The 139,193-nt window shown below is 43.2% G+C and overlaps 16 protein-coding genes, 1 non-coding gene and 4 pseudogenes across 24 annotated transcripts in view; 13 read left to right on the plus strand and 8 right to left on the minus strand.

Annotated features, from left to right (window-relative positions):
- Positions 1–2,029: 2,029 nt before the first annotated feature.
- LOC133897988 (uncharacterized) lies at positions 2,030–28,819 on the plus strand. 4 transcript variants are annotated; one of them, XM_062338823.1, is made up of 27 exons: positions 2,030–2,224; positions 3,174–3,370; positions 3,479–5,437; positions 6,220–6,295; positions 9,331–9,453; positions 10,297–10,367; positions 10,434–10,540; positions 10,619–11,104; positions 11,177–11,362; positions 11,512–11,805; positions 12,165–12,797; positions 13,535–13,931; positions 14,043–14,185; positions 16,727–16,897; positions 17,434–17,631; positions 18,320–18,880; positions 18,988–19,047; positions 19,152–19,471; positions 19,581–20,007; positions 20,084–20,542; positions 23,083–23,199; positions 23,310–23,431; positions 23,518–24,277; positions 24,936–25,190; positions 25,292–25,474; positions 26,697–27,035; positions 27,684–28,819. In XM_062338823.1, exons 2-27 carry the CDS (start codon positions 3,223–3,225, stop codon positions 28,434–28,436), a joined length of 9,348 nt encoding a protein of 3,115 aa, XP_062194807.1. In that variant the 5' UTR covers positions 2,030–2,224; positions 3,174–3,222; the 3' UTR covers positions 28,437–28,819. The 4 variants fall into 4 exon arrangements, with proteins under 4 accessions (XP_062194807.1, XP_062194809.1, XP_062194810.1 ...); XM_062338825.1 differs by having other exon boundaries at positions 3,199–3,370; XM_062338826.1 differs by having other exon boundaries at positions 3,241–3,370.
- Positions 28,820–29,154: 335 nt separating this feature from the next.
- Positions 29,155–33,825, plus strand: LOC133898051 (probable choline kinase 2). Its single transcript, XM_062338828.1, has 8 exons — positions 29,155–29,607; positions 31,764–32,200; positions 32,295–32,416; positions 32,508–32,703; positions 32,980–33,097; positions 33,202–33,249; positions 33,370–33,470; positions 33,563–33,825. The coding sequence occupies exons 1-8, from the start codon at positions 29,502–29,504 to the stop codon at positions 33,674–33,676; spliced, it is 1,242 nt and encodes a 413-aa protein (XP_062194812.1). The 5' UTR covers positions 29,155–29,501; the 3' UTR covers positions 33,677–33,825.
- A 219-nt stretch (positions 33,826–34,044) lies between these two features.
- TRNAG-GCC (transfer RNA glycine (anticodon GCC)) lies at positions 34,045–34,115 on the plus strand. The gene has a single exon. It is a non-coding gene; the product is annotated as a tRNA-Gly (tRNA).
- Positions 34,116–34,191: 76 nt separating this feature from the next.
- LOC133898035 (type IV inositol polyphosphate 5-phosphatase 3-like) lies at positions 34,192–38,537 on the minus strand. Its single transcript, XM_062338827.1, has 10 exons — positions 37,990–38,537; positions 37,708–37,813; positions 37,528–37,599; positions 36,906–36,993; positions 36,705–36,818; positions 35,845–36,622; positions 35,560–35,744; positions 35,107–35,215; positions 34,813–34,955; positions 34,192–34,725 (listed from the first exon to the last, which is right to left on the minus strand). Exons 1-10 carry the CDS (start codon positions 38,020–38,022, stop codon positions 34,521–34,523), a joined length of 1,833 nt encoding a protein of 610 aa, XP_062194811.1. The 5' UTR covers positions 38,023–38,537; the 3' UTR covers positions 34,192–34,520.
- Positions 38,538–42,375: 3,838 nt separating this feature from the next.
- On the plus strand, positions 42,376–42,822 carry LOC133902362 (NCT transcriptional regulatory complex subunit A-like). The gene has a single exon (XM_062343953.1). It carries the CDS (start codon positions 42,376–42,378, stop codon positions 42,820–42,822), a length of 447 nt encoding a protein of 148 aa, XP_062199937.1.
- A 1,715-nt stretch (positions 42,823–44,537) lies between these two features.
- LOC133902372 (noroxomaritidine synthase 2-like) lies at positions 44,538–46,163 on the plus strand (annotated as a pseudogene).
- An 816-nt stretch (positions 46,164–46,979) lies between these two features.
- Positions 46,980–49,187, plus strand: LOC133898067 (alkane hydroxylase MAH1-like). The gene has a single exon (XM_062338830.1). It carries the CDS (start codon positions 47,361–47,363, stop codon positions 48,888–48,890), a length of 1,530 nt encoding a protein of 509 aa, XP_062194814.1. The 5' UTR covers positions 46,980–47,360; the 3' UTR covers positions 48,891–49,187.
- A 683-nt stretch (positions 49,188–49,870) lies between these two features.
- On the minus strand, positions 49,871–52,765 carry LOC133898083 (large ribosomal subunit protein eL20z-like). 2 transcript variants are annotated; one of them, XM_062338831.1, is made up of 5 exons: positions 52,530–52,765; positions 51,382–51,561; positions 50,905–51,037; positions 50,708–50,825; positions 49,871–50,212 (listed from the first exon to the last, which is right to left on the minus strand). In XM_062338831.1, the coding sequence occupies exons 2-5, from the start codon at positions 51,389–51,391 to the stop codon at positions 50,144–50,146; spliced, it is 330 nt and encodes a 109-aa protein (XP_062194815.1). In that variant the 5' UTR covers positions 51,392–51,561; positions 52,530–52,765; the 3' UTR covers positions 49,871–50,143. The 2 variants fall into 2 exon arrangements, with proteins under 2 accessions (XP_062194815.1, XP_062194816.1); XM_062338832.1 differs by lacking the exon at positions 52,530–52,765 and adding an exon at positions 52,235–52,501.
- Positions 52,766–58,993: 6,228 nt separating this feature from the next.
- On the minus strand, positions 58,994–61,265 carry LOC133909824 (uncharacterized). The gene is made up of 2 exons (XM_062352373.1): positions 59,486–61,265; positions 58,994–59,371 (listed from the first exon to the last, which is right to left on the minus strand). The coding sequence occupies exons 1-2, from the start codon at positions 60,998–61,000 to the stop codon at positions 59,324–59,326; spliced, it is 1,563 nt and encodes a 520-aa protein (XP_062208357.1). The 5' UTR covers positions 61,001–61,265; the 3' UTR covers positions 58,994–59,323.
- Positions 61,266–61,956: 691 nt separating this feature from the next.
- Positions 61,957–63,476, minus strand: LOC133902383 (uncharacterized). Its single transcript, XM_062343968.1, has 5 exons — positions 63,432–63,476; positions 63,161–63,308; positions 62,993–63,073; positions 62,604–62,730; positions 61,957–62,522 (listed from the first exon to the last, which is right to left on the minus strand). Exons 1-5 carry the CDS (start codon positions 63,474–63,476, stop codon positions 62,246–62,248), a joined length of 678 nt encoding a protein of 225 aa, XP_062199952.1. The 3' UTR covers positions 61,957–62,245.
- A 1,947-nt stretch (positions 63,477–65,423) lies between these two features.
- LOC133898109 (F-box protein At2g05970-like) lies at positions 65,424–73,666 on the plus strand. Of its 4 annotated transcripts, none has more exons than XM_062338835.1 (3): positions 65,475–65,618; positions 70,618–70,736; positions 72,447–73,666. In XM_062338835.1, exons 2-3 carry the CDS (start codon positions 70,717–70,719, stop codon positions 73,462–73,464), a joined length of 1,038 nt encoding a protein of 345 aa, XP_062194819.1. In that variant the 5' UTR covers positions 65,475–65,618; positions 70,618–70,716; the 3' UTR covers positions 73,465–73,666. The 4 variants fall into 4 exon arrangements, with proteins under 4 accessions (XP_062194817.1, XP_062194819.1, XP_062194820.1 ...); XM_062338836.1 differs by having other exon boundaries at positions 65,478–65,618; positions 70,612–70,736; XM_062338834.1 differs by having other exon boundaries at positions 65,484–65,618; positions 70,596–70,736.
- Positions 73,667–73,789: 123 nt separating this feature from the next.
- Positions 73,790–74,814, plus strand: LOC133898155 (uncharacterized; annotated as a pseudogene).
- A 9,226-nt stretch (positions 74,815–84,040) lies between these two features.
- On the plus strand, positions 84,041–85,660 carry LOC133902391 (polynucleotide 5'-hydroxyl-kinase NOL9-like; annotated as a pseudogene).
- Positions 85,661–86,556: 896 nt separating this feature from the next.
- On the minus strand, positions 86,557–87,420 carry LOC133898188 (17.5 kDa class II heat shock protein-like). The gene has a single exon (XM_062338838.1). It carries the CDS (start codon positions 87,292–87,294, stop codon positions 86,812–86,814), a length of 483 nt encoding a protein of 160 aa, XP_062194822.1. The 5' UTR covers positions 87,295–87,420; the 3' UTR covers positions 86,557–86,811.
- A 494-nt stretch (positions 87,421–87,914) lies between these two features.
- On the minus strand, positions 87,915–101,817 carry LOC133898172 (DEAD-box ATP-dependent RNA helicase 39-like). Its single transcript, XM_062338837.1, has 9 exons — positions 101,266–101,817; positions 100,572–100,667; positions 100,300–100,488; positions 100,070–100,210; positions 99,637–99,777; positions 98,977–99,119; positions 98,773–98,902; positions 98,624–98,672; positions 87,915–88,637 (listed from the first exon to the last, which is right to left on the minus strand). The coding sequence occupies exons 1-9, from the start codon at positions 101,719–101,721 to the stop codon at positions 88,156–88,158; spliced, it is 1,827 nt and encodes a 608-aa protein (XP_062194821.1). The 5' UTR covers positions 101,722–101,817; the 3' UTR covers positions 87,915–88,155.
- Positions 101,818–115,011: 13,194 nt separating this feature from the next.
- Positions 115,012–115,892, plus strand: LOC133909825 (uncharacterized). Its single transcript, XM_062352375.1, has 2 exons — positions 115,012–115,408; positions 115,490–115,892. Exons 1-2 carry the CDS (start codon positions 115,070–115,072, stop codon positions 115,682–115,684), a joined length of 534 nt encoding a protein of 177 aa, XP_062208359.1. The 5' UTR covers positions 115,012–115,069; the 3' UTR covers positions 115,685–115,892.
- An 829-nt stretch (positions 115,893–116,721) lies between these two features.
- LOC133902401 (probable protein phosphatase 2C 11) lies at positions 116,722–120,232 on the plus strand (annotated as a pseudogene).
- A 235-nt stretch (positions 120,233–120,467) lies between these two features.
- LOC133898204 (uncharacterized) lies at positions 120,468–123,016 on the minus strand. Its single transcript, XM_062338839.1, has 4 exons — positions 122,690–123,016; positions 122,230–122,373; positions 121,266–121,474; positions 120,468–120,754 (listed from the first exon to the last, which is right to left on the minus strand). The coding sequence occupies exons 1-4, from the start codon at positions 122,929–122,931 to the stop codon at positions 120,597–120,599; spliced, it is 753 nt and encodes a 250-aa protein (XP_062194823.1). The 5' UTR covers positions 122,932–123,016; the 3' UTR covers positions 120,468–120,596.
- Positions 123,017–123,347: 331 nt separating this feature from the next.
- On the plus strand, positions 123,348–131,215 carry LOC133898220 (FACT complex subunit SSRP1). Its single transcript, XM_062338841.1, has 16 exons — positions 123,348–123,554; positions 124,761–124,946; positions 125,851–125,956; positions 126,043–126,179; positions 126,317–126,400; positions 126,487–126,578; positions 126,686–126,794; positions 126,897–126,983; positions 127,090–127,182; positions 129,085–129,282; positions 129,404–129,555; positions 129,644–129,794; positions 129,890–129,988; positions 130,068–130,235; positions 130,554–130,632; positions 130,781–131,215. Exons 1-16 carry the CDS (start codon positions 123,501–123,503, stop codon positions 130,900–130,902), a joined length of 1,917 nt encoding a protein of 638 aa, XP_062194825.1. The 5' UTR covers positions 123,348–123,500; the 3' UTR covers positions 130,903–131,215.
- Positions 131,216–133,305: 2,090 nt separating this feature from the next.
- Positions 133,306–137,933, plus strand: LOC133902410 (uncharacterized). Its single transcript, XM_062343995.1, has 12 exons — positions 133,306–133,363; positions 133,489–133,550; positions 133,672–133,737; positions 133,894–133,972; positions 134,484–134,551; positions 134,978–135,079; positions 135,669–135,758; positions 136,035–136,109; positions 136,189–136,221; positions 136,763–136,837; positions 137,678–137,731; positions 137,829–137,933. Exons 1-12 carry the CDS (start codon positions 133,306–133,308, stop codon positions 137,931–137,933), a joined length of 867 nt encoding a protein of 288 aa, XP_062199979.1.
- A 409-nt stretch (positions 137,934–138,342) lies between these two features.
- The window catches only part of LOC133898235 (glutamine--tRNA ligase-like), a 6,131-nt gene continuing 5,280 nt past the window's right edge, over positions 138,343–139,193 (minus strand). Inside the window, exons 20-22 of the mRNA XM_062338848.1 lie at positions 139,007–139,096; positions 138,771–138,900; positions 138,343–138,682 (exon numbers count right to left, since the gene is read on the minus strand). Coding sequence (XP_062194832.1) covers positions 138,585–138,682; positions 138,771–138,900; positions 139,007–139,096 — 318 coding nt within the window. The 3' untranslated portion in view covers positions 138,343–138,584. The remainder of the gene's footprint in view (positions 138,683–138,770; positions 138,901–139,006; positions 139,097–139,193) is intronic.

The raw sequence follows: 139,193 nt of genomic DNA on the forward strand, positions 1-139,193 counted from the left end.
AAGGTTAGCCATGTGGGCCACTTTGAAAGGAAGAGGCAAAAATTTCAAAAGCAAATAAAGAATTGCCCCATTTTCTATAGGATTTATGGAATTTTGTTAGAGTCACGTGACCTGATAGTAAAGACTAGCTTGGTCACAAGATTTGATCTCAGCTTGATTGGTGATCGATTGACTCGACGGTGACATGACACGACAGAAGCTACCATGAGCCAGCATCAGCATGGTGTGTTCTCACCCTTTCTTTTCTTTTTTAGAGATGGTGTGTTTGGATTTGATCAGGGTTTGTTTTTGGGGAATTTTTTTAACGAATTAGTAAATAAGTATAAACGTGTAAATAGTGAATGCTATTTATCTGATCCTCACATGAAAACTAAGATTCATCCCATCATTCTGTCAGTGGAGTGGTTATTTTGTGATATTTCGTGGCCGCGTAAGGGATTTTATACAAATCAATCTCTCCACTGGTGGGATGATAAGATTAATCGTATCATTCAGATAAGATCACATGGATAACATTTGTTATTTACACATTTACATCTATCTTTTTATTTCTTTTTTGTTGGGCCAAGCTTACTGCCATCGATGCAACTATACGTGTTTTGGAAGGTTAGCCATGTGGGCCACTTTAAAATTTTCAATAACATAGAAGGAAGAGGCAAAATTTTCAAAAGCAAATAAAGAATTGCCCTATTTTCTATAGGATTTATGGAAAGTTGTCAAAGTCACGTGACCTGGTAATAAAGTCTAGCTTCATCACAGGATTTGATCTCAGCTTGATCGGTGATCGATTGACTCGACGGTGACACGGCACGACGGAAGCTACCATGAGCCGGCATCGGCATAGTGTGTTCTCACCTTTTCTTTTTTAAGGGATGGTGTGTGGTGTGTTCGGACTTGATCGGGGTTTGTTTCTTGGGAAATTTTTTGGTATAAACTAGTAAATAAGTATAAACATATAAATAGTAAATGTTATTTATCTTATCCTCACATGAAGACTACGGTTCATTCTATTATTCCGTTAGTGGAAGGGGTATTTTATGATATTTCATGGCCACACAAGGGGTTTTATGCAAATCAATCTCTCCACTGGTGAGATGATAAGATTAATTGTATCATTCGGATAAGATCACACAGATGACATTTGTTGTTTATACATTTGCAACTATTTTTTTGTTTCTTTTTAGTTGGGCCATGCTTACTGCCAATGATAGTACTATACGCGCTTTGGAAGGTTAGCCGTGTGGGCCACTTTGAAATTTTCAATGGTAAAGAAGGAATAGGCAAAAAATTTTAAAGCAAATAAAGAATTGCCCCATTTTCTAAAGGATTTACGGATTTTTGTTAGAGTCACCTGACCTGATGGTAAAGACTAGCTTCGCCACAAGATTTGATCTCAGCTTGATCGGTGATCGATGGACTTGTCGGCGACACGACACGATGGAAGGTACCATGAGCCGGCATGGTGTGTTCTCACCTTTTCTTTTCTTTTTTGAGGGACGATGTGTTCTCACTTTTTTTAAAAAGAAAGCAGTGTGTTCTTACTTGATCGGTGTTAGTTTTATGGGAAATTTTTGGATACAAACTAGTAAATAGTATAAATATGCGAAAAGTAAATGTTATTTGTCTAATCCTCATATGAAGGCTACGGTTGATGTTACCATCCCACCAGTAGAAGGATTATCTTACGACATTTCATTGCCGCATGAGTGGTTTTCTACAAATTAGCCCCTCCGCTGGTGAGATGATAGGTCAACTACATCATTATAGAGATCGGAATGATAACATTCGCTGTTTGCACGGTTATACCCATTAATTGTTTCTTTTCTGTTGGGCCAACAATGCAACTATACGGGCTTTGGAATGTTAGCCGTGTGGGCCGCAGCCCATGTTAGAGGCCCAAATCGTATCGAACCCCTTCATCCGCTTTGACACCGGCCCGATAGGCCCAGAGACAGTTCCATCCAAAGCCCAGATCTCCAGCCCAAAGCAACAGCCGCGCCTCACGTGACGACACGTGCCCGCCCTGGCATCCGATGTCGCACGACGAAGCCACCAGCGAAGCGGAGGGGACAACCGCCGCACGGAGACACGAACAGACCCCGCAGCTAGCGAGAGATTCGGGGGGCCTCCGCCGTTTCGCTCGCGGCGATCACCTCGCAACCGCCGCCTCAGCCGCCGCGGCCGTCTCCGTTGCCGGGGAGCGCTCTCCGGCTCGGCCTCCGAGGTGAGTGCGATCCCGCGCGCCAGTGCGTCGCGGTGGGGGCTTAATTCGTGGGAGGGTGGTGGGTTTTGATCGGTGCTGGATCCGTGATCTGCCCCGTTGCGATTTGCTGTTTGGATTGGGCTCGATTGACGTTCGTGGTGCGAGTTCGCGCGCGCGCGCGTTTTGGGATAGTTCCTGTGCAGAAGACTGGTTTCGCCTTTTGCGGTGCGGTTTTGACTCGGGATTCAAAGTTTTGTCGATTAGGCTCGTCTCGAGTAGTGTGCTTGTGTTAACAGCACGATTGCTCCTTTTTGGCAAAAATTTGTGCCAAATTGGGTTTGAACCGAGGAGTTGGTCCGCCTCATGTGTACGTCTTAATTAGGAAACTGTTGCTGCTAGTAGCAGACCCTTTCATCTGCTCATTTCGTACTTTTTAGTTAGATTAAGAAATCTCTAGGCGCTATAAGTTGTTTTCGCTGGGCATCATAGACTTTTTTAGTGTAATTATGCTACCTTGTGCCCCAGTATTTGGTATGCTTCTGGCCACCAGCTCAGTTGCTCATGGGCTAAATACTGTCCATATCAGTTGGGAATTTCACTTGAATATGGGTGTGAATCGTACAGTGTTCTGAGTACTGATGTTGGTGTTCTGTATAGTTCTATATTTATGTTATGTCTGTTTGTTCTCCTAAAGCTAATGTGTACTTCATTGTCATATGTTATATGTTATATGACTTATTATTAGCCCTCACCATGTATTTTTTTTTATTGAGACCCATTTAGTTCTTAATTATTGATTTTATTCCTCAGAATTAAAAAAAAAAAGTCAAGCAAGTTTGCCTTTCTGACCTTTTTAGTGGTTCAATCATTTGGAAGGTCATTTGTTCGGTTGGTACATTCAATAGTGAAGTTCATCCTTTACATATTCTGTCCATTTCTTGGCTAAGTCATTTTATTTCCTTTTTTCAAGCAATGTTCCTTGTTACCATCATTAGCAGGTGAAGAGAAGCATACAAACAATGTCCATATCTTGTCAGGTGGATGATGGGCCTGCTGTAGTACAGTTATGCAGGTGGAAAATGTCACAACACCATCTTAAACTATCGAGATTTCGAGAAGCTTTTATATCTCCAACAAGGTGTCTATTTGGACTGCTTTCAGAGCATGGTGAGGCTTTGTCATGTTCCATTATTCTCAATTATTCTCGTTGGGTATTTTGTTGTTCTGCTCCTTGTATTCTTATTCTGCTGTACTGATTATGGTTTTACAATCCAGGAGATCTTGTCTTGGCAACTGCTGAGGTCAAACCATCACAAGTTGAATCACCTAGTGCTCTCTCAGATACCAGTAGTCAGACAGTCTTTGAGTTATTTTCTTCTATTCCTAGAGTGACGTCTTTAGCATGGGGATGCTGTTCTGATGCTTCTAGTAAGCTTGAGGATCCAATTTTTAATGAACTTCTTGTTGTATCTAGTGATGGTTCTATCACAGTTCATGCCTTCTGTCGTCCTTACAAGAGCACACTAACAATGAATTCCACTTCTGATACCGAAGAGTTACATGGGGAGTGGAAAGAGTGGAGCTCAACTGAGTGTTCAATGTTGGAGGATTGCGATTCAGGTCCAAAAAACTGGTTTCGCTCTTTCCTGACTACAATTACTGCATCTGTTTCTAGTGGTAAATACCAGGCCAGATTTCCCATGAAATCCTTATTACCTCATTCAGCAGAAGTGGTATCGTTTAGCATTTATGACATTACTCTGTCCTTCTTGAAGTTCTGGTACAGCGAATGTCATCCGAAGACTAGGATGGAAACTGATAGTGAATGGCCACAAGGTTTTCTTAGTCCTTTACCTGTAGCTGAAGCATCATGTAGTTGTCCGTGGGAGTGTCTAAAAGTTTTGTCTAGCTCTTCAGGTTATTTGATTGGCTTGGTGCTAACTCTTAATGAATCAGTAACTTGTGGGGCCCATCAATGCAACGTGAAGTGTATTTTGGTTGCTGTTCTTGAGCTACACCAGTGGGGTATACAGTGGAACTTTGTGGCAGATCTTCAGAATGTACATGATAGTGTAGGGCCTAGTCCAAAATGGGTTGATTTCCAGCTTTCAGATATGTTTCTTGCCTGCCTTAATACAGCAGGCTTCGTTGCCATTTGGAATGTGAAAACTGGTGGTCTTACCACATCATTTAGTGTTCTTCAACGGTGCAGAACAGACCTGGAGATGCCTTTGAGGAGCACTATGCCCATTGTAACAAATTTGGATGATGCAAACAGCTCTGTTGGGAATCTTGTTGGAAGAGTGTTTAAGCGGTTAGTTTTGTCATCGTATCCTCTTCTTCTTGCTGTCGAAGATGAGGTTGGATTAGTCTATATGTTCTATGCCGATGACATCTTAAACTTCAAAGCTAATATGCATGAAAACCTTGATCTGCCTGCTATGAATCATTATGGTGATATTTTTTCTGCCTGGGAAGCTGCTGGTCATGAAATCGGGAGTCTATCATTTTGTACTCATCACTTCATCAAAGAAGGGTCACTTAGTCCAGCCAAATTGGTTCCCGAGTTATCAGGGAAAAACAATGTTGGTGTTGTCAGGCCTAGGAAAAAAAGAAAGTGTAGCTGCAATGGAAATCAAGTGGACAACCGGCCAAGTGGTTTTGTCACTACAGCCCAGATGAAAGTTGGGGTATCATATCCTGACGCAGTGACTGCATCTAGTTCCTTACGGAGGGTACTTCTTCCTCCATGCAGATTACAAGATGATATAATTAGCCTGTCTCAGCTTGGACTAACGAGGCTCTTTAAAGGTTCTAATGCAGATGGAAACAAGCATATCAAAATTGTTCATACAGAGTTGCTTATGTATTCATCTTTTCTTGACGAAAGAGATATTAATGGTGGTTTTATGGACAAAATACTTCCATTTGAGAAAGATTTTGCTTTTGTCGGAGATTCTGTTGTTTGCTCCTTCCAGGGATATCTGTATTTGATTACCCAGGATGGCCTTTCTGTGGTCCTTCCGTTAGTTTCTATTTCATCCTTTTCATCTTGCAGTGATGCTATCAAATTTTGGCAACCGGGTTTTGCTAGTGGTAGTACGTGCAATGCTCTGAACTTATTATCAGTGAACAGATCTGAAACAAGGTGGAAAACCTGGCAAATAGAAGTTTTGGATAGAGCTTTGTTGTATGAAGGGCCCACACTAGCAGACAGGCTCTGCTGGGAGAATGGTGTGTTTTCATTCAGTTGGCTATATCTTTTGATTTTTATGTTGTGTAGCACCCTGTTACCTTGTCTGATGGTCCTATTTTAGTATATTAGTTGCCTTCCTATCCTGTGGTCCTGTCTTCACTTTAGTGAACATTTTCACTCATGGATTTATTTTTCATTATCTCTTTCAAATTTGCTACTAATTTCTGATTAACAGAAATTGGTGCATTGGAAAAATATCTCCCAAGAATTCCACATTTTGAAGGTGTGGTTTGATGAGTTAGTTATCTGTGGAGAGAAAAGTGTCAAACTTGCTTTTCTTATTTTTAGCGTATAATCAAATGTTTGTGAGAGAACTTTGTAACAAAGAGGCAAAGATTGTGTTTTAGTTTGGACCCAGTAAATTTCCATGAAGGTATTGTTACCACATGCATACATTATAAGATTTCACATCTGGTTGATACTAGTCACACTGTTATCGGTGGCTGGCATTCAGCATTTGCTTGAATCACGCACTGTTCCAGGTGTTAGTTACACTTGTAAAAACTCCAATAACATGGCTAGTCCCTGAACAATAATGCATATCTTTGAAAAAATCCTTCTAGAGAACTATCCAACAAGCAAGAATATTCTTCCCCTGTCTTTGAGTAATATTTCTCCAGTGATATGGGTATATGTTTGAGGGTCTAGTTTCAGTGCATGGTACAGTGTCCTGATAACTACGTCTTTAATGTTGTGTGCTACAAACACTGTTCTTTAGAAAAGTTATCATGTGCCCTAATGCTGTTTATTGCATTTGCAGGATGGGACGTGAAAGTCTCTAGGTTACGTTGGTTGCAATTGGCCCTACATTACTCAATGATTGGTGATTTAGAGCAGTAAGATCTTGTATTTTGTTGTCCTGAAACTAATCCCTATCATTTATTCATGCTTTTGCTTAAATTTCATATTTCTTACTGAAAGGACAATGATGTCGTCTAGAGAGGAGTGAATAGGTGTTTTTACAAAAAAATCGTCCCCTTTTACCGTTGGCCTAAACTTGCAGCAGAAAATAAACTAATGAATTTTTCACAAATAAATATTTTAGGCTCAACTAGTGCACAATCATCATAAATAAGTGAAAGTTACAATCCTAGGATAACAAGAATTATTCAATTTTAGCAAAAGATATGTAAGAAAAACTCTAACTGAAAATCATGAAAACACTGTTCATCCTGAGTATTTGGATTAATCTGGATACTCTAGGTTGTACAGTATTCGGAACCTCTGGATTGATCCGGAATATCCGGGTTCTATACAGAATGAGCTCGAAACTGATATTAAAGAACGGCTAAAGAGTTCTAGCTCAATCCAAATGACATCGTGTGTTCCAAGTGATGATTCCAAGTAAATCTACGGAGAACCTCAAATACACACGAATAAGTAGATTGAGCAAAATGCACAAATATTAAGCAAAAACACAAGAACAAGGAAACAAGAGAGAAGACACAATGTTTGTTTCCTGAAGTTCGAACACCTCCTCTAGAGGTTCCTACATCTTCGTTGAGGGGCTCGGTCACGCTTGAGCCGGGTCTCTCTCAACCTTTTTCCTCTCCAAGCTCGATCATACTTCAGCTTAGCTTCCACTCTTGATTTCTTCCCTTGCGGAGGCGAAATCGAAGCCTTCATAAACTTCTCGCGGCACACCATAACCTTGGGTGTTCGTTAGCGATGCGGTTAGGAGCTCAAAGCTCCAATAGTAACAAACACGGCGATAAACTTCTTGTCGATGAACTCAAATGCTCAAGAATGGATTTTAGCTCACTTGCACTCAATCTTCTAATCTCTCAACCTAACTCACTTTTCTTCTCAAATATCACACTAAAATGGAGTGGGAGGGAGTTCTTTTGGCTTTGGCTTTGAGTATTTCTTAGGAAGCACCAGCAGCAACCAAAGGAGGGGGTGAGGGGGTATAAATACCCAACCCCCAAAAACTAGTCGTTACACAGCTTTTTGTACTGATCCGGAGTATCCGGACTAACCCGGTCCGGGTTAGCACTAGAATGCATAACCGAGAGCGCTGGCCGGAGCTCATCCCGGAGACTCCGACTAACCCGGAGTATCCGAATCAACTCGGAGTATCCGGGTGAAACATTTAGACCCTAACAGACCACCTGACTCGGAGCTAAATCCGGAGTCTTTGGCCGATTCGGAGTATCCGGATAAACCAAAAAGGCCATAACAGACCACTCGGCTCGGAACCTCACCTAGAGACTTCGGACAACCCAAAGTATCATGGTCAACAGAACTGACACTTAAAAAACGGCGATAACTTTTGATCCCGAAGTCGGATTTCGACGATTTTAGACTATATGGAAAGCTTATTCAGAGGGCTACACATCACAATTGAATTCATGATCCGAAACACATTTGATCAAACTAGGAACACTCTAAAATCCAATTCGGACACTTCCACACTTTTCGACCCGGATTTCTAAAAAGAACTCTCACTTGGATTTGGTTAGAAACTCTTGGGCATTAAGACACGGCAATTAACTCTACGTTGCATTCCTCTTAATAGTGCGGTATACCTATACTCAAATTTAAAGATAAAACTCGTTTGAAACACTTTGAGCCTTTGAATACCTTCAAGTACCGCTTCTTTCATTCAATCTTTGAGGGTTGCCAACTTCCATATAATTTTCACTCAATCTCTTCTCTATTCTTCATATCATTAATGCGAATCATTCATAGCTTCCTATGGCCTCACACGGTCAATTGGTTCAAAGCCTTCACTCGCTTTTCACCACCGTCTTGGTCCTTCGGCGTCAAGCCATTTACTTGCCCTTCACCACGGATGGTCCATCGCAGCTGAGTCTTACTTACCCTTCACCGTCTTGCCGTAGAAAACCACTTTGTATTCGACATATTCAAGGAATTCACTTTATCAAATATGGGGTTCACTTTTGTTCTTCACTTTTGGCATATAGAATATCTCAATTCAACTTATGCCTTCTTATGGAACCTAATCTCAACTCACTCTCAAGTACAAAGCACATGAGTTAGTTCATAAAACTTAATTGACAATATCATACCTTTAATTACTTGATCTCCACAAGTAACTTAGCATTTATACTTATTGTCAATCTTTTTACGCTTCTCCTTCTCCTCATGAGCATCACTATGTATCCCCGAGCATCACTTAGAGCTCATTTATCTTGATGCACATTCAATTTCCCCATTCACCTAGAGTTCATGCATATCTCTTTTACATGTATCACATATGGAACAACCTACTAACAATTCTCAATAAGGTTGTTAGTCTATAGGTATTATCATTAATTACCAAAACCACACATAAGGGTTAGATGCACTTTCAATTACCCCCGAGTACTATTTTTCACACGTTTTGGACTATGTGTACTGTTACTCATTTGATGTGTCTTGATGATTGTGATGTATTATTACTGTAGGTTGGAGTCCGAATACTGGATTTTAAAGTATATTTTAAATATATCATGTAAACTATGTCCATAACCAGATGGATTTGTACATGAATAATGAACTGATTATTCATATTACTTGGACTATTTCGAGATTGATAAGTGATATGGTATTATACAAATGGGATTGAATTTGTATCTTCGTTTTTAGTTTCTGATCATTAGAGGTTTGCCCTCTATACTGCTATCTATTTGGAGATTGATGAATTATGTTGTCTTTTAGGGATGAGTTGAAAGGGTATATGTGTATACTTTCTTCTGGCTTCAAGCAATATGCATTCTTTCTGTTATAAGTAATCAAGTATGCTTTATTGTGTTTTAGTCTATTTAGCTTTCAGTTAGTTCATCGCCTCCTTTTCTTTATTTGAAGAATTATTTGAGTTGATATTATCTTTTGTATGCATGGATATCTAACGCTAGTGAATTGCTAGATCATTGAATATGCTTGCTGAGGTCAATCTTGCAGAAGAAGGTGTTTTGCAACTGCTACTGGCATCTATCCATCGGCTATTATGTAGAACTGGAAGTGATAATGAAGTTGCAGTCTCATCCAAGTATATTTTCTTCCCTGACAACATCTCTATCATGGATAATAAGTTAGGATTCTCTTTTGATAAACAGTTTGTTCGTCGAAACTTGTCGCTCTTTGTCTATGTGTGTGTCTGTTAAGTTGTAATGTGCAAAAAACTTAGTTTGAGGTATATACCTCAGTGAGTAGGTTAGCCCAGAGCAGGAGTATCATTACACGGACTATTGTTCCAGGGATCACCTAAAGATGTTCTTTCACATATAGACAACATCAAACCAAGCTTCACTTCACAAGTTTTTGTTGGATTGTGTTCACTTTAAAAAATATATAAAATCATTCAATTCAATTTTTCATAATCATTACCAGCTGTTTCAGCAAGGAAAAGGAATTTCATGAATTCTAATCCGGGTAAAATTATGGGTAGTGTATTGTTATACAGAAGATTGCAGAAACGTCTAGTGTAGATTCAGTGGACTGAACATGCTCGCATGCATTTTTATTTTTCATCACTGAGTGAACTATATGAGATAAAATTCAGCTTCTCTTTTAACCAGTGTAACATGAGAAGTTTTGACACTTACGGTTCTGCAATGCTTACTTAGTATATAATTTGTTGATCTAGCCTGCTATTCAACATAAAACATGTGCTATAGGGTGCAACAGACTAACAACTATATGCTGTGAACTTGTGATATCCTCAAAACTGCAGTATGATATATTTAGGATAAGCTATAAAAGGCATGGCTTGTATTCTTTGACCTAGTTTTCTGCTTATATTTTTGTGTCCTAGTTTTCTTGGGCTAATGAAGCCTGCAATATGTCATACTTTTAGCTTCATGTAATTTGTAAGCTTACAGTGTAAAAACAGGTTAATGGTTTTAGCCGTCCGCTTTGCAACGAGAATGATCAAATTTTATGGGCTACGGAAGCAAAACATAGGTAAATTTCCTTTTCTTTGTATGATTTTCTTTGTTATATGTGAGATTTATTCTCTTTATGTCTCAGACATGCCAGAGGATTCTGTAAAGCTTCACGAAATGGCTTCCCTTTTGAGGGTAATTAGAAGTATCCAGAGCCGAGTCTCTGCAAAGAACCAGAATTCTGTTCGGATGGTAAAATGATAACCTGCTGCTTATCAAATATTTGTCTTCAAATTATCATTCTTTAATGTCATGCTTACTCTATGGCAGGGAGATGATAAGAACTCACTGAAAATAGGTACAGAAGTATTGCAAAACGATTCGCTTCCAGTTGTTGTAGTGGATGGTGTTTCATCAGGGCCGTTAGGTGGTTTAGATGCTCATGACAGGCAAGAGTCAGCATCTTCTGTGTTTGAGTTGCTTCCTGATAGCAACAGGCTGCTAGCTTTAACGCCAGTTGAACCCTCTTTTAGTGCTTCGAAGTTCCATGATATTGATACTAACCAAGGGACTGCTCAAGTTGGGAGACAAATTATTCAAGGAAATATCAAGGATATGATTAACAGATGGGAAATGAATAACTTTGACCTGAAAACTGTAGTCAGAGAAGCATTGCAGTCCGGTCGCCTTCCTTTGGCAGTTCTTCAGCTGCAGCTTTTGCGGCAGAGGGAATTAGTTTGCAATGAGGATTCAGAAGATGTTTTCTCTGAAGTTCATGAAATAGGAAGATCCATTGTATATGATCTGTTAATGAAGGTAATTTGGTGCCCTTAACTCAGTAATGTATTTGTCTACCAGTTCCTGTTTTCTGACACAAGTACTTTACAGGGTGAAACTGGGTTGGCAGTAGCAACACTAGAAAGACTAGGAGATGATGTAGAGTCAGACCTAAGACAACTTATGCAAGGTACTGTCAGGAGGTCACTTAGACTACAAATTGCTGACGAGATGAAGAAGCGTGGGTACATGAGATCAAATGAGTGGAAGATGCTAGAGACCATATCACTGATTGAGGTTTGATATATACATGCTTTAGCTAATTTGCAAATCCTAATACTGCAATATATCTTATTTTGTATACACTTTCAGCTTAGAGAAAATAAAAATGTTGACATGTTGTTTGTTTTCATACTGATCAACATTTTTTTTCCTCTCTGGAAAAGCGGTTCTATCCAAGCAGCAGCTTCTGGGACACATATCTTGGCAGGGAGAATGTCATTCGTGATTCTGCAAAGATTGTTACACTGCCAGGAGAAGATAAACCAGTATTAGCTCTCCATATTCACCACCACACCCGTATTGAATGTGGTGATGTTGATGGAGCAGTGCTTGGTTCTTGGGTGAACATTAATGATTACACTGATTTTAAGGAGTTATCTGGGAGCAACATTTCTGATGGTTATTGGGCCTGTGCTGCTGTATGGTCTGATGCTTGGGATCAGAGAACTGTGGACCGTGTAAGTCATGACTTGTCTTTTTAACTTATTGATTGGGTAATTGCACCTCATTTGTGATAAAGAACCACGTATTGTAGTTCAGCTAGGAAAGTTGCGAAGGAATTCCATTTGCATTAGCCATACAAATCACTATCAAATCAAGTGAGAAAATTAGAGTTCTTTTTACCTAACTGATTGCTTCATATTTTGACTCATTGCATGCACATTCGATACCACATACAACTATGTACTGTTACAAATACCAAATGCATTTCTCTTCGTTTTGGTCCCCCCCCCCCCCCGCTTGATTTTTTTCAATTATAATATGACTAGATTACTTGTGTTCTTAGGATTTATGATTCTTATGATATGTTCTGTAGATATTACTGGACCAGCCTTATCATACGCACGCTCATGTTCCATGGGAATCTCAGCTCGAATATTTTGTTGCTCATAACGATGTGGGGGAAGTCTGCAAATTATTGGGCATGATTCCCGACAGCGTACTTTTAGAAGGGATTCTTAGAGTGAATGTGGACAGTTCACAAGCCGCTGACAGCACTGTTTCTGATGTAACAGTCCCTGATTACAACATGTACATATGTGACTCAGAAGAGCTCGAACCTGTTTGTATGGAGACACCACATGTGAATGTATTTAGATCCTTGTTGAATCATGAATCAACATCATATATTAGAATGGTAATGCAGCAGGAATTGGCAGAGAAACACATTTTTATGAAAGAGTACTGGCAAAGTACTACTGAAGTTATACCTGTGCTTGCTCGTGCTGGCATGCTTATTAAGGTTGGCCCAAAGAAAGATTGTTCTACGACATTTTGTGCTTCAGAGATGCCAGATGATGCCCATCACCGGGTTCGTGAAGGAGCATTGCATAAATTAGTCATACGTTTCTGTGTGCAATATAACTTGCCGTACCTACTGGACCTCTATCTGGACAATTGTAATCTGGCTTTTGAAAAGGATTGTATCCCTTCACTCATAGATGCCGCGGTAAGTTCTGGTGCAATTCTACTTTATAATACCTGGTATTCAACATTATTCTTTGTATTCTGCCCTGAGACCTCTAGCAGTGGGGAGCTGGCAGTAACCAGCTAGTTGCCAAACAAACTAGAATTTTTTTCTTGGTCAGAACATGGACTTGGTAAATTTGCTATTACATGGTTAGAATTTTTGTGCGTTGAGGATTTTGTGCCAAGTTATGGCTGGTTTGATCCCTTCATTGTTTACATGTAAACACTTTGCTTAAAGTATCCTTTGGAGAAGTATCAGAAGGTTCAAACTTGTCAAATCTCCCAGTTTCACCAGGAACCAGTTGAACCCGGTCTTTTTGGGTTCCTTGCCAACTGGTTGGGTGTCCACTTTCGTTGCAGACTTATCCTATCCGGTGCACCAGAAATTTACAAACCATTGAATGGGAACAATATAGCATTTGCAAACACCATCTCTTTAGCACTTCCTGCCCAGAATTTAATCTGCCAGCAACTAGAGTGGTATACAAAATATTATTGGGCTAGAGAGTTGCCTTGTCTGCTAATACTAGGATCTAGGAACATGCTGATGTTGTTATTGCAGTATTATGTCCAGTAGTGCTACAAGAAATTGGCATGCTGCCTTATATTGTAGCTGTCAGAGATTAAGTTGCTTAACATGTTCCTGTTTATTACTTCCCCAGTTTATTATCAATAGAAGTTAGTCTGACTTGGTTGTTATGTTGGGGAAATTTTCAGGGTGATTGCAGGTGGGCACAATGGTTACTCTTCTCCAGGGTCAAAGGTTACGAGTATGAGGCATCATTCTTTAATGCCCGTTGGAATTTGTCACAGAAAATGATTAATAACAGTAATCTTAGTGCTATTGAGGTAGATGAAATGTTATATACGGTTGATGATATGGCTGAACGAATTGGTGAAATGTCCGCACTAGCTACCTTAATGTATGCTTCAGCACCAATGCAGAAATCCTTATGTACTGGAAGCGTGAACAGAAATCAAGGTTTGTCTTCTCAGTGCACATTAGAGAACCTGGGTCCTTGTCTCCAGCAGTTTCCAACGCTATGGAAGACCCTTCTTTCTGCTTGTTTTGGGCAAGATGGGTATGACTGTTTCAACTATTCTCCAGCTAACGGTGATCAACATAAAACTTCATTCCCTTTTCTTTAGATTTTTTAAGCTCTACTTTTGAGATGTTACCTGTGGATTATTTCTTTTCATAAAAAAATGTGAATTAATTTTCCAGTGTTCGGAAAGTCATCAATTTCAGAGTACTTGCGCTGGCGCTATAACATTTTTTCCTCTTCTGGAGGAGACACTTCATTGTTGCAAATGCTTCCATGTTGGTTTCCAAAGTCCGTTAGAAGATTGATTCAACTATATGAACAGGTTTGTCTTTCTTTTGGAAAGCACGTTTCAGTTAACATTCTGGAATTGGATTCTGATTTGTGTTTTGTTCTGTATAAGGCCCCGTTTGGCACAGGTCCAGATCCGAGATCCATGCTGGATCTGGAGTTTGTATAATAAAATAAAGTTTTTTGTCCGAAATAAAAACCAGATGAATCCATCCACAGTTTCAGATCATAGGTTTCTTGGTGCTGGATATGACCAGCTCCAAAAAATCCAAGATCTGGATCTGTGCCACACAGCCCCTAAGTCAAGTCTTGATTGTGGTTCTACCCCATATGACATAAATTGAGTTTAGGTTTTCACTACGTAAAACTAGACTTTGGAATGCTTAATTATTATCTGAGTAAGTCGAAACTTAACTACCTTTTTGAGACATGTCAGTATTGAAGTTTGAATAGAATAATGATCTATAAGTAATTACTAAGGTTTTTTCTTGGGAAATGTTTCTATTTTATTTAGGAAACATGTCTATTAGCATACCCTAGTACTTTGGTGGATCAGAAAACTGTGTATGTCTTTGATCTTGATTTTGCTCTATGGGGGGCTGAAGCATTTAAGATCCTTATCAAGCTCCTCCAAGAATATAACTATTTTGTTTTTGGATTACAATTATTGACCTGATTTCCCGAGGGTATTGGAACAAAATCCACCATATTGAAACATGTCCTAAGCTAATTAGTAAAAAAGTTTTGGTAAATGCCTCAATGGTAAAATGACTAACCAATTTTTTTATATATCAAATATAAATAAGTTCATATGCTTACATCATGCATGTTTCCTCTAAAATCATATTTAACATTTTAACTGATGTTTATGTTGATATTGGCCATGCAAATTGCTTACAACAACAACAACAACAAAGCCTTTCAGTCCCAAACAAGTTGGGGTAGGCTAGAGATGAAACCCATAAGATTTTGCAAGTCTAGTCATAACTCTGGCACGTGGATAGTTAACTTTCACGCACCCCTGTCCATGGCTAGTTCTTTGGTGATATTCCAGTCTTTCAGATCCCTCTTTACAGACTCCTCCCATGTCAAGTTTAGTCTACCTTGACCTCTCTTGACATTATCCGCACGCTTTATTCTTCCACTATGTACAGGCGCTTCTGAGGGCCTGCGTTGTATATGCCCAAACCATCTCAAACGATGTTGGACAAGCTTCTCTTCAATTGGTGCTACACCAACTCTATCACGTATGTCATCATTCCGAACCTGATCCTTTCTTGTGTGGCCACACATCCATCTCAGCATGCGCATCTCCGCTACACTCAACCGTTGGACATGTTGCCTTTTAGTTGGCCAACATTCTGCGCCATACAACATCACAGGTCTAATTGCCGTCCTATAGAACCTGCCTTTTAGCTTCTGTAGTACTCTCTTATCGCAGAGGACGCCAGAAGCTTGGCGCCACTTCATCCATCCGGCTTTGATTCGATGGCTCACATCTTCATTGATTTCACCATCCTTCTGCAGCATCGACCCCAAATATCGAAAGGTATCCTTCTGAGGTATCACCTGCCCGTCTAGGCAAACCTCATCCTCCTCGTGCTTAGTAGTACTAAAATCGCACCTCATGTACTCAGTTTTAGTTCTACTAAGCATAAAACCCTTCGACTCCAAGGTCTGTCTCCACAGCTCCAACTTTCCATTTACCCCCGTCCAACTATCGTCGACTAGCACCACATCATCTGCAAAGAGCATACACCATGGGATATCACCTTGTATATCCCTTGTGACCTCATCCATCACCAAAGCAAAAAAGATAAGGGCTCAAAGCTGACCCTTGGTGCAATCCTATTCTAATTGGAAAATCATTGGTGTCACAATCGCTTGTCCGAACACTTGTCACAACATTATCGTACATATCCTTGATAAGGGTAATATACTCTGTTAGGACTTTGTGCTTCTCCAAGGCCCACCACATAACAGATTGCTTAAGTGAGTAAATAACTCTAGCTAACACTTTCAAACAATGAGAGTTCTTAAGCCATTAGAAAATTTGATAGTTGCTTTAAGGAATACATTTAGAGCCCAGTGCAAATTCATGTAAAGCTTTCCGCTACAGATGTTGAAAACATATGGATTTTGATTGTGAAGGTTGCCTAAGCAAAGAGGAGACTCCAGCTAACACTTTTATGTATTGTCTAACTTTGCACCAATTTTGACGTGTAGGCGTTCACTAGGTTACATGATTTGTTGTAAATGTTGTCAAAGTGGTTATCCGGCCATGTTCTGAAGGAGAATTGGGACAAGCCTGACAACACAATTTCTCCCCCTTCCATATCTGCAATCCAGTGTATTCTAGTGAGCTTTTAGAAGTGCTATTGTGGTTCAATTGTCAAATTATTGGCTAACCATGAAGGAGACCATAGAAGTATTTGATTTGCCAGACTAATATGACACTTCTAACTTTGTTTTATTTGTGTATATGCACACGTTGATTGTCCATTTGCATTCATAGCACGAATAATCCTTTTCTCTTTCTTTTCCCCTTTTTTGGTTCACCACAATCTATTATCAGGGCCCTTTTGGAATGCAACTGCTATCAAATGTGCCATCCTCTGAAGAGTTATTTACTCACAATGTCACTGATTATATATACAATTCCACTGGATATAGTGAAGCTAATGCACTGTCCTTAGAAGCATCCATCCAAAAAAGTGTCGAGGAAGAACTGTACTCTTCCCTTGAGGTACATTCTCTTGCACATTGCTGGAATTTTTTTCCTTTGTTTTTGTATCTCACATCACCTTCTTTTATCATGTCACTGTTCTCTGTTAAAAATTGAACTCTTTACTCTAGATCATCTTGGATATATGCTAGTATGTGTACTCTAGATCATCTTTACTCCTAAGAGTAAGGCCATGAGGGGGCTTGAACTTCAGCCTAAGCCTACACAAGCTTAAGTCTTAAGCTTCTAGGTGGCTTATCCATGTAGCATAAGCCTGCCTACAATGGACAAACATAATCTTAAAGACTTAAACTCCTCTTTCCCAACCCTTTGGTGAAGCTAATAAATCCTATGAACTTTGGGCTCTTGATTTCTTGTCTCTTAATAGTTTTGTGAAGCTAATAAATCCCATGAACTTTGGGCTCTTGATTTCTTGTCTCTTAATAGTTTTGTGAAGCTAATAAATCCCATGAACTTTGGGCTCTTGATTTCTTGTGTTCTGCTATAGTATTATTATTTCCCCCCCCCTAAACTAGCAATTTCATCATTCCCTTCAGGAGAAAGATGTGAGGGTAGAACATCACTTGCACCGTGGTCGAGCACTAGCTGCTTTCCGGCATCTCCTTGTTAAAAGAGCTTTGCAGTTAAAATCAGCCAATGCACGCCAAGTTATCTCTGCACAGTTTAATGTTCAAGCAGATGTACAATTGATACTTGCTCCTTTAAGTCAAGCTGAACGATCAATTCTTCTATCGGTATGCCCATGTTCCTGACTTGATTTAATATCTAGCAACTACTCATACTGCCAGTATCCACCAAGTTTCTGCATTGCATTTGAATATTTTACTGAATTAAGTTTGAATTAATTGAGTCATCATGAATACATCACTTAAATTTTGTCCATTGAAATATTGAGTTGTCTTTTACATGAGCTAGGGACCACTTAAATTTTGTTCATTGAAATACTGAGTTGCCTTTTACATGAGCTAGGGACTTCCATAATTAAAATAGGGATTGTCATATGGATTTGTCCATAATATATTATCCATTTACAACTTCCATCGGCAGCGCTATTATACACCTAGGGTGTAGAGTAATATTCTACACCCAGTAGTTACTACTGAAAAATGAACTGCGAATTACTGAATCGAAATCACGCTACTACTGAACGTGGTTCACTAGTAGACCTTCAGTAGTCACCGGTCAGAGGTACTACTGAAATTTTGTTCAGTAATCCATTGTGGTGTAGCTACACCTTAGGTGCAGATTAGCACTTGTACTACTTCCATAGTATGTTTTGATAGTTTTACCAGCATATTGCCTCTTGGGGATGCCATGTCCAAAATGTCATAAATCGAAATAGGGGAAGTACTAATTCTTATGCTTTAATTCATTGTATGTGCTTCAGTATCTTATTACTTTTCCGTGCTTTCTCAATACCAGGTAGCTCCACTAGCTATTACAAACTTTGAGGACTCAACTCTAGTTGCTTCCTGCATGTTCCTGTTGGAACTCTGTGGTCTGTGTGCCAACATGCTTCGTTTAGATATTGCTGCACTACGGCGCATCTCTTCCTACTATAAGTCAGTTCAGCAAGATAAACAGTTTGAGCTATCTTCACCAAGGGGCCTGGAGCTCCATGTGCACTCCTATGGATCTGAAGTTGCTCCTGCTCTTGCTAGAGCATTAGCGGAGGATTATGTCCAGTCTGATCATCTGCATGTTTTGGAGCAGACTCAAATCTCTAGGTCTCCCGAGAGGGAACAACCATCACAGCCTCTTATTGCTATTCTGCAGCACCTGGAAAAAGCAAGTTTGCCATCATTAGATGAAGGTAGAACCTGTGGATTTTGGCTTTTGACTGGCGTTGGTGACGCATCTCTTTACCGATCGCAACAGAATGAAGCAAGTCAACATTGGAAATTGGTTACAGAATTCTGTCACACACACCATCTCCCTCTAAGTACAAAATATCTTGCTTTACTGGCCAATGATAATGATTGGGTATTGATGAACTTGTTTCTTGTCTTGGTTACTATGTTATTTATTTATTTTCCCTAGGTTGTTATTTAGTTAAGCCCCCAAATTGATAGTAATTATGCTTTTGGCAGGTTGGTTTTCTAACAGAAGCTCATATAGCTGGATTTCCAATTGAAGTTGTTATTGAAGTGGTAGTTATTCATATTTTATACCGTGTACAATTTTTTACAATAACTTTAGTTGCGAAAAACACTGTACCCATTTATTCTCGCTGTGTCTTGTGTTCACTATTCAGGCAGCCAAAGAGATAAGATATTCAAGATTGAGGACGCATATACTAACAGTTCTAAAAAATATGATGTTCTTTAGAAGGAAATCGTCCAGTAATATACCTTCAGGAAGAAATGATTCATATTTCTTGGCTGTTGATGGCGAGAATCCTATGGAACTTTTCTGCATTCTTGGAGTCTGTGAAAAGCAAAAGAACCCTGGGGAGGCACTCCTGAATAAAGCAAAACAAATGCAGTGGTCTTTGCTAGCCATGATTGCTTCATGCTTTCCGGATGTGACTCCTCTCTCATGCTTAAGTGTTTGGCTTGAGATTACAGCCGCAAGGTAACAACTTGAGTATTGCAGGAATTTGTGATGTTAACAACATTTTTCAAACTTCATTATTGTATTTGTTGTGTAATTTTGTTGCCTTGGCATGTGTTGCCGATTCAAGGGAGATGTCCTTGATCAAGGTGGACGGTATTTCCTTAAAAGTAGCAAGAAATGTTGGATCTGCTGTTGAGGCCACAAATAAATTGCCAAGCACGAGTAGGAATGTTGAATTTCGTTACAACAGGAAGAATCCAAAACGAAGACGATTCCTGGAAGCCTCATCGGAAAGGTTCACATTAGGGCTGGATACCACATGTGGGCCAAATTCTGCCGCAACTTCCAATCCTACAGATATTGATGCTCATCAGGAAAGAGGAAAGCCAATCCATGAAGAAACCATAATTCCAGTTGATATTGATGAAAGGCTTGCATCTTTATCAAGCATGGTAGCTGTGCTTTGTGAACAACAGCTGTTTCTACCATTGCTTAGAGCTTTCGAAATGTTTATGCCTTCCTGCTCCCTTCTTCCCTTCATTCGTTCTCTCCAGGTTTGTAGAAACAGTTCATTTAGTTTACTAATGGTGTGTTCAACTAACTTGAGCATTTTTATATTATTCTTGAAAGGCATTTTCTCAAATGCGTCTACCCGAGGCTTCTGCACATTTGGCATCATTTTCAGCAAGAATAAAAGATGAAGCCTCTCATACTCAACTAAACTCTTCCAAAGAAGCATCAGTTATAGCAGGATGGGTGGCTATTACAGCTGTAAAAGCTGCGGACGCTGTACTCTCAACCTGTCCATCAATTTATGAGAAGAGGTGTTTGCTGCAGTTTCTTGCAGAAGTTGATTTTGCTGATGGTGGCGCTTCATCATCTTACTTTCGTCGAAGATTTTGGAAGATAAATCTGTCTGAACCTTCTGTGTGCAAAGATGGTGATATCTACAAGTGGAATGATTCGATGGATGATGCTTCTCTTTTAACAACATTAGAAAAGGATGGTCAATGGGAGCAAGCTCGCACTTGGGCAAGGCAACTGGAGTTGAGTGGGGAGTCTACTCTTGATCATGTCACAGAATCACAGGTAATTGGTTTCTACCCTGACTTTCTGTATAGTTCATCTATATCTATGCTGCTTATGAAATTACTAGTTTCAACTTTCACACTTGTTCACACCTTCATTTGACACATTCAATCTTAGCCATCTGTTTGATCGTGTAGGTATGATTCATCTATCATTTAATTGTTGTCATTAGCGTTTAAATTTACACAACCATTGTCTTCATACCATTCCAAACCTATTGCATGTGTTGGTTGGCTGAGATGAAATGTCTTCATGCAGTGTCATAATTGCTCTTCATGCCTCAAATTAATGTGAGGTGTGCACACTTATTCTCTTAATACGATTCCTGGGAAGCTCATTACAAGGACAACCACTCCTTTGCCATCCCCTGCTGCATGCCTTGTCCATTGTTCCCATCATACACATTGTCTCCACCAGCAGCATTGTTGCCACCCTCCCTAGGCCTCCCACAGTAGCAGATTGTGAAACAGAAGCTTATTGGATACATATAAGTTATCAGGTAGCAATTATTATTTTACTTCTTAGCAAATTGAAAGGACAATGATGTCACTACATCAGAACTTCCGATTAGCTCTCACTCAGCCAACCGAGAACACCAAGTTCTCAGTAAACCGGACTGTCCGACCCATATTGGAACATCTGACTTACATACCGGAACTTCCAATACTTATAGACACTTGTGCCAACCAAGGCACTAGGGAACTTTCGGAAACACCCATATGATTCTTCCACACATTTAGACAAGTTTAATTACCAGAGATTAAACTAGATGCCACAAGGCACACCACATGTCACAAAGGCCAACAACAACAGAAGTGTTAAATCTAAAACACATTTTAGATACCTCGGACTTGAAAAACGAACTCTCAACACAAATCCATCCCGCACTAAGCACATGGTTTGAGCACTTGACACAACAATCGAGCAACGCTTTCGACAACCTCTCTTGATAGTACATCTATTGATTCTATAACTCGGTCTCCCATCAAACTCCTTAAGACCGGCAAAACTAGAAAACCTATTCTAGTTGTACCTTTGTCTTGAGTAATTCCATCAGACTTGACGAACACATCATCCAAACCCTGACGCTTCTCATAACTCTTCAAGGCTCGTCATCAACTTCTTTTCTCTTGATGACGATGATCATCCTTGTTTCTATCTTGATCTTCACTTGATCTCTGAAAACTTAATGAAGTTCACTTGATTGCTTCCCATGAACCAAGCATGGAAGATTTCACTCTTCACATTATCTTCATTTGGTTCACCACCAAAGCATGAACCGTAAGCATCAAGCACACAAGTTGTCCACTAAGCTTGTCTTAATCTTGCTCTTCCAACTTGGTATATTGAATATATTAATTCAACTCATGTCTTCTTATAGAACCTAACCACAACTCACTTTGAAGCACAAAACACATGGGTTAATCCATAAAACTCGATTGATAATACCATACCTTCAATTACTTAATCTTCATAAGTAACTTAGCTTTCATACTTATTGTCAATTTTTTTGAGCTTCTCATTCTCCTCATGAGCATCACTAAGAGCTCAATGACAATGATGCATTTCTTTTGATTTCATGGCATTCCTTAATGAATCCATGCTTCATCACTTATGCATCTCCTATGGAGCAGTGTTACCTGGACACCTGTGTCCCCTTTTTTTTTTTTGCCGAATCGGACACCCTGAATCCGAGTCAGATTCCGACACCCGTGTCGGATTCCGAGTTGTATTTCGCGTGTCCAAATTTTCTTTACCGAATCAGACACCCGAATCCGAGTCGGATTCTGACACCCGTGTCCGTGTCCAGGTAACACTGCTATGGAATAATCTACTAATAATTCTCAACACAATTGTTAGTCTATAGGTATTGTCATTAACTTACTCGAGCATCACCTAGAGCTCATTTATCTCGATGCATATATCTTTTCCATGCATTGCAAACGACCTACTAACAATTCTTAACAACATTGTTAGTTCATATGTATTGTTATTAATTACCAAAACCACACTTAAGGGCTAGATGAATCTTCACAGACTATAACTATTCTATTTTTGTCCCGACATATGTTTTACGTGCACTATAAATTGTTTTTAGAATTTAGAAAAGATAAACAATTAATGAATATAATCAAAGAACAAGAAACGCCAAATTTACGTGGAAAACACTTGCGGTCTTATACAACAGATGCACAACAAGAGATGATCACTATACTACATTGCCACGGGCGCAGAACGAGGATTTTATGATGAGTCGTCAGCTCAATCCTGTGCAGCTGCATAGTGATATACAAGGGATATGAAATGACTTGAAGTTGTAGAAAGAAACACAATCCGACAAGATACCTTTATCCATACTGTTGGGGGCTTTGCCCCCATACATCTCGGACCTGCCAGTGGGTCAGCCAGTGGGATAGTTCTATCGGGCCTGTGCTCCCACAAACTGTCCTTCCATCACCATTGACCGAGTTTCAATTACATAACATTTTCAGTATAGCCTTCTTATGTTATGCTGACATCCAGCTGCCCAATGTGTGTAGGCAGAAGCCATGGTTGCTGAATGGAAGGAGTTCCTTTGGGATATCCCACAAGAACGTGCAGCCTTGTGGGGTCACTGCCAATCTCTCTTCATGAGATATTCTTTCCCTCCTTTACAGGTATTCTATTCGATAAGTAGAATGCACGAAAAAATTGTATACATCTTCCCTTATCCTTGTAAATTACTAAAATTTGTATGATGCTAATGTCCATTCAACCATATGTGCAGGCTGGATTATTTTTCCTTAAGCATGCTGAGGCTGTAGGAAAAGAGATACCAGCACGAGAGCTTCATGAAATACTACTGCTATCTTTGCAATGGCTAAGTGGAACTATGACGAAATCCTCTCCGTAAGCTTCCTCTTTTTTTATATATTTATGTTCATGTTGTGCTCAGTCATATCTTCCCCTTACAGATTAGCACTTCCTTTTTGCAGGGTCTATCCTCTGCATCTTCTGCGGGAAATTGAGACCAGGGTTTGGCTCCTGGCTGTTGAGTCAGAGAGTCAGTCCAAGGCTGATGGTGAATTTGCAGCTTCTGCTGTTGCTCAGAACATACTTGCTGGCAACAGTACCAGTATTATAGAACAGACTGCCAATGTCATCACAAAAATAGACAGTAATATGTGTTCGCCACGCATCAAAGCTACAGAAAGAAATGGCATAAAGGACAATTTATCATGCCAACAGCATGTGCAACTCTTTGAGTCTAACAGTGAAGCATCAGCAACAACAACAAATAGCACAAGAGCAAAGCGAAGGGTGAAAGCCAATCTACCACTTAGACGAGGTGTCAATGATAGTGTTGAAAGTAGTACAAATAATCCGGATAACAATTCTAACAATTTTCATAGTTCAAAGATTGGCGAACAAGCTAGAAATTTACTCCCTGAAGAGGAGTTTGCAAAGATGGAAGTGTCTTTATCTGGTTGGGAGCAAAATGTTAGGCCTGTAGATATGGAGAAGGCTGTGCTCTCCTTACTGGAATTCGGGAAAATAACTGCTGCTAAGCAACTCCAACAAAAGCTGTCTCCATCATATGTTCCTGAAGAACTTGTCCTCGCTGATGTTGCTTTAATGGTTGCAAATAACAGCAGTAATGGAGAGATCAGTTTGTCGTGCTTTGACACGGAAGCTTTTTCAATATTTCAATCACTCGGAGTAACAAGTAGCAGGGATATGATTGATCCATCACAGGTCTGGTTATTTTGTTGTGTTCTTTTTTTTTTTTTGAGAAGTTTCTATTGGAAAATAGTATGCGCCAAGTGGCAGTATGGATTCATGAGTAATTAAACCTAGATAATGGAAATACGATAATGATATGTCTGCTTGCGATTTTCTTCTCAACAAGGCACAACAAAATGGTTAGCACATGGATAGATATGCTATGTTAGCATTTGCTGAACCTGTGCTGACTGAATGTTGGTCCTACTTTGATCTCACAACTGTATCTTCTGTAGTTCTGTTAAAACGAAGCTGCTTGGTACATCAAAGTAACTCTGATTGCGTTATGAAAAAATACTCGACTGTTAAGTGTAAGGTAGCTACTGCTGTTTTCTGTTTTTTATCAATCTGATATCAGACAAAGAACTTCATTTTTTTTTGTCCGCTTGGGTTAAACAATTCTTGTGAAGTCTGTGAAGTCTCTTATCTGGCCTGGGATTCATAATCGTGGTGCAGTAATTACTAGGCTTAGGGTCTGGTTATTGAATATTGATAACATGTTTCTTATTATTTGTAGTATGAGGTAGTGCTTCAATTTCGAATTAACGATGCATATGAATACTGCTTTTGTCCGTGGCCATCACCGTCCATGTATGTTAAAATTTTGTTAGTAAATGTTGCTTTATCTCAGGCTATGGAGAGACTAGCTATGAAATGTGGTGAGGGCCATGGGCGAGCTCTTATTAGGAGAATAATGGCAGTTATTCGAACTGCTAAAGTATTGGGACTCCCATTTTCCGAAGCATTCGAGAAACAGCCAATTGAACTTCTACAATTGCTTTCCCTGAAAGCTCAGGATTCTTTTGATGAAGCTAAGTTTCTGGTGGAGACACACATCATGCCTGCATCTAGCATTGCAAGAATTCTTGCTGATAATTTTCTAAAGGTATGTTCATTGCTCAGGCTTTATTAGTGTACTTTTTTGGGGAGTGAATATTGCAGTGTTATGTTACATGTCTTGAGTGATATGCTTTCAATCCTTGATAGGGGCTTCTAGCCGCACATCGTGGAGGTTATCTGGATTCCCAAAAGGAAGAAGGTCCTGCACCTCTATTGTGGAGATCAAGTGACTTCTTAAAGTGGGCAAAACTATGCCCCTCAGAACCAGAAATTGGTCATGCTTTGATGCGTTTGGTAATGACTGGCCATGAAGTACCACATGCTTGTGAGGTTGTTTATCTTCCGGTCCTTCGTTCAAATTTTCTTTACCGTTTGCAAGTATTCGCCGTTCCCCTCATTGCACTGGATTTATATTGATGAAGCTGGCTAAAAGGCACCAAATTGTATTGTTATTGCCGTGTTGGTTCATTTGATTTGATGTCCATAAACTGATATCAATTTTATGATAAATATTCATAGGTGCTACCTTTTGACTGGAAGATTACAATGGTAGCAAAGGAATCTTGGGTCACAATTAGAAAGGTTATAGGAATGGAATTAAAGCATATGCTTTTCTGCAGGAAGGATGCTTTCTGTTTTTTGCTGCTTCTGTTAAAGATGTTTCATTAGTGCCAAGAGCACGAATCTAGGCTAAGACAGGGTGTTTGTTGGAGGGGGGGGGGGGGGGGAGCTGTTTCTAGGTGGTACAAGCCAGTTTGCGGTAACCGTTTTTTTCCCAATTGTTTTAAGAAATTCTATTGTGTGGATCGTATCTAAAAAGCACAATATATACACGTGTTCCACCTGGATCAACGGAGGTCAGCTAGGGCCTAAAGCCCAAAATTGACTGAATTTTCAGTTCCCACATGGATGTCTCTTTCCCTAAAACCAGCAGCAACTTCCTGGTCACTGCCGGTTTTTGGACTCTGAGTTACTGCTTGCTGTAGGTGTTTTACCACTAAATATGGCCAAGTATCCATTATTCTTGCTTCTGTCATATTTATTTTGCTATACTCTGAATAAAACCGGTAGGAAAGTTGAATCTTCTCACTAATACAGAAAAATTACTGCACAATGCTAATACTGGGTAGTTTTCGGCTTTTCCATGCTGGTTACGAATCAAGTTGCTAGTCCCAACATTCATTGCAACTTGTGTATCGCTGCCCACACTCTTTCTTTGTTTGAGCCAGTGTGATAGTGAGGCGAAGAATCAAGTTAATTGTCGAAACATTGTATTTTCAATGTGTACAAAAGATAACCCCCCTTGTCAACCTCGCATTATATTTACTCTAGTATTCTATAAGTTGCCTACTTTCATTGTGGATAGCTCAAAGGTATTCTTTTGCAGTGTAGTGATTTGCATGCTCTTCAAACGTGCAGTGATATTATTTGTGTAATCTCGTAGAAACTTCAACAGAAAATATCAAACTTTATCAAGTTCAAGTTGGTTTGAGATTTGAGGATTTTCTGTTTTTTGCCGCCTCTAAATTGTTCATTTGAAATGTCATTGCAGGTTGAACTCCTAATACTGTCGCACCACTTCTACATGTCTTCTTCTTGTCTTGACGGAGTGGATGTTCTCGTCACGTTTGCAGCTAATAGAGTGGACTCATATGTTTTAGAAGGGGATTTTTCTTGTTTAGCTCGCTTGATCACTGGAGTGAGCAATTTCCATTCCTTGAGCTTCATTCTTTCCATCCTTGTAGAGAATGGCCAGTTGGAGTTGCTACTTCAAAAGTACTCTGCCACTGACACAGCCACAGGGACACCTGCATCAGTTCGAGGATTTAGGATGGCTGTTATTGCATCACTGAAACAGTTTAATCCAAATGACGATGATGCTCTCTCTATGGTCTCTCCCTCTCCCCCACCCCCACCTCTGTTACTTCCAAATCTATTTACTAACTACTCAAAGTAGGTCCAAAAACATTTTTAGCACATCGCCACCCAGAATTATTAACCACACATGACCATCAGCATAGACATGTAAAAGGGAGTAAAGAGGAACACTTTTTGTGTCTCTTGTCTACTATATGGTCCTTTGTATCAATATTGGCTGTTGAAGATGAAAGATCATATATATAGGAATGCTAAAGGAAACATTATTTCAGTACCTATTGCTTTGCTGAAGCTTAGTATCTGCTGATTGAGCACATGACATGCCAGTTTGCATTCTTACTGACAAAAAATCCACTAAGCATTGGTAGCTTGTTTTGGCCCCAAAAGCATCTTAGCAAGTACATGAATTAATAAGATAACAGGACCAGAAATTTTGGTCGTGATTCCCATTATCAAGAATAGGGTGAATTCTAAATGTAGGTGCAGATAAGAACTAGAAAGCACCATTGCATAGGGAGTTGTTTCCAACGTTTACCTATGACCTTTTGTTTCCTTCATAGCTTTTTTTTATCTCTCGGCAATTTTACAACTTGTTATTATCATTATGAATGTGAAGGTTCTGTTTCCTTATACTCCTCTACGCCTTCTGTGTCCGATGCAGGTATACAGACACTTTGACATGAAGCACGAGGCTGCTTCTCTCCTTGAGTTGCGCGCAGAGCAATGCATGAACAGCTGGTCATCTCGATATGACAAGGAACGGCAAAATGATGAGCTCCTTGAGGCTATGCATCACTTTGTAGAGACAGCTGAGGTTCTTTCAACAATTGACGCTGGTCAAAGGACACATCGTGCTTGTGCTCGTGCTTCCCTTCTGTCGCTCCAGATCCGGATACCTGATCTTCAGTGGATTGGTCTTTCAGAAACCAATGCCCGCCGGATTTTCGTGGAACAATGGAGGTTCCAGGAGGCCCTTATTGTTGCTGAAGCATACAACATAAATCAGCCTATGGAATGGGCTCCAGTCTTTTGGAATCAAATGCTGAAACCAGATCTAATCGAGCAATTCGTGGCTGAGTTTGTATCCGTGCTGCCCCTACAGCCACCAATGCTCCTCGAGCTTGCAAGATTTTACAGGGCGGAGGTTGCAGCCAGGGGGGAGCAGTCACACTTCTCTGTCTGGCTTTCGCCAGGAGGCTTGCCTGCAGAGTGGGTGAAACATCTTGGTAGATCATTCAGGAGCCTGCTGCGCAGAACGAGGGACATGAGGCTGAGGCTGCAGTTGGCAACTCTTGCCACAGGATTTGGTGACGTCCTTGACATATGCAATAGAGTTTTGGACAAAGTCCCAGAGAATGCTGGTCCGCTGATTCTAAGGAAGGGCCATGGGGGTGCATACCTTCCTCTCATGTAAATCTTTTTCTTTTGATGCATTTGGTTCAAAACTTTTTGACAGTTAGGTGGTCTCGAAAGGCGGATGAATCTCGCGGAGTGAATATGTACTGCATAGGATGGCAAAAAGATTATGTGAGCTTTCTTTGGTCCAGCGTTTGGTGGATACACATCGAGGAATGCATGGGAGACTTTTCGGTCTGTATATACAGCATGTTGAGTGGAAAAGTTGGATACAGCCGACAGAAGTGGGTTTTTACAGCTTCGTTGGTCAGAGGTTTTCCCATGGAGTACAGGTATCCATGATGTTTGATGTTTGTAATTTTCTGGCATACCCAAACATCTAAATTCTGTGAATTTGGTTTGGTTGAAGTCATTTTCTGGTATCTTCGCTGCCAGATGCTATTCCGTATTTTCTTGCTTGTGTTTTTTTGTTAAGTGAGGCACGAGCTGCTTGTCATCGATCACTACCTCGCCTTATATTTGTGGTTCGAATTGGTTTGATTTCCCTTACAACCAGGCGGTATTGCATCAGGCTGAAGGATTCCAGTTGCCGGTCCAGCGAAAGCTTTTCAAATGCATCCAGAATCTGCAAGTTGCGCCGATACACTGGGAAGTAGCTCAGGATAGATCATTGTACAAGTTCTCGGTGAACATCCAAGAACGTATCTTGTTACACAGCAATGACGGATCGCCTCTCCTTATCAACCAGTCACGCCCCATAGATTAGGCCAAACTGCCGATCTTCATCAAGAGTTCAAGGCCAGTGCATGGTTCGATGATCTAGTCAGCCATGTGCAGCAGTCTAAGCTTTCGATGATTATGTCTAAAGAAAAGATTCCAGTCCATGCTTTAACAGCTTAAGGCTCACTGCTAGTGTGACTGGTCGTGCCTGCCCTGCCACCAACCAAACCGTCCGTCCGTTAACGAGGCGAGCAGCGTTAGCAGACTCGGCGAAGCTAGACTAGAGAGTGGAGAGGGAGTAGAAATTGCGGCATCTTTTCCCTCCCGTACACCTGCTAGCTCGGAGCTCCAGCGGTTGCGCGGTCGTCGGCAGCCCGGAGCTCAGCGCGGTCACCGGCCGGCAATGGCTCCGACCACCCCGGCGTGCTGGTCAGCGCTTCCTCCTCGCCTCCGGCCGCTGCCACCGGCCAGCTGTGGCGGAGTCGCCAACGTCTTCTTCAGCTACCGATGTACGTGACTGAACTCTTGGTTTTCTTTCCCTGCTCTAGTGCTTGTTACTGGGTCCTACAGTTGCTATGTTTTTGAGACGCGATCTGTGCTTCCTCTGCTAAGCTATTTGGACAATGGATACAAAGCCAGTGAGGGATGGAGTGGAGGAAGCCTACGAGTGGATAAGTATTTAGATATGATTGCTCCGTGGATTTTCTGAGTTCTCCAGCAATGGCTTTAGAGGAAATAGTTGTCCGTTAGTAGATATACTCCAGATGATCACAAATTTATGAGTACGAAACTGACGCGATGTTTCTTTGTTCATTTCTACGTCTATATATTTGTCTTAATCAACTTACAAGTATAAACTGTGCTGGGTTCATATTCTATGGCTGCTTCAATAAAGGCAGAAAAGCACACTGAATTCAGCACTTCAACTGTATCTATGTCCGGCTTTTTACTGTGGGAACCGCTGTTAGCATCGTTTACTATGACAAAGCACCTAGGGATGAAAACGGACGAAAACGGTCGGAAAAACTCTCTAACCGTTTTTACTTTCATATTTTCTCTGCCGGACGAAAAAGAAAACAGGATAGGCGGGAACGGGAAAAAACAAAAACGGTCGGACATAATCGGAGGGTCGAAAACGAACCAATCCGATCGGGAAAATACCGGTATCGGTCGGGATTCGAAAACACAAAATGGAAACACCGACCTACAGAACCATCAAGACATGTCAATATGTATAAGTTTAACATTATCTTCAGATAACACTGAATTAATAAGTTTAATGAACCAATCCAATCAGCAAGTCGCATTAAAGTAAAAAAATGTCATATGCTTTTTTGATTCACATGACATATCATTTTTTATCAATATTTCACTCAAACAATACAAGATACGAAGATACAACAATATAAGCTTTAGGACCGAGTAGTAGCTCGGTTGATTCGCTCTCAGTGGCAAACTGACAGGAACGGTCAGTCGTGGGTTCGATCTCTAGGATCGACCCACGAGCCACGAGCCTCATCGAAGGGTTTTCCTTAGTAGTTAGGGGTATGCACAAACGTGCCCGTTTAGCGAGAATATATCTGTAACGTGTATGCTTAGGACATGCACGTGTGTGCGCACGTTAGGCGTGAGTGTGATGTAAGTGGGTTATGTACGTCATGTTTTGTACCTCTCTAAAAAAGAACCACATAAATCTTAACTCGATACTCAAGCATATAATAAACATAAGTGATAAGTCTCAACTAAAGACATAAATGAGCGTAGAGGTGAAAACGGACAGAAACGGTCAGAAAAACCCCTACCATTTTCACTTTCACATTTTCTCAGTCGAACGAAAACAAAAATGGGATAGACAGGAACAGGAAAAAACGAAAATGAACTGAAAAAAACGGGATACGGCACCGGGACGGAACGGGATTTTCCCGTTCCGTTTTCATCCCTAAAAGCACCGAAGAAATTTCAAAAAGTACACTGTGGCAATCGGCTTGAACCCAACACCCATCTATCCGTTTGCCATTACGCGTAGATCAAATAGCTCTGTACTACACCACTAAACCCGTCAAACGACATCTCATTCAACATACATCACAAATCTATTTATGCTCCTACTCACTTCTGTCCAGTAGTTTTTTAGGCTATTTTTTTTGTAATACATTGGGCCTCAAATTTTATAATTTAGTACCGCTACATCCATTTACAAATAGCTAACAATTTTGACTTTACTATTTAATATTTGACCGTTTTGTTTTTTCCATAAATATTTTTGCAAATAGCCAGAAATACAAGGCATGCTTAAAGTACTTTTGATAACAAATCTAGTGATATTTTCCTACTTTACTTAAATAAATATTTAAACAAATATTGTTAGTCAAAAGTGACAATTAGCTGTTAACAAGCATAAGATCACATTTTAATTTTGTGAAAGTCGCATCTCATCTCCCCTCCACCCCCACGTGTCCACCTTGCACGCACAGCTGGCCCCTGACGTGGCCCTGGAAGCTTCCTGTCTGCCTCTGCTTTTAGCACCAATCCCGATTCGGATCCGATTCTGCGGTCATTCCAGTCCCGAATCCCATTTCCCTCCCCCATCGAACTCAAACCAACACGACTCCCCCCCCCCCCCCTCCCCTTCTCTCTCTCTCTGTGACACCTCCCCCCTCCGCAGATCGCCGACTCCTCCTCCACCGCCGCGCGCCGCCGCTGATGGTCGCCGTTGACCCACCTCCGCGCGAGGAAGCCGAGGCGCCCGCTCTCGAGCTCGCGCTAAAGCGGAGCGGCAGCATCGACCGCATCCCGGAGGACGCACGCCGCATCCTGCACCGCCTCGCCGGCGAGCTCTGGGGCGGCGGCGTGGACCCGAGCGCGCTCGCGGTGTCGCAGCTCAAGGGCGCCATGACCAACGAGGTGTTCCGGATCACCTGGCTCGGCGGCGAGGGCGACCAGCTCAAGGTGCTCGTGCGCATCTACGGCCAGGGCGTCGAGGTCTTCTTCGACCGCGCCGACGAGGTCCGCACCTTCGAGTTCATATCACGCCACGGCCAGGGGCCCCGCCTCCTCGGCCGCTTTGCCAACGGCCGCGTCGAGGAGTTCATCAACGCTCGGGTACGCACGCATCGCCATCACGCCATCTGCTAGAATGGTAAAATTGGTAACGATGATGGTTCATTTTCGCGTTGCTCGCTTTTGCTTTTCTCAGACGCTCTCGGCGGCGGATCTGCGGGACCCGGAGATATCCGCACTGATTGCCAAGAAGCTTCGGGAGTTTCACGATCTCGACATGCCTGGACCAAAGAACGTGTCATTGTGGCAGAGGCTCGGGTACACTTCTGGTTGTTTCTTTCTCTGATTACGGCGAGAAATGTGCGTGATTGCCGATCAGAAGCTAATTGTGTGGTGTTGTTTGGATCAGGCGGTGGCTTGAGGAGGCTCGTGGCAGGTGTTCTTCTGAGGAGGCCAGGGAATTTCGGCTGGGTGAGCTAGGTGATGAGATTGCGGCACTGGAGAATGCGTTGTCAGGGGTTGATCAGACAATAGGATTTTGCCACAATGATCTGCAGTATGGGAATATTATGATATATGAAGAAACCAGACAAGTAACCTTGATTGTAAGTTTATACAAATGAATAGACAAGTGGCTCTCATTCCTGATTTAAACTTTGGCTATCGACTATTTGCATAGTAACGATTAACGAAATATGAAACAAAGATCTGCAGAACTATGATTTTTTAGTGTGTATGTAAATAATTCTAGGAACGGGGACAAATTGATATGTAAATACTTTTAGGGAAGGGAGCAATTTGGTATGCTAAGTAATGCTAGGAACGGGGACAGTATGGTAGACCATTTTTCAGCTATGTTGTTGATCCCTTATATCCTGCAGGACTACGAATATGCCAGTTTTAACCCTGTTGCATTTGACATTGCTAATCACTTCTGTGAGATGGCTGCTGATTACCATACAGCAACACCTCATGTATTGGATTTTACGAAATATCCTGGTTAGTTTTTCCTATAACCAAATGTGTCTAATAATATCAACATCCATGTGGACTGTTCCTTTAGTATTGTTTACTGCTTGTTTAATTCCTCTGCACAATTTCAGACATTGACGAGCAGCGCGCATTTGTTCAGACATACCTTAGTGCTTCAGGTAAGTACAAAGCAATTTGAGAACGCCGCTCATGCTACAGCAAGAAATATTGAGATTGTGGAATGCACAATTAACTTCCCATGCTTTTCCCGTTCTTAAGATTTCTTTTCTATTCATCAGGTGAAAAAGCGTCGGACAAGGAAGTTGAAAAACTACTCGGATTGATTGCAAAGTATACTCTTGCAAGCCATCTCTTTTGGGGCCTTTGGGGAATAATCTCGGTAAGCCCTCTAATAGTGTGGTCAAATGCAAATTTATCTATTGGACAATCTATTAAAGCTGATGGGTTTTTGTTTCTCGGCTATGTCTCCAGGCGCATGTGAACAAAAATATCGACTTTGAGTACAAGGAGTATGCAAGGCAACGCTTCGATCAGTACTGGCAAACAAAGCCTAGAATACTGGGACCTTTATGTTTTGGGGGTTAATGGCAACCTGTGGTTAGTCTTGTGAATTTTGTTTGTCAGTAGTGGCTGGTAGCTAGCAATTTGACTGTAGTTCTTTCAGCTCGTTGTGAGCATATTCTTGACTGTGGATATGTGATGTGTGATTATGCCTATCAAACAGTCATTTTACACGCTTGACTGATTCACATCTTCATATTGAGCTGCTGCACAAAACAAACGGCGTGCTGCTAAGATAATTGCCAAACTATCTCTAGTTAGACGGCATGGTATCAATCTTCCACGGCTCGACGGCCGTCCTTATTTATCCGGCAGCCACGGCACGGCAGACTCTGTGGCCCTGCCGAACAGACAGAAGATAACATAACTTTGACCACAAGTTGGGCATCAAGGCACCAGTGGTCTGGTGGTAGAATAGTACCCTGCCACGGTACAGACCCGGGTTCGATTCCCGGCTGGTGCAAAGTCACGTTTTTTTTTCTGTCAGGCTCAGAGCATGCAGCAACATGTGTAGAGTTAGGTTCTTAACTCGGTGCTCGAAGAAAAGCGCACACATGGAGACACGCTTATGCATTTGAACAGGATTCTATCAAAGATGACTGATAGGCACACGCTTCCGTTACGATCAAATGGGGATACCAAAGGATTCAGAAGCCCATAGCTACTCATACCATATTTACACAAACCCATTTCGCTCCAGAAAACGAAATAAAAAAAAACACGCAATGCTCTCCTGGTTATCTTGCACGACAGCACGAAGATTATGCGGCGCCGTGGATTAGCCTTCAGCTCTGAACTCTCTGCAGCAAACTGACGGCAGCAATCCGGCGTGTTCAGTTGCCATGGCGTGGCCAGTGCCGAGCCCCCGCTAAAAATCGAGGTCCGGCACGACCTGGCCGCCCTCCACCTCGGCATCCGTCAGCGTCAGCGCTTTCTGCAGCTTCCGGCTGCAGAACACCTCCACCTCCGCCGCGTAGGTGGCCGTCACCGGCCGGTGGTCCGACAGCGTCAGCTCCGACCTCCGGTAGCTCAGCAGCCTCACGCCTTTCCCGAACGACAGGATCCGGTCGCACCTGGGATGATTACATGTCCCACTTGGAATTCAGAAGGTCTTGAACGGTCGCACAAAAGCTTGAGGAGCTGTTAGGGATGCAACGTACCACGCCGGAGTTCGTCGGCCGCCTTTCTGGTCGTCGCCAACGTACTTCTTCGAGTTTACCTCGTACTTGTAGGTAGGCGCGAACTCGAGGATGCCTTCGGTCCACCCGTCGAACGCCCGGCCTTTCTTCAGCTCGCGCTTCAGCTGCAGAATTACGACAACCAAATCAGCATCGCCAGAGATCAGAGAGCATTCCTGGATGGAGATTATTCAGATACATAACGGTTGTTGCAGATAAGTTTTGCCCAATCGTAACCCAGTTTCATGTCTGAAATGGACTATGATTCTTCCTTACCTGATCCGTCTCGGCTAACTGAGACCAATCACATGTGGAGATCAGCTCGTGCGCTCTCTCGTACGACACGTTGAGGCGGTAGTTCAGATCACCGAGCCAGAAAATCCTCCTGCAGAAGTCACCAAGTAGCACCGGGACAAATGTCAGGTTCACAATGGATCTGATTTCGATGCAATGTACTTCCTCCATCCAATTAGATCTTTAAAATTATATTTTGACCATTGCTTTCTCATAAAATATACGGTTCATAGCTACAAAATCAATATAATGTGAAAACATTTTGAAATGAATCTAGTTGTATAATTTTTATACACTAAAATGTTTATAATTTGACTAATTGTTTATCAAAATATATGAAATTTGATTTATTTATTTTTTAATAAAATATGCTTTATATTCTTGGATGGAGGGAGTAGTACAATTTTTGTCCTCTTTTATGGAATGTGCACTCACTCATGGTCGTAGATGTCTCTGGGCAGCTGCAGGTCACCCGGGGCGGCGAAACGCGTCCTCCGGTGGATCTCCTGCACGTCGGCGTTCCGTTTTTGGACGTCGCCGGGCCTCTCGCCGGCGGTGAGGTGGGTACAAACGAAGCAGAACATGGTCTGGTATATCGACATGCTCACTGACACCGATCCCTGCACCACATTCAGACATTGCAAAGCTAACTTAAGTTACTCTTTCCTGATACGGCAATCTTGGCAAGATTGCAGAGACGAAATCGATCCCACGGCGGACCTTGTTGCCGATGTATCCCATGGCGCCGACGCCGACGGTGGAGACCTTGAGGTTCTGGATGCACTTCCTCAGGCCCCTCCTCACCCAGATCGTAAGGAAGATCCCCACCATCTGCTTGCTCACGATTCTCACGAACGGTGACCGGCTCTTCTTGCGCAACGCGCCGTCGAGGTCGAGATCAAGGTCGGGGATCATGGCCAGGTCGTCCGCCGGCACATCGGCGACCCGGGACGACCCCCTGAGCGACTTGTAGGCCCTGAACGATTTCGACGCCTTGAACGACGCCGACGATAGCGACGGCGCGGTGGTCAGGGCGCACGCGGCCAGCAGGTCCAGCGGCTGCTCTGGCCAGACCAACCCGACCCTTTCCGCCCTGCTCAGCGTCCTCAGAAGCGTCCGTTGCTGAGCACTCGGTTGCTGCTGATCAAGCTCGGCAAGCTCGTCGTGGTTGTGCTCCGAGTCGTCCATGAGGCTGAAATGGTTGAGTCTGCTCATCTTCCTCGGCGTGGAGACGACGTACTGCTCGGGCAGCACCGGGAAGCTAAAGGGCACGTCGTCATCAGTGTCAGTCTCCGTGTCTGCGCCGGGAAGGCGTTCGGCAGCGGCCGACGGGTCGAACCGTGACGGCGAGGCAGGGTGGCTGTAGCATCTGACCTTGGGCTTCGACGGCTGTGCCCGCCTGAGCGCGCCGCGGATCAGAGACTCCCACGCCAGCGCCGGCCGTCCGTCCTCCGCGCCGAACACGTTGCCGGCGTTCAGCGGCACTACTTCTTGGAACCTGTATTGCAGCCGACCCACGCGTCAATGAAAGAATAGCAGCTTACGAATAGCATGGCAAGTTTGCCGGTCAAGTAACTTACCCGAGCACGTAGATGTCGGCGGGCTCGCCCTCGCCGCCAGTGCCGAGCCACTCAGCGATGTAGAGGTCGTCCGGCGGGGCCTTGCCGCCGGCGTTCCAGGTGCCGACGCAGACCCTGCAAACGCCGGTCAGGATCAATCGAGCCAGTGAAGAACGTACACAACGCTGAAACCGAACTTGTACTGACGAACACTGGACACACCTCAGCTCTTTGGTGTTGATGTACTGCGCGCGCAGCGTCTCCGAGTTCCGCCTCCGCAGCTTGTACGGCGCACTCTCCAGGTTCTCATCTGACCGCCGTGAAAACCCGCCAATTCGGCAGTGCAAACAAATGTTAGTAAATCAAAAGAATCAATGCTGATCGTTGGAATTCCATTCTCGGAACAAAATAAATCACAAAAATGAGTATGAATCCTACACTTTTGCTTGAGATCTTGAGTGCTACTTATACATGAGCAGTATCATCTTTGTTGTCCTTCTTGAAAAATAACTATACCTATAGTTTTTTTTTTGGGGGGGGGGGGGATATTAATTTCGTTTATTTAACATACAACTGTATTTGTCATGAATTTTGACCCTTTGAGCTGGATCATAAAAGCTGCCACATGTAGGCAATTGTAGAGCTGCCATTTGTGTGATTAGACAAGATTCAAGATTGGCGGATGGAGCCATGATGTGACGCACCAAAAGCAGTAATAGCGGTTTCAGGACCAGGACCGAATAGTTCAACGACGGAAACTGGGAACGCACCCAACTAGGGGCCGCGCATTCAGCCTAAAAGCTGCAATTCAACACGTAAACGGATTAACGGAGATGTTCCTCACCGGTGATCTCGCCGCCGGCATCGGCGCCCGCTCGCCGCGGCGCCTCGCCACCGTCGTCGCAGCCGCAGTTTCCTGAGAAGATCGAAACAAGAAGTGAGAGACTGAAAGATGCCATCTTTGAACACCAAAAGTACTCCGGAACAACAGAAAACCGGTCGCAGAAAGAGGATTCTGGCCAACCTTCGTCGTCAATGTCGCTGCCGTCGTCGTCCTCGTCGGCGCCGAACTCCAAGTCCTTGCTCCGGAGGTTGAGCCACTTCTTCAGCACGACCTTCGGCCAGAACACCTGCGTCCCACGCATCAAAGACGCCTATCAGTATCATCCTAGCCAAGCTCTCAGTTGCATGTTATTGTCTCAAAAGAAAAGGCAAAAAGGAATTCTCAGAAGCTCTCAGCATCTCTCAATTGCAAGCCGCGACGCCAAGAACGAGTGAATTGAGCAGGGAAGAAGGCGTCTCCTACCTCTCCTGGCCTCCTCTGCTTCTGCACCACCATCTCTGCCCTCCCGCTTCCCTTCCTTTCGTCCAAACGCAGAAAGTCTCAGAAGAAATTGGTAGAGGAACACAACACAAGTAATCTTCCTCCTCCCCTAAACTTCTTGCCTTCCCTTCTCCTAATCCGTTCCTCTCTAACCTGCTCCGCTTCCTTTCCTAGCTTCTCCTCTCCTTGCCAGTCTCAACCTCTTGAGCGCTCCTTCCTTTCTTGGCTCCTCTTCCTTTCCTGCACTCTCCAATGGCTTGAGCCTCGAGCCGCCTGTGAATAAATCGAAGCCCGAGAGCTGTGAATCTGTTAGGATTAGACAGGACAAGAGCACATGGTGGATTGGTGGCCGTCCGATGGCGCCAAGGGAGGTGTATATCAAAAGGAAAATGTGGCACGAGCAGACTAAGGCCTCAGGGCCTCAGGGCAGGGTCTTCGTTCCCCTCTCCCTTCCTGGAAACCTTCGGGGCGACTGGGCCACGCTCACGCGTGTGTTTCGGTCGTCGGAGCGGGACACTAGTTTTTCACCGCCGCCGTGTCACGCACGTCGACGTCCACCAATCCGTCGCTGGTTGCCGCTGTTGCCTTCTTGGGGAAGAAACTGCACAGGGTTCCACTTGGCCGTATGCCAACGATGTGCTGCTGTTTGTTGGTTTGTGGAATCGATTAGGTCGAATAGATTTGAATTTTTGGCCAGTGGCCCGATTGGTCAGTTGCCGAAATGCCGGGTTGCTTGTGTGGATACTGAAGACTGGCTACCCGAGAGATGCTCCGACGTGAGTAAGGGCATGTTGGGTTGGTAACTAAGCATGTCACTATGATATGTCTAATTTACTGGAGAATTTAGGTTATTTGGTTGGTTACTAAGAATTATCTAGCTTGTGACAAATTGAATAAGATCAATGTTTGGATTATTACCGTAAGACTTACCATAGGTTTAGTAAAAGTTTATAGCTATTGTTTGGTTTATGACCAAAATTTGATACAATCGCTATGTTTGAAGTGGTGAGGTTACCAAACTGTCTTATAATCTTCACATGTGGACTTTAGGCCAGTGTTAATGCGCTGAGATCAACCGTCATTGCTCACATCTAGCAATATTATGGTTCAGTAATCCAAACAAGGTTGTTTACTCATTCTTTTTCTTCCTTGTGTCTAAATAGTCATACCATTTAATTGTGTCACAATATTTAAATGGGTATAACTCAAACCATGATATTTTCAACAACTATTTTTAAACATATAAATATCAATGATATTTACCATTCAAATCATACTAACAATAGTTATAACTCGGACATAGGTAACATAACTCTATTTACGACAGTTAACATTCAAGTCACGGTACCAATAGTTACAACTCGAGAATGGACATCATAATTCTAGTTACGATACTGACAGGTACACTGTGATCACAGTTAACATCCAAGTCATGGTAACAAGAGTTACAACTCGGGCATAAACATCGTAACTAGAGTAAACGGAATCACAACACTCGCACACTATGGTAAAATTATTTACAACATGTAGCAATCTATAGGATTTGCACCATGATATCATTCTAATACCAGTCAAATTTTATATATTAGAACTTTAGAAAATAGTGATAATAATATTTGTACCATATCTATTACACAATCTAATAATACTAGCAATATTATGAATGAGCCACAACTTGGCATTTTTCATTTATAATGGACCACGAATTAGGGTATGTTTGGTTGGACTGATATTTTTGGTTTTTGAGGTAAAAAACTGGCTTCTAACTTCTAGCTGATGGTTTTTTACTATTGGTTTTTATAATAAAATTTTAGGTTCTTAACACAGTAAAAGCTAGAAAAGCTCATCTTAATTTGCTTCTCAATTTTTAAATTATTTTTTTAAAAGCCAGCTTTTCAGCTTTTAAAAAACAGCTCAACAGCTAGCCATTTAATTGGGCTTCTGACTTCTTAACAGCAAAAGCTCAATTAAACACAACATTAATCTCCTAATTAGTTTACTGTTAGTGTTAGCTCATCAACATGGTCTTATAGGACCGACACTATTCTTCCGTCAGTGTCATGACTCAGCCATGAAACTAGCGAGAGGTAACCGGCCCAATTGAATGTTATTGAAAAAAGCCCCTAAAAATCACTTGGATTTTGATTTTTCTTCTAAAAGTTGTTTTTGTTGTAACCCAAAAGTTTGCTATACATTTACTCAATCCTGCACGTTACGATAATTATTTCAAAATTTTATGTAGTTTTAGAAGATAGAGGATCATGTAAGAAGACTAAAAAAAATTGTTTCATGATTTTTGGATTAGTAAATAATTAACTATTTATTTAACTCGAATTAATAAATGAGCTGCACGTTTTTCTTTTTTTTAAATTTACTCTCCATGAAATATAATGCAAAGTATATTATTTTTGAAAACAAATTTCACAAAAGATCTTAAAATTGTCTCTAGTTTTTTTTTTTAATAATTTTTGTGATTTTGTTTTTCTTAATTTTTGGAGGTGTTTTTTAACAAAACCAAACCTTTAGAGTTTTTTTTAAACAAAACAACTTTGAAAAAGTCAAAATTTAAATGACTTTTAGAGGATTTTTTGCATTTTCCCCTATTGATTTCTAGCGACGATCCCACGTGGCTAGTGTAATTCAGTTCACTCCACGTATACTTGTCGTTTTAACAAAGTTTTGATCGAACTTTTAAACATTAACTAAAGATAGCTTTCAAAATATTTAACTTAAAATTTTAAAAATTATATATATAGATTTATCTTAAAAATACTTCTATATTATCACAAGTTCAATTTTTATAAATATATTATATTAAAAAGTAGTGTCAAAATTATATAATAAAATCGTATCTTATCAAAACGACGTTATTTATGATTAGAAAGAGTATACATCAAAACGATATTTGTCAAATTTGATCACAATGCTTATGAGTTATAAGCCTATTTGCGGGACAAAAATGTCAATCACCTGCCTCGGCACCATTCGCCGAATTCGCTATCGGACCGCGACACCCAATAGTTTAACCACGAGAAAAACAACGCGATGCTTTGCTACTTGAACCACGAGCAAAGCAACGCGATGCTTTGCTACTTGATTGAGCCATTACCATTAGCCGGCATAAAATAAAATAATTCCTGATCTTGCTGTGGCAGTGTTGGCGTCTGATGTCGTGACATGTCAGCATCACGTCTGCCACCATGTGATGCTGCCACGTGTCTATCCTAAAATTTGTTTTTTCATTGCCCAAGTCATATTTTTATCCGAATTTTTTCAATGATAGTCAATACCACTGGCGTATCAACCTGTGCGACTGCACAGACTAGAAATTTAGCTTACGGTTGAATTGTAGATATTTGTGTTAATAATGGTTGTATGCTAAGATACATCAGCTATTTATATTTAAATATTGGAATATAAAATATAAATGTAATTTTTGTGGATAATATTGGAATCATGTTTATTATTTGTGAATAGATCTAATTTATAATTTTCATTTTATGTGTTATGCAAATTGATTTTTATTTGTTTCTTCATTTTTTGAAATTACTGTTATTTTTAATGTTGTCACCGTATCTCATATTATAAATTCTTTGATATTATTTTTATGTGATAATCCGTAATATGTTTGCGTTGTGTTGTTTTAATTTTGTAATATTTGATTACACGTATATTTAATTGGTATATTTTAATTGATTTGGAAAAATATGTTGATTGCTAACGTAACTAAGTTGAAATTTACTAAAGTAACTTTGTTTGACAAAGGGTATCTACAACAACAACAAAAAGGAAGGAAAGGTCAGGCAAGAAGTAGTCTTGAGGTTTGACTCTATGATTTATTTTTTAATTTTTTATATTATTTTGTCTGGTCGTTGATCCATGGTTATAGTTAGTCAATTAATCAACAGTTAGATCTTTTGCTTTTTTTGAGATTTTTAGGATTTTTCTAGAATTAACATGGAGATTCATAGTTATTGTCAGTTAATCAATCAATTCGATGGTTAGATCTTTTACTTTTTTTTAGATTTCTAGGATTTTCTAGATTAACGTGGAGACACCAAAAGAAGCCTCCAATCATGCCGTCTTTTCAAGTAGTGACATGAGTCTAGATTTGCAATTTTTCAATATATATATATATATATATTAATTTAAAATTTTCTCTATGCGTCGTACTGGGCTAAGCGTTTAAGAACGCTACGTGGGCTTTGATGAGCATCGTTAGCCCAATAGGCTTTTAACGTGGGCTTTTACTTAGCCCAACAGCCCACTACGCATCATCAAGAACCGAGTCCATGGCGCCCGCCTGGAGTCTGCTTCGGAGCCGGAATCGCGCTACCACCCAGGAATGTCCAAACCCAAAACCTTGACATGGATACCGTCGCCGCCGAAGAGCCCACCGAGGCAATGGAGCAGGTCGAAGAAGAGCGGGAGGAGACGGAGGCGTCGCTGCGGCCGGTGCTGCCGGTGGGGAGGGTGAAGCGGATCATCCGTGTGGACCGGGACATAAGGAAGGTGACGAACGAGGCGGCGCTGCTCATCGCCGCCGCCGCCGAGCTCTTCATCGGCAGCCTCGCCGCCGACGCCCACACGGCGGCGGCGCAGCGCGGCCGGCTCGCGGTGCGGGCCGCGCACGTCCGGTCCGCCGCCCGCACGCACCGGCGGACGGCAGACTTCCTCCTGGACTGCCTCCCCGCTGACAAGGAGGCGCCCCCGCGGGCCCGCGCTGCCGCCGTCTCCGGCGGCGGCGGTGGAGAAGCGAAGACGCTGCCGCGTGGAACCCGCCGCATCAACGCCTTCGTCCAGAAGGTTACTTAGTGTTGTCTCCCTGTGTGTGTTTACTTCAAAACGTGGTGCGTGATGCGATGAAGCTATGAACTTTTGCAATTAAATTACGCGTTCTTCTTACCTGCCTCGTTGATCATTTCTTGCAATGATCTTTTGTGAGCTTATACCTTAATTTAACCTCTGCTGCGATGCAAATTGATGGGAATTTGGCTCTTTTCTTCTCTTGTCAGATTGCACAGTTGAGTTTGCCATGAATTTATGGGGGATGTGTGAAACACATAATTTCTACAGGAATTTAGGAGGGTAGGATATGTTGCTACTAGCAAGGTCTTATCGTGGATTTTTTTTGAAATTCTTATACATCATAATTCTTTAGTGGTTCACTAGGTATCCAGTAAAGTAGCCCATAAGTACAAGTATCCCATAGTAGATAGTACAATCTGATTGAGAGAAAACAAGAACTTGTTCTTGAACGTTGTATTATTGCGCCATTACCAAATGGATCACAACAGAGCAATGCAACAAAATCGCCTAATGGAACCCCCGTTAATGATATCACCTAGAGTCAGATCATTTAAATTCATTGGTATAGCAGCACACGCCCCTATAATAACCATCACAGCCCACCCATGAGTGGCCACTGGACACGAGAAGAATAGGTCAGGTGATCAACAGCTTTATCGGCTTCACAAAAACTACACCTTTTATCCCCCTTCCATCCTCTTTTTAACAATTGATCTCTAGTTAATGTTTTCCTGTTGTACGCAATCCCCGTGGACTTCTCGCTTTTGGTTCTGTTCTGCGCCCTCTGTTCCGTGCGCCGGCCCAAGTTGTCGCTCTGCGCACCTCGGGCAGGTCTCCCGCACACCAGACGCGCGTCAGGGCGAAAACCCTGATCTGAGCCCGCGTGTGACTTCTCAACTCGTGCGCCCCTGTCGTTTAACTGTCAAAGAGTAGTCCGGCGCCGCGGCAGTTGGATTAGGTTCGGGTCTAGATCCGGATCGGGTAGAGATAGTTAAATGGGTCACTTGGACGGGTCTAATATAGGCTCAACACAATTCGTCTACTATAACAGGTCGTATCGTGCTGGCTCGCGTGCCTCCCCTCGATCCACAATATGATCTGTCGGTCACCGTGTCGTGCCGGGTTGGTTCAGACACGATTACGGTTCAGCAGTATGGTCGGCCCGACAAGCACAACGGGCACGGTAGACACGAACGATCCGTCGGTACAACCAACCTGATAAAATAAAAAAATAGCTACAAAATTAAAAAAATATAGAAAATAGATAAAAAAAAATATGATAAAAAATGTAGACAATAAATAAAAAAATAGCTATAAAATTAAAAATATCAAAAATAGAAAGTATCTAAGTCCATACGTATCAGATCAGATTGTGCTCACCTGAGCCATACTCAACTCAACCAGACCGTACCGTGCCAGCACGCCGTACCACATGCTCGATCTAGGCATAGCCCGTGATCTTGTGCCGTACCGATTCAGCTCGTCTCGACTCGAACCCTACCGTAGACAGTCATCTTTAGAGTCGGGGTCGGGCTGCATTGGCCACGCGCGTCAGGGCCTCCCAGCTGTTGCCCGTCCTCCCGTTGGTCACGCGCACAGGGACGTGACTGGAGTCAAAGTCAACTCCTGACCTGCTGGCCGTGCGCATCGGTTCAGCCGCCTGATACCTCCACCGGCGGAGGCCAGCGCACCCGCCTGACACCAGCCGAACCAATCTCTGCATGCAGCCGCACTTCAGCGCCCTGACCGAGACCGGGGTCAGCTATGCAGCCGCAACTGCATCCATGTGGCAACATGCAAATCCATCCGATGCAAAGGTGGTGGTCGATCAGTTCATCTACGAGGAGATTGCCAAACGGAAGGAGCAGGGGTGCAACGGAAGACAGGCAGATGTGCTGTCCATGTACCTGAGATTGCCCTTGGATCCCGGCATGAGTGAACAGCAGAAGACACAGTTCTTGCGTGGCACGGCGGTGGGGTTCATCCTCGCCGGGAAGGACCTCATCGCCGTCACTCTCACGTGGTTCTTCTACATGATGTGCAAGCACCCCCAACGTCCAGGCAAGAATACTCGACGAGCTCAAAGGCCTGCAGAGCACCACCTGGCCTGGGAACTTCTCTGTCTTTGAGTGCGACACGCTCCGGTCAGCCATCTACCTCCAGGCTGCGCTCCTCGAGATACTCAGGTGAGACATCTTTCACCTTCTCCACTGGTCTCCCCCTGCTGTCTTGGAAACAAACCGGTCTCACTTTAATCATCCTGATGACCGAGGCACTGGTGATGTTTCAGGCTTTTCCCGGCGGCACCATTTGAGGGGGGAGAAGGAGGCCCTCGTCGTCGATGACGTCCTACCAAACGGCACCAAGGTGACCAAGGGCACAAGGGTCGTCGTCTCTCTCTGTACCATGGGGAGGATAGAAGGAATATGGGGCAAGGACTGCATGGAGTTCAGGCCGGATCGGTGGGTGTCCAAGAGCGGCCGCCTCCGGCACCAGCCGAGCTACAAGTTCCTGTCCTTCAACACCGGGCCCAGGAGCTGCATCGGGAAGGACCTCAGCCTCAGCAACATGAAGATCACGGCTGCTTCCATCATACACAACTTCAAGGTCGAGCTGGTCGAAGGCCATGCCGTGATGCCGCAGAGCTCGGTCGTCCTCCACATGCAGAACTGGATGATGGTTAGACTCATGTTTCTTATCAATTACTTAGTTCTTGCTTTATTGGTTATTAGCTATTACCTGTTCATGGTACAAGAAGCATTAGGTGTAATAATTAGCACTATAAACGTATGTTTGGAGTTGTGTTAAAATGTGACCATGCCCATGTCATTGATTGGAACAAAATACTATCGTGATTGGTGTCAATACGATCATATGTAAATTCTGGTGCTGTTAAGAACAACGTATCGTATGCCTACCTAACTGTCAGTGTAGGTACTGCGATTTTTTTTTTTCGAGCAACTGGTACTGCGATTCTTTTCAGCGGCGAGTTATTATTCATTAAGCATGAAGAGCCATTCTGTGCTGATTTCCAGACTTGTAGCTTCCGGGCACCATTCGTTAATGGTGTGTTTGGTTTAAGGAATAAGGTGGTGATCATCATCTGGTCTAACTCCGAATCTAATTATCTTAAATTTGGTTTGAGGAATGAGATCGATGGATTGGTCTATCACCACCTTATGCCTCACAAGCACATGGTAAGTCTAGTTATGAAGGATAATGTCATCCTACAAAATTCATGACATGATCTCAGGATGGATCATCGCGTCTAGGATGATTGGTCCCACGTATTGTTATTGTTGCAGGAGGATATGCACGGCATATACATGATGTACGTGACATGCTGACACCTTCACATCATAAATTTTTCGTTTTTTCTTCGTTCGACATTTCCTTTTCAAGACCTGGTCTGGAGTATCAGATTAAGGGGCTACCTGTCATCGAATGGTAAGTTTTCTTCACTTCAAAAGAAAAATTGCCTCCGGCTACGTGCATCTTATCATGCATTATTCTATTATCTTAAAAAAAATTGTCTTGTCTTCCGCCCCACTCATATTTGCGTGTGTTCTCACCTTCATCTGGCAAGCAACCCAAAGTTGCCGACTTTGTTGTCAGTCACACAGAGTGGTTGGTGATTCGAGTAAATCATGAACTTTCCTGACGAGAAGACCCCTTCGACGACCTGACTGAGGTGTTTTTGTCTGTATTTACATACATTATGCTTCCATTTTGAATAGCTCATCCAAGAAATGTTCGGAAGTAGCACGTCACTGCATAGTTTTGCAACTTTTCTAAAAGCACTTTTATCTTTACCCAGTGACATATACAACTGAAGTCCTAATAACATATCTTTGGGGCAATTAGGTAGCCTTTCTTTATCAAGCTGACGTATACAACTGAAGTACTAATAACATATCTTTGGGGCAATTTGGTATACCAACAAGGTCTATTCTAGTTTTTCTTTTTGGGAAAGAGAGTTTTATTAACCCTCGTCATTACATCAAGCTAATACAAACATACAAGAGTTTACCTCCGACCTTTGCATATATATTTGGACATTTTTAACCTTGTACTCTAGAAGGGACTTGTGGATCGGAGGAATTAGTGATAAACATAAGCTGCAGCGTTTTTCACCTGAAACACATTACTGTTTAAATCAATCAAGTTTGATTGTACAATTCGTATCAAAATTCAAGGAGAAAACTTGAACAAATAAGTTCCTACGTGTACATCTTTGGCAATAACTCAGATATCTGCAGATATATGATGATGGTGAATTCAATATGGTCTTTGGGTTAGAAGAAAAGATTACTCCTCTCCTCTCTTTCCATGTCAGCTCAGGTGCCGTGCAGTGCATCAGATGACTAATTATTCTCCCTTGCTCTCTTCCTCTTGCACACCTAAACACAAACCCCTCACAAGTCACACCTATATAAACCTCACAAGCATCTACCTAGCTTGCTACTACAAAATCTATTAAACTTTTACAGAAGAATTCAAGATCATTAGGTCACTAGACACTTCAGCTTGAAGAAAGCGAAGAAATGGAGGCCGTGTCATGGCTTCTGGGCTTCCTCGGCAGGTACCCGGAGTTCATGGTGTCCCTTGCTTGCTTGCTCGTGCTCTCCTACCGGCTGAAGAGGCGGCACGGGCTGCCGACGAACTGGCCTGTGATCGGCGCGCTCCCGGCGATCAGTGTCAACGCCGGGCGCGTGCACGAGTGGATCACGGAGTTCCTAAGCGCGGCCGGGCTGTCGTACGTCATCAAGGGGCCGTGGGGATCGCCAGTGGACGCCATCGTCACGGCCGACCCAGCGAACGTGGCGCACGTGTTCACGACCAACTTCGGCAACTACCCCAAGGGCGAGGAGTTCGCCGCGCTGTTCGACGTGCTCGGCGAAGGCATCTTCAACGCCGACGGCGAGTCGTGGGCGTTCCAGCGGAGAAAGACGCATGCGCTGCTGTCGGACGCGAGGTTTCGCGCCTCTGTCGCCGCGAGCACCGCGTGCAAGCTCCGTGAGGGGCTCGTGCCGCTCCTCGACAGCCTCGCCGCGTCGGGCGCGGTCGTCGACCTGCAGGACGTGTTCGTGCGCCTCACCTTTGACCTGACGGCGATGTTCGTGTTCGGCCTCGACCCAGGCTGCCTCGCCGCGGACTTCCCGTCCATCCCGTTCGCTACGGCCATGGACGCCGTCGAGGAGGTCCTATTCTACCGCCACATATCGCCCGTGCCATGGCTGAGGCTCCAGTCGTTCCTAAAGATAGGGCACAGCAAGAAGATGTCCAAGGCTCGGCAGGTGCTCGACGCGTCCATCGCCGAGTTCATATCGCTCCGACGGGAGCGCTCGGCCGACACCACCGGCGACGCCGACGCCGACCTTCTCACGTCGTACCTGGCGTGCCAGGACGAGGTAGGCAAGGAGGGCGCCGAGTTCGACCGGTTCTTGCGCGACACAACGCTTAACATCATGGTCGCCGGCCGCGACACGACGAGCTCAGCCTTGACATGGTTCTTCTGGCTGCTCACCAAGCAACCCGACGTCGAGGCCAGGATCCTCGCCGAGCTTCGCGACCACCCGCCGTCGTCCGGCGCTGGCCACCACACCGCCGCCGAGCTGAAGCGCCTGGTCTACTTGCACGCGGCGCTGTCGGAGTCACTCCGGCTGTACCCGCCGGTGCCGTTCGAGCACAAGGCCGCGGCGCGGCCGGACACGCTGCCGAGCGGCGCGCGCGTGGGCCCGTCGCGGCGGGTGATTGTGTCTTTCTACTCCATGGGCCGCATGGAGGCGGTGTGGGGCAAGGACTGCCTGGAGTTCCGGCCGGAGCGGTGGCTGACGCCTGCGGGGCGGCTCCGGCACGAGCCATCGTACAAGTTCGTGGCGTTCAACGTGGGGCCCCGGACGTGCCTTGGAAAGCACCTGGCGTTCGCGCAGATGAAGGCTGTCGTCGCAGCCGTCCTGCCGCGGTTCCGGGTGGAGGTGGACGCCGGCGCCGTGGTGCGGCCCAAGCTGTCCATCATACTCCACATGAAGGACGGGCTCAAGGTGAGGGTGCACAAGAGAGGAGAGGCTTAGCTAAAGTTAGCTACTCACGGCTGGCTAGGGCTACGTCTTACTTTTTTCTAATGCATAGCATACATGCACGTCACTAATTTCTCGTTCCTCGTATGGAGTAGGAGTACTACAGTACAATCTCCTGTGTTAAGTCAGATCGGTGCAGTGTAACTATGAAGGGGAAAAAAGAAAGAAAACCCAATGTATATATAAGTGTAGTAGTAAATAAATGGTGTGTGTGTTTGTGTGCAGATGTAGTTACTTGCTGGAACAATTGCGTATTTACTCTATTTATTATTGTTGGTGATTTCAGTAACATCTCATGGATGTGTGTACACTGCAAAATAACATCCAATGCGGTGGCAACAGTGGCACACACGATGTTATTTTCCAACTTACGTAACGTGATAGTGCTAAGCGATTTGCCACCTGTATTTTTGTCTTTTCTATCCAATTGTGCGCATCATAAACGCATTGCAAGTTTATGAGAGGGACAAAAATTTAGCGAAAACGATTTCGTGAGGAAATGAAGAAAGCCATAGCTTGGTTATTTGATTGATCGGTAGGTCTCAGTCGGCGATACATGTAACACACTCGAACCTGCGGTGAACGAATCGGTGAGCTCATCTGGGACAGACTCAACGTCGTGTTGCCTTGCGTGTGACGGAGCAGAGACACACCAAAAGAAGCAGGGCACCAACTGCCTTTTTTTGTTTTTGCTACCTTTTCCTTCTGCACGCTCTTTGCCAAGATCGGGAGTCCAGTAGGATTGTAGCCAAAAGGATTCGGATCACGCGAAAAAAAAAGGATTCATGTTACAGATACATATAGCGTCCGCGATTCGTCTCCCGGGACGTAGGCATCCTGTTAAACCTCGCAAACAAGTATTTGAGTTCTTATTATTTTTCGTCGTGAACGTCTTCCTCGTATGATCTGATTGGCGCCTCCACTCCGATAAAATTACCAGATTGCACCATGTAAAATTGCGATCTTACATGACAGGTAAAGAATGTTGGTTTGAAGAATTTTTATCCTGACCGCTCGTGGAAAATATGCCAGAGCTCAGTTAGTGAAGAGTAATGAACATCCTCGTTGATGAAATACTACAGGGTACCAACAACAGATGAGGCTATGAACATTACGATCAAGAACTTGCTGAAGTGATACACGATGGATGATTAATGCGATCTGCTACCACTGACATTACAAGTTCCTTCTGAATGCCTCATCTACCAACCAAGGATCCTCCAGCCCTGTTCTCATAGCTCCAGAAATTACTTGTATGCACATATTATCAGTATCGCAGAAAGAGTAATAATTGTCACAACTGTGAAGATGAAAGCCTGCATGCAATAAACGTTTTGAAATGTTAGGGAGAAGTGAACTGTATCAAGTTCAAGTGAGCAAATTTATTGGAACAAACTGTAGAAGAACTCCGCAGACTAGGTGGCATGTCCAGCGTTCAATGATCTAGCTTTAAGGTTTCCTTGCATCATTCTACACAACGATATGCAAATAGCCAAGCAAAAACTACAGGGGGTTCCTCACTGATATATGGGCCTTCTGGTAAAATAGGAGAGAACCTCACCATGACAACGTGTTTATTTTTCTTTAGGGCCCAAAACCCAGTCTGAACCAAACAATTTACAGTTCAATAAATTAAAATAGCGTCTGACACCATCGAAAAAAACCTACAAAATTGAAAAACGAATTGGCTATCATGATTGCAGTTTTATAGACATGAACAGCTGCACTTCTATAGGGAAACATGCAGATATCTCTTTGCTTTCATACTGGAAAGTAACATGTTCAGGGTTTGTAAAGGAAACAGTACTAACCGCAATAGCCGAGGCAGCAAGACCAGGGCGCTCTCGAGGATCCCTATTATAGTACTTGCAGAAGTAAAGAATGGCTGCAGAGTACCAGATCAATGGACACAAGAAACCTAGAAGAAAACTGCAACAGAAACATATGTTTGATACTGCCAATGGAGAATTTTTAATCAAAGTTGATGTGGGCAGTAAAGCATACTTACGAAGACCATCCTATTCCACAGCCACAGCAAGGAAGCTGCCTCTCAAAGATTGCCAACCGTGGGTTTTCTTCATCTCTAAGTAATGTATACTTGCCAAGACACCCCTGGCAATGACAAAATTGATCCGAGTTTGCTGTCCAATGTAAAATACAAGTTGGATAAGCTAACATAAGTGATCATTTCAAATCTGACATGCTAAGATAACGCATAGCATGAGTATACCAACATCCTGTCCTTAAGCGTTAATGAAAAGCGTATTTTCACAAGTATGAAGTGAAGTAGTGAACTATATGTATTTGAATGAAGTTAGCTTATATCATACTGATGTCTATACATCACAAGTATACCAACGTCCTGTTCTGAAGTTTACAGAAAAAGCACAATTCACAGCGATGAACTCAAACGTTCTGTTTGTGGCTAAGGCGCTGCAGTTGTAAAGTTTCCAATTGACTCGCAAGAAACAATATAAATAGTTACCTTCTCCCATTTATTCCACAGCTGTTCTGCAAAAAAGCTGCCAGCGACCTTAATACCAATTACTGACAAGCAAATTCCTCCCGGCAGTTACTACTTCAACAAGTTTGATCGCAAGAATTTGTCATGACAGAAAGCTGTTGGGTACATCAAGCATGAAAGTTTGCCAGAGTCTTCATGTTGCTGCATAAGAGAGCAAAGTTATGTATAAGATTTCCATATTCAGATGAGAGTAAAATTGATATGAACAAACGTGTGAGAAATTGCATAAACTCCTTTATAACAGATAGGATCATAAGATTAGTCCTGCACCAGCAGGTGCCATGTCTAAATTTCCAAACACTAGTACACAAAAGCTTAATAGTAGGATGTAATAACCAGATCTACAAGGCTGTCACGAATTTGAAGTGCCTCCTACTGCCATTACAAAAATACAAAGCATGGGATTTTAACTCCTCATACACATGTTTTCCCTGTCTTGACAAGATAGTATTTCAGAAAACATTCAGGCTAAATGTCTATACATTAGAGCTAGTTTCGATGAAGACACAAATACATGTATGACAAAATTCAAGTGCTGAATTCTTCACACAAAAGAAAATTCAAGTGCTAAATACAATAGAAGGAAATACATGTCTCCTATGGCAGTTTTCACCGGGACTGTGAGTTGAACTCCTTATCTCTACCCAAATTTCATAGATAAAAAGCATGACACACATGTCACACCCTCAGATTGCAGAAACACCAGACTATGCCGTCTAATCTGTAAACTTTAAGCAGCGATTCTGATGCACGCTACACAACCTCTTCCTCAGATAACTTGAGTCAGTAATTCCATCAAACACATGGAGCTCACCATCCTTACTCCAGAGTCTAGCGCGCCATCCCAATGGGGATAAGAACTAGAATTCTAGAACTGACCATCCGACCTAGCAGCCACTACCTGCAAAAGGAGGCCCTCCAGATTCGATTACTCAACCCACCAGATCAGGATTACTAGCAACATAACCCACGGCTCGAATCTAATCAGGCTCACACCAACCAACCAAGAACCAGAACGATACGAGGACCACCTACCACCCCACGAACCAAATTCAAGAAACTCACACAGCAAGCAACCAAGCTGCCGCGGGGAAGAGGAGCAGACTTACCAGGAGAACAAGAAGCATGCGCCGCGGTCGGGTCGACGGGAAATACAAGGAGGAAGGGGATTTGTGGCGGCGTTTCTTGGATGCCAAAGGCCGCCAGACTTGGTTCCTCCTCGCCTTGGGGTTTGAGTGGAAGGAACTGGAAAAAGGCGAGGGCTTCTCGTCCGCTTGCTTCGCTTGGAGATCAGAGAGCCTTTCAGACGGACGCGGATCGTCTGCACTTGGCTGGTGAAGGGCCGGTTCGTCAGAGCTCCCATCTAAATTAAGTGGAGAGAGTGATTTTCGAGAAAAATAATTCTGTGATTAAAAATAATTATTTATTGATTTTATAGGCAAATCTATAGAGAAAGTAATTCTGGAAAAAAATTAGTAGAAATTTTTTCTTCATTTAAAAAATCACCCTCATATACTCTACTTAAAAAATAAAACTACTGTTTAATAGAATTTTCTCTAATTTAGAGCTCAGACAAATAGATCCAAAGTCAGATACGCACGGTTATTTTTCAAACGCTCCTTTGCAATCAAGAACGGTAGCGATTTTACTATGCGGTCACTGCTCATTAAGATTATTTTATTTATTTTACTTTGCACCTAAATTGTAGCACAGAATCCACGTCATTCAAATCAAATCAGACAACTCAAAATGGGCCATTCAAATAAGATCAGACGGCTCAAAATAGGGTGAAATAATTATAATGTGCTCCTCAGAATTTACCCCAACAGTCAGAGGCTCCCAATCCATTTTCGGACCATGGATGCCTCCGAAAGCTCCGTGGAGTGGATAGGCATGGACGCTGCTGCGCTCGCTTCTCCACCGTAATTCTTCACCGCTTTCTTAACGGGAGTTTTTGTGGTGTTTTTTTATATTATAGTATTTTTCATAAAAAAATAAAATTGTAGAAACCCATCTGCAAGTTGGGGTTCCGTAATCATGTACAACTAATTTTTTTAATGGTCTCACACACAGTAAACATCCACAATTTTATTAACCTCATTAAGGATATATACAATAATATTATGACAAATGTTTAGACAAGTGAAGATGTCACCGATGACTTCCCGCTTAAAAATTTCTACATCAAAAGTTAGCTTTGAGCATTTATTTATTTACTTTGGTGATGAATGACATCACAAGAGACATTTAGGGAGATATCACTTGGTGTATACTCTTTGCTGATGATGTGGTGCTAGTTGATAAGAGTAGGATATAGATTAATAGTAAATTAGAGTTGTGGAGATATACTTTAGAATAAAAAAGATTTTATATTTAATAGGACTAATATTAAGTATATGAAGTGCGATTTTGGTGATACTACGCATGAGGGAGAATGCGTTAGTCTCGGTGGAGATGTAGTTTCTAAGAATGATACTTTTCGATATTTGGGATTGACGCTATATAGAGATAGTGATATCAATGAATATGTTAATTATAGAATCAACGCCGGATGAACGAAATGGTACTAAGCTTATGTCATCCTTTGTGATAAGAGGGTGTCATAAAAGCTGAAAAGTAAGTTCTACAAGATGACAATTTGACATGTGACATTATATAGCGCTAAATGTTGGGTAACTAAACAGTGACATCCAATAATTAAGCCCCTGTTTCCTGCTTCTGGTTCTGGTTCTACTACTGTTAGAAATCAGAAGCCAGAACAAATAGGGTTCTAGAGAAGTGACATCTGGAGAAGTCAGAAGTCCACTTCTAAGTACAATGAACTAAAACTAAGAAGCTCGCTGAGAGATACTTTTTCGAAAAACTATGCGTTGAGAAGTCAAAAAATTATTGTAGAAACCAATGACCTGTTTCCAAAAGCAGCTTTTTAAACAAGTCAAAAGCATAGCTTTTTAAAAAAGCTCAAAATTAGAAGACTAAACAAACAGGTCATAAGTATAACAGATATGCATATGTTGCGATGGATTTGTAGCCATATAAGAAATAATCGGATCCGAAATGATGATATACTTGATAGAGTAGGGATAGCACCAATTAAAGAAAATCTAATCCATCATCAGTTTAGATGGTTCTGACACATCCAATAGAGGCCTCCAAAGGGACATGTGCATAGCGAGATACCGATGCACGTTTGTCGGTGTATCAAGAACCGGGGGTCCCTGAGTCCCGAGGCCAGGCCAGCCGTCCGCCACGTGTCACCATCCCACGAGGTCCCTCCTGCGAGGTGAGAAAAGTCTAAGTTCCGGGAGAATGTGCTCGGGGCCACAGACCCTGGTCCCCGAGCACCCAGTTCCCCGATGACCTGCAGAGTCTAAGTACCGGGAAGAAAGTGCTCGGGGAGGTGCCCGGTCACCCCCGAGTACCCTAGTCCCCCGACGATCAGAAGAGCTAAGTTCCGGGAGAGAGTGCTCGGGGACTGCGTGCAGCAGTCCCCGAGCGCACGGTTCCCCGAGGGTCAGTGTGAAAGTGCTCAGGAGAGAGTACTCGGGGCTGTATGTGGCAGCCCCCGGGCACTCGGTTCCCCGAAGGTTCGTGCAAGAGTGCTCGGGAGAGGGCGCTCGGGGAGGTAAACAGTACCCCCGAGCACCCGGTACCCCGAGGACAAGGATAAGCATTCTCGGGAGAGAGTGCTCGGGGAGGTGAATAGTACCCCCGAGCGCTCGGTGCCCCGACGACCCGGAAAGGCCCCCGAGGGGCCCGCCGATGAGGTGTTAATCAGTCAGAGGCCTGAGGCCGCATTTAATGAGCGTGCGCGGCCTGACGTTCCCAACTGCTCCCGCCGCGGTGTCAGTTCCTGCCATATTTTAGCAGAGAGCCGTGGGGCTATTAATTGCACGGGTCCCGTCCCGTGTCATCCGGTGTGTCTCGGGATAACATCGCCAGGATCAAGGCATTCCGCCTGCCGCCCTGCCGTGGCAGAAGAACAAGACAGGGCGGGCACGCCGGGTAGCTCTGTGGCTGCCCGGTGGGCCCTCTCAACGGCGCCCGTTGTCAGGGCGTTTATAGTGACAAGTGACCGGGCATGCGCCGCGTTTTCCACCTCCCCGGTCACTTCGCCCAGAGAAAATGATGACGCCTTTCTCAGCCATGGCGTCTTGGAACTTGTACCCCCTCCTTCCCGTTCGAGGCATGTCGCAGCCGGCGAGTGTATAAAAGAGTCGGCGCACAGAAGAGAACGGAGAATGAACGAACCACCCCCCAATCAACCAAGAATAGACCGAAGAGAATCCGACCAAAGATACATCCGTGACGTCCAAGAGACCGCAAGCATCGAGCACATAAGCACCAAGAACCAAACCGTAGTCCCTGCCCAAGAGCAAGGGGCCTCAAGTTCTTAGTTAGACACAATATTCTTGTAACCAGCAACATCCTTGAGGGACTTCCTCAGGACAGTTATTACATCCACACAGGAGTAGGGTATTACGCCCCTGCGCGGCCCGAACCTGTCTAAACTCCGGTGCATTTACTTCCCTTTGCACTAGGTCGATTATCCCTCACCATCGGCCGTTGCATTTACTTCCACTTCCATTTATTTCTCCGACAAACTTATTCAGGATCATCCCCCGGCCGAATCTCTAAAAAGATGTCTCTCGGGATCCCTGCGACAGGAGTTAATCCTCCGACAACGTTGATAATGTGAAGAGAGGCAAGAGTCGACCAAACCTAATATGGAGAGAGTCTGTAAAAAGAAATTTGAAAGAATGAAATATCACTAAAGAAGTATTCATAGATAGAAACATGTGAGAGTTAACGGTCTATGTATCAGAAACATCACTTATACTTTCTTTGTACTGTTATTACTTTATTTTTACTATTATTTGGACCGTTATTACTTGCATATTATTATTATTATTATTATTATTATTATTATTATTATTATATTTTAGTTAGATCTTATGGGTTTTATCTACTTGCTTAGGATAGAGATTTTGTTGTTACGATGGTGGCAACGGTAGTGGTGCGTTAAGCCCGATAACAGGACCGATGGTTCTCCATCTTCAAATGTTAAGATACCAAGGGTTTGGAATAGCAGGCGACTATGGGGTCATGCAAAGGTGCGACAATGGGTCACACTGTACAGAGGAAAGGCACACAAGAGCTTATGCACCACGTAGAAGATTCATTCAAGAGCCACCAACACAATCACAGGGGAATTTGATAACACAATAAACTTGTAAGTGTGAGATCGTAATAAAATCAATTGCACTTCTAAGTTACAAATTTCCTTTCATTAAAAGCCAGCCAACCTTATGAATTACGAACTGATGTCTTAAAGTTAGAAAGACGGATCATTTGAACCTTCGAGATTGTTTTTTTAATTGATGATGTAACCAGATTTCATCACGTGCGCTATCACATAGACACTAGATGATTTTGCAATTGTCATCTTCTCTCCCCCTGTGATATTCATGCTATTCCACCCTCTCATCATGCTTTCCAAGAGCCTATTTGTAAGGCTAATAATGAGACAGGTCAGGTTAAGTCCCTGCAGATTTTGCATCTAGTGGGAGTGGGGCAAAATTTGCCCCACAGAGGTCACAAGTTAGGACAGGGCCAGAAATTCACCCACGGGTCCATGGGCGCCCGAGAGACCTAACCGACCAGCCCACCTAACATCTTAACCCTAGCTAGCCTCCTGCAGTCCCGTCGTCGCTCCCGCCGAGCCGCCACCCACCTCAGTTCCCTGCTCCCACCCGCGGGGTCCTCATCGGGTTCAGGGTTGAGGGTGATTTTTCACCCATTAATGCTAGGGCTCGAATCGGGTTTTCTTTTTTGGGTTTCGAGTCAGGTGCGATGCGTTCTCTTTACATCCGGCCTCGATCTGCCCCATTGCCAGGCTACCTGATTGGAAGAGAAGGATCAGTGTGGGATTTTTTAGAATTTAATTTAAGTTTATACTAAATTTTTGGGATTTGAAAGGAAATTCTATGAGACCCTTCACCAAAAGACCTCTACGAGATTCTGATCCAGGTCGTCCTTTCCTGATTCAACGGCTGAGACGTGTAACTGAAAGGAAGAATGAGACACATGGTATGCAGAAGAGAGAGTCCTTCTGTAAGACGAATCTCATATATTTTGCTTCCTTGAGAATTAGATCCCAAAACTACCTTTCCAAAAATCCCCGTAGGGGCCTATGTGGTACCATTGTCTTCCTTGAGAATTACATCGGTAAATTAATCTTGGACTAAAATCTTAGTGTATCACTGATATTTGATATATTCTTTTGTAGGCAATTCAAATTGTTATGATAATTATTGGATTGATTGGAGAACACAATAGAAAATTGATAGAAGTAATGAAGTTGCAATTCAGCCTCTCTAAGGTGTGCCACAAATCTCACGTTCTCACTTGAAAAATGTGTAGCACATAGCTATTTTGTTACATATTTTTGCTGCTACAATATATAATATTTAAAAAGGTTACATCATCTAGACAATCATTTAGACTGTTTAGACGCTAGACTACGGGTGACCGCATAAAGAGGGTTTAGCATCTAGAAAACATTGCTGCTAAACAACACAACCTTGCAAGTTTGAAATCAATTCAAGTGCAATGCTTCTTCCATACAATACAACCGGCATAAAGGGACAGATATACATCGGTATAAGATTAAGAGGTGCATGAAAAACGGAATTACAATTTGATTTGCAAATGGGACACAATATTTGTCAGTATTAGACTAGTATTAGCCCTGCCCAAATCTAACATGACACAAAGAACCTTTGCTGATAAAGTTAGCTAGTTATATATTTTTGGAACACATGGAGGGCAGAACCGGCACGTTGTTTGGTCGCCCAAGTTGGCCATTGGCAAGGGACAATGATCGGATTGCTATTTAGCTAATCATAGAGGAAGAAAACAGGACAAGTTTATGCTTGACGGCAACTATTTAATCTACCTCACATGCATGTATCCCAGTGCCATGGCTAAGGTATGCCATTAGTTTATGTAGGACACTTGTTCAGATATATCTCCTATTATCTGTTACGTTAAAGTTTCATCTCATGAATGCTAAGCTTGAGCCGTGCAATTGGCTAGATGGGCTCTGATGTCTGTATCACAGTCCATGTTCCGATCATTATCAGAGAAAGCCCATAACCATTGTGCTGAGGAATTTTCATTTTTATAAAAATTGCAAATATATCCGGCTATTTTGAATAATTACATATCTAAATTCCTAACACTTTTCAACAGACGCTATGTTTAACAATAAAATGCATTATAATGTTCTCAAAATTCAAAACACTATTAAAATAGTCATTAAAAATCCTATGATGTAAAGGATGCTATCGTCTAGTGTTTGCAATTGTGAGAGCATTGGAATATAATATTTTTATTTTTAAATTATTGAAATGACATGTGACAAGAGTCTATATTTGTAAATTTTTAAAATAGACACATATATTTGCAACTTTTTATTTTTTTAAAGCTCTCGTGCACAGATTTGGGAACCAATGAAGTCATCGAGTAATCTGGTTACATCATGGAAATGGCAACAACTTGAAACCCAATTTGATGAATTAATTTACGCAGCCCTGGAAGTACAATATCCTTTTAATCTGGATCTGAGACTCAGTTCTGCATTAACATACTGGTAGCGGTCTTCCAGATCTTGATCTGGAGGACAATGTGGAAGTTACAATAAACAAGAAACTGAACCTGCAAAGCTTGAAATTGCCTAAGATCCTAAAACAGCTTATTCAACTCTTCTTAATACAGATAATGACTCTTCTATAATTTAATCGAAGCAGAATAAATACTGAACCGTTCATTGTAAATCCTAACAAGCAAATCCCCACCTTTCCAAGGCAATTAGGCGCCTAATTCTTCTTCCTCTTCCACATCACTCCTGGCCTCTTGCCACAATCTTGTACTTGCCTGTCAGTTGTTGCTGTAACAACAAAAAATACAAATCCCAACAGAAAATTATGGACTGCACTGCTAAATTTCTACAAACATATTAACATTTACTGTTACAGGTAGTAGCGGTTGTGCAAGATTTTACCTTCTCCCATAACTCGGTGTGCTCCCTGCAGAAGCCGGCAACGATGGCGCCGCCCTTCCCCTCCCGGTACTCGATGCACAGGCCACCGTCAAGGCCGCAGGAGACGTGAAAGCCAAGGCCGCACTTGGGCTGGGAGCACTCGAGCGCGCACCCGTTGCTGTTCTCGCAGATGTAGCACTCCTTGCTGAACCGGTGGGCGGGCACGCGGGAGCAGTCGATGCCGTCGCGGCCGTCGGGGTCCCGGAAGAACACCTCCGGCACGAGTAACGCGCACGCGATGTGCGCCCACAGCCCGTCCGTGGTGCGCTTCATCGCGCCGCCCATCGCCGGGCAGAGGCAGCATCTCGCCGGCTTGCTCTTCTTGGAGTAGGAGCACAGGGAGCAGAACCAGTCGCCGTCGGGGATGGCCTGCGACAGCGGGTTGCCGTAGCAGGAGGCGTGTACCATGAGGTCGCACCCGTCGCAGAAAACGATGGGGTCCGACGGGTCGCCGTCGGTGCTCGCGCACACGGCGCAGAGCACGCCGTCATCCTCCTCCACGGCATCTTGTTCTCGCTCTCGCGCCGCTTCAGCATCTCCACTCCTAGACTCTTTACGTGCTGCTTGCTTGGCATTAGCTGCTTTGTTGGCTTTCTTGCGCACTTCAACTCCAACTTCAGATTGCTTGCTATTGACGACCTCGCAGGCTTTCTTTTCTAGGTTTTTAGCTTTGCTTGGAGATCTTGGCTTGCTTGGTTTCATGGACACTAGCTCTTTGACTTCTTTAGGATTGATAGGTTTCTCAGGTTTCTTGAACTCTTTGCCTCTCGCGCAATCTTCAGCGCCATTTGCCACTCTAGGATTGATGGCGCCACCGCCGTGTTTATTGGATCCTCGAGGCCTGGCATCTTTGACGGCGGCGACGCGAGCCCCGTCTGACACCATGGATGGAGACAGCGAAGGCGGAACAAACGGCGGCATCACGCGCTTGTTCGCCGGTAGGCACACCGGGATCGAACCGGCGGCGTCCTCCGAGGGCAGCGGCGCTTGGACGCGCTTCTTGGCTGGTACACAGGGCGAAGCGACCATGTCCGCTGGCAGCGCCGCGCACAAGCGCTTCTTAGCCGGGACCCAAGGCGAAGAGATCATACCCGCCGGCGGCGCAGCGCACACGCGCTTCTTGGCCGGGAGGCACGCCGCCGGCATAATCGCATCCGCCGGTTGCGCATAGGCGCGCTTCTTTGCGGGAAGGCACACCGGGACGGCATCCTCCGGCGGCGGCGCCACAATGGCTCTCTTCTTTGCCGGGAGGCACACCGGCGGCATAATCGCATCCGCCGGTTGCGCATAGGCGCGCTTCTTTGCGGGAAGGCACACCGGGACGGCATCCTCCGGCGGCGGCGGGAGCACACGCTTCTTGGCCGGCAACGGCAGGCACGGAGTCGATCCAGGGATGGAATTGACGTACTTGAATCGCTTCGAGGGCGGCAAGTCACGAATGCTGCCGCTCGCAATGCCACTCTTGGCGATCTCCATGGGCCGCGAACGGCAAGATGGATGAGCTCAAGATTGGGGGTTTGGCGAAAGAAGGAGACGACTTTTGGGGCGCGGGAATCGGGAGCGGAGGGGAGACGTGTTTAAAGATCTCGCGAACGCGAAAATTTTTCGGGATTGGGAGTTGGAGTTGGAGGGGGAGAGCGCGGAGGCATTCCAGCAAAATTTTGGTTCGGTGGGAAGTCGAAATGGGAGGCGAGTAGGCGACCGAGGGCGTCTCCTTCTGGGTTCGAAATTTCGAATTGGCGGAATGTTTCGGCCGCGACGCGCCTGCTGTTTGCCGGAAAATTTGTGGTTCGTTGGGTAAGAAGTATGTGGCGGCGTGGCGCCAACTAGTGGCCCGTGCGCGCGTCAGGTCGGAGAGTTCGGGTCTTTCTGAATTATTTGAGCCCGATTATGTTTGGGCCCAATTAAGTTGGATAATTTATGGGCCGGTAACCTATCGTCTCGAGAAAAATGAGCAAATATCCTCTTTAAAACATCTAAGTATTTCATTAATTATCTTTACTTCTGTTTATGCCAATATATCATATTTGTGTTTTTTATAAGACTAGTTGAGTGCCCATGCTTTACAACATGAGCTGAAAATTTTCATTGGAATAATATAGTTGATTGAGGGAAATATATTCAAAATAACATAACACATGAAAAAAGTATTAGACCGACTCATTCGAAAGCGTGTAATGACTCAAATCAAGATAATGAATAGAACATGGAATTTTTGCGTCACCACGACATGAATAGAAACAGCATAGAAAAGTAATTGTGTGTGTTAATGCTCATGACTGATGACTCCTCCATCTACATCTGTTGTTCAGTTCAAGACTCCATCCCTGACATAATTGAAGACGTGTCTGATTGTGTGCTGGTTGTTATCTTTTGGTGCACATTGTTGGGAGACACCCCTTTGGCATGATATCATCGACATATATGCTAAATAAGATAACTGAAATATGTTGTAGGCAGAGAATAAATTGAAAATAAAAAATGTGCTGCGGACACAGAAAAAGATTGAAAAATCAAATAAACCTGAGATTGAGAAAAAGGAGTCTCTCTTGGAATCTTGGACCTCCAATATTGCAAACGAGCAGAAACATTGTGAAGACGAAATATTGAAATCCATATGGATGTGCAAAGTGACCTATCCTCCAATCTACAAAATAATCGTGAAAATGGTAAAGGCAACCGGAAATGTTTAGTCAATATGCTAAAAGGAAATGGGGCAGCTCAATTAAGTGGCAATGATCCATTAGCTGTCAGTGGAGGCATGGCTTGTATCCTAGCTCTTGCGCGTACAAAATCCCATTTACTTATTCCTGGATAAACGCCAGAAGTTTTTGGTGGCAACTCTTCCATTGCAGTAAGAGCTTCTTCATCGGATACCATTGAAGCATAGTTCTCGGACTTACATTGCCACGTAGACCCAATAGAAATAATACGGGGACCTTGGAATGCCAGCCACGCATCAGATAAGATTGAAGGGCTCTGGCTGCCATATTCTTCTCTGTAGGAAGTAAATGCATTAATCAGATAGTTCCAGCTAATGTTGTAATGACTAATGACTTTCAGCATAGAACCTTCTTACACTGTATTTGATGGCAACTGGAATTCAGCAATAACTCCTCTACAGGTTCTAAGAGGCAGCTTATTTGCGAGTTCGGGAAGTGAGCAAGCTTTGGCCCCAAGGCAGATGATAACTGAATCATAATCTCCTGCACATGTTTGGTAGTGCCTTAGGCATATCTAAATTTTTTGTGAACTGGTAGGTTGTAAACTGAAAACAGTAGAACTTCATGTTAGCTTCAGGTAGTCAAAAACCTTAAATGTAAATTACATAATACTGTTGTGCGTACTTTTTTCAGTTTAGCATAAATTAAAATCAAAATGTAAAGAATAATTGCCACAATACGAGAAAGCCTGAGTTTTTGTGAAGTGATATCCCTTGCTTTCTTTGTAGATTGTAGGAGAACTTACCAGTCAACTGTAGTAGATTATCAATATGTTCATTGTACAACTTGAACTCCTCCTGTTCACTTGGTGGTACGGCTGCTTCATCTGCTAGATTTTGTCATGCAAGGAGCAGTGTCTGTAGAAACCCAATAAAGGATTAGATCAACTTATAATGGACAGCAGATGACAAACAATTGACAGTGAGACAAAGCATGAAGGAGTGCCGCACCTGTAAATATTTCTTAGGGTTGATGTTCAGTGCCAGTGGCATATAGACTGCAAAGTCAAATGGGACACACAATCCAGGGACCAGACATTGCGCGACATCAGAATCAAACACCTGAAGGATGCAACTCTGGAGGCAAATCTGAGCATTCTAGCTTGGATAGATCAAAGCAATCGAAATGATGCACCAGAAGCATAAAAGAAGCACCCCGAGCGTATAATCTTAATTCAGCAGTACCTTCAGCAATATGTCAGCAGCCTTCTCAGTTGTCGGTGGTCGCATAATTCCCCTGCTCAGTCAAAACCTCCCTTGTCACTCACACACAAATCACAAGTGTACAACAGATAGCTACAATTCGTAAAGACAATGGTAGCTAGATAGATGGATTGCCTTCTCCATATAAGGGTCTCATATTGACTGGTTGTGTCCATTCCTGTGGCTCCATTTGCTTGCTCTGCACTACGCAGGAGATCCATGCACTATTTCTAGAACTCAGCACTCCTCCAGAGAAGCTTCACTGTAGTTAACGAAAAATCCATACACAGAACAACATTGAATTAAGCTGGATCCTGGATGCCAAACCATTCACTAAGTAGCATAAGTGGGGTATGAAACCACTGATGATTGGAACCATATTTTGCAATGTTTGAGACAATGGAGAGGGAGACATTTAGGTGAGTAGGGATGGAGAAGCCCTCCTGAGAAGCCCGACGCGCCTCCCTCGACCCCGTTCTCGTCGTAGATGCGTACGGAGGAGTGGGAATCCCTGGAGCTATTCGGACATCGCAGTTCTCGTCGAAGAATAGCCCCTCGTCCGTAAAGGTGCGTGATGATATGCCAGGAGGGCTCAAGGTGAGGAGCACGGGGCTGGGCAGGCACATGAGCGGAAGGGAGAGCTGCCGTGTGCACGAAATGAAGGGTGGCGAGGAAGCGCCGATTAGGCTGTCGTGTGTGAGGATCAAAGAGAGCTGAAGATCCTGGGAGGTCCACAGCTGCTGCAGGGGCGGTAGGAGCGTGTGCGGCGACGAGGTGTGGGTACGGGCCGTCAGAAGGGGCGGGCGGTGTGGCTCCCCCATGGTGCAGTGGTGGTGACACGCTGGCGGTGGCGGTGCGGCGACAAGACAGGCAGACAGCTCCCCGACCTCGCGGCTACCGGATCCGAGCGTGGCCTGGGCCTGAGCGAGGAGGCGGCGGGCAGCGGGAAGGCCACACCTAGGTGTCGGGCGCGGGAGGGTGACGGCGCCGATGGCTCTCGACGACGACGTATAGGGGTGGCGACAACTGGCACGGGAGGCGCATGGTGGGGGCTGCGGTGAGGTGCTTGGGTACAATTTTAATTTTGATGATTTTCCTAGATAACTTTAGAAAAAAATATATTTAATGAAAGTGATAATTATTTTTAAACATATTAATATTTTTGCATGTTTTCTATGGTTTCTTTTATTTCCGAGTTTTTAAGAAAATATATTAAAAAGTCACATAAGTTGACTAATGACGATCGCGAAACTTGTATTTTTGAGAAGCCCACTGACAAAACAATGGCCGAAAAACAAGAATAACGCTTGGCAAAAAGTTAGTTGCATACTGAACGATCTACGTGGTCGGATCAAATTCTTGATTTTTATTCTCACTGTGTCTGCCACTACCGCGCACCAAGGCTAATGGAATCCTAGTGTTCCATCTCAAAAAGAAAAATGTTGTGACATAATTAAAATAAAACCTATCGTGAGAATGATGAATAAAGCTTGGGGCACTAAATTATCTGCGATATACCTAATCTATTCAAGAATGTAAGATATATTTTATTTTAAAAAATCATCAAAATTAAAATTTGATTATTATTCTTTTATAATATATTATCAATTGCTATAAATTAATATTATATTAAAAATATTTTGAAAGATAAATCTGTCGAAACAATTTTTATATACTAAATATGTATATACTTTAACTAATTGATGATCAAAACTTATGAAGTTTAACTTTTCAAAACAAATATGCCTTACTTTTTTAACAGATGGAGTAGAGTAATACATGAAAATTGAGTTTGGACTACTGTAGCTTTATTTACTTTTCCTTCAGTTGTAAATTCTGTGGCATATTTTTATGAACAAGGATTCACTCCATGGGAAAAGCAAAGGTCATGTCAAAGTGAGAAAAATATGGACCCCACGAGTCCACGAGACCACGACTACGGCAGCGACCAATTCTAATGTACATAGTACTTGCCAAAGTCACTCGGCGGGTCGTTGGCAGTCGGCCCCTTCGCTAGAAACCAATGTCCAATCCCAGGCCTTCTTCGTGGCGCCACACAGAAACCGCCCGGAAATCCCCACCTCCTCTGCTGTTCCCCGAGAATCCCCACATCCTCCCCCGCTCTTCCCCGCAACTCCCCCAATCCCTATTGATCACGGCGGCGGAGAGGTGAGATCCCATGGCCCCTCTGATTTCTTGGACTCTTGGTTACGTGTGCTATGCTCACGGTTTGATCGGTCGATTCCGAGCTTTTTTTGTGGGAGTTCTTGGTTCCGTATGGGGCTAAGGGTTTCTTGGTTATCCATGGCTCGATCCGAGCCCGTGGGGTGCCGATCGGCGTTTTGGGCGGCAGGGGCGTGGTGTTGAGGTGGTCGATTGGGGGGTTTTGGTAGGGTTTGGGGCTGGGGATTTTGGCGTTCTTCGTCTTGCAGTGATGTGATTATGCGGCCGTTGCAGATGTTACGATGCATGATTTTGTGATCATTATGTTGCCACGCGCGCTCTTAAAAAATTATTTTTTTTGTTAGTTTTAAGAGAAGAACGGGATTTAACAAAGATGGCGATCTGCAGTGTTGTGTCTAGTTAGTTATCCTGTGATCGTTTCGATGGATTGGAGTCATCACATGTGTTCGTTATTCGTGTCAGCGTCTTCATAAAAATTCATTCTTTCCGTAGTTATGCAAGAATATAGTGAAAAGTGCAGTCTAAACTTAGCAGCAGCAGCAGCAGCTTATCACCATCTTTGTGGCCACTGTTTCTAAAATCGAACAGATAGGCGCTAGGCACCACCCCTAATTGCCGCCTTGACCGTTTAGAGTGTCTTCAATAATACATGTCAGCTATCTATAAGGTTGTTCATATCAGATTTTTGTCTACGTGGAGGAGAGAGGTGAAAAAGAGAGAAAAGCTAGCTCTTAATGTGTAGGTAGACTATAACACATGAGGCATTAAATACAAGACAAAAGGTACATGGTGATTGGTTGAGAGAGAACATAGATGGATGGACTAATTAAAACTTTAATTAAGCTATAAACCAACAATTGGAGAGGTAAGCTTTTGCACTATCTATATAATGTGGAAGAAATAATAGATAGCAACTAGCTACACTGTTGGAGATGCTCTTAGGTGGGTCTTCTAGCTTGCGTAATGGGCAATCAGGCACTACCCTGCTGCCGGCCTAATGCCTAATGGAGACTTTTTACAACTGTTTACAGGAAATTATCATGTTAACTAACCTGTTCATTTTTCCTGTGGTGCACTCTTTGTTCGGTTAATTCAAGTGCTATTACTTTGATCTTGTACAGTTTTAGAACACAAACAATAAAAGACTATATTGTTTTGTGATTTAGAAAGTTTATGTTATGGGCTAGGCATTGGGTCTGAGATATAGCTTGTTTGGGCAGGAATCACTGTTCATGACGCGCACTGTAGCTGTGCGGTACTATAGCCCGGATTAGAGATAAGATTAGATTAGTTAGAGATAAGATTTGTTAGTTAGGACCACTCTTATATATATCCATTGCAATCAAGCAGAAAATAGATAGAAAAGAAGGTTCAGAGCCTCGAGAGAGAGGGCGGACTCATCTATCTATCTGCTACCCCTTTTCATAATCAACGTCCATATCATTTGGTATCAGAATCATCTCCTTCCTACGACCACCACTACCCTTCCCTACCATCACAGTTCCATTAGCCAACTCCCACCACACCCATCCATCATGGGAGAGCCGATCACCAAAGAGCCCATGAAGTTCTTCCAGACCTACGCGGAGTTCCTCGACCATTTCCACTTCGGCGCAACGCAAAAGGTGGAACAAATGGTGCAGACGGTGAGGTGGGCCTTGGCGATTCCTTCTTCTGCGCGAAGCAGCAGATGGAGGACAACGCCCGCAACGTTGAGCCAAACGACGAGGGCCCGTTGGTTCCTGCTGAGTTGGCTACTCCAGGCATCCTCCGCTTCGCTCTGCCAGTCTATGCAGCATCGGCCACCCCTGCCAGCCACTCGTTGGGCAGTCTCTCACTCCGCTTCGCAGGATCTCCACTGACTCCGGCCACCGCCTGACATCTTCCGACGTTGCCCACCTCGACCTTGGCCGATCCGCTCCTCTTGGTGCGGGATCCATCGCCGCCTCGCCACTCGACCCACACGGGGCCGCTGCTCCTCCATCCGTGCCGCCCGCCCCGTCGCCCTGCTTGGATCCGCTGTCGCCGACTCGATCCACGTGGGGCTGTCTCTCCTCCGTCGTGCACCGCCCTGCACCGCATGGCCGTGCAGATCCGCTCGGTCGCTCCTCGGCGCCCCGCCCTCTGCTCGACGCCGACTGCTCCGCCTAGCCACCCGATAGCCGACCGGCGCCACCCACTCTGCTCGTGTCGCCACCCGAATCTAGCCTCCTGCTCGATGCCGCCCCTCCGACCAGCGCCGCCTCCCGCTCCACTCGTAGATCTAGCAGGCGCTCCTTTGCCCCCAACATCTCTGGGCTCGTCTCGGCGCCGGATTTGTCGCCTTCGACCACCTGCTCGGCCGCTACGTCCATGCGCACATGCCTCGGTTGCCTACGGCCTCTGCAGCCCCGGCCGCCCGCACGACCCCCTTTCGCCGGACCTCCCAACCCCCACTTTCCTCCGCCCGGCGCCACCTACGAGATTTTCGGCGTCGTCCACCCTGGCGCGCCTCTTCTTCGCCGACGCCAGCCAGAACCACGAGGGGTTGCAGCTCCTTTGTCGTGCACCGCCTGCGCTATCGGGCCGCATCTGCCTCCAACAGACGTCTTGGTCGAGTCGGCGAGATGCTCATCGATTTCATGCTGGACGTAGCTGGCCTCTCGTTGGCTTAGTCTGGCGGCTTTGTCAAGGCCCTCGGCAGTGCACCAGCCAACGTCTCCTGCACCATCTCCAAGCTCGACGGCTCCTCCACCTGCCTCGGCAAGTTCAACGACAACGAGTTTGGGCACATGCTCGTTGACATCCTGAAGCAGAACAACGTCAACTTGGAGGGCTGCCTGTACAACCAGCACGCGCGCACAGCGCTGACCTTCGTCATGCTCAAGCGCGCCGGCGAGCGCAAGTTAATGTTCCACCGCAACTCCAGCGCGGATATGCTGCTCATCGTGGCGGAGCGCGACTTGGACCTCATCCACCGCGCCAAGGTCTCCCACTCAGTGTTACCTGGACACAGACTCGGGTATCGGAATCCGACTTGGACTCGGGTGTCCGATTCAGTAAATAAAATTTAGACACACGAAATACAACTCGGAATCCGACACGGGTGTTGGAATCCAACTTGGATTTGGGGTGTCCGATTTGGCAAAAAAATTTGGACACTGGTGTCCAAGTAACACTGCTTCCACTACGGCTTTAGTTTGTTGAGTCTCCGCTGGACGGCCTTTGCCTCTCCTTCCGTGGCACTCTTGGACCCAACTCTTGCTGCCGCACCCGACATATTCATCAATGGGAACAAGCACACGCTGGCTGTAGAGGCAACTTCTGCATACTAGCATGCTGACAAGATCCAGGAGGCTATGAAGATGTGTCTTGGAGTGCATCACAACCTGTAGCCTGTTATTAAGGAGTATGGGCAAGACGTCACTAATAGTGGTGATGAAGGTTGTTTTCCTCCAAGACATAAGAATTCCTGGTCCCATTCAGATATTATTGCCCAGCAGCTTCCAGTATTCTTGGGTGTGCCGGGGCTACGCACTTTGGGGTCACTTCATGTGTTCTGGGCAAGCCTTGCCCTCATCCCTTTGGCCACAATTTTCTCCAGCTTTGGCATGGTTTTGCACCACAGTGATGGCACTGTTGTCCCCTGGAGCATCGTGAGGATTTCACCATGCCCTGGAGACTCCCTACAGTTAGTCACATCCGTGGGACCGCTTCCAGCAGCAGCAATGTTCCCTCTTGATAGGACTGGCCCTAGTGATAGTTTGCTCCTCTTCGACACATGTTTGTGCCAGGCTCTTGTCGACACCGGCTCTACACACTCCCTCTTGGCAGCCACAAAGGTCCAGCAGCTCGGCCTGCTGCCTAGGTGCTCAACCCGGCCTCAAGGTCCACATGGTCACCGACGACAACGTTCCAAGCCTTGGCGTGTGCCCATCTGTCCAAGTTTCCATCATCGGAAAGGAGTGTGAAGCCGTCTTGGGCATTCCTTGGCTCCTCTCCTTGGGACCAATGCTTTGGGACTTCACTCAGCTCATTATGTCGTTCTGCCGCACTGATCGCCAAAGAAGCATCATCCATACTGCACCTTAGCTCCTCTCCGGCTTTGGAGCCATACTGAACAAAGATGATGGTGCTCCGTGGCTCCAGCACACCAAGCCTGCAGACACCTTTTCGTACATCGCGCCTTCTTCAATGTCACAGGCCAAGTACAATGTATTCTGCTATCTTCATCAAAACTTGGGCAACATCGACCTTCCTTGGCAGCCTACTGAGCACGCACAAGAGACATCACATCCTTCGCCGCCTTCAACGCCTACAACTAGGGCCACCACACAGCTCGAGGATAAGCTGTCTTCGAGGGGTGGTGTAATGTTATGGGCTGGGCATTGGGTTTGAGATAGAGCTTGTTTGGGCTGGAATTACTGTTCACGACGCGCACTGTAGCTGCACGGTCCTGTAGCCCGGATTAGAGATAAGATTAGATTAGTTAGAGGTAAGATTTGTTAGTTAGGACTGCTCCTATATAAAGGAGAGCGTAGCACCCATTCTAATCAAGCAGAAAATAGACAGAAAAGAAGGTTTAGAGCCTCCAGAGAGAGGGTGAACTTATCTATCTATCTGCTACCCCTTCCCATAATCAACATCCATATCAGTTTCTGTTGCAAGGTTGTATTTACTTACCTATATGTGCATTCGTTTTTATGTAATTTGTGGGAAACAAATTGGGTGTAGACCTGATTTGAGTTTTTTTTTTTAAATAAACTGACTGAATGCAATTCCAGTGACAGTTGAATGATAGTAATAGAAACAAAAATAAATCCCTTATGAAAGGATGCTTTTTCACGGTAACAGAAGACTGTAGAATTTTGCTAAGCTAGCAATACTTAGACAGGAGGTCCTCCTTTGGACTTTTTGAGTGCTGAAGCACTAAAAATGTTTTCTTTCACTCGCTCCTTTTAATCATTATGATAACTGATGCAGTCGCTTATGCTGAAAGCAACAGGATGTGTTCTCTCCTCATTTTTTTCTGAAGTTTTGAGATATAACGACGCTCCTGTAGTCAAGTTTGGACTTCTACATCACCTAACTGGTTAACAGTGGCATGTCTGCAAAGGTGCCAAGGTACTGTTATCACATACCCATGAGGCCACCATCAATGAATACATTGACTTGGTTAAATTACATTTGAAGTTTTCTGTCATTGGATGTGATTCTCGGTCATTCATGTTTTTTGTTCAGTGTTGAGCTTACTGTTGTTTGATTGAAACAATGATCTTAAGATGGGCTACATAACACATACTTTTATTGCTTTGTTTTAATAGAAAAGACAAGATTTGACTCGGAAGCATGCATGCAGCTAGCATGCCCATGTCTTTCCATGAGATTATATTCTCTGAAGATACATATATAGACAAATGATACTCTAAGCTCGATGAATTGGATTGTCATATTATCTCATCAAGTAATCAATGTGATTACTGTTGCTACTCCATTTTAGCTATTTTCTGGATTTAGGAAACTTGAGCGTTACATTGTACAAAAATAGGTTATGCTGCTTGGTAAGGCCTCACCTTCATAGGTTGTAGCTGTGATGAACACGAGGCCTGGTCTTGAAGATCCTGTGGGTAGGAGCCATGATCACCCTCCTGGTGATCACGGCTGGGTTGAACAGGGAGGGCTGAGAGGAAACATCACAGCAGAGGGAGAATAACAGAGAGAAATAGGGAGGAGCAGAGGGGCTGACGTGAGGTAGAAAGGGGAGATAGAAAAAGATAGGGAATAGATACTTCTTATTGCTTAATTCCTAATACAGGCTACTGCCATGAATATATAGCCGACCAGGAGTCCCAAACCGACTCCAATTACAACTCAAACTGTCTTATCTCTAGCTAACAGCTAAATTGATTTAAACTGGACTCTATCTCTAACCTAGCCGACTGGGATTCTATCCTAAACAACCAAACCGAATTTAAACCAAACTGGACTTTATCTCTAACTCTATCTCTATCACCCGAACTGACTTCAAACCATCAAACTAACTCTGGACTATTACCTCTTGCCTTGCCGCCCATAACACTGCTACTTTTGTCAAAGTCTGTTCATGAAGGCAGCAAGTTAAGCTGTTTTTATCAGAACTCTACCTGTGTATGCGCTCAACGTAACAAAAACAGGTTATGCTGCTACTTTTGTCAAAATCTACTCATGAAGGCAGCAAGTTAAGCTGTTTTTATCAGAACTCTACCTGTGTATGCGCTCAACGTAACAAAAACAGGTTATGCTGCTACTTTTGTCAAAATCTACTCATGAAGGCAGTAAGTTAAGCTGTATTTATCAAAACTCTACCTGTGTATGCACTCAACGTAACAAAAACAGGTTATGCTGTTACTTTTGTCAAAGTCTAGTCGTGAAGGCAGCAAGTCAAGATGTTTTTTTTTTTAATCAAAACTCTACTTGTGTATGCACTCAAGAGTCAAGAGGTAGATGTTTCGTTATAACAATCTAGCTTGTTTCACCAATTTGACTTAAGACTTAACAATTTGCATTTTTTAAGTAGTTCGCCTTTTTATCTCTTCAATCAACACACATATATAAATGAGAGCGGCATCTCATATGGTTTTCACTAGATTTGTATATATGTACTGCTCTTTAGTTGTACCTATCAGAAACATGCTGTATAAATTCAACTCGATTTGAGTGCATTGGATACTGAATAGTGATAACCTTATCATGTTATTTAAACCATTTCACAAACTAGCTGCTAGAAGTTATTGTCTTTATTATATTGTATTTTCATTGATCCGATGCCTACTGATACTAGGTTTTTTTTTTCAGGCTCGTAGAAGGTAACTCCAGTGGCATGGGAAATTGGGCTACTCTTCAAAATGATATTATTGGGATAATAATAAAGAAGCTTGCCATCCCTGACTATATCAGATTTCGTGCTGTGTGCACCTCTTGGAACCATGCCTGCAGGGATGTGTCAAACCGTCCAAGGGTAGACCCATGGCTGATGCTCCCCCCAATTCAGCTTGGTGCTCAATTTTTTTGTGTTCCTGAAAGAAAGAATCAAATCATCCATCTCCCTAGCACTGTCTCACTCTTTGGATCTCTATGGGCTCCGATTGGTTCTTCCCATGGTTGGCTTATCTACTTCAGTCAAACTCATGGAACCATGCAGCTGGTTAATCCCATCAGTGGCACACAGATCCAACTCCCCCCAATAGGACGTAGGGCCTTCTCTAAGGCCATGTTGCTTGAGATGAATGAGAGGAACTTCATTGTTGCTGTCCTTTATGGTGACCAGAAAGGTTATAAAGTAACACGAAAAGGATCTAATAGCTGGTCATCGGTTGAATCAAAACACATTTTGGATGATATCATCAAGCATAGAGGTCAGCTGTACACCTGTGATATGTACGGTACGGTTGAGCTGTGGGCAGAGCCGCCCCGTGCATGGCCAGATGAGGAAGTCACGCATCAATGGAGGTTTCGCTGTCTGGTGGAGACCCCAGCTGGTGATTTGATTAGGGTTAAGCGCCAGAGTCAGAATAAGTTTGCTGTTTGGATCTTGGATAAGGAGACCTTTTCTTGGGTGGAAATTGACAATATTGAGCCTCTTGCGCTTTTTGTCAGCTACTACAACTCGGTCTGTTTCCTGGCGAAGGACCACCCCAACCTGAAAGCAAATTGCATCTACTTCATCGACACCAACAACAACCTGTGCGCATTCAACCTCGAGAACGGAACTAAGGAGCTTGTTGAAACCCTTGCAATTGGCCTAGCCCGTAACGACTATTACCGTAGGCCTCTGCGAGACCAGCTATTATGGTTCATCCCTTCACTGAAATAGCTAGGTAGCAAGGGAAAGTTGTGCGCCGGTTTATCCTAAGGTAGACTCATATGCGATAGCAGGCTTGTATGGCACTTGTATCCCCAAAGTTAACTGTATGAACATGCTTGTGGTACTTTTGTGGCTTAGTCAACTATTTGAGCTTTGAACAAATCGTGTATATGAATTTGAAGTGCTGTTTTAAGGTGATTTGGTTTGTAAATTTGTTCCGAATAGTCAACTGTCACTCGGTTAACCCTGGATATGTACGAGGGGCGCGTGGAAATGTCAGACGCGCTCTCGAGCACAGCGACACGCTCCTCTGCGCTTTCTGTGGAACTCATCTCTCTCTCGAATTTGAAACTCATTTCTCTTGTTGCCGCGGCCAGTTGCTGGAAAGAAATTTTATAAGTCTCATAAAGGTCTTTCTCAGCCGGATCTTATAAAATTTCTTTACCTGGTTGCTCCTATAGTGGAGGTCTCAAGGCAACAAAGAAACGCCTGCAACTACAACACTGTCGACGTCGCCCGCAGCAGCAGCTCGAGCCCCTTAAAATCAATGGCGGACAGCGCGCGTTCGGCGTTCCACAGCCGCCACCGTGCATGCAGCCCGTGACCACCGCCGTTGTGCAAGAACCACCAGTGCCGCCGCCGCAGCAGCCGCTCCGGCTTGGCCAGATGCCGGGCCAGAGGGGCTGGTGCGGCTGGGCACGCTGCGTGCTCACTGTGTTCGTCTTCCTTGCCGTGGCCGGCAGCTTCGTGGGTGCGGTGTACCGCGCGCGCCACAGCTCGCGGGACCTCGCGTTCGTGATCGTCGCCTACTACCTCATCGCGCCGCTCCTGTGCTGCGTCGTGAAGCTCGAGAAGTTGCGGCGCAACCCGGCCGCCAGGGTGGTCGAGCGGCGGCGGGTCAGGATCGCCGGCCGTCTCAGCGGCGCTGGGCAACACGTTCGCGTTGCGCGTGGCCGATGCGATGCCGGGGCTGGCGCTGAAGCTGGCCGTGTGTGGGGTCACCGCGGTGGACCTCGGAGTCGGGTTCTACTTCCTTTTCTGCAGCAAAGATGCCGAGTGCTGCAATGCGGAGCACTGCCGTGGCCAAGCTGACACTGCCGGCGGCCGGCCGGCGAAGGCTTTGCACGAGCTGTCCCCGGAGGAGAAGGTCTAATCGTGTCCATAGGCCAGTTGGTCTCAATCGTGTGCATTTGATGACGAAGCAAATAACATACATTGCCCAGTAATGGAATCTAGTCAGTGTGTGCAATTCAGATTACATTTGTTTCTTTTAATAATGTGGAAAGGATGTTACCGACCTCCGTACTGTCAATGGTACAGAACTCAGATGATAAATACCGCTAAAATTTATTTGGCTACTGTAACTGATATATGCTGCAATCGCTCGACTTGTTCAAATTTTTATATAGACTCGAGTCCTGGCAGCCAATCCATGTCCACCTAAATACTTAATTAGAAGTTTGTTTGGTAGAGTTTCGACTCTAATAATTTTTATAGCTATATATTTATAGTTTTATGAATTTTTTAGCTAGAGTTGAGGATAGAAAGGTGATGTTAAAGTGAGTCATCTTGTTCATATTTTATATTAAAAATAAATACATAAATAACTTTGTTTCAACTTACAAACTCTATATTATGCATAAATCTCAGAGTGAGTTTTTTTTTCAAATAGACCTAATTCTCGGACAGTTTAACGTGCCGGAAGCCAGAGCAACTGAACGAGGAAGATGAATCGCCGCTGCCGTGGTGGTGTAGCATAGTAGCAGTCATGCCATGATAGAGTTAGCTCTCTCATCTCTGTGTTGGCTCGCCCCTCGTCCTAGCTGCAAGAGATCGCAAGGTGAATACTACATTACTATTGCGACGCCACCGACCACGTCTGGTCGGATTGAGCTGGTCAAGCGGCGGAGCCTTCATTTAGATAGTCATACACGCGGTCGACGACGTGATTTGCAATAGAGAGAGTTTTTTCAAGGGCTACAGTGAAGGAAGCCCCCACCATTGTAAATTTATTAATAAATTGCCAAAGGAAGGAACCAGGCAATGTACAAACCCCTGGCAAGAACAGAAGAAAGTTAAAACTTAAGAAACAAAGGAAAATAAATTAAAAAAATATGTGAAAAAATAAAGGGAGAGGTAATTTTTGTCGAATTAATCATCACCTTTCTCTATTAATTAAAAAGTTTCTAATGAGTCTCGTGCTCATCCTGAATCCCATGAGTCACGCGCCCATCCTGAATGCTGCGTCGTTGCAACATTAGGTGGCTCATATATCCCATGTTAATTTTCTTCCGCTCCGCGTTTTGGGTTTGCTAATCGTTCTGTGTTACGTTATCCAGAATCCATATAGAGGGCTGACAAGTGGGCCACGATCCTGCAACCATCCAACCACCCGTCTCCATTACTTGCCCCTGGCCTATGCATCCTCCCCTTCTTCCTCGCTGCTACCGCATACCCTAGCCTCGTGTCCATGCCTCAAACACCGTCCGTGTATGAACTCGCAGGGGTGGATCAACGCTGCCATTCAACCGCTTCGTCGCCAACGTGGAAGAGTGTCACTGTGTCACGTGCTCCACTCCCTACGCCACCCTATGCCCTCTTCTTCTCTCATGCCACCCTCAGAGTTCTCCGATGAGACAGCACCTTGCCACACATCTTCTTTTGCCCTTCCTATGGCCCTCTGCTGCTCGTCTTACCTTCTTGCCAGAAGTCTGAAAGGACAATGATGTCGCCTAGAGGGGGGTGAATAGGCGTTTTTACAAAAATTCAACCCTTTCTACCGTTAGCCTAAACTTGCAGCGGAATATAAACTAACGAGTTTTTCATAAGAGAAAAACCTAAATATGCTAGGCTCAACTAGTGCACAATCACCCTAAAGAAGTGTGAAAATTACAATCCTAAGGTGACAAAAATTACTCAATTCTAGCAAGAGATATGCAATAAAACTTAAATTGAAAAAGGCTAAAAATACTGTTCATATGCCTGTGTGTACAGGTCCGGAAACTCCGGTAACAGCCGGATTCTCCGGGTTCTGTACAGAACTGAGCCCGAAACTGAATATAAATGATGAGTAGAGAGTTCTAGCTCAAACCAAGTGATGTCGTGTGTTCCCGGAGATGATTCCAAGTAGATTCACGAAGAACCTACACTCAAATACACACAAACAAGTAGATCGAGCAATATGCATAAAGATTTGAGCAAGAACATAAAAGTAAGGAACAAGAGAGGAGACACAAAGATTTGTTTCCCGAAGTTCGGATTCACCACCGTGAATCCTACGTCTCCGTTGAGGAAGCTCCAACGAGCCGGGTCTCTTTCAACCGCTTTCCTCGATCCACTAGCTTTATCTCTTCCCTTTCGGAGGCGAGATCGACCTTCACAAACTTTCCCGCGGCTCACCACACGCGCGGGAGCTCACCGGGCAACACCTAGCCGGCTAGGAGGCTTCACCTCCAAGAGTAACAAACGCTTCGAGAACTTCTTGTCAAGAACTCAAGTGCTCAAGATTGGATTTTAGCTCACTTGCACTCAATCTTCCAATCTCTCAACCCAACTCACTTTTCTTCTCAAATCACACACTAGAATGGAGTGGGAGAGGTTCTTTTGGCTCTAGAAATGTGTTCTTTTCGTGCCCTTGCAGCAGCCCCAAAGGATGGGGTGAGTGGGGTATAAATAGCCCACTCCAAACAACTAGCCGTTACTGTTTTTGACAGAACTGACCGGAGTATCCGGTGAACACCGGAGTATCCGGCCCTAAATCCAAATACGGCATCATAACGGTCACAGAATGTGTCAGAACTAGCCGTTACGCTCTTTTCTGGACTTTTACCGGAGTATCCGGCCTACACCGGAGTCTCCGGTCGGCACTTAACCCAGAAAACAGCCCCAGAGACTTCCCGGAGTCTCCGGCCACTCCAGGTACCGGAGTATCCGGACTTCACCGGAGTATCCGGACTTCACCGGAGTCTCCGGCCTTTCCAGGTACCGGAGAGTCCGGTCTTCACCGGAGTCTCCGAGTACAGCACAGCTGACCTCCGAAAAACGGCGATAACTTTTGAACCCGGAGTCCGATTTCGACGATTTTGGACTCTATGGAAAGCTTATTCAGAGGGCTACACATCCCAACTGAATTCATGACCTAAAACACATAGGATCAAATTAGGAACACTCCAAAACCCATTTTGGACACTTCCGCACTTTCCGCTCCGGACTCTTAACAACAAACTCTCACTTTGGGTTTGGTTGGGAACTCTTGAGCACTGAGACGCGACAATTAGCTCACGTTGCATCCCTCTTAATAGTGCGGCATACCTATACTCAAATTCAAAGATAAAACTCGTTTGAACCACTTTGAGCATTTGAAAACTTTCAAGTACCGCTTCTTTTTCTTTCAAACCTTGAGGGTTGCCAACTTCCATATATTCTTCACTCCATCTCTTCTTGATTCTTCATATGATTGATGTGAATCATCTATAGCTTCACATAGCCTCGCACGGTCCATCGGCGTAAAGCCTTCACTCGCTCTTCACCACCGCCTTGGTCCTTCGGCGCCAAGCCATTTGCTTGCCCTTCACCACGGATGGTCCATCGCAGCCGAGTCTTGCTTGCCCTTCACCGTCTTGCCATAGAAAACCATTTTGTATTCGACATCTTCAAAGAATTCACTTTTTCATATATGGAGTCCACTCTTGTTCTTCACTCTTGGCATATATGATTTCAATTCAACTTATGCCTTTTTATGGATCCTAATCCCAACTCACTCTCAAGCACAAAGTACATGGGTTAGTCCATAAAACCTAAATGACAACATTTATACCTTAAGTTACTTGATCTCCACAAGTAACTTATTAGCCTTCACGTATATTGTCAATCTTCATATAGAATCTAACCCCACTCATTATTAAACACATAGTACACGGGTTAGTCCATAAAACTCTATTAACAATTCATACCTTTAGTTACTTGATCTCCACAAGTAACTTAGCCTTCAAGCTTATTGCTAATCTTATTGAGCTTCTTCTTCTTCTTATGAGCATCACTTAGAGCTCATTCATCTTGATGCATTCTCAATCTCCCCATTTACCTAGAGCTCATGCATATCTCTCATCCATGCATCATCTATGGAACAACCTACTAACAAACTCAACACCACTGTTAGTCCATAGGTATTGTCATTAATTACCAAAACCACACATATGGACTAGATGCACTTTCAAAGTCTCCATGGAGCTCCATCGCTAGATGCAAACACACATCACGCAGAAACTCCTATCCCTCCTCTCCCCCTCCCCCTGATAGAATCGATTTTCGATCTAGGGCAGCTGGGATCAGCGGTGCAGGGACGAGTGACAACTCTAGGCAGTGCGGCGCCTAGATCCGGTAACGCACCCTCCTCACCGGCGAACTGCGCCATAGGATCTCACCACCAACAGTGTGACCTCCCCTACCTCAAGCATTGCGGCCACCTCAACCTCACGACCCTTAGAAATGTCCTTTTCCTCGGTGAGCTCTTGACGACACCTCTTCTACCAGTTTGTTTGTGATTCGATCCGAGTATCTAATTCATGTGTGGTCCGATCCACCAATTCTAGATGGGATGGGGGGGGGAATGATTTATGTGTTATTTGGTGAAAATCGCAGTACTTCTATTGTTTTATATAGCTTATTAGGTTTTCATGCATGCAACACGCAAGGTGTAAGGAGCTATTCTAACAATATTCTAATTAATCATTAAATCGATTATTTACTTAATCATAACTTCAATGATTAATCAGAATATCGTTCCGGTAGTCTCAGCGTACGTTTTGTGCCCAAGATCAGAACACATGTCTTTTCAACATATCACATCACAACAAAGCTTAACAAAATAGTGAGTAATTTAATTATATTACAATTTTTTAAGCATCCATAATTTCTTACAATTTACAGCAAAAGAGAACTAGGATGAGACTGAAACTAATCAACTTCTAGACAAAACAGAACTATACAGCGGAAGCTAAAGCTATAAATAACAAAAGGAGTATGGAGCCATATATACTTAGGCTCCATCACAAAAGCACGACCTCCGAGTAGTTGCCTACTCATACCCACCACCATCCTCGGTGAGCGTAAAGTAGCCAAAGACCAGCTTCTCCTCACCGGTAGCGCATGAAAGAGCAGCATGAGTACGAAGATACTCGCAAGACTTAATCCATATTGGGTACTATAGATAATCCGACTCCAAACATTATGAATTGTGATGTTAGCAAGAATATGACCACATGGTTAAGTAATTTATATGTAAAAGAAAAATTTGATAAAAACATGTATGAGCATCTAGACTTAACCAACACAACTATCTAACCCATAATCATCAACTAAACATCTATGTAAAAGCAACTATAGTAACAACATATGTAAAGAACCAACTTAACCCAACAACCACCTCAAACCAAACTCATAACTCTACGACTACTGCAAATAGATAAAAGCATGCTCATGATCGGAAGCGTGGCATTTTGAAATATTTTTACACCATACAGGGGGTATAACTTTAACCACAAGACTCAAAGACCATATGGCTTGAATGACCATACAGGTCCACACAAGGGATACTCGTGTCAACCTTTCCTAATAAGCTTCAACCATTTAAATCAGGCATTGCTCAGTGCGGAGCCTACTTAGATTAACTTCCGGAGCAACCTCAAGTGTCTTTTACAAGCCCGCACGCTCACACTGTCGATGTGCAAGCTTAAATAATCATAGCTACAAAGGTATTCGGCTTATCTTACTATTAGATCGATATGTGGTAAGTATGATAAGTGCTAGATCCAACTATAACAATGATCAATGCTTAAACGACACAAACGGTCTACAGTATACGGGTTACTCTCCCGAACTACCCGGGGAACTCCACATCAGTGGAGAAGAAACACCCTTAACACCACACATATCTCGTCTCACCCTCACTACTCATCCAATCAACACCATCAACCCAACATTGTCCTCAATGTGACGATAATTAAAACCAATAGCTCACAAACGAGGGTCGAATCACCGCTCAACTTCTAACGAGGAATCTATGTATGGCTAGACATTTCGGTTAACTTTTAAACTAGACCATCATCAAGTTAAACCTCGGTTACAAGAAGATGGATCACCAATAATCCAAGACATGGTGTAATGCTTCGAGGTAGGTTCTACCCATACATGATCTGACATCGATTCAACAATATGCATAACGTATATAAAGCATATTTTACCATATTAGACACATATGATTCAAAATAATGGGCGAAATATGCTTAGATGCTTGCCTTGCTACTCTGGTGACTGCCTAATGCTACCCATGCAACACACGTAGAGTTCTAATAGATTGTCGTCGCCTTCGCCCATACTCGCGTCACGCTCTGGTTCTTCATTTACTAAAGAATGAACAAGTACAATGATGAGTATGAATTAAGTGCAGCAATGTATGCTACTATATGCATAACAACAAGCTAAAAGTAAGAGACATGCGAAATAATAGTAAACTTTGCGATCTAAATGACTTCAGAAAGCTAACATGAGGCCGGAGACTTTGGGTCGAACTCAAAACCTCCGGGTTTCGGAATCTCTGGGTTGTACTCCGGACGGGAGTTCTCGGTTAGTCATTTTTGAATTAACTCGGAAGGTTTGGGCTAAGTCCGGAATCTCCGGGTTAGGCCGGAATGTCTGATGAGGCTCTGAGCGAGGGTTCTCTACTAAATCTAAATCAAATTAACCCGACTCTCTAAGTTGGGCGGACTTGTACTTCTCGATGATCTTTCTTGATTGATTTGATTCGCATGTTAAATTCATTATACCTAAACATGATTTCTTGATTGATTTGATTCGCATGTTAAATTCATTATACCTAAACATGAATATACACTACATAGAAGGTTCTAGACTCAAATTGCACCCTAAACCCTAATAATTTTTTGAGCACAATTCATCGGAATGTTCTAGGTCTACCGGAACATCTGGGCAATACTCGCACTATCCGGGTTGTCCAGAGAGGTTGCTTAGAGAGGGAAAACTCTGCCGATTTGATTTGTGAGCCTCTCTAAACTGAAGGGAAACATATTTAAGATATTTCATAGAGTCCAGAACTCACCAACTTAGCAATATGATTCCTAACACAAATCTCATCCGAATCCTCTCTTTTTGATCCAAAGCTAAAGAACTCGAGAACTCTACAAACTTAGCTCTAAACTCCAAATCGACCCAACAATTCACGCATTCTTGCTGAGGGAAGCCTAAGGGACTTACCCACGGTGCTCGTGAAGATTTGCTATGAAAAAGTTAAATAAGTAAATCCAAGTGTTGTTATTTTATCAATAAAATTAGTTCCATAATTTGCTACTTAGTTTTCTTGGCTAACGACAGCAGCGGGTGGCGATTGGTTAATTCAATAAGATTAGTTGGAGATAAGTCTTTTTCATATCTTAGACAAAGCTGAATAAATTTTCTCAAGGCATATTTGCTTATAAGAGATCGCAACAAAAATATTTATTAGTTTTGCACCAGCAATAGGACTCTCATATTTCAGTTATTCTTGTGCTCATGATAGATATATTATAAATAACTTGTGGTTTGGATGTACCTTATGCACGTCATCAGGTTGCTATGCAAAGGTTCTGATGCTGGATATGATGGAAAATTACAATGGACAATCAGTTTGAACTTGATGACCTCATTGAATTGAAATTTTGATGTATAATTAAACTTGAAATTTTATAACACATGTATTAGCCTATGATTATAGATATTTTTGTAAGATTTATATGAGCCTTGGTTTTATTAACTTTTAGATGGTTAATATTGTTCAACTATAGGTTTCTATGAGTTTATTAACATGTCGTGTTTGCAATCTAATGATGTTATAATTTTCAATGAGCAAGTTTAGAAAGCATGACATCTATGATTGTGCATGTATAATTGTTTCTTTCTCATTGCAATAATGCTTGGTAATTACTCAATTCACTTATCTTCCTACTTTAAAATATTTTGTTTTCGTCGTAACGCACGAATATATAACTAGTACACGAAAAGACGGTCAGCCTCTGTTGCTGACTTCTTCCTTCCAGTTAGAGGGTTTGATGCATTTCACTCTTTGATAAATGAACATTTGTACCTTTCCTTCTAAATATATATTGCGGTTTCTCACCTACTAATCTGTGTTCGTTTTCGATCCCTCTATGTGAACCGGAGGAGTTTTGTGTAATTCAAGAAAGCGATGATCGACGTCAATGGTTTGAATTCCGGATAAACTTCGCGCTGACATTTTCTTCCAACGCAAATCTCGGGCCACACCGCGGCATCCGTCGTGGCCCCGCACGCCATCCTTGCCAAGCTCTTCTGCTGCCTCGCCAGGTTCGCCGGAGCTGCTCAGGCGGCTGTGCGTCTGGGCGCTGAAATATCGCCCGGTGATGCCGCCGCCGCCGAACCCGCTCGTCTCCGGCCTGGCCCTACTCGCCACCGAAAGTGGGTTCGGTGTGCTGTCCCTCAGCGACGCTTTGCCAAGGCTTTTTGATAAAGACGAGGAAAGTGCAAGAATAATGTGCTTCTCATTCGATGGGACTTTCATGCAGAGTATGAGTACACTACAAGTTATACCGCCACGTACAAAAAAAAAAAACAAGGATTTGGTTACCGTATAAAATAGGACGAGGATTAAAAAAACGATTGTATTTACTTTAAATCATATTTTTCATCGAGCGTATGTTTTGAGTTCTGTTTGTACTGTTGTATTTTATACGATGAGTTGAATAAATAAGATCTATATTATATATGTTTTCTAAATAAGTAAATTTTCAAACTTCTAAATCATAGAAAATTTGTATAGCAACTTATGTTATATGTATGATAGCAACTTATGTAAAGACTATTAACAATTTATGTTTTATAAAAAAATGTCTTTAGACTATATGTAATATAGATATCATTTTATTAAGCTCATTGCAAGGAACCCAATAGAAAAACGAAATTAAAAACAAACACCAAATGAGATAGCAATGATTATTTTAAAAATAAACGTACTAGTACAACAACTCACTAGTGGCGTCATCCCGACTCTCAAGCTTCCGATAAAGGGAAAAAATTAGTGCAAATATCAAATGGCATCGGTCCGATCTCCATTTTAAGATTGTGGTTGATCTCACCATTTCACTCGTGAAAAGATTATTTTGAGATATTTTATATGTGCACTGGGGATTTATGTAAATTAACTCCTCTACGGATAAAATCAACCATATCATTCTGATAAAAATCGGACATATGTCATTTACTATTTACACGTTTACACCATTTGCTACTCTGCGCGAAGATTTCCTGCCGATCAGAAAATTTCTCCTCGCGCTTCACCGCATCCAGTCCACTTCAGCCCACGTCATGACAAAACGCCTCCCCCTGGGCCTCCCGTGGTCCGCGTCCGGCCAGTATAGTTTCCGTAAAAAATAGTCCGAGCATTGAATTCCATATTGGGCCACAGCCCATGACACTAGAACGGAGAGCCTTTTTCCGGGCCCAATCAGTTTCTACTGGCCCGCTCGAAGGTCTCAAGAGAAAGCCCCGAGTAGCAGGCCGTTATGCCGTTCGATCTTCAACTTAACGGAGCAGATTGCGGCCGAAAAGAAGTACTACTGCTACTACTAGGCATGGCCGGCGCCCGCTCGGCGCCGACGCGGACGCCGCCGTCGCCGGCGCCCCGTGCCGAGGCTGTGGTCCCGCCGGACTGGGCGTCCGCCGTCTCACTCGTCTCGTCCCACTCCACGCCTCCGGTCGTCGTCGTGTGCGGGCCCAAGAACAGCGGCAAGTCCACCTGCTCCCGCCTCCTCAACGCGCTGCTAGCTCTCTAACTGGTGGTGTTCTGGACTCCTGGTCACCTGGTGCTCTGCAGGTACGGGAGAGTTGGGTACCTGGATACGGACGTGGGCCAGCCGGAGTTCGCGCCGCCCGGGTGCCTCTCCTTCCACGTCGTCGACGAAGCTATTGCAGGTCAATACATGTGCAAGGCATACGCTTGTGGGGATTGGGTATTAGCCTTTGGTAGCGGTAGGCTGGTTTCATTGGTCACTGACATCTTGAACTTGGATTGTGTGCAGATTTTCTGAATCCAATTCGCGGGAGGCTGAAAGGTGTGAAATTTCTGCCCCCCCCCCCCCCTTGCTGCTTTGGGTTGCTAAGTTGTGAATAGCTTGTAGGATGATAATTACACTCGGTTTCTCGGTGTAGGGATTTCTGCTTAGTTATCGTTGTGATGGTTGTGGGATTTCGTCTCTTGTTTATGGAAAATAATTTTACAAGTAAATGTATTAAGTTCAAGAAGTGTTTCTTCCATAAGATTGTCGTTTGCATCACCATTTAACTTTTTAGATTCCGCAGAAGCGAACATTTTGTTTAGTATTTTGAAACTTGTACCATCCCAGCTTGGATTTCTCTAATGTTATGTATTTCTATTGAAAAACTCAATCAGGTGCTGCTTCTTTGGTGAAATTTCTTCGAAAAGAGATCCAGAAACATATCTGAATTGCCTATTCCATTTGTACAACTACTTTGTTGAAAAATACCGACCTGATGTGAATTAAATGCTACCTTTAATTGTCAACACTCCTGGCTGGGTAAAAGGTATTTATTAGCGGTTCCTAAGTTGATTCGTTTTGTCTTATCGAGCACTTGTTCTATTGTTAACCTAAATCATCCATTTCCTTTCCTCGTTTTTCTTTTGTTAATGCAGGTGCTGGTTTTGACATGCTCGTAGAGATGCTAAGGTATATCTGCCCCACAATTGTTGTTCAGATTCGCATCACGATGCAGAGCAAGAATCTCCCTGATGGTGCAAACAGGACCTAAGATGATTAATGTTGATGCTGCTTTCCGTGATGCCTCAAATAGATCGTAAGTAGAATTACCACTTTTGGACACTGTCCATATAGAACTGAAAGAATGCTTAGCTTTTGTCTATTTCTTGGAATGCCTTTTTTAAAGGACAATCATTCTTCAAAGTCAATACTTTGTTTCATACTAGTAAGATGCATCAGCTTCCACATGGGCTGCAGTTGAATAATGTATATGTATTTTACAGAAAGTGCTGACATGAGCTTCTAATGGCTAGCAAATGCTAATATCATCTTTGTATTCCCATGGTTGTTAATTCAGAAAGAAGCAAGCGGAATGCGTCAACGTCGACCTCTGGAGTACTTGAAGCAATGTTTTCCAAGCAACATATCTCTGACAACAAATAAGGAGCTTGCTTATGCACTAGCTTCACTTCCACCCTATGAAGTACCATTTTCAGATGTTAGAGTTATGCATCTTCATTTCGAGGTTAGTTGTCTTCCCCGTTGCTACTATCTTTGTTATTAACACATTTTTTAGAGTTCAACATAAAATCTGAACCAAGTGGCATTGTTTCTTTCCATCCCTTCCTGTGGACATCTGACCAGATGTCCAGGCATTGAGGCACCTGAAACTGAACATTTGTTGCCAATTTGATCAGAAGTGAGTTCATTGTTGTTGTATAGCGAAACCTTTCAACAATACAACAACAATGTCCAGGCATTGAGGCACCTTTCTAGTAGACAAAATCCCTAGAATTTACTAGTATTTGACAGTATGCAGAGCTTCCTTGGCACTAGCGATTTTCTGCTGTTTGATACTCAGAAATCTAATCCTTCAACTGCCGACCCAGGTCCGTGGATGCGTGTCCCCGTACATGTCAACCAATGTGCTGCACAAGATATCTGAGAGGGATTTATACGCTGAATGACGCCTAGCGCAACCATGTTTTGTTCCGAAGGAAATCAACGCCCCAGCATCGTGCTGCCCGTATCTCTTTGTGAGGAAATGTGATCAGAACGTCATGTGCAGTTGCCTCCATGAATAGTAGTACCATTAGCTATCATCTCCTTGGACACTTTCAGATTTGTACAAACATGTACTGTATCAAATCGTCATTTGGCACAGCGGGAATCCAGTTTTGTTTGTAGCAAGTTATTGCTTATGCTTATTTCGAAACTTTCAAACTCGCTTCGGATACGAATTGCATTTTAACTCATCAGGACACGGTTTTTGGCATACATGCTCATCCGGAATGAGAGATGAACAGAACAGAGATTTATTTATTCAGAACGCAGCACGACATCCGCTTTTGCATCACGTAGGTAGCATCATCACCCAGCCCAGCACGGCTCAAACAAAACCAAGTGGACACACGAGATAGAGAGAAACGGATACCAGGAGGAAATTAACGAACACTCAAAAGCACACTTACACTGCTACCAGACTACCACCACGACTAGTCCTCACCACAACTCGCAGGCGCTGTCCTGACCTCTCGGCTTCCGTTCGATCCCTTCAGGCGACCTTGACCTCGATGGTCTTGGGCTTCTTGGGCTCGGGCGGTGGCAGCTTCTCCACGGTCACCGTCAGCACGCCGTCGCGGCACACGGCGGAGATCTTGTCCATGTCGGCGTTGTCCGGCAGCACGAACTTGCGCATGAACTTGCCCATCCGCCGCTCCATGCTCAGGTACTTGGCGTCCTCGCGCTCCTCGCGGCGCCGCTCGCCGCTGATCACCAGCACGCGCTCGTCCTCCACCTGCACCTTGATGTCGCCGGTGCCCAGCCCCGGCATGTCCACCACGAACGCGTACGAGCCGGGCAGCTCCTTGACGTCGGCCGGGGTGGCCGCCATGGCGCGCGCGTCGCGGACGTAGGTGCGCGTCGGCCCGCTCGCGGCGCCCGCCTTTTCGCCGCCGGCCTCGCCGTCCGGGATGTCCAGCAGGTGCTGCAGCGCCGCCATCAGGGGAGTCTCCAGCCCGAACATCCTCGCCTCCATCTCGCTGCCGCTGACCTTGGTCTCTCTCTCTCCTTCTCGATCGCTTTGGTCGCTTGGCTTCTTGATCCGTGGGTTGCTACGTCGCTCGTGTGATTCCTGGAGTGGGGAGTGATGAGGTGGGGGAGGAGCGGCTTTATATAGGTGGTGAGAGGGGGTGGAGTCTAGAACGTGTTGGAAGCTTCTGAAAGATGGTGGAGAAAGATCTAGAATATAACAGAGTTTCCGCAGTTGGGAATGGTCTTTCTCTAAGAGACAGCGGACTTTTCTGGACCCACATGTCATTGGGGGCGAGTTATAACACGTGTCTCTCGACCCTATCTTCGGTCCCCGGAAAGAGATTTTACGAGCACTCCGTTTCAGTTTTCTCTGCGTTTTGTCTAGACTAGAAAGTTCCACACTCCTCTGAGTCTTCTCTTCTAATCTAATTTGCATGATAACGAGGCCGTAGCACCATTTATTGAGATCAAAATCTTGCAAAGAAATTGGCTAATCAATTCAAATTTGTAACAGAGCGAGCAAGGACTGGAGTGCATTTGCAGCTGATTTGAGAAATGCCAATGAGGAGATCAAAGGCAGGCAATGCCAGTTCGAAGTATTATCTGAAAAAGTAATTCCCAAAATTTCATAAACAATGAACATACATGCATTCGACATAATTCGTGGATATGAGTAACAAAATTGAATTATTCCAACATTCTGCAGAAGAAAATATTGCGTAGAGGTGGTGCTGTAAGATATCAATTTTACTCTTGTGAGCCCGCAAGGAAAGCGGAAGAAAAGAAGTCAGATATTTACAGGTTGCACTATCCAAAAATCTCCATGAACATTTTTTTTAAGTAGGAAAAACTCTCTGAGGACTTCTTATGAAGCTTGCGCGGATTTGCCTGAGCTGCGCCCTCTGAATCCGACCACACTGAGTTTAGTTCCTATCTTGTTCAGAGCATCCCCCTTTCGACCTACTGGTTTTGATTTGCTCCTTGAAACCTTTACGTTATTCTTAGCGGTTTTAACCAGCTTGGCTTTCCCCGCGGGTGACAATTTCGTCGCCTTTGGCTGGCTCTTTGGTGGTGAGCCCCTTCGAGTCGAGGATGTGTCCTTGGGAGTCCTTGATGATTTGCTAGACAGCACGACTCCCCTTCTACCCTTCTGATTGACAACTTTAAGAGCACTCGAACTCTTAACCAACCTTGAGGTCCTTCCTTTGGTACTTGCTTTCTGTGGGTCGGTAGCCCTTCTGACATTGTTAGTCGTGAGAGCTTCCAAGCTCTCGTTTTTCTTGATGGCCTCCTCAATCCGTGTAGCTAAAGGCACATCTTTTTTCGCAACAAGGCTTGTAACTTTCCCTGCATTAGGGATGATCATGAGAATAAGTGACTAGATAGAGAAAGGATTGAAATGTATAACTGCTAACTGTCCAAAGATCACCTAGTACACACTACTGTTTGTGGATCTCCTATTGGCAAGTTTATAGGGTCTGTTTGACAGAGCTCTTAAACCAGCTCTTAGAGTGAAATCAGTGGGAGCTTTGCCAAAATGCAGTTTGTAATTTTCAGCTTCAAGAGTGATTACATATGAGTAATTCACTGAAATTAACAAGATGTTGAGAGCTGAAAACTAGCTTCCCTAATTCACTTCTCTAATAGAATTATTTTCTTTATAGTTTATCCTAGAAAATCACTTTCCCTATAGAATCACTTCTCGTAGAAAATTTAGATCAGAAAAAGCTCTACCGAATAGACCCATAGTCATGCCCTTACTAATCCATCTCACTTCTTGGCATAAAATCGCATAATACTTTGTTTCACAGAAGCCATTACAAACTCTCTCTATCCTATCCCTAAGTTTGCAAAGTGTAATCAATTCCGTTATTTATATTATTAGTATATTATTTGTACTGAAAGAACTGGAAGAATTTCTCTGCAGTGAAGAAGACAATGAGGTCATGGAGAATAAGGGACCACAATCTATAGAATGTACGGAAGTAGCATGATAGCGATAATGTCGTACCCCTCCTAGTGTCAGCGTAACTCTTTTGTCTGCTTTGAGCTGCTTTCAAATTTTCTCTTACTCTAGCCATATACTCTTCAGCCTTCTTTTATCAAAGCTAGCCCATAGAGACAGCGTTCTCCGACCTCAGACCACATAAGGGGGTTCTGCACTTTCTTCCGTATAACGCCTTGAAGGGTGACATCTTCTGACTCGTCTGATAGTTATTGTTATAAAAGAACTCCGCATTAGATAAACTTTTTTCTCAATTTTTCCCATACGTGAGCTCACAAGCTCTTAGCATGTCTTCTAGGATTTTGCTCACTCTTTCTGTCTGACCATCGGTCTGTGGGTGATAAGCTGAGCTGTAATCCAGCTTAGTTCGTAGGGTGGCATGTAGATTTTTTCATAATCTTATGGTGAATTGAGGACCGCGGTCCGATATAATTCTACTTGGGACAACATGCAATTTGAAGATATTGTCAACACACAACTGTGCTAGTTTATCTCCTCTGTAAGCTATTCTTACTAAGTATAAAATGAGCTACCTTGATTACATGATCTACTATGACCCATATAAAATCATATCCTCTCTGAGTACGGGGTAATCCCATCACAAAGTTCATCCCACTTCCAAACTGGGATAAGGAGTGTTTGCAGTAATCCTACTAGTTTCTGATGTTCTGCCTTAACTCTCTAGCATATTTTACAGCATGCGACAAAATTAGCTATGTCATTGTTCATCCTTGACCACCAGTATTTCTCTTTTAAGTCTAGGAACATCTTTATAGACCCTAGGTGGATCGAATAGGCAAAGTTATGAGCTTCGTCCATAATGAGTTTTCTAAACTCTCATTTCTTAGGAATGCAGATCCTATCCTTGTACCATAAATTTTTTTGTTATTTACTCGAAATTCAATTGCCTTGCTTTCTCCAGTTTGGATCTTGATTTTTTATAGCTCTTCATCTTCTTCCTGAGCTTTTCAGAGTTGGTCTTCTAAGGTAGGTTGGACCATTAAGATATTGACACAACCTTCATTAACTATTTAGAGGTTTAGTCATTGAATTTCCTTAAATAGCTTTGTCCTTCGTTTCTGAATTTTAAGATTGTAGTAATGAGCCTTCCTGCTAAGAGCATCTGCTACGACATTGGCCTTACCTGAATGATACTAGATATCCAGGTTATAGTCCTTTATCAATTCCAGCCATCTTCTTTGTCTCAGATTTAAGTCTGGTTAGATGAAGATATACTTCAGACTCTTGTGATCCGTGAATATCTCATACTTATTTCCAATTAAATAGTGTCTCCAGAGCTTAAGCGCATGCATTACGGCTGCTAGTTCCAAATCATAGGTCGGGTAGTTCTTCTTATGCTCTTTCAACTGTCTGTATGCGTAGGCAACTACCTTACCGTCTTGCATTAGGACATATCCTAATCCTTGCCTAGAGGCATCACATAATACCGTGAAATCTATGTGAATATCTGGTAAGGTTAGCACTGGGGCTGTGATTAGTCTATCATTTAGCTCTTGAAGGCTCTTCTCACAAGCCCTTGTCCATTGAAAGGTCATCGATCCTAGACAGTGGGTATTTATTCTTTATTGTTACTTTATTTATGGCTCGATAGTCTACACACATCCTAAGACCGTCATCTTTTTTCTTTACAAACAAGACACACGTTCCCCATGGAGATAAGCTAGGTCTGATATACCCTTTCTCTTGTAATTCTCCTAGTTGCTTCTTTAACTCTACTAGTTAATTTGCTGCCATACGATAGGATCTCTTGGCAATTAGGGATGTTCCAGGGATAAGATCTATGATGAATTTTATTTTCCGAATCAGGTGGTATTCCAGGTAGTTCTTCTTGGAACACGTCTGGGTATTCCTTTACTATTGGCACTTCATCCAGAGTTATAGCTTCCAGGTTGCACAACATGGGCTTGGGTTTTAGTCCCTTAAGCAGGCACTCCACTTTAATGCTATGGCTGTTAACTAAGGTGATCTTTCGAGTGCCGTAAGCTATGTTGTCTTGACATTTGGCTAACCAATCCATTCCAAGGATGATATCTATTCCATCAGATTGGAGAACTACTATATTCGCTAGGAACTCTACCCCACTTATTATAATTTTAACCCGGAGACATCCTAATAGGCACTTGATTTCCGCTCCGGGAGAGCGTATCATAAAGGGTTTTTTAAGCAAAACAGTGGAAATTCTATGTTTAACAATAAACTTTGATAATATGAATGAATATAAAGCTCCGGAATCAAATAGTATTGTTGCTAGAGTTGAATTGACAATGAACTCACCGAATACGACGTTCGGTGCTTTCTGGGCATCACGAGCATCAATATGGTTGACGCGGCCTCTCCCAAAGGTTTGTGTTGTCTTCTTCTGCTGTACTAAGGCTTGCGATCCACCACGTCCAACCCCCGATGCTGCTGACCTAGCACTTGCTGCGGGGTTTGTTTGGGCTCGTGCTGCAGTGAGGTTCTTGTGTGGCCAAATGGCTATCATATGCCCGGACTCTCTACAGTTGTAGCAGACTTTATCCTTGTTCCTCTCAATCATCTGGGCAGCAGTGCCATTACTGTTTTGCTGACTTGCTAAATTCTGGCTGCGGTAAGCTGAAGTTGCAGGCTGGTTGTATCCTTGAGACCGATACTGCATAATTGGTTGGTGTTTTGGCTTTTGATAGTGGTTAGGTCTGAGCCTTGCGGACCTTTCCTGTTGCCTATTGTCGGAGGATGAACTCCTGTCGCAGGGATCCCGAGATACCCCTTTTTAAATATTCGGCCAGGGGGATGATCCTGAACGAGCTCGTCGGGGAAATAAATGGAAACGGAAATAAATGCAACGGCTGGTGGTGGAGGATGATCGACCTAGTGCAAAAAAGAGATAGATGCACCGGGGTTTAGACAGGTTCGGACCGCACGGGGGCGTAACACCCTATTCCTGTGCGAGTGCAATATCTTTCCTTGAAGGGAATTCTTCAAGGATATGTCTGGTTACAAGGGTGTATTGTCTACAGAGAGCTTGAGGCTCCCATGTTCTAGCTCTGCTCGAGCTTGGTGGCGATGTTCTTTTTCACTGTCTTCCTTCAATCAGACTTCGCATGTCTTTCTCTTCTATCTTTTCTCGTGTTAGACTTCGTGTTTGCATCTGCCTGAACTTGCGCCTCGTGTCTTTTCATGTGTTCTCCATCCTTTCCTTTTATACACGCGCCGACCTCGACTTATCCTGAATGGGAAAGAGGGGGCGCGAGTGCCAAGGCGCCACGGAGAAAGGCGTCATCATTCCGTCTTGACGAAGTGACAGGGGCGGTGAAAAAATGCGGCGCGCATCCGACCACCCGCCACTGTGGACGTCCTCCGGTGCCATTGAGAGGGCCCACCGGGCAGCCACAGAGACGTCCGGTGCGCCCACCCTGTCTTGTTCTTCTGTCAGGGCAGGGTGGCAGGCGGAGCGCTTCGATCCTGGCAACGTTATCCCGAGGCACCCGGATGATACGGGACGGGACCCGTGCGTTTAATGGACCCACGCCCCCCTGCCAAAGCATGGCAGGGTCTGACACTAGGGTGTGGGCGGCTGAGAATGTCATGATGTCAGGCTGCGCGTGCCTATTAAATGCGGCATTGGACTTTTGACTGGCTGACGCCTCGCCGACGGGACCCTTCGGGTCGTCGGGCGATCTTGCGTGAACCTTCGGGGAACCAAGTGCTCGGGGGCTGCCACGTGCAGCCCCGAGCACTCTCTCCCGAGCACTCCTGTAGCACCCTTCGGGGAACCGAGTCCTCGGGGGCACCCGAAAGATCACCCTAGTTAACAACCATGGCATTAAAGTAGAATGTCAGCCTAAAGGAACAAAACACAAGCCTATGTTGTGCAACTTGGAAGCCACAACTCTGGATGAAGTGCCAATAGTAAAGGAATACCCAGACGTGTTCCCAGAAGAACTACCTGGAATATCACCTGACCGAAAAATAGAATTCATCATAGATCTTATCCCGTATGACAATAAATGAACTAGTAGAGTTAAAGAAGCAACTAGAAGAGTTATAAGAGAAAGGGTATATCAGACCTAGCTCATCTCCACAGGGATCATCTGTCTTGTTTGTAAAGAAGAAAGATGACGATCTTAGGATGTATGTAGACTATCGAGCCCTAAATGAAATAACAATAAAGAATAAATACCTACTGCCCAGGATCGATGACCTTTTCGATCAGCTACAAGGAGCCAAATTCTTCTCTAAGATTGACTTGAGATCAGGATATTACCAGCTGAAGGTTCGAGAAAGTGACATACCCAAAACAGCCTTTGTAACTCGGTATGGACAATACGAGTTCACAATACGAGTTCACAGTAATATTCTTTGGATTAACCAATGCTCATGCTTACTTTATGAGTTTGATGAACAAGGTGATTATGGAAGAATTAGATAATTTTGTCAGTCTTTATTGACGACATACTCATCTACTCTCAGAGTGCTGAAGAGCACGAACAACACCTAAGAATAGTCTTGGAAAAGTTAAGAGCCCATAAGTTTTATGCCAAATTTAACAAGTGTGAATTTTGGCTAAAGAAAGTTGCTTTCCTTGAACACGTCATAACGGAGGAAGGAGTAGCAATGGATCCTGCTAAAGTTAAAGCAGTCGCGGATTGGAAACCGCCGACTAACATAACACAAATCAAAAGTTTTCTTGGATTGGCAGGATACTACCGGAGGTTCATAGACAGATTCTCAAAAATAGCAAAACCTATGACTGAACTGACCCAAAAGGAAAAACCCTTTCAATAGATAAGGGCTTGTGAGAAGAGCTTTCAAGAGTTAAAGGAAGACTAAGCACAGCCCTAATGCTAACCTTGCCAGATATTCACAAAGATTTCACGGTATTACGTGATGCCTCTAGGCAAGGATTAGGATGTGTCCTAATGCAAAACAGTAAGGTAGTTGCCTACGCATCCAGACAGTTGAAAGAACATGAGAAGAACTACCCAACCCATAATTTGGAACTAGCAGCCATAATACATACCATTAAGCTCTGGAGACACTATTTAATTAGAAATAAGTATGAGATATACACGGATCACAAGAGTCTGGAGTATATCTTCATCCAACCAGACTTAAATATGAGACAAAGAAGATTGTTGGAATTGATAAATGACTATAAACTGGATATCCAGTATCATCCAGGCAAAGCCAATATCGTAGTAGATGCCCTTGGCAAGAAGGCTCATTGCTACAACCTTAAAATTTAGAAACGTATGACAAAGCTACTTGAGGAAATTCAACAACTAAACCTACAAATAGTTAACAAAGATTATGTCAATACCTTAATTATCCAACCTACTTTAAAAGACCAACTCCGAAAAACTCAAGAAGAAGATGAAGAGCTACAGAAAATCAAGATCCAAACAAGAGAAAACAAGACACCTGAATTCCGAGTAGATGACAGGGAACTTTACGGTACAAGGATAGGATCTGTGTTCCTAAGAAAGGAGAGTTTAGGAAGCTCATTATGGACGAAACCCATAACTCCGCCTATTTGATCCACCCAGAGTCGACAAAGATGTTCCTAGACTTAAAAGAGAAATACTTGTGGTCAGAGATGAAGAAGGACATAGCTAAATTTGTCATATACTGTAACATATGCCATAGAGTTAAGGCAGAACATCATAAACCAGTAGGATTACTGCAACCACTCCTGAAATTGGGAAGTAGGTGGGATTACCCGTACTCAGAGAGGACATGATTCCATATGGATAATAGTAGACCGTCTGACCAAGATAGCTCATTTTATAACAGTAAAAATAACTTACGAAGGAGACAAGCTAGCACAGTTGTACGTTGACAATATCCTCAAACTGCATGGTGTACCAAATAGAATTGTATCAGACCGCGGTCCTCAATTCGCAAGATTCTAGAAAAGCCTACATGCCACCTTAGGAACCAAACTGGATTACAACTCAGCCTATCACCCGCAGAACGATAGTCAGACAGAAAGAGTGAACCAAATCATAGAAGACATGCTAAGAGCTTGTATGCTCACGTATGGAAAATATATCGGAGAAAAAATTATCTTATGCGGAGTTCTCTTATAACAGCTATTAGACGAGTCTGGAGATGTCACCTTTCGAGGCGTTATACAGAAGAAAGTGCAGAACCCACCTTATGTGGTCCGAGGTCGGAGAACGCTGTCTCTACGGGCCAGCTTTGATAAAGGAGGCTGAAGAGCATGTAGCTAGAGTAAGGAAAAATTTGAAAGCAGCTCAAAGCAGACAAAAGAGTTATGCCGACACTAGGAGGAGGAATCTTGAGTTCGAGGTGGGAGATCATGTATATCTAAAGGTATCACCGATAAAAGGCACACGAAGATTTCAGATTCGAGGTAAACTAGCACCTCGGTACATTGGTCCTTACAAGATACTAAACAGGATAGGTGTCGTGGCATACCGTCTCGCACTTCCAGAGAAAATGGCGGACATTCACAATGTCTTCCATGTATCACAGTTGAAGAAGTGATGGATCTTCAACCGGACCTACGGTACCAAGAGCGGCCAATAAGAATATTATATACAATAGAGCGACAAACCAGAAGGTCTGTGGTCAGATTCTATCAGGTGAAGTGGAGCAACCACACTGAGGTTGAAGTTACCTGGGAGCGTAAAGATGATCTTAGAAAGGAGTTCCCCTACCTCTTCAAAGAAGAACCTCAAATCTCGAGGACGAGATTTTCCTAAGTGGGATAGGTTTGTCAGATCCTTGATTTTTGCCCCCTTCTCTCTCTTTCTCTCTCCTTCTCCTCTCTCTTCCCCTCCTCGTGACCCTGCACCCTGCCTTGTCTTGCGCCACACCGTGCCGTCGCGTCGCCGCGCCGACAGTCCTCGCGCCCTGTGCTGCCGCCTCGCCCCTCGCGCCCGCGCAACCGTCGACCCCTATTTAAAGGATGCATAGTGCGCGATTTTCCCCCATCCACACCTCCACTGCCCTCTCCCTCACCTCCGCCGCCTCTCTCCCTTCCACTCCAAGCACCACCGCCGCCGATGAGCACCCCCCTGGTTCTTCTCTCTCTACCCCCTCTTCCCCCCTGCGGGCGTACCTGGGTCCCCCGCCACCGCCGATCGCCGCATTCCGTTGCCGGCCGAAGCCCTCACCTCCCCGTCGGCCAGATCCAGCCGCCGCCGCTTCAGTCCGCCGACCGGAGAGGTCCACCACCAACCTTCGTCGGCGCGTCGCCGCTGCGTCACCCCCTCCCCCTCTCCCTCCTGCCTCTCGTTCTCCCCGTCGAGAACGCCCGAGCCGGGCCAGCTCCTCTATTCCCTCTCTCTCTTATCCCTCCCTCTCTCTCGGTTGACAGATGGGCCATGCCGAGCCGAGCCGCCACAAAACTGAGCCGAGCCACCATAAAACCGAGCCGAGCCGTCAAACAGAGCCGAGCCCCGAGAAACAGAATATTCCCCCCTTTTTCTTTTTTTCTGATTTTCTCTCCCAACAGAACTTATGAAGCCCATTTCTCCTCCGTCTTAACTCCTTTTTCAACGATTCTTCCACCGATATTCATCTAAATTCGAGATCTACCCAATCATGTCAATTTCTTAATTTTTGTAAATTATTTAGTCTTTGTTTTAATCGTTTGATATATTATATGCGTCTTTGTCATTGTTACGATTGTTAGGAAGGAGCATTCGAGGAAGACCCCGAGGATCCGGAGTTTGAAGAAGGAGCGCACGAGGACTTCAACGAAGGCAAGCCTTACAACCCTTGATCATATCGATCTTATGTTTTCAAATACAACCCGTAGAGCCATTGTTTCAAACAATAGGATATGCATGATTAAGTTAATAGCTGTGATTTTAAGGAAATGGTAGAATAGTTATGACCTATATTCTGTTGAAACCCTAGAAGGTTCCCAACATCAACTATAATGATTGTTTGGATGAATGCTTGTTTACTAGCATGCTTAGGATTGCTTTGCTCAAAAGAAATAACTGGATTATTTACATATGTTAATCATGCCTTTTCGAAATGTGAAGTGATGTGTGCTTGGTACGTATGCGTGTAAAACTTGTGTTCTTGGGGAAAACTCTAGAGTATTGTTGACAAGGGTGAGTAATGTACCCCATAAAGGTGGGAACTACCTTGAAGCAAGGTTCACCTTTGTGATATTCTTACTGGGAGACTCTTGCATCGATCGTATAAGGACCGGTTCGCTGTGATATTTTACCTAGTATCCACTCGTATAACCACATAATCTGAATGGGCAGGACTTAACCTACCCCTCCGACTTACTTCGGTACCCACCCGGAGACCGGTAGTTGCAATGGGGACCAGGAGAAGACTTGAGTAGTACGTAACCTAAGGTTCGGCTGGTGATATTGTTAAGGCTATGTCAAAGCCTTAGGATTGCTAAATGTCCTTCCCGTGGATCTTCTAAAGCCCCTGGTATCTTAGAGACCCATGGGTGGATATTGTGACTATGTTGTGAGATCGTTGCGTTTCGTTATGATAGCTCCACTAGTTGCTAAGGTGGGAGCCGGTGCATATCTTGTGGGTAAAGTGTTAAACCTATTCGGATAGCCGTGTCCTCGGTCAAGGGCATGCTATGGTTTAGTCACGATGATTAGCTTTTCGGCGTGAGTACCTCCTTGGTGTGTGAGTGAGCAGTGTACCCGTGTTTTTGAAAAGAAAGGTTTTGGCTTTTGCCCTAAACCTCCTGGACTGTGTGTCCGCCGGCAAAAGATTTGTGAGAACTAGCGGGATGGAAGTATCTCCCCTAGGGCCATCAACTCCCCATAAGCTCAACATACATGTTCCCTTCAGAAATGCTTTTTAATGTAGTCTTTACAAAATGAAGGTTGCATAAAAAACTAGCTTTCTGCAAAACCTAAAAGACTCTACAGCTTTATCCTTGATCTATCCATATGCATCTAATATCCCTCTAAGATAGGACTTGCTGAGTAACTTATGTATTCACACTTGCTAATTGTGGACCCAGATGATCCAGAGGCCGATTTCGTTGAAAGGGAAGATAAAGAATAGAGAAGCTGGTTCCGTCTGCACTCAAGCTGTCTGTAGGGTATAGATCGCTTTTGCGTTGTTTTTGTTGTGTTGTGAGGGTTTGTTAAATTGCCTATGAGCCTTTATTGTAATTAACTCTGTGTTGTACCGTATTATCGTACTTAATCGATGCATATCTGTGATGTCTACTTTTGTTATAAATTTATGCGTACCAGCTACTGATCCAAAGACTGGTATGAACTACACAAGGTGACCCAAAGAAGGGGTACCGTAGATAAAGAGCAAGTAAATGTGTTCAGTTACAGCTAAGAACTGTTTATACCTTTGGCTCCCATGCGTGCAGTTCTTCCGGTTCTGTGGAGGTAATCAATCTAAAAACACACAAAAATCACAGGTTAGACTGTGGATAAGAATCACTGTGACGGGAGTAAATGCAAACATACAGAACATAACAGGCAGTGTAGCACGTACAGAATTCGATGGGAAGTCAAACATGATGACATGGTCAACATCCAAGTCCAGGCCTCTAGCCGCCAGATCAGTGCATACTAATGTTGGGCAATCCCCCTCTTCATTCCGGAACTTGTTCAGGTTCTCAACTCTACAGTTGGTTACAAGCTCTCATAACTGTAAAGCAAATCATATAGCATGACAAAACAGATTAGAAAAACAGACCTCTCTTCAGCCGGAACCTCTCCATGATAGTTAACAGTAGATATCTGATTTTCAGTCAGAAAATGGTCCGCTGCACGACTTGAATTTAAAGTATTACAGAACACCATAACTTTGTTTCCCTTTGCCAAGCTTGGCTCAAGAACCTAAACAAAATAAGTTCTTCATTATCTCATGAATTAGATAATTTAGAACAGAACAGATGCATATTACAATTCTGCCTCTGATTTCCTGACTCTGGACATTCAATACTGAAGTCCTTTGACCATCAGACAAACTTTAAAGCCACATAGGACAAAAACATAACTTGATTAATGCTTGCAGCAAGCAAAGAATGGCTGATCTGACAGACTACCCCAAAGGCCCAAACTAGCAGGAAGCCACAGATGTTTTGACAGCTTCATATATCAAATTCCAGATGCAATAGTGCGTTAACAATTTCATTTGTAGTTCACATTTTCACAAAATTGGCATCAACAATTCATCCATCTGACATAACTACATAATTGTACTGACGACAAGATATAACAAAAAATGGAGAATACAAATATAAACTAGTTTTATATGAGTATTTTTTAAGCAACTGTCAAGTTCAAAACTATCTTGCATGGAAAGACAGGTGCATGTGCACAACAGGGAAGGAGAGATAAGAGTTTCCATAACCTGCAGAAGAGCCTCAAGTTTGTTTTCTGCACCAGAAAGCTTGATAAAATCATGCCGTGCTGTTGCAACTCTCTTTTGAAATGTTGATGTCCGCAAATGGACAATACCTTCAAATTCCTCATCAATCAACTTTTGTACAGCCTGAAGTAAAGGAGTACGAAGAAAGGGGATTAAAATACATAAAAACACATAATAAAATAGGATATGCATATCTGGAGTATCGGTACTGCAAACTGAAAGAGGTCAAAAGATTATAAAAAAATGGGAGATTCCTTTGTTCTTAAATGCTTGATAATTGATGCAGCTTGCAAGATGCTTCAGTATATAACAGTATAAGACAATAGCAGTGCGTCCTAACCAAGTATGCCATATATCTACTCAAAGCACAGGGTCAAATAGGTTTTGGGGGAGCAATGATTGATGAGCTTAAAACCTTCGTCATGGTAGCAGTAACTAATATAGTTTGGAACCCCTGATCTCCAGGCTTTGCAGCACGATTCTTCAATGGAGCAAGGAACTTCCGTATGTCTGGTCCAAAGCCTTGATCAAACATTGTATCTGCTTCATCCAGAACCTGCAAACGCAAAACAACATATTCAAAATGAGACTATTAGGAGAACAGAGAAAATGCTAAGCTTCTGTAGTGCAGACTCAATAACATACCAGATACTTAATATCACCGTAAACAATGTTACCATCCTTGATATGATCAAGAATCCTTCCAGGAGTACCAACAACCATATCAACAGGCATGTTCAAAGAATCTTCCTGGGGTCTTAGACGGGTGCCTCCACTAACCATCGTTGACCGGAAACGCGCATGATGGCTGATGGATTTTGCAACACGATAGACCTGTAATTTGATCAATTTGCATAAACTACCGCCACAACCCAGAAAACATCATTGTTCCAAACAAAATTGAAACAATGGCCAACCTGCTCGGTTAGCTCTCTTGTGGGGCAGAGTACTACTGCTCTTGGCCGCCTTGGCTTCATTGACATACCCAACATTGCTTCATCACGCCGAAGTAGCTACAAAATAAAAGAAGTGTCAAGATTTCGATCCCTTTATTTGGATGGATTACCGATCCTTTTTGTCAGATGTATCCTGACTCATAGGCATAATCACTCCAGAAAATTCCTAATTTCTAGCTTCAAACTAATCAGACATAACATCTGGGGAAGGCAAGTTGCATGCCATGGTGTAATGAAGCTCTGTCATTAGGAACTTCTTCAAAGATCATAATAGAAGAAAAATGAATAGCACTTGGGTTTAGACAAGGTGAGTCACATCACATGAGTGATACTTTTTTTTTCTCTCTTCAATAGCCTAGATGATACAGTAGCAAGTAGCCGCCAGGAAATCATTGCACTCAAAACAGGACCCTACTAGCAATGTTAAGGAATGAACCACGTAATCACTTACATGAATCGTGCACCATCGTTTTACCAAAATCATGAGCCCACAACGGTGACTCCACGTCTAATGCATCAAGTGAATTGTTTATTTGTTTTTCTTTCTAATGGAACGAAATGTACTACGATAGCAAGTAATGCAGTGCAATTTGCTCTTTCCGCCACAGTTTTTACAATGGCATGCACGCACACAAAACATCTAAAAAGAAATTACCTGAACAAGTGGGAGCAAGTAGGCGAGCGTCTTCCCGGAGCCGGTGTGCGAGCCAAGCACGACGCTAGTGCCAGCCAGCACGGCGGGGACGCCGACGCACTGGATCTCGGTGGGCTTGGAGATGCCCATCTCCCCCAGCGCGGCCATAACCTCCTCCCCGAGCCCCAGCTCCTCAAAGCTCTCGGCGGCCTCGGCCCTCCTCCCCTGCTGCTGCAGATTCTGCGAGCCCCGCTCCCCGCCCCTTGCTTTCTCCCGCGTCGGCTTCGGGGGGCCGGGGGCCGCGTCCTTGAGGTGGCGGACGCGTAGGCGCTCGAGGAGGAGCTCGTGGCGGGGAGGGGGAATGGAGGCGGTGAGGGTGGGGCCGGCGGTGGAGAGGGCGGCGCGGAGGAGGTGGAGGTGGAGGCGGAGGGGAGAGGGGCGGGAGAGGAGGCACCGCCCGGCGGCGGCCATCGCCATGGTGGTGACTGGTGAGGGTTTAGACGGGGGGTTTCTGTGGGAGACGTGGAGTGAAAGGGTAGGGGAAGGCGCGGATAAGAGGAAGGGAAAGGCAACTCGGTATGGCATACCGCTTATCTCGTTGTTCATAGCCTTCCGAGGTTTTCGGCAAATTGATAATGAAATCCATACATATTTTCTCCTGCTTTTAGAAGTGAATAGACAAAGACTAAAGTGTACCGCTGGTTTGAGGTGTTCAGTCTTGACTCTTCGGCAGATATCACACTCAGCAATATATCGAGCGATTTCTCGCTTTATGCGTGTCCACCAAAATCGCGGCTTGAGATCTTTATACATTTTCGTACTGCCCGGATGAGTAGATAGGAACGAATCATAAACTTCGTTCAATATCTTATTCCTCAACGCCTCGACCCTTGGAACCACTAGACGATTCTCAAACCACATAATGCCCTAATTATCTTCTGAAAAGCATAAGGCCTAATCGATCTTCATCTTCTCTCAGATTCGGGCCATACCCTTATCATCTTTCTGAGCCGCCCTAATTTCATCCAGAAAAGTAGACTTAATCTCCAAATTGACAAGAAAGCCATCTGGAACCATTTCGAGTCCAAACCGGCGAAAATCATCACAAAGTGTGGAATTTCCGGGCTCGATCATAAGACAATTTCAATGAGCTTTTCGGCTCAAGGCATCGGCGACTACATTCGTCTTGCTATGGTGATAATGAACTTCCAGCTCATAGTCTTTGATCAACTCAAGTCATCTTCATTGCCTCATATTCAGATCCGTCTAAGTGAAGATATATTTGAGGCTTTTATGATCCGTATAGATATGACACAAGTTGCCCATTAGGTAATGACGCCAAATTTTCAGAGCGTGCACAACTGCAGCAAGCTCTAAGTCATGCGTTGGGTAATTCTCTTCATGATGCTTCAACTGACGTGAGGCATAAGCAACGATCCGGCCTTCTTGCATAAGGACACAGCCGAGGCCTATGCCAGAAGCGTCGCAATAGACATCAAAGTCCTTGTTCACATCGGGTTGAGCAAGAACGAGAGCGGTCGTGAGCAACTTCTTCAAAGTCTGGAAAGCTGACTCGCATTCGCTCGACCACTCGAACACGTAGCCTTGCTTCAACAGTTCAGTCATCGACTTGGCTATCTTGGAAAAGTTCTCAATGAACCGGTAGTAATAACACGCGAGTCCTAGAAAACTCCGGATGTTAGTGACATTCTTCGACTGGACCTAGTTGAGCACATCATGCACTTTACTCGGGTCAACTGTAACACCATTCTTTGACAGAACATGACCCAGAAAAGCTACCTCCTTGAGCTAGAACTCGCATTTGCTGAATTTGACATAGAGTTGATGATCTCGGAGTCGGCCACGAACAACACAGAGGTGACATGCATGCTCTTCCTCAATCTTGGAGTATATAAGAATGTCATCGATGAAAACCACGACAAACTTGTTAAGTTCCTCCATGAAAACAAAATCACGTACATGAAGAACGTTGGGGCATTCGTTAAGCCAAAGGACATGAAGGTAAACTCATAAAGACCATAACGAGTCAAGAAAGCAGTCTTCGGAATATCCTCCGGTCGAACCTTGATTTGGTGATAGCCCAATCTCAAGTCAATCTTCGAGAAAACCCAAGCACCGGTTAACTGATCGAACAGAATATCGATCCTGTGAAGCGGATACTTATTCTTGACAGTGACCTCATTCAGCAGGTGGTAATCAACACACATCCGCAGAGTGTCATCCTTCTTCTTCACAAAGAGTACCAAGCATCCCCATGGGGAGGAACTCGGGCGTATGAAACTCTTTGACAACAACTCTTGAATCTGTTTCTTCAACTCAACCAGCTCAACTAACGACATCTTAAATGATTTCCTTGAAACTGGGGCCGCTTTGGGCACAAGGTCAATAGAGAATTCCACAACTCGGTCAGGCGGCATTCCAGGCAACTCATTCGAAAAGACATCTGGGAATTCACACACCACAAGGATACTCAATAGATCCGTGGTGGGGACAGCCTTCAGAGTATAAAGGCAAGGATGAACTTCCTTGAGCTTCAATTGAATTTGGGCGCCAGACGGACCATTTAGAGTAACAGTCCGCTTTGCACAATCCATGACAGCTTTGTTCTTAGTGAGCCAATTCATCCCTAAAATGACATCTACCCCCTTGGACTTCATTACCAACAGATTTGCACTGAACGGTATCTCATTGATAACAATCGACGCTCTAGGCACACACTGATTGATAAACACGTTTTTTCTGCGTGCATCAATGAGATGAGGTGTAGGAGTGGCACTAACACTCAGGCCATGATGCAGGACATAGCTCGCAACTACGAAATAGTGAGAAGCTCCAGAGTCGAAAAGAACAACTGCAGGAATGACAACGGAGTTGAAATTCATAACCAACATACCCATCATTACAGTCTCACCCTCGTGAACATCCTCGGCGGTGGTGTGGCGCGCTCGGCCACGCTTGAGGATGTGTGTCACCTGAGAGGACTACGATGCAGACAGAGCAGGGGTGGCCTTGGAGCGGTCACCACGGCTCCTGGCTTCGGATATGAGCAATCTCGAGCATAGTAACCGACACGACCGTAGTTGTAGCACGGGTTGCTGGGGCCACCTGTCATGCTCACTTGAGAGCCGACAGGTCTTGCAGGCTACCCTTGTAGAGCGGAGAAAGCCGGATGCTGCACAATCCACATCAGACGTGGAGCACTCGAGGTCGACATGTGAGATGGTGAAAGTACACTCTCAGTGCGGGTGCGTTGAGAGCTCCCTCCCATGGAAGGCGACAAAACCCTCTTGTGTTTCTTTTTCTCTTGGTGGTTCTTGAGCTTGAACTCCACCGTGAGAGATGTGCTCACCAACTTGTTGAGGTCGGTGAACTCATGCGCTGATAGTCGATCTTGCATCTTCGAGTTGAGGCTATTGACAAAACGGTATTGTTTCCTCTCGTCGATGTTGATCTCATCCTAAACATACTGTGTAAGGTGGTTGAACACCTGCACGTACTCCATCACAGTTCTCCCTCCTTGCTTGAGGTCCATAAATTCCCGCCTCTTGATCTCCATAAGACCCTTAGGAATGTGGGAGTCACGAAATGCCTGGTGGAACTCAGCCCAAGACACCCGATGATTGGCGGGGTACATGGCCAAGAAGTTGGACCACCACGCGCTTGTCGCACCCTGATGCTGATGGGCGGCGCATCGAAGAAGAGCGAGCTTCTACTCGATAGTTCGAAGCCAGTGGTCAGCATCCAGAGGATCCTCGGCCCGCGAAAGTGTGGGCGGTTGAGTCCATAGAAAATAAGAAAAGTTATCTCGGTGTCTGGCCCCACCTCCTCCTTGAGGGGCCGTGTTGTGCACAAGAGCCTTGAGAAGCATCGTCTAAGTCTGACGGTTCTGCTCAATTTGCATGAGCACATCCGCCATGCTCGACGGTGGAGGCAAAGGAGGGTTGTTCTCATTCGATGCCTCAAGAAGCTCACCCAAACTACCACGGGTTCTCATCTTATTTTGGTGCTAAGACAAAGAAAAAGAATGGTAAAACCCTGACATAACATACTAGCGTTAGCGGGAAACCAATTCCAAGCGACGCACACTAAGACACATCAGCGAAAAAAATGCACGCAAAAACTTGCGGAGTGTCCGTAGAAATGCGGAATGTCCGCAAAAATCTTCGGAGTCTTTGCACTTTTGCGGAGGATCAAAAAAATGTGTGGAGTGTCCGTAGTTTAGCAAAAAAATCAGACTTAGATTTTAACAGGGAAAAATGCATGCTCAAGTGTATGGTGCAAGATGAACAATGGAATATGAAAGTATGTTCGATCCTTATATTTACGTTTCTTTCTTGAATGCATTATATTTAGGGGCGTAGTATAGCAAGTTTATACATATTAGCATGAAAGGATACTTTAGTAGGTTGCTTTAGTGGTTTGACACACTTGCTAGCCTACGTCCTAAGTATTTTTAGGCTACTTTATTAAACTAAGCTCTGATACCACGCTGTGAGTAACCATCCAAATAATATTATAGTTAATCACCAAGTCGATCATTTACATAATCACGACTTCAACGATTAACCAGAATATTATCCCGGTAGTCTCAGCACGTGTTTTTTACTCAAGATCGAAACACGTGCATTTACAACATATATCATCACAACACAGCTTAAGAAAGAGTGGTAATTAAAGTTATATTACAAGTTCTTAAGCATCAACCATTTTCAACAATTTACAACAAAATACAACAACATTTACATAGCAAAAATATAAACCTATACAACAAAAGAGAGTGGAGTCACATGCCCTTAGGCTTCACCCCAAAAGCACGACCTCCGAAAGTAGGATGAACTACTCTTGCCCGCCACCTTGATCGGCTGGCACGAAGTAGCCAAACACCAGCTCTACCTCACCGACAGCACTTGAAAACACAGGCATGAGTACGAAGGTACTCGCAAGACTTAAACCATATAGAGCACATATACATAGCTCGACTCCAATGATTATGTATTGAACTATTAGCAAGGAAAAGTTGCATGGTTAAATAAACATATCCGTTAAGCAACCTAGACACATATGTGTGAGCGACTAACTTAACCAAAAACATATATCATAAACCCTGCAATTTACCAACTAAGCATAATATAGTTGTAACCATCATGAATATCAATATATAACAGTAACCAACACAACCATCTCCCGCTAAACCATACCACAAACCACAATCAAAAACTCTACGACCGATGTGGATAGATAGAATCATGCTCATGACCGAGAGCGTGGTATTTCGAAATATTTATACACCCTGCAGGGAGATACTCTTGCACCCACACGACTGGAGGAACATACGGCTTGCATAACCACACAGGTCCATACGAGGGGTACTCATGTCAACCTTTCCCAATAAATCCCGATCATTTGAAACATGCATCACTCGACGTGGCGGTACTAAGACTATTCCCGGAGCAAATTAGTAACACTACAAGCCCGTCCGTTCACACCGTCGATGTTCAGACCCCAAATGACCACAGTTATAAAGGTATTCGACTTGCATTACCATTAGATCGGTATGTGGTGAGTAAGGAAAGTGCTAAAGCCAACGACAACGATGAACGGCCTTAACCGATGTAAGCGGTCTATGGTGCTCGGGTTCCTCCCCTGGACTGCCCCCAGAACTTTCCTCCGGAGCAGATACACTCTTAACACTGCCCACATCTCGCCTCATTCTCACCACTCATCCAACCGTCTCATCATCATCATCAAGTATTTGTGAAGCAAGTAGTAGGCCCTAGGCTCGCGAACAACGGCAACACCGTCGTTCGACTTCTACCGATGACTTAAGCATTGCTAAGCATATCAGACGACTCTTAGACATCGCCCATGCGACTATGGCTACAAGGATATAGATGAACAATAATTCAAGGTAGACAAATCATGCAAACAATATATGTTCTACCGATTTGCCCGACATCAACTCGAAACATATGCAAACATACATAAACATAATTTATCAATTTTAGACTCCATTCATTTGAACAAAATGTGCAAAATACTTAGTTGCTTGCCTTGCTGCACTTGGGTTTGCCTGACACTCCCCGCACAGAATTCACAGAAATACGGGAGCTCCTTGCCGCCTTCACTCACACCCGCGTCACGCTCCGGTTCTTCGTTCACGAAAGGGAGAGCATGTGCAATGATGAGTATGAATGAAGTGCAATAATGCATGCCACAATATGCATATGAAGAAAAGCCATGAAAACATACTTTAAATAGCATGAACATCTTTTCCTAGTTAGCACAAGTCATAAGAAGACTAGCAAAATTGGATTCACTCATTTTGGACTTGTAAAAAATTAACGGTGAATTAATGAAGCCTTAACATAATTAATTATCCTAGAAAGTTAATTAACTATTTCATGGTTGGGAATATTTTTAATAGGTAGAGGAGTTAGTATGAAACAAAAAAATTGGTTTCATAATTTTTGGATCTACGGAGAATTTATTATGAATTTTACAAGCTGCAAACCTCCTGATGAACAGTACCTGCGAAATATCCGCAAATTTCTATGGATACTCCGCATTTTTGCAAAATATTAGTGAATTTCGGCGGAGTATCTGGACTGTCCAGAATTGCTCTAAAAGAAAGGGGGAAACCTTTGCCAAATCGACTTGCTAGCCTCTCCAATCTAAAGGGGAGCATGTTTGAGGTAGTTTGTGGGGTCTAGAACTCACTCATCAACCCAGCAATTCGATTCCTAACTCAAATCTCATATAATCTTCATTTTGGTCCAAAGCATCAAGAACTCATGAACCTTGCTTCATCATAAAATCGACCAATCAAACCATGAATTCATGCCATGGGGTGCCTAAGAGACTTACCCATTGTGCTTGTGGAGGTTAGTGAACATCAGGTGATGAAGGAAACGGAGTGAAACGCTCGGGAGACGAAGAAATTCGGTGTTCCTCACGTTTCAACCCTAAACACCAAAAGATACCAAAATCGACTCGAATCCTCCAGGAAAACAAAAATGAATTGGATGGATTGATAGCTTACAATCTAGAGAATGTGTAGACACCAAATGCGCACCTCGGTTCAACTTCTAGAGAGAGGAAATCGAGGAGGGGTGAGAGAGCTTGAGAGGGGGAGCTCCCTTGCTTCTTTGGCTGGTGGGGATCATGGTGGGAGCAGGTGAGGAGTGAGGAGAGAGAGAGAGCAGGTGGGGGCTGCCTATCACGTCCCAATTTCTTAATCACGTATTTAAGTAAAATTATGCCTCTTAAGCATTATGCTTAAATTTTACGTAATGGTAATCCGGAGCGCTAATGCACTTTATTAATAATCATTTGGATAAGAGAGAAAATTGGGGGAGAAAATAATAGAAAATACATTAGAAATACCTATTCTCTCTAACATGTGGGCCCCACTCCCTCTCTCAAGTGGGCAGCAGTCCACCTGCTCCCTCTCTCTCCTCCCTCACTCCCACCCGTGCAGCAGGAGCTGTGGCTTTTTGGGCTTGGACATCGACGGTGTGAGCGCAGGCTTGTAGCGAAACTAGTTTGCTCCGGGAGTAGTTCTAGTATCGCCGCGCCGAGCGATGCATGATCCAAACGGTTATAGCTGGTTGGGAAAGGTTGTCACGAGTACCCCCTTGTGTGCACTTTGATCGGTGGCACAAGCCGAATGGTCCTCGTGTCGTGTGGGTATAGGAGTATCTCCCTGCAGGGTGTATAAACAGTTCAAACTGCCGTGCTCTCGATCATGAGCATGCTTCTGTCCATCTGCATCGGTCGTAGAGTTTCAAGTATGATTTGTGGTTCAGTATGTGGGAGATAGTGATGTTGGTTCTTGTTACTTATTGATATACATGTGGTTTACAGTTACTTTGTTCAGTTGTTAGTTGCAGGGTAGTTATCATATGTTTTGGTGCAGTTTCAGTCGCTCACACATATGTCTAGGATGCTTTGTGCTTATGTTTTATCTAACTTGTGGTTCATCCTTCTAATGATCAATGCATAATCCTTGGAGTCGAGCTATGTATATTTGCTCTATATGGTTTAAGTCTTGTGAGTACCTTCGTACTCATGCTTGCGCTTTCAGGTACTCTTGCTGCTGAGGAAGAGACTGTTTTTTGCTACTTCGTGCCTGCTAATCGGGGTGGTGGGCAAGAGTAGTGCATCTTACTATGAAAGTGACATTTTTGAGATGGTGCCTAAGGACATGCGGCGCCATTCTCTTTTGTTGTTTATAAGTTTAACTTTCCGCTACGTAGTTCTTTTGTGGTTAGGAGTTGAGGGGTTTTGTCTCCTGCTAGCTCGCTTTTGTTGTAAATTGTTGAAATTAGTTGCATGCTTAATACTTGTAATATAAATGTTTATTACTCGCTATTTATTATGCTATGTTGTGATGTACATGTTGGAAGGCATGCGTTCCGATCCTTGACACAAAACACGTGACGGGACTACCGGGATGATATTCTGGTTAATCATCGAGGTTGTGATTATGAATAATGATCCTCCTGGTGATTAATTAGAATATTATTTGGACGGTTCCCCATAGTGCCCATTAAGCGTGGTGGGTGGTGGGGCCACATGTGGGGCTCACATGGAAGAGAGAGGATGTCTGTTTTAACTGTGACTTGAATTCTTTTCTCTCACAAATTTCTTTCTCTCATCCAAATGACTCGGAACAAAGTGCTCTAGTGTGCTCAAAAAATTTACCTCAAAACTAATTATGGCGCTAATGATGCATGATTAAGTTTAATCATGCGATTATGAAATTTAGGATGTGACAAAGACCTTATCAGAGAGAGAGAGAGAGAGAGAGAGAGAGAGAGAGAGAGAGAGAGAGAGAGAGAGAGAGAGAGAGAGAGAGAGAGAGAGAGGAGCAACACCTTCAGGCCTATGTGCTTCTTAGAATTGGTGGCATGAAATAATTGCTTTGTGATGCACCTCCAAATTTGTAGAATTGGTGGCATGATACAATTTGTTGCAATGTAGGTTGCTTGATTAAATGGATAGCTATTTGGAATTGTTGAGTGGGCAAAACATGGACAATAATGATGTATTTTGGGATGGTAGTCAATTTGCTAGCCCATCTGAAGAAAAAGACCGTCAGGAACCCGCATTTGGAGAAGGTACTCCATCTGTGAAACCAAGCAAAAAGAGAACAAAAAAATCAGTAAAAAGAGGACAATATGTTGGTGTTGGCATAGCTAGAAGTTAGCATGGATGTTGTACATGGCAATGAGCAACCTCGTAGTACTTATTGGCAGAGAATTCATTAGTACTTCCACCAGCACAAGGATTTCCACTCTGATCGTACTTGTAATTCTCGCATGCACCGTTGGTCTGGGATATAAGAAAGTGTGAACAAGTTATGTGGCTGTTTTGCTCATATTCAAAATAGGAGGCAAAGTGGGCTAACAGAGCAAGAAAAGGTATACATGTTTCTTCTTTAATTTCGTTGCAACTTCATATCTTATGTGCAAGTTTAATAAGACATATTTAATTGTGTAGGTGCAACACGTATGTGAGTTGTACAGGTCCAAAGAAAGGAATGGAAAATCGTTCGATTTGTTGTATTGTTGGAACATCTTGTAGCACGAGCAAAAGTAGAAGGATAGGTGCTCTCAGAAAAAACAGAAGATATGCTCCAATTCAAGGGCCATCTACTCCTGGAAGCATTGAGAGTCATCATGATGCTAAAGCAGAGGGTCTTACTTCAAAGCCCGCGGATAAAGAACAAATGCCACCTGGTAAGAAGGGGGAGAAAGAACAACAGTGTAGAGGTAAAAGGTTTGTCTCTTTAGGAGATAATTTTTACATGGAAGTGTTGGAACATATGTGGCTAGGAAGAAAGAGGCCGAAGGCTTGAAGAGATTTAAAAAAGAACGCAATGATGAAAGAATTGATATAGAGAAGAAAAAGTTTGAACTAAAGGAAAGAGATCTAGAGTTACGATGAAGGATTGAAGACGATAAAGTGATGAATGTGGACCTTAGTGGTATGAGTGAGCGACAACAACAATGCTATATGAGTTTGCAAGATGAGATCATTGCTCAAAGGTTTAGCGTAGGCTCGAGTTGAGACACTTTATTATGTGTGGAGTATCATGCTATATTGTGTACTCTTTATTATGTGTGGACTATCTTGTATGGACTATGATGTTGAATTAACTATGCTTTATTAAGACAATATCAAGTACATGGTTAATACAATATTGATTACATGATTAATGCAATACCAACTACATGCTATCTATTATTACAACAATACCGATTACATGATTAATTATGCATATCTCCATGATGTTGCCACATGTGCTCAGCTAGATCATCTTGAATCTTTATGTGAGTTTCCCTATCTCTAATATTATGATGAGTTTGAATAAACTCACGAATTTCACACGTGTGAACATAGGAAACTCTCACTTTTTCTCCAACCCCTTCGAACTTTAAGTCCTCTTCTTTATCCCGTTCATCTTAATGATCATATTATGCATGATGACACAAGCTGTCATGATTTGTTCAAGTGTGTGTTGATCCCATAAACAGGTTGGCTCACGAACAATTGGCGAAACGAGATTGTAGAACTCCAAAGGCTCGTTCCACATCCTTCCTAACTACTTCATGTGTCTTGGCAAAATATTTTCTCTTATTGCCTTGTGGAGATGATATGGTCTTCACATATGTAGCCTAGTTAGGTTATATGCCATCTTCAAGGTAATACCCCATTATATAATTATGACCATTTATGATACAATTCATTTCTGGAGCTTCTCCTTCGGCTAGCTTTCCAAATATATGAGAACAGTGAAGAACATTAATGTCATTGTGAGGCCTGCTAAACCAAATAAGGTATGCCAAATCCAAAGATCTTGTGAAGTAACAGCTTCTAAAATGATTGTGGCCTCGTGCATATGGCCGGTATACATGCCTTGTCAAGTGATAGGGCAATTTTTATATTTCCAATGCATGCAATATATACTCCCAAGCATTCCGGAAAACCCTCTTTGCTCTCCAATTGCAAGTAATCTAGCTATATCATTATCATCTGGAGATCTCAGTACTCATCTTCGAATACTTCAATAATAGCTTTGACAAACCTTCTAAGACTCTCTGGAACAATACTTTCTCCAATACGAACATACTGATCAGTAATCTTCTTCAAAGAAGATAACCCAAGACATCCAACACTATCTCTTTTTTGAACAAAATATTTATCATGTTGTTCTACAGGTTGGACTATGCGGAGAAACAGAGGACGGGCTATTCTAAACCTAGACGACGAAATCGTTGAAGATTAGTTCCCATAATATATCCTTAAACTGACTGGGTACATTCGAGTGTAGGGATTAATCACGAGATGAGACATACGATATATACAGGTTCAGCCTCCGATTGGAGTAATACCCTACGTCCTGTGGGGGTGTTGCTATCGTATATCGATGATCTTGAGTACAATCAATGTGGTTAAGACTATTATAAGGAGTTGATTGAATCTAATCTATCATAGGGCTAAAGTTGCCAAGTAGCTCCTCTGTTGGGGTCTTGATGCTTGCATCTCTCTCTTGTTCTCTTAATCGTCATGTCCTCTTCCCCCCCCCCCCAGCCTTTTCACCTTATATAGGGGAGGTACCGACTCCTATCCAGCAGTAGTTGATAGGGAGTTGTCTTCCTTGACGTTCAAGTAGATAGATCTGTTTTGAATATTGATCGTATTGAGTTGGGTAACCAATATAAACCTTTCTAGTACGTGCTTCTTTGATTTCGGGTGAATCAGGTACCGCTGATTCGGTTTCGTGATGTCTGGAGCTGCCGAATATATGTCTTATATATCCTGTCTGTGTATAATATACTCCTTATATGTATATACCCTATAGTTAGATATTCGACAGAAAGAGAATGAGCCATACCCAACAGGATCAACTGAGAAGATGAATAAACAAAAAATGACTAATTGCAAACCTATGTCGAAAGAAAGTTGGACTATAGGTTGGATCATCTAAGAAGTAATCATTGTATAGTCTCCCATGCTTGGCTTCCCCATTGCGATCAATATAATGGCGTCCAAGCACAAAGCTGCCATGTCGTGAAGCATTTATAAGCTGATATCGACAGTGTGCTTAGTGTAATGTAGCAAGAATGAGTTTGTCATCGTCATCATCCGAGGATGATGACGATTCTAATATAAGACGAATGACTTGATCTAGTAACTAGGTGAATGACTATACATATATAGAATCATGAAATATAAATGTTGAATATAAAATGATTAGAACTATCTGGTAGTTATAAGATATTAATAAAATATTAGTGAGTGGAAAATAAGGAACTAAATTTAAGATGTGAGTTGAAGCCGTGTGAGAAATAGGAAGAGAATCAGGATAAAGAGCTGTCTATATGGAAAAAAAATAGAGGGATAAATTTAAATAGTAGGATGAAGATGTTCTTTTGAATCTGCATGTCTGTGCTGAGTTGACATGTCTGCAGTGCTTATGTTGATTTTATGATGTTTCCTTAAGCCATTTAACTTTATGGTTCCAGTGTACGACTAAACTGAGGTGTGTGCCATTTGTCGCTGCTGTGTGATCCAAATCCGAATTCGTCTGCTAACTCGGAAGCTGCCCGCATGTTTAGCGAGAACAAGCGTGAGTACAACCGTAAAGTGCGGGAGAATGTGGAGCAGAGCTGGACGGCGGACTGATGCATTGCCTTGCGTAGCTGCGCTCACTGATGCGTTGCATAGTGCTTTCCATTACAGAATTCTTGTAACTAAAATAGCGGAACTCAACTGTTACTGCTATGTGCATATCTATCAGAAAAAAAAAAGAAGTTGTATTGCGATTGTTGGCTGAGCCGGTGGAAATTGTTCACTGTATCCTATGCTGGATCTGGAATACAGACTCAAATTTATCTGGCATTATGCAAACATTTTATACGAAATTGTATCTTTTGTACATATGGAAGATGATCTAAGAAATATACTGTAGTACTCCCTCTGATCAAAATTGCTCGAAATTGTATCTTTTGTACATATGGAAGATGATCTAAGAAATATACTGTAGTACTCCCTCTGATCAAAATTGCTCGGCGTTTTAGATAGGGTACGGTCTTCGATATGTATTTTTATCACTATTGTCAACTAGAATATATTTATAAAATATAATAAATTTATGAGATTAAAAAAATATTTTTTACACATATAATTTTAATATTTTTAAACTAAATATTTCAAAAGTTATTAATACTTAAAGTTTAAAAAAATTTAACGAGACCTTATATAAAAGGGTATATATTTATGATGGGAAAGGAAGTATAATTTACAATGGTCAAGATTGCTCATGAACTTTTAGAATAGCTCAAATTTGAACAAATCGGGCCTTAAAATCAATTTAAACAGTGAAAAATTAAAGTTCAATCAAACTAGATTATGCGGCGCCACGGATCAATGCAAACTTAAGTCCAGCTCCAATAGAGATAACATTTGCTTCCTTGACCACTGTAGCATCAACCGTTGCCGCCTGTGTTGCCTCTAAACGCACTTTAGCAAAGGTGGCTCCCAGTGCTACAGCGCTGCGACATCTTTCCTCTCAACACTGTTCACATAGGATGATTATAAATTTGAAAGAAGAGAAGAGTAATAAAAGATAATAAATAGAATAGCTAAGTAAAAATAAAGAAAATAAATGATATAATAATAGTATTTTAAAAGATAATTTTTTAAAAAACCAGCACGAGATGGCTAAGCTCAGGTCTTACTAGTTAGGAGTAGGGAACAGTTTAAGCGACCAGAAGAAGAAATCACAGTTTAGACGCCGATGGCCGACGACGAGGGGGTGATAGCGGCCGCGGAAGAGGAGTCGCTGACCGCGCCGCTGCTTGAGCCAGTTGCGAGCCCGCGTGACCCGTCCGTGGAGGTGCGGCTGTACCGGCGGGGCGCCGGCCCGGTCGCGGTCTTCCGGTCGGGCCTGGCGGGGCCCCGTCGGGACCGCCTCGACGTGCGCCGCATCCAGGCCGAGCACGAGCTACGGGCGCTCTTCGCCTTCAAGGCCGAGGGCTCCCGGCGCGGACTCCGGATCCGGCCCGACCCGGCCGCTGGCTACTCCGCGCTGCCCTTCCGCGACGGCGCCGTCATCGCCCTCGACGGCGAGCCCAAGGTCACTGGCCTTTCCCTTTTTGGCATTTGACACCTTGCGGTAGATGGATATTGCAGAGCTGACAGCTTCTTCCTTATGCAGGAGTCGTGGACGAAGCCCGTGTCGATGATCGTCGCCGGCTTGCTGGTGCCGGCGGTGATGGCGTTGATAGCGGTGAAGGGGGTGCCGGAGCCGCTGCGGTCGTCGAAGGTGGTCAACGGGGTCTTCACGCCGTGGATCCTCGTCAGCGCGGTCATCATCTTCGCTCGCGTCAGGACGCGCCCAAGGGCTCCATGAATAGAAGGCGGCCAACCTACAGATCGCTCTAGCCCATATCCGTTCCTCTCCTATGTCTGTCGCAAAATTCAGTGCCTAGATGGAATCAGTTTTGATGTGTGTTCAGCAAAATGGTATTGGATTATGTTTGATGAAAATGTTTGTTTGGATACCTAAGTACAATAAATTCACAGGCAGGCTTTGGATGGATCCTTCCTTTTTCATTCAAGTATACAAGTGCCACAATAGTCTCTCGAACAAAGGAGTACTAAGTAATGTCACAAGTTACTAGCACCGTTTTTACTGCCCCATAAAACACAACTCTCATATCATCATCCATCTCTCCTATTTAAAAAGTAAATAATAAGTCTTATACCCATCTAAATTCCACATCTATCCCTAAATCCCTGGCTTCTGACGTGTGAGCCGCTTACTCTCTGTTTCCATGCAGCAATTTCTTCCCTCTCTCATTCTACCCCGTCCCGCTCGTATCCCACGCGCCCGACAGGTGGGGCATGCACACCGCACTCCCCCCCCCCCCCCGATCCGTGCCTCTGCTCTCCAGTCTCCCGAGCCGCCGCTGCCTCCTCCTCCGCGCCCGAGCTGCGCCGACGACACCACCCTCGCTCTCCCTTCGCTCCCCCCTTCCTCGACGCCTTGCGCTCCTCACCTCCTTCCCTCCACCTCGCGACTCAGCTATCTCCCTACCGCCCTGTCGATTCCCCACATGAAGCCTTGGCTGTGCCACCTCCCTGCTGCCGCCACCGGATCCGAGCCACCACTGCCCAGATCCGCCTCCCCGATGCCTATCGCCGCCCTTCACCGACACCGCTGCTACCATCTCGACTGCACCGTTGCCGACCGAGGTGAGCCTGCCTCGTCAATGAGCTATTGCACCAGGTGGACGCGCGCCACCAGATCCGAGCCGGCACCACCCGGATTTGCCTCCCCGATGCCTGCTACCGCCCTTCACCGACATTGTTGCCACCATCTTGACCACGCCGTTAACGAACGAAGTGAGCCCGCAAGCTCCACCATCTCACACGGCGGGGTCTGCCATGCCGTCACCCTTCGCCACGGGGTCTGCGGCGTCGGTGGAGCTGATGGACGTCGTCCGCGCATCGTTCCCGTCACTGGCGTTCCGAGTGTACCTGCTCGTCGATGAGGAATGTGTGGCGAGGCTCATCAGCACCTCCATCCGCGACGCGCTCGACCGGCCGCTCAACTACGCGTGGTCCTACCTTGCCTCCACTATGTCGTCGTGCGTGCACCACTTACCTCGACTCCGACGTCATCCTCACCAACAACATCGTGACGCTCGCGGTGACCTCGCTCCCGGAGGAGGCAGCCGTGGTAGCTTCAGAGTACTGCGGTGCTAGCTTCACCGCCTACTTCATGCTAGGGTTCTGGGCGTCTCCCACGCTGTCATCGACATTTGCTCATCGGCGCGCGTGCTACTTCAATATCTCTCAAAGCGGTTCTGACCAATACGTCCTCGTGGTGCTTAAAGAAACTAGCTATAAGCGCTCAAGGTTATTCCCTCCCCATTTTTCCCACATCCATAATGTGTTGGATAAAATAACAAAACAAGTATAGTGTGTTTCTTTTCAATCTTTGGCCTTATCTGGAAACGTTAGGTCTATGTGTACAATCAATTCACCATGATAAGTTAGGGATCTTTTGGTGGAACTTTCTATACAAACAAGTATAGTGTGGTTCTTTTCCAAAGAGTAGGTACAATGTTTTTGTAATTTTAGAATTTTTTTATAGTTTTTGCTATTTCTTTTCTGGTATATACGATAAGCAAATTTAGAATTATACTGATTATGGTGCCTTGTGGAATGACACGACGAAAGTAAATTTCACATATTGTACCTACTCTTTGAATAATCATGTTAAAAAGGAAATGACTTGGAATTAAAGCATTGCATCCATGGGTTACACGTGTGTTACAAGTGATATGCATTTAATATTATTTATTTATGAGTTGTGATTCTCGATTTTCTTTAAAACAGTTGTTACTTTGGTGCAATAGTATAGAAATTTCCACCAAAAGATCCTAAATTGTTTGGGAATTATGTGGCCATATTTTACTTTTACAGATCCGTTAGTTACTTAGTATGTCATTATAGCTTTTAACTAGTTATATTTGTCGGGGTCTCACCTTTCTGGCCTTGTTTGTCATTGCTATACCATTGTCATCATGTGCTTAAGGGAAATTATAAGTAAGATATGCTTAAAAAACTCAATGATAGATTATAACCACTGTTAGTTTGTGTCATTATAATCAATGGTATCCCACAGATGCTAAAGGCCAGTTATATTCTTTTTTCTACCCTCAAGGAGCATATTGATGAATCAATTTGAGTATCTGTTATAACACGAGCAAAGTTTAGAGATAATTTGAGAAGGCTAAGCTTTGTTTTTGAGTTTTTGCTCTGGCTGTTTAATTTTATCACGTCGCAAGTGATGTTTGCATATGTGTTGCATGATATCACTTAAATTTTGCATGTCAATGTTCGTAGATTTGTTTAGTAGATTTCCGATTTTATGTAATTAATTATTCAATGAATATGGTTCCTCCCACCTTTATTTCAATTCAGCAATTCTTACTCTTCTCGCATGAGGCACTAATTTCTCTTAATCAACATATAAATCTCAGTTCGACGTGAAAAGAAAGGGGGCAGATTTGGGATTACTTACGCCTGGACAAAGGATATATTATTGGACTCCCATATGAGCTTGCTTGTCTTCTTTTCCAAAAGAAATTTTCATTCTATGTTTTAACTCAATAGGGGCATTGGTTGCTAATATTAGTGGCTTGATCTCTTTATTTATTGAGTGACTTACTTTCTGGAAACGTTTGGTTATCTCAACTCCTCCATTGGTAAACATAAGTTAAAAATAATAAGTCATATCCCTGTTTTGTAGTTGTTGTGGGTGCGATGTAACTTGGAACGTAATCTACATACGAGGAACCATTTAAGATTTCATTCAGTTGCTGCTGATGGAGACAATTTAGTGTGCTGCCATGGTGCCATGGTGCTTTAACACATTGATTTTAATTAGCTCGTACAATGATTTTTGTAGTTGCCATGGTTCTTTAACACAATGATTTTAATTAGTTCGTACAGTGATTTTAATTTGTTCAGTGTCACGCTACATACATAGTTGGTAATTTTGGTGTGGTTTTAGCATTTTCATCAATCATGCCATTTATGAAATTGTTCCTTAGTACAATGTTTAACATCTTGTGCAACCCTGCAACACTCAGCATTGCTAGATCTAGATAGCGAGACAACATTCTTTGGCGTTTTTAATAGCCATGGAGGTAAGCATACTCGCAAAGATCAGTGTTTTCATGTTCCTTCATTGTACTAGACTACTCTTGAGGGACACCGCCATGCCAAGTATTTATAGAGACTAGTAGTATCTCATTATGGATCGCTTTACTCACGAAGAGTGGTTGCTAAATTCTGTGCGAAATATCTGCACATTCAAGTTCTCAAAAGTGAAGCCTATTCAGCTGGTGACCTAGGCATTGCTGTCCATAGAGCTTTCTTCAGGTATATGGCAAACCAGATTCCACATGAAATAGTGTAAGAGCTTCAACATTTGTTAACATCACTGTAAGCATGAGGATGATAATTTCTAATGTTGTGGATAATTTTTAATATTGTGGTTGTGCTACTTCAGAATTGATGAAATGATGTGAGAACAAAGAGGTTGGAAAGAACTATCTGCACTTGGAGATAAGATAAACAAGTTTAGTGGTATGATAGAAGGGTTGATTTGGTCTCCAAGGGGAAGTGATAATCAACAAGATGATTGGGCCTTCGAGGAGGTACATATGCAACTGGCTACAACAAATTTCACCTTTTTTTATTTAAGAAAATAGATGTACAACTGATTTCATTTCTCATTGAAATATAGATTTGATCTGTTTCATATTGTTAAATACTTGTAAGTTGTGTTACTTGCAAATTGCATTAACAGCTGAACTTTATGTTGGAAAATGAAATCTATGCAAAGAGAACAAATGCGACCCAAACATGAAGCTTGTGTTGTCAATTATGATGTACTATGAGCTAATTATGAAATATGAAGTTTCAATTTTCCAATATTCTGAAGTCCACATGTTGCAGTTTGTCACGATTGTTTGAATTATGGAATCTCACATAGATAATCTTTTGTCAGGGGCCTCACTCTGATTTTGCTGGGCTGACATGTGGGAGTACAACATGTGTAGCACTAATAAGAAATAGCCAACTTGTTGTGGCAAACGTCGGTGATTCCCAATGTGTAATTTCAAAGGGTGGGCAGGTATGTATTCTTGCTCTTCCATTAGTTAGTAAAGAAGATACCTTGACAGCCCACATTTATGATAGGCATACAATCTATCAAGGACCACAAACCGGAGTTCACAGCTCAGACAAAGTACTAAATGAGTGGGGTTTCATCCATATGAGACAAATAATTGAAAGTTTAAACTTGACAAGAACAATTGGTGAGCATTCTCTTGCTTTTTTGTTAACATTGTGCACCTTGCTTCATATCTTAAGTATGTGAGTACTTCTTTATAGCTTATAATTGTACTTTATAACTGATCGACGGTATGTGAGTAATTCTTTATAGCTAATAATTGTGCTTTACTTATAACCGATCGCTAGGCCACATAATCGATCCTTCTCTTGTTCTCCTCCTTGCAAGCTTGCCCTATTCGACTCTTGTTGCAACATACGGACACTTAACTAATACAACAAAATATGATCAGTAAAACATGACAGACTTCAGTCACACAACCAGATAAAATCAGTGAGCTCTGACAAATTTTGTCCATAAAACCCGATAAGATCAGTAAACTGCGACAAAATTCACCCATCCAGCCAAATACAATAAGCCAACTGAGACAAACTAACACTAGAGTGTAAATTTAGTCACTGTCGTATTCTTCCCATGCTTCATGCTGGGCGACAACCTTCTCTATGAACTTCTTGCGAACGCCTTCTATGACATTGTTCCAGGATGAATCGCTGCCACCCTGCCCATCATTCAGTACTGGGTATGACTGGGAAAGAGCTAATGCAACAGCTGAAGAAAACAAAATAGCAATTTAGCATATGTAGTCGGAGGCCAACCATATAGCATTTAAGTAAATCTGGGATCTATGTTTGGTCGAAAGAAAGCTTCAATAAATTTGGTCTCATCTAAATGAGCAACGATATTCACTGTTAACTGGAAGAAAAGGAACAATTATATGGTAGAAATAATGTATAACTTGGCAAACACCATCTAAATGTTTGACACATTAAACAAATCGAACATACATAAGGACGTGTGCGCGCGCACGCATTGTAGGCACGCATCATATCGAATGTGTTTACTTATAAATTAAAAAGTGTCATCAGAAGGTCAGAGATTTTGCTCATGTTAAGGCAGTGTAGACCAGAAAAAGTAAATGGTATCTTATGATTGATGATTGCAATGTCAAATAGGCATATGTGGTAAACAAAAACAGTCCAACAAAATATAGGACTGGAGCAACTTGAACCAATTTTTGGAAAATCGGATCCCGGATACTAATGTTGTGGTATTAACTTACATTCAGGTGTGCATTTCCTTCCACCGAACTTCTGCAGACCAACATAAGTACCTTTGACAGCACTGTTGTTATACACCAGCATTGTAGGAACATTTCGATCTGGGTAGTTGAGAATGCAGTCCGTGGAGATAATTTTAACAAACTTGGTCGCTGGGTATCTTGTTGCCAATTCCTCCAGACAAGTCTGAAGCAGCCCACATTCTGGTATTCTGCCATAAGGATTTACAGAACTCTTAGACAACGAACACCTCAATCTACTAAAAGAGCAAGGCATCATATCATAGAGTTTCATTCTAATGAACTCAGGCATCCTTCCTGTAGAATTTATTCCTAAGCAACTTTTGGAAAACAGTCGAACAGCATACAAAATAGAAGAACTGCAAAACTTTTTATAGAAGATCCACCATGCAATAAGACAACCGTATGATAGATGGTTAATTATTTACAGACCCACATCTTCCAGTCCGAATTCCCAGGAAATAAGAGTGCAGAGAGGTTTATATTACTAATTAGATCACAACAATGTGGGCAACATCAACATTTGGAGTCCAGCGATCCAAGTTAAAAAAGGAAAAAGATCATACCGCGGAAGAGTTACTAAACTATCTGTGTTTATAAGGTTTGTGATGGCATTCGTAAATCACATGTACCGAAGGTTGGATAATGCTAGAACCTATTTCACTACAATTAAATTGTTGGATATGGTCCAAATTTCAAGCTGCTGTGGTTCGTTACATCCAAACCATAGTCATATTTCAAGATACTGTGGTTCCTTACCCAAGTTTTAATCAACACAACCAGATACAGCGCAGCCAGTATCTGGATTCAGTTTGGTCGAATCATACAAAATAAACAATTAGAAGTTTGTTTTTTCCCTTTTCTGCGTAATCATTGCGACATATATTAAGTCAAGAATAGCCACACACTGATTACAGGTAGATTTATGCACGCCTTAGTGCCTTACCCATCCTTGTAGAGGAAGACCACAACCCAGACATCCGATGGCGCCTGCGACACCTCACGCACAAAGTCAGAGCCAGTGATGGGCACGATACTGCCAAATCTCGCAGCTTTTGCTGCCTCCCTGAGTTCTGCAAGCCTCACCTTCCTGCAAGCACCAAATCGACAGAGTAAGTCCCCCAGTTTTATCCAAACAAATCGCAAAATGCATTGAACTACCCAACTACCAGTAGTACTGCTCCGAATCCAGATCAGACGATGCGAATAGATTAGATTTTTATTGAGAGATAAATAGACGAGATTACAGGAGCACACGAATTATCTCATCTGAAAACGCGAGTCATATCAGATCAAACGCGATAGGAACTTGAACGTCCCGATGCATCCAAGAACTGACGGAAAAAACAGCATAACGGATCAGCAACCAGAACGGAGACAGGATCGAATCCAAGGGGAGGGGTTACCGATACTGCTCGAGGAAGCGGTCGTCGTCCAGTTCGTCCTCAAGCTCCTCGAGCTCTTCGGGTTCGCGCGCGTCGAGCCATTCCTTGGACTTGGGCTGCACGTCAGCGTCGACCTTGGGGGCGAAGGGCGGCGGCTTAAAGGGCTCCGGCTTCGGGGGCAGGTTTCCGAGGCGGCGCTGGATGTCGTCCCACTGCGTGCTCGCCCCCTCCACGTCCTTGTACACGAAGTGGTAGTCCGCCATAGCCGCGCACCACGCGCAGGGAGAGAGATGCGCGACCCGAGAGGGGAACGGAGAAGCCTGTTCTGGCAGATTCAAATTCTGTGTGTACAGTGATTCTCTGCTAAAAGTGATTTATTGTGGTTTTTTATAATAAATTATATAAAAAATAATTTTGTACAGTAAATGAAACAAAGTAAATTACATATTTTAACTAAAAGCTAAAAGTTACCATGTAATAGAGCTTTTCTAATTTCAATTAAAAAACTATTCTGAAAATTCTGGCAGAAACGAAGGGACGGGAAGAACAAAATAACTCGGCTGGTAAGGGCCCCGCTTCCAGGGAGCGGGACAACTTGGCAGCGTAGCGTGTCTCTGACCGGTGGGACCAGCATGTCGGTAAGAGGGCAAGCAATTTCCCTGCGGCTCTATAAGAAACGGAGCTGCGGCTGCGCCGCGCGCCCCCCTCGCCTCGCCTCCGCAAAGCCGCACCGTCTCCCGACTTGACCTCGCCGGGAAGAAGCGAAGCTCGAGAGGCGGCGGCACGCGCGAGAGAGCAAGCGGCTTCTGCAGGCGCAGCGGCGGCAGCGGAGATGACAGACGGCCATCACTTCAACAACATCCTCCTGGGCGGCCGCGGCGGCACGGTAAGCTCCTCCTCCGCCGCCACCGCTTGCTCGATTTCTAGGGTTCGGTCGAGGGTTATTGCGAGATGACGTCACCACTGGCGACGTTCTGATTAGCTGTTGATTTGAACTCGTTGCCTATTTTTTCCCGACGACTGGATGCGGGTGCGTATTGGTCGGGTTCTAGGGTTTGCACTGTGCGTTAGGCCAAATTTTCGCTCGCTTTTGTGTTCCTGCTCCATTGGGTTAAATCGGGTGCTTGGTTGTAGATGTTATCTCCTTGATTTGTTGGATTTCATGGTTGTGCCGTGGGTATAGTCAATTTATTCCGATGTTTTTAGGCGAGATGTTAGATTTCTATGGGGGTTTGGAGGTTAGAGTCTCTTCTAGGCTCGGCAGCTGCAGAAAACAGGGGCGTCTATAGCTGCTGGTAAGAAATGAATTACAATATGTTGTGCATTTTTTAAACTTACAAGCAGAGTGCAATACAACTGGATGCCTGGGCAGCGCTCGCCCTCCTCTGTGTGCCAAAAAAAAAAAAAAACCGGCACACACCAGATCGCAAAGGTGCACACACCTGGAAATTGCGGAAACAAACGAAAAATCCATCACTTCATGGAGTGTGGGCATGCGCTTTAACACGGCAGTGCACTCGCGTGTGTATATAGGATTGGCCTCGTGAGCCTATTTCAATTGAAAAAACCAAGCCTTGGCAGAAGCATACTAGGATAAACACATAAACTGGGAGAGTTGTGGAATTCCTCCAGTTAGAAATAAACGAGGCCTTTTTTCACTTTGAAGTTGTGCTTCTAGTTTTCAGATTCTTTGGCATGCATTATAAGTTATGGTTCTAGATTCTGTGCTTATCAAAGTATTTATTTCCATTGGTGCAGAATCAACATTTGCCATGTCGTGAATATCTTTTGTGTACTTATCTGAATATTTATACCTATGCTTGCCCTAACCCTAGATCTGATACTACTTGCAACGCTTGCATCACTCATGCATTTGATGATCTGATAGTATTCTTATGTGACACCTGACCACCTTTGTTATGCTTGTACTCCCTACTTTTAAACCTTGAGATTACATGTTATGCCTTTCTTCCTTACATCTTACATGTTAACTGCTTGTGCACCTGTGTTTGTTCTTGAATGCTATATGATCTGTTACTTTTTTGAATGTTAAGAGTATTGCCATAGTGTCATGGCTCTTGCACCTATGCAGAACCCTGGTCAGTTTAAAGTGCATTCTGGAGGACTTGCATGGAAGAGACAAGGTGGAGGAAAGACCATCGAGATTGATAAAGCTGATGTAACCTCAGTTACATGGATGAAAGTCCCTAGGGCATATCAGCTTGGGGTCAGGATTAAAGATGGTCTGCTCTACAGGTTTATTGGCTTCCGTGAACAGGTCTCCTTTTTCTCACTTCTGTTTTATGTAATTATTAATGATTCTCTAGATTTGATACGAAGAGGCTGCTGCAATCAGGAGAATCACACATTTAGAACTATCTGGGATTTGGATACAATGTTTGGAAAAAAATAGAATATGTTAATTTTGACGCAAAACCTACAAGACTAAAAGTAGCTATAGCATTGCTCAAATATTTTAGGGATTAATTATCAACCCCCATTACGGCACAGATTTCCATTCTTAGTATGGCGGATAATTAAAATGTAATATGGCAGAAATCATGATCAAGGTGAAAGCTCGATTTTTTCCCCAAGCTAGTTATCTGTGAAACCAGTTTTGCATAGATCTTGAATAATTTCAGTTTTGTTATTTTTTGTGCTATCTTATTTTGGTATATATTCATCATGTATCGATTATAAAACATGAACCGCTCTAGCTTTATCTTCTAAAGCAAACAGTCCTTTTCAAATCAAGGTGAACGGGTGAACTGATTACTATATGCTTTTGTGACACACGGTGTGCCTGCCCTACGCAGGTCTTTCAGATTATATTATCTTTTTGTACGTATAATATATCATGTGTTTAAGAACCTTCCTATGAAATTTTGTAGGAATAATGTATATGATATGTGCTTTATTAGTCATGTTATCAGTCATGAGTCTGTTGAGGATATCGCATTCAAGATTCATTGCTGTATGTGAATGGGATTAGTGCTGTGTTACTCACTGATGGAATATTCTAGTTCAATTATCAGATTTTCGATTGATAACTAGGTAATTTTGAAATATTGTCACTCATCTCTAAGTGTACGCTTTTACTTGCCAGTAAAGGTGATAGGCAAGGTTAATATATTTGTCTCTTATTGTAATACAAATAATCGATCTTGGACTTTCTTGTATAGGATGTGAGCAGCTTGACCAACTTCATACAAAAGAACATGGGCATCTCACCAGATGAAAAGCAGCTTTCTGTTAGTGGCCACAATTGGGGAGGGATTGATATAGATGGTAATCTGAGATTCTGAGGCACCTTTAATTTATGTTAACATTTATTCATTTTGATTTTAATGTTTGGGTCATACTTTCCATTGTAGGAAGCATGCTTTCCTTTATGGTTAGTTCAAAGCAATCATTTGAAGTGTCTCTAGCAGATGTCGCACAAACCCAGATGCAAGGGAAAACAGATGTTCTTTTAGAGTTTCACGTCGATGATACTACTGGGGCTAATGAGGTTTGTAGTGGACCTACTTGTGTTTCTACATTATCATCCAATAATAGTTTGCTTGTGGTATTACTATATCATTTACTTGATCTTCACGAATACATCTTCAAGACATGAGCTCAAATTTTGATCCTTTGTGATTGTAGAAAGATTCACTCATGGATTTAAGTTTTCATGTGCCTACTTCAAATACCCAGTTTGTTGGGGATGAGAATCGCCCTCCAGCCCACGTAAGTTAACTCAATCAGCACCGTGTAACATGAAGCACATTGAAGTTGAGGATTCTAATTACTGAAATCTTCTCTGTTTTCTGTAGATTCTATGGGAGACTATATTGAAATTTGCTGATGTTGGTTCTTCTGAAGAGCCAGTTGTCACCTTTGAAGGAATTGCAATTCTTACACCAAGGTGGAAAAATATGAATCATTTATCTTATGAGAAACACAAGATGACTTGTTCAGGGTTATCCTGCTTTACAATTTCTGTAAAAAACTAACGAATCTTTTGCAATGCAGAGGACGATATAGTGTTGAGCTTCATCAGTCATTTCTACGACTCCAAGGACAAGCTAATGATTTTAAAATCCAATACAGCAGCATTGTTCGCCTCTTTCTTTTGCCAAAGGTTTTGTTCGTTTTGTACCTTACATTGTGCTGTGCTTTGGTGTTGTGCATTGTGTTACACTTTGACATGCAACTAACTGTATTGCATGGTGGAGCTTTGCAGTCAAACAATCCCCATACGATTGTTGTTATCACTCTTGATCCACCAATCCGTAAAGGACAAACATTGTATCCTCACATTGTTATTCAGGTATTGCACTGCAAATTTCATGATGTTTAGTTGGTCATAGTTGTTTTTCCACTTGGTTTCAGGGTTTGTTTTTCAGACACTAATTTGTTCCCTTATATCTAAACAGTTTGAAACAGAGGCAGTAGTTGAAAGAAACCTGACATTGAGTAGCGAGCTTCTGGCTGAAAAGTACAAAGACAGGCTAGAGGAATCTTACAAGGTGAAATATCTGTTACTTTCAAACAGCACCATTTACTTGTTGATTCGTCCCAATTGGAATCAGACTCTAGCTTATTAGATGAAATCATAAAAAAAATGCATGCCAAGGCAAGTTGGTATGCATGGAAATTCCATCTGAAGTAAGTTTGTTCAGAGAATATTGTATTTTAGCCACTTATTTCCATTAGCAAACTGAATCTTCCCTTTTATGATTTGTTAATGATTGCATTATGCCTTTGTCAAACTCAAATTAGATTTGAAGCTGATAATTAAGTTAGGCTGAGCAAGCACTTAACTATTCTGTTAATATTTCATCAATGTTTTTATAGGAACAACCTCTTGTATTTAGAAGAACAATGCTGCATAGTTTTGAGACAAATTATGCTCATTGTTTTTAAGTTTATCGTCTTCAACTCTTCATGTTCAGTACTCACCTCATCACATGTTGTTATTAATGACTTGGACAGAAAAACTGGACTTCCACCAACTACTCTATCCATTTCAAAATAATTGTCAAGTTTATTGGGAGTTGTAATATCAAAATAGCTGTGTATCGAGGGACTCGAGAGTGTAATTATTGTGATTTTTCCATTCTCTATTTATGATGCAAAAGATGTCAAGATGTTGAAATATGTCATTTAATAGGGTTGCATATCGAAATTCCATTAGCTATTTCTTAGATTCCTTGCCTCATTAGTCTTCAAGCAAATAATAGTTGGACAACTATTTTGAAACATTTGATGGCCAATTGGGCATTATGGGAGACATAATTAATAGGGATAGCTGGGTAATGTTCTATCTTTCCTTGCAGAAGGTTAAAACATATGAGTTTAGATGTGGATGGGATATTGGCTCATTCGTGGTAGCCAGTCTGTGCTGCTATAATTTTACAAAGATATATCAATGCAGAACGTTTTGATCAGATTGTTGGTCAAAGAGTGAACATTGATATTACTGATTTCTGTTATCCCGAGTCAATAGGTGTGCTGTTTCGATATTGTACACTTTTGGTGGTAATTTGCTGGGCATGGTTGCCATGGCGTCACCATCTCGTCGTCATATCGGCTTGGTGGAAATCTGGGTCTCACCACGCCGACGCCACAGATAGTGTATGGCGGACGCCATATGGCCATGGTGTCCCCGTTGTGGCGAGGAGGTGTCCTATGGTGGGTGCACTGAGCTGCAAGCACACCGCCCGCCGAGAGAGAGAGAGAGAGAGAGAGAGAGAGAGAGAGAGGAAACCATGGGTCCCACGTGTAAGATGGTCAATTGCTCACTGAAAAAACAAAAACAAAAAAGCAAATCAGCTACATTTACATTGCTATTTTGATTTCCTAAAATCCTAGACTATCACTTAGCTACATTTGCCAATATAATTTCCTACTATCCTACACTATGATGTGTGTATTTGTCACGCTGATGTGTATGGCATCGCCACGCCACGCCACGCACCATAAGCAGCACACCTAATTTGTGCGCCATAAGCAACACACCTAAACATAGTTGTGCACGCCTAATTTGTTCCTTTGCTTGGTCAATTCAGGCCCCATCACTTTCCACCCTCTGTGTTCTATTTTTTGATGTATACTAATGTTTGCAAGCATGAAGATGTAGTGCTCAAGTTTGGAAATCCTTGTTTTTGCCATTTACCCAAATTTTCACCTATTGGACTATCTTTGTGTTACAGTAACCTAGTTCTATGTAATTTTCATGTCATTTGGTCTCAATTAAGGCTTGATTGTCCATTGTAAGACAGGTTCAGTTATAGTTGGTTTTGCATTTTTTGGTACTAGTATGCAATTGATACTTTACATATTCTCCTTTACATTTCATTCGAACTGGTAACTACACTTGAACGTTAAATTCATCCTTTGCTTACAATGGGTTTTCAATTTATCCGTAGGGTCTAATACATGAGGTATTTACCAAAGTCCTTCGAGGTCTATCTGGTGCTAAAGTCACAAGGCCAGGCTCTTTCAGAAGTTGCCAAGATGGATATGCTGTTAAATCTTCACTCAAAGCAGAAGATGGACTGTTGTATCCACTTGAAAAGGGTTTCTTCTTCCTGCCAAAGCCTCCTACGCTCATTCTACATGAGGAGGTATCTTTTTTATAGTTGTGATTGAAAATAATTATCATGCTTTCATGCATTGCTGAGATGGCATATCATTGTCCAATCATAGCAATTGTTATTCATACCCGTTACTGCATATTAAATGCAGATTGAGTTTGTTGAATTTGAACGTCATGGTGCTGGGGGTGCCAGTATATCATCACACTATTTCGATCTCCTTGTCAAACTGAAAAATGACCAAGAACATCTCTTCAGAAATATTCAAAGGAATGAATACCACAACCTCTTCAATTTCATCAAGTATGTCTCTTTTTATTGACTTCATCATCTTTCTTGTTATACAGAAAACTTATGTGTGCATTTTCTTGTTTCTGGCAATTCTTTTAAGTGGAAAGAAGATGAAAATAATGAACCTAGGAGATGGTCAAGGTACAAGTGGTGGAGTTACAGATGTTCTACGGGACACTGATGATGATGCTGTTGACCCACATCTTGAGCGTATCAGAAATCAGGCTGGTGATGAGGAAAGTGATGAAGAGGTATGGTGTTCTATTGTTGGTCTGTTACCTGATGCTGACTTATTAATCTTGTTACTGAGCCCCTTCATATACTGGTTTCTTTATCTTCATGTTAGGATGAAGATTTTGTTGCAGATAAGGATGACAGTGGATCCCCTACTGATGATTCTGGTGAGGAGGAATCAGATGCTAGTGATAACGGTGGTGAAAAAGAGGTAGTTAAATTTATTATTTGCTGTAGCAAGCCTGAAGTGTAAATCCATTATGGTAATGCACAATTGCTTTTCTCCCCAGAAATCATCCAAAAAGGAAGCAAGCAGTTCAAAGCCACCTCAGAAAAGGAAGCCTAAGGGCAGGGATGAGGAAGGTTCAGAGAAGAAAAAGCCAAAGAAGAAAAAAGATCCTAATGCTCCCAAAAGAGCAATGACACCGTTCATGTATTTCTCAATGGCTGAGCGAGCAGTGAGTGCCTTTGGCTAATAATCCCCAACATAGTAGATAGTACATAACTTTTAGCAAGGATGACGTTGAATAAAGCTAGAGCTGTTTTGAGAAACATAGTTGGTTATTTAGTCTGGAATGCATTGCATCAATAACGGTTTTCAAACTGTTGAAAATTGTTTCTGGCTTTCTTCTATTAGTAACTTGTAATTTCTTTGGTTATAAGATATTTATGATACTGAGGGTGGAGCAGACACCTTCCAGTAGTAAAAACTTACCATGCATACATGCTAGATATGTGATCTTCAACAGAACTTTAGTTGTTACTTCTTGATGCAGAACATGAAGAACAGCAATCCAGATTTGCCTACCACAGAGATAGCAAAGAAGCTTGGGGAGATGTGGCAAAAGATGTCATGTAATATTCTAGACCATTCTCCATTATACTCTCTTATACTACCAGCATTATTTCATCTGTGAGGCATATTCTGCGATATTTTCTCTTCCGTTTACTACTACCACAGAACTTGTGTGCTTACGGTTTCCGGTTTCCTTGTCATGAGCAGCCGAAGAGAAACAGCCTTATATCCAGCAGTCTCAAGTCGACAAGAAACGCTATCAAAAGGAATCTGCTGTCTACCGCGGAGCAGCCCCAGTTGATGTGGATTCCGGCAACGAGTCTGACTAGTCACACTCCTGCCCCTGACACATGGGATGAAATTGCCAACTTTTGGTGCAGTTCGGGGTCTGAAATAATCTCAGCTCATGACCTGGTACTGAATGAATTCTGGAGATATATGTAATATTACATCGGCTGTTCTTACCATCATGTGAAATTGCTACCGTTATGTGTATGCCTACACAGCCGATACTTGCCTGAAGCTTGTTAGGAGGCGTTTCTTGTAACGTGAATCTGCAGTGCAAGATTGAGTGTAGTTTAGCGAGCTTTCTGTAAAACCAACAGATGTAGTCTATGAGTGTTGATTTTCTTTAGAAGCTTCTGTTAATTTCCCATTTCTTTAGACGAATCTTTAGCAACTGATGGTTATTAGCCTGGACTCATTGGGAAAAGTCTCCTTAGGATGAATCGTGGATGAGGATGGATCACAGATGCAAAAGGAAAAGGTCCGTTATTCTCTTGAAATATAGTGGTGTGTAGGTTTTTTTAGCCTCAACACTTGATACAAGTTATAGCATCCGAGCTTAGATCGTACTCTACACACGTCCGGCAGCACTACCGTCAAGCTATGAGCTCGTTTTCTAGTGGTGCGTAGTTAACATAACACCGTTAAGTACTGCAGTACGGTATAAGATATTGTATCAGGTATTGTGCCTCTTTAAATATTTAAACGGACAGGTTACAGAGATTATGCAGCCAAAGCTGAGGACCATCCCAACTAGGATTGCAAAAACATGTGAATAAGAAAAATACAGAAATACGATAGAAATATATGTGCAAAATAGAGGATCGAAAAACACATGAATTTTGTTGGAAAAGTTCTTTGGATGAGGTGTAGGAAAAACATAGGAATTTTTAGAAGATGTATGTGAAGGTGAATGATAAATCATGTTTGTTAATCTTAGTATACCGGTAATGAACTATTGGAGAGCCTCGGGTTAGTAGGATCAACGTCCAATCTATCTCGATCCTATGAAAGAGCTCGGAGTGGATATTTTTTCTATATTTTCCCCGTGGTTTTCCTATAAAAGTGAAAGGATATAAAAATTTCCCATGGTTTTCCTTGATGGATTCTACAAACCAAAGGGTGCTACATTATCCATTCCATAGGATTATTGATTCCTATTTTTTCTTTGGAATTCCTGTGAACAAAAGAGGGCCTAAACTAACACTATATTTTGCTAAAGCATATACTACCATATTACATTCGCGAGGACAGTACACGAGGATTTTTTTTCTCATTTTTAATACAAAGAAATATCATTTGTCAAAATTGTACGTCGACTAAGTGTTGCACAATTTGTGTTAAAGGGTCCGGCAGAATAAGCCGAAACAACGAACGGTTTAATCCAAATCAAGCAATGGACAGCATTGAGGGTGATAACAGGCTAGATATTTTCTATTCACCCGCCTGTCAGAAGGGGTTTGGATAGTATTTCATAGTGAAAAATTAGATATCTAGAATTTTTTTATATCTAAGTTAGAGTCGGTTTGTTGTAGGAGTTAGATATCCATCGGATATCTAGTAATAAAATTAGATATATTCAAAGACTGTCTGATGACTATTTGAACTTATTTTGGAGCTTATAATTTTTTCATACGGAGTTGAATGGAGATAATATTTATATGAAAATTATAACTCTTGATGAGGTCTATAAGTCTATAGGTGATATTTTTTTCATTTTAAGTGTTTAATATATCCAAATAATTAATAGAAGATTCAATTAATATATTAGACACTCGTAATTTCTCTGATTTCACTCTAACATAGCCTCTTTCATATGAGTATATTACTTATTTTCTTGTTAGACCTCTAATGCAGCTAAGCTTTAGATACATAAAATAGTCAAACAGTCATAATATATGTGATATATATGGTTATTATTTAAAATTAATATCTGAAGAAATATTTATGACTGATATTATCGATCCGTATTCAAAGAAATATTTGTGACCGATATTTATTTATATCTGACTCATCACATATCGATTCATATTTATAACTAAAATTATTCAAACCTATATCTATATCCATAACTTAAAAATATAATATACGATGAGCAATATTTATCCGTATCCAACATTACACCCCCGATGGGATCAGTTCTCGAGCCGACCCGCGACGGAGCGGAACTCGTTCCCTTACGCGGGCCGCACCCGCGAATCTTTAATACGCGCGCGCGGGGCTTGTCCCCCTGCCGCAACTGGAGTCTAGTTTCAAACCGCGCTCCCTACAAAACGCGAACCGACTCGGCAACTACCCGGGCTGATCCCGCGATCGAGTTGAGCCTCGCGCTGCCCCTCCCCGAATAACTCGAGCGGGCCTGCTTAACCCCCTCCCCAAGCAAGCTAGGGTTTAATTTCTCCCCACCGCCTCGATCGTCGCCGGCCGCGGCGCGCGCGCAGATCGCAATGGCGATGGTGCAGGTCGGCATGGGCCTCGGCCGCGTCGTCCTCCTCGTCGGCGCCGGTGCGTAACGCCATCACAAGCGCCGGTTACTTCCGTCCTGCACTTTCGATCCGATGATTTCCGAGCTCCTTACCCGCCCGGCATTGGTCCGCGCGCCCTTTTTCTTTCTTTGTTCGATCGTGCAGGGTTAACTGCCCCCACCGTGCTCCGCAGCGGCAAAATCTCCGACATACTCGGCGAGCTGCAGGTGCGTGTGGTTACCGATTACTTTCTCGCTGCGCCTCTCCGAGCGATCCCACGGTGTGGTTGGTTCTCTATATATGTTTTGTGGTCTGAATTCTGAATCGTGCTTGGTGGTGGTTTCGCAGGAGATTCTGCGCGAGAAAGGGGCGGACGGGGACGGAGGAAGTGTGACCGCCGACCTCGCCAAGCAGGTACGAAACGAGCGCATCGACTAACAACGCTAGCTGCGTGTATGAATCCATCGAAGTCGACGCCGCATGCGTTTGTACTACACTGTGCTGTTCATGATCGATCTCACATTCTCACCCTATTATGGCCTGTGTGCTTGCGGTCCACTCTTTCTTTAGGTGAACCTACTGGCTACGGAGGTCGGGCGATTCGCGTCACGTAATGTAACTGTTCTTCAGGTGGATAACGGCAACGGAGGTCTGTCCTTTAGCTATATATACCCCAATTGCGCTCAGTTGTTTGTTCTGTCCACATTTTAATTTCCTGGCTTACCATCCAGTCCTGGGTTAACAGGCATTGACTCATGCTCCTTTACTAAATCCATTGCATGTGAACAAACTGAATATCTCTATGCTCCCACTACTACTATCACTACTTGTTTTTACAACTTAATTAGGAAAGAAAAACGTACGTGTATTCGAGTTTGCGCTACTTTGCAGACTTGCATCTGTTGCCATATGGTACCAAACATTTGCTGACATGTTAAAGGCTGCATATGGAATGTAGAGTTGTGTAAGAAGTAAGAACAGAACAGTAAAGAGGTTCTATGAATAGCTGGAGTAGAAAAGTTTATAAAACAGCTAGTTTCCAGGGCTGCTCGATCGTATCAAGAATATGTTCCTTCACACATATGGGCAAAAATTTGGGTAGTCTTTTGTTCATGCTGTGTACACATGATTACAAACCCTCCTCAATTTTCTCTTTTCAGCTGTATCAACTTTGGTAGCACCTGCTGCGGCTGTTGGTGCAGTCAGCTATTGTTACATGTGGTGGAAAGTACGTCCTACTTTATGTTGGTTTTCGTTCGTCAATGATAATTCCAATGTGTTTTAAGAAAATGCTATATTTCCTGAACTTCTAAGCTTTCAAATATTCATTACTTGCCTTTTAGTAAAAACTGAAAATAGGGATTTTTTTTCCCTTCCAAGTGAGAATTATCCGTCACCTGTTTCATGCTTAATTATCCTGATATTCGGCCATAGTGATCTGATTCTGAAGTCCTGCGTGCCTTTTTATTCTGAACCTAGCTAGCTAGATGAGGTCGTTGTCATATACATAGTTGCATACACATTAAAAAATATTATAGTTTTTTCTTATAGGCCAGTTGTTATTTGCGCGATCTTATTCTGCCTGGCTGTCTGCCTAGCAGTTAGCAGTCCTAGGTTGATTAACTGTGATTTCGCTGGTACTGCACTCTTTCAGGGCATCCCCTTGTCTAGCCTGATGTTTGTCACCAAGCGCAATATGGCTAATGCTGTTGCAAGCATGACAAAGCATCTGGAACAAGTGCAGAGCTCTCTTGCTGTAAGTATTAGCAGCATTCCTTTCCTAGTTATATTTTCTGGATACAAAGTTATCATTTCCCTTTTTTTTCAATAAATAAAGATTATTTGTATAAGCTTCTAGATAATAGTACCACGCCTTGTACTCATTATTGTAAAATGTGTGACAGGTTTCTCTCTGAAATAGTTAATAATACTATTTGGGCTAAGATTTAGGTGACTTTCAACACCCATCATTGTAGTCTTACTGTTGCCCTGTTGCCTACAGCAAGGAAAGTGGTCAGGGACAATTAACTGCACAACTTTGTTTAAGTAAATTTGGTGGATGTTGAATTAAGATTTAAATGAAGTATCATATGAACAAAGACAAGGCATGATCTCATTTTTGTTGACCGAAAACAGCTGTATGCGTCGTGATTTCCATCAATCTTATGATTGAAGGACAATCTATTCAATTGTCTCTTTGTATATGTTAGATCCTATTTTTAAATAAAATGCATTAGCAGCTTGGATTTTAAAGTGAATTGAAACTGCCCTGTTCGAAAGTGTGCCTATTTAGGAGCTTGCGGGATTCTCAAATATCTAAACATATTTTATGCCAACTTGTGCAGGCTGCTAAAAGGCACTTAATGCAGCGCATTCAGCACGTGGATGATAAATTGGATCAGCAAAAGCAGATTTCTGGACAAATAAGGGATGAGGTGCTTCTCGAACTTCTGTGCCTTTGCTTTAGATGGCACCCGTGAAGATTGTAGCTTCATTGAAACTGCAAGAGTAGACTTGGCCATCCATACACCGATGTGAAGTTCTTTTTCCATGTTTTACTTATAGTGAACTGAAATGTTGAAAATTTCTTTTTTCCGCGATTGATCCATAATGAACTCTAACATGAACGACATTGTGCGTGCGTGGACCGTGGATACTTCGGTGTAATGTGAAAGATCTCAACATATTTAGTAAAAACTATCTTCATTTAGGTTACTGGTGCAAGATTAAAAATCAAGAGCATTGGATCAGACATGGATGCAATAAAAAGTATGATTTCGGGTCTGGTAAGCTTATGTTTTGGCATTTGCTTCAAATCTATTATCCCTTTTTCAGTTGCCTCATTTTACTCTGTTGACTCTGCAGGATGAAAAGATGGATTCAATTGAAGCAAAACAGGTAAGATTTTCAACTAGAACTGTTATTTCATTGCTTAGATATTTTAGATTCTCTCATTTTACTCTCAGATAGTGGAAGTAAAGGATTGTGTGTATTGTTCCGGTTGTGCACTTGAACTGCCACTTTTTTCATTGTTAGAGAAGCATTAGTACTTTCTTGAACTGGGCATTAGCAAATTTAGTGTCAGGCTAGTATCTCAGTGTCCTTGTTGATATGCTGGGCTGGGAGGACATGACCGCTTCATTTCCTTTTCAACGTAGACGTTGTGGACAGCACAAGAAAGGATTACAATGTTCCCTGCGACCAGGTCATTTTTATTTTTACTAAAAATAATGAACAAAGTATCCTTGCAGATTTGAGTACATGTCACGTCGGTCTGGCAAATAACACTCATATGTCCAAAGCAAATAAACTACTAAAATCTTCTATTGTCGTATTGCTTGTTTGCTCTGCTTTAGGATTTCGTTATCTTTCCTCAGTGATACAAAGTGCAATAAACTACTGGCTTCTTCCGTGATGACTAATGATATCTTATCAACAGAATTATTCATGTGCCGCTGTGTCGTCTCTCTGCCGATTCATAGAAGACACAGATGGGAGGCCGCCGGAACACCTGGTATGTGCCTTCCTATTGTACATTTCTGGTGCCGACCTTTTGGAGTTTTTCACATCTCATATTCTATATTCTTGTGGGAAATCATAGGATATCTTTCGCCATGATTCACAAGACAGTTTGATAGCCAGTATGATGAATTCATCATTTCTTATTACTGCATTCACTTGTTGAAAAATCTTCTTAATCGTAATATGGAAGGAAAAAAATTTCATTTCTTATTACTGGGTACATGAACTAGAATACAGTGCGAACGAGCACGGAGCTCGATTGGCAAAGCCGCAGGGAGCTGTTGAGCCCTTCCGGGTTCGATCCCCGGGTGTCACATGCCTACGTCTGGCCTCCAAAGAAGGCCCGGTTCTAAAAGAACTAAAAAAAACTAGAATACAGTGGTTTTCTTTTGCTGCATAAAAAGCTTAGCCGCACATAATCTAAAAAAGCAGATAGAAAAAGAATAAGAAGAATAGAACCTTGTGCCATTGATTTCTTTTTCATGTATATTTTATCAATAGCTATTGCTCTTCCTAATCCCATTTGAATTAAAATGTAAATTTAGATTTACCTCGAGCTTCTTCACTATATTGGGTGCATTCACTATGAAAACTCCATGTCTCCATGACAAAACCAAGATAAACATTAATGATGTCATGTGACAAAATTGTTCATAAGAAAGCAAGGAGTGTGGTTGATATTTTAGTGACAGAAAGTGACAGCATCCCTGGAGCATGAGCAACGTATTCTATTTGGTTTCTGTTCATATTGCCTTATATAGCATTGTTAGTGTAACACTGTAGGTGCAGGTCATTTTCGTCTAATGCACTTCTCTTTTTCCAATTGCTACAGGAAGGATTGCAGCAAACGGTTAGGCTCTTAGGGGGCAATAATAAAGAGTTGCCGGTTAGTTCTCACATTGTGTCCTTTTTCTTTTTTTTCTTTTTTTGTGGTCTTGAGTTTGGTGTGGACATGATGATAGAAGTTTGTTGTATCTCGTCAGGTGCTGGGGTTTGGGCAACTGCTGGCGATAGAATTTGGAAATCCTGGCGGAGGAAGAATGCTTCAGTCAACAGCAGTCAAAACGGCACGTTTGATGCTGCCTTGACCTTGATTGAGACTAGGCGATGGCCTTGCCGAAATTTTGTGAAGGGAAGAGCTAACATGCGTAAACATTTGCTGAAAACTATCGCCCCTGGGAAGCTTTCTAGATAGAGTTACCGTTTCTTTTTTTCCCTCAAATTAGCTAGAGTACTAGTTAATGTTTGAGAAACGAGATGACGTGTCACGTTTTTTTAGTCTAATCCTAAATCCTATATGTACTTTATCAATTATTCGTAACGTATCTATTTCTCTTCACGAGCGTTTATTTGTGCTAATAATCAAACACTGTATACTGCGTTTTCATAGCAGTCTGCTGCCATAATATAATAGGCCAGTTAAACTAAAGATGCACCCCCACCTACTTAAGCTAGTAAATGAACTAAAATAGTGCAAACAGAACACGGAACACCCCGTTAAATATTCCTAGATCACGATTTTTTAAATGCAGCTTATGATACTCTTATTGAATCGGCAATCTGTAACACAATTTGTTTCATCCAAGCATCCATACAACCAGTGACATGTCCATTGTACAGGGTGAAGGCCTTTTTAAATGTTATGTATCATGACAACCTTTTTTCTTTTTACCCACGGTGAAATTGAGGTGCGCCTCTGCACCAAAGCAAAATCGAAGCTTTTAGCCTGCATTAGCAAGTCACTTGGGTCCAGCTTTCCCATACGAATCGCGCAACGTAACAGTTCTGTTGAACACAAGCTTCTCAGGCGTCGAGTCTGTGTCCACGGCGAAGTAGCCTGGAGCCACGTGGAAGTAGGAGGGTGAGTTGCATCAAGAAAAATACCAAATGAATGATGTAATGGTATACGCAAGTTCTGAGCTTACCAAGCCGCTCAAACTGGAACTTGTCACCCAGGACGGCCGTGGCAAGCGAAGGTACAGCATAAGCGTCCTTTATCACCTCTTTCGAGTGTGGGTTAAGATCACCCAGCCAATCCTCCAATTCCGCAGGATTCTAGATGCAGAGCAACAAAGACATTCGCAGGAAAGATGTTGGTAAGGTGACTATACGGCGCAACAAGCACTTGCAATGGAAGCAAGAGCAGTGAAATGTACAGTACCTCTGACATGAATAATTTCTCGAATAGTCTTACTTCCACCTTCAATGGCTCAACGCCAGGTGCCGGCTCAGCAACCCAGTGCAGGACACCCTATACGAATTGCAAGCCAAGTCAGTTACCTTGATTTCTCTTTTCTCAGTGCTCCAACTAGATTGGTCCAAATAGCAGAATCGTACTCTCTCAGATT

This window comes from Phragmites australis, chromosome 2, assembly GCF_958298935.1.
Source record: "Phragmites australis chromosome 2, lpPhrAust1.1, whole genome shotgun sequence".
Lineage (NCBI taxonomy): Eukaryota > Viridiplantae > Streptophyta > Magnoliopsida > Poales > Poaceae > Phragmites > Phragmites australis.

Coding starts and splice junctions, on each gene's coding strand:
- LOC133897988 (XM_062338823.1), top strand. CDS start 3,223: ATGTCCATATCTTGTCAGGTGGATGATGGGCCTGCTGTAGTACAGTTA. Junction 10,541..10,618: donor ACCAGAATTCTGTTCGGATG/GTAAAATGATAA, acceptor ACTCTATGGCAG/GGAGATGATAAGAACTCACT. Junction 20,008..20,083: donor CCTTCATTCGTTCTCTCCAG/GTTTGTAGAAAC, acceptor TATTCTTGAAAG/GCATTTTCTCAAATGCGTCT.
- LOC133898051 (XM_062338828.1), top strand. CDS start 29,502: ATGGCTCCGACCACCCCGGCGTGCTGGTCAGCGCTTCCTCCTCGCCTC. Junction 29,608..31,763: donor CGTCTTCTTCAGCTACCGAT/GTACGTGACTGA, acceptor CCCCCTCCGCAG/ATCGCCGACTCCTCCTCCAC. Junction 32,704..32,979: donor CCAGACAAGTAACCTTGATT/GTAAGTTTATAC, acceptor TATATCCTGCAG/GACTACGAATATGCCAGTTT.
- LOC133898035 (XM_062338827.1), bottom strand. CDS start 38,022: ATGGTGGTGCAGAAGCAGAGGAGGCCAGGAGAG. Junction 37,814..37,989: donor AGCAGAGGAGGCCAGGAGAG/GTAGGAGACGCC, acceptor CGTGGGACGCAG/GTGTTCTGGCCGAAGGTCGT. Junction 34,726..34,812: donor GGCCGACGAACTCCGGCGTG/GTACGTTGCATC, acceptor TAATCATCCCAG/GTGCGACCGGATCCTGTCGT.
- LOC133902362 (XM_062343953.1), top strand. CDS start 42,376: ATGGATACCGTCGCCGCCGAAGAGCCCACCGAGGCAATGGAGCAGGTC.
- LOC133898067 (XM_062338830.1), top strand. CDS start 47,361: ATGGAGGCCGTGTCATGGCTTCTGGGCTTCCTCGGCAGGTACCCGGAG.
- LOC133898083 (XM_062338831.1), bottom strand. Junction 50,826..50,904: donor TGTGGAATAGGATGGTCTTC/GTAAGTATGCTT, acceptor TTTCTGTTGCAG/TTTTCTTCTAGGTTTCTTGT. Junction 50,213..50,707: donor TTGCTGCCTCGGCTATTGCG/GTTAGTACTGTT, acceptor TATTGCATGCAG/GCTTTCATCTTCACAGTTGT.
- LOC133909824 (XM_062352373.1), bottom strand. CDS start 61,000: ATGGAGATCGCCAAGAGTGGCATTGCGAGCGGCAGCATTCGTGACTTG. Junction 59,372..59,485: donor ACACCGAGTTATGGGAGAAG/GTAAAATCTTGC, acceptor TTGTTGTTACAG/CAACAACTGACAGGCAAGTA.
- LOC133902383 (XM_062343968.1), bottom strand. CDS start 63,476: ATGCGACCACCGACAACTGAGAAGGCTGCTGACATATTGCTGAAG. Junction 62,731..62,992: donor TAATCTACTACAGTTGACTG/GTAAGTTCTCCT, acceptor AAACATGTGCAG/GAGATTATGATTCAGTTATC. Junction 62,523..62,603: donor CAGTTGCCATCAAATACAGT/GTAAGAAGGTTC, acceptor TACTTCCTACAG/AGAAGAATATGGCAGCCAGA.
- LOC133898109 (XM_062338833.1), top strand. CDS start 65,473: ATGTCCAATCCCAGGCCTTCTTCGTGGCGCCACACAGAAACCGCCCGG. Junction 65,619..72,446: donor TTGATCACGGCGGCGGAGAG/GTGAGATCCCAT, acceptor TTTTTTTTTCAG/GCTCGTAGAAGGTAACTCCA.
- LOC133898188 (XM_062338838.1), bottom strand. CDS start 87,294: ATGGAGGCGAGGATGTTCGGGCTGGAGACTCCCCTGATGGCGGCGCTG.
- LOC133898172 (XM_062338837.1), bottom strand. CDS start 101,721: ATGGCGATGGCCGCCGCCGGGCGGTGCCTCCTCTCCCGCCCCTCTCCC. Junction 100,668..101,265: donor ACTTGCTCCCACTTGTTCAG/GTAATTTCTTTT, acceptor TTTATTTTGTAG/CTACTTCGGCGTGATGAAGC. Junction 98,903..98,976: donor GAGGTTCCGGCTGAAGAGAG/GTCTGTTTTTCT, acceptor AACCAACTGTAG/AGTTGAGAACCTGAACAAGT.
- LOC133909825 (XM_062352375.1), top strand. CDS start 115,070: ATGGCCGACGACGAGGGGGTGATAGCGGCCGCGGAAGAGGAGTCGCTG. Junction 115,409..115,489: donor CCCTCGACGGCGAGCCCAAG/GTCACTGGCCTT, acceptor TTCCTTATGCAG/GAGTCGTGGACGAAGCCCGT.
- LOC133898204 (XM_062338839.1), bottom strand. CDS start 122,931: ATGGCGGACTACCACTTCGTGTACAAGGACGTGGAGGGGGCGAGCACG. Junction 121,475..122,229: donor GTCTTCCTCTACAAGGATGG/GTAAGGCACTAA, acceptor TCCTTATGGCAG/AATACCAGAATGTGGGCTGC. Junction 120,755..121,265: donor AAGGAAATGCACACCTGAAT/GTAAGTTAATAC, acceptor TGTTTTCTTCAG/CTGTTGCATTAGCTCTTTCC.
- LOC133898220 (XM_062338841.1), top strand. CDS start 123,501: ATGACAGACGGCCATCACTTCAACAACATCCTCCTGGGCGGCCGCGGC. Junction 126,401..126,486: donor AGAATCGCCCTCCAGCCCAC/GTAAGTTAACTC, acceptor TGTTTTCTGTAG/ATTCTATGGGAGACTATATT. Junction 126,579..126,685: donor ATTGCAATTCTTACACCAAG/GTGGAAAAATAT, acceptor TTTGCAATGCAG/AGGACGATATAGTGTTGAGC.
- LOC133902410 (XM_062343995.1), top strand. CDS start 133,306: ATGGCGATGGTGCAGGTCGGCATGGGCCTCGGCCGCGTCGTCCTCCTC. Junction 133,973..134,483: donor GGTGGATAACGGCAACGGAG/GTCTGTCCTTTA, acceptor TTCTCTTTTCAG/CTGTATCAACTTTGGTAGCA. Junction 136,838..137,677: donor GGAGGCCGCCGGAACACCTG/GTATGTGCCTTC, acceptor CAATTGCTACAG/GAAGGATTGCAGCAAACGGT.